The sequence below is a fragment of the Cottoperca gobio genome, chromosome 15 (genome assembly GCF_900634415.1).
Source record: "Cottoperca gobio chromosome 15, fCotGob3.1, whole genome shotgun sequence".
Lineage (NCBI taxonomy): Eukaryota > Metazoa > Chordata > Actinopteri > Perciformes > Bovichtidae > Cottoperca > Cottoperca gobio.
In genome coordinates, this window is record NC_041369.1 from 10,543,949 (window position 1) to 10,688,127 (window position 144,179).

The window sequence follows — 144,179 nt, forward strand, 5'->3', positions numbered from 1 at the left end:
ATTGCCTGAGTCCTTGCATACTACAAAAAGGTTCCTTATTCAAAAGAGTATAGTGTGTAGAGCTCATGTGTTGTAGAATACAACCCTTTTGCATTTTGCAAAATTGATCTCCATTGATTGCAATGGTTTTAACTGCCCTGCTGTCCTCTGTATCGTCTGTAAGAGGAGACAGGTGGTCTTAGGATTTGCTGTATGTATTTGTTATCAGCACAAATGCCTCCCAAATGTGATATCAATGACTATTCTTGATTGAAATGATGCAAAACTTTCAAGCCCACACTATTAGTACTTAACATGGAGGGAAATAGCAGACTTGAATCACAGCACTGCATGATTTGCAGTAAGATTGTGTTAGTGATAATTTAATCTTAAATTGTTAGAACCATCTCTGCCAGTGTTTATTTCAGTCAACACATATTGTACTGTATTCACACAGGAAAATATGCCCTGTAGTCGACTTTACTTTGACTGTAAAATAGGCCCATTATAATGTCATGCTCCAGAGCCATTATAAGGTCCATAATAAAACCGTTTGTTTGAAATAAGCAGAGACTGGTGATGTTGTTAGTGTTAATCTAGAAGGCTGTCGATTGTGCTAATGGCATTATCATTTATTCAGCTAAGCTATTATTTGTTTGTGATCACAGTATAATATATAACACTGTGCTCGCTCCAGTTTCCGCTGAAGAAGAGCGCATGAACGCTTTTGTATTTTGAGACTGTTAAAGCCGCTCGTTTCAGGAACAAAATGTTTTTAAGTTCATTTAACTGGAGCACGAGCAGTAAAAAGCCGAGTGGTTCAGTAACAGAATGATGTATTACTGCTCTGCTTGGCTGCTTTTGATCTTGAACAAGAGTCACATTGTTGGCTATGATCTGGAGGTTGATTTCTAAATTTGCAGGACGTGTTCCTGATGTTTTTTTTATGAAGACTGATGGTATGGAGCCACAAACTACATTCAGATCTCAATTTAAAAGCTTTTTCAAGGTGTCTGTGATTCACAAATATGTTGACCTTCAGCTCTATCAACAGAATTATCCACCTTGGTGTGTGTCTCATGTTGCTTGCATTGTGGTGTAACATCCAGTTAATGTATGCAAATTCATTCTGTTTGCAAGTTGCACATTTATACCAATGATTGTACTTTTATATTTATGTAAATAAAAGTAAAACCTATATGAAATAAAAAGAGGTTCCATTAAACACAGATATTTACTGATATTTCTTTGATTTTCTTAATCATTATTCTCATATGTGAGGGAAAAACAAAGCCGATATAACATGTTAATAAGTGAGCTTTAGAGGTTCTGGTAGGTGGATTGTATTACCTCCAGACAGAGACAGGCTAGCTGTACCCATATTGCCAAGCTAATTGGCTGCTGGCAGTAGATTCACATTAAATGTGCAGACCCTGAGAGTTGAATCATTCTTCTTCTGCAACTCTTGGCAGAAAAAGCAAATCATTATTATGAATAATTGCCCAAATTGTTGAAATATCCCTTTAATGACTCCCCAGTCACTAGCTTTTTTTTTAAGTTAACAGTTAACAGATGTATATAGCTTTAGTAAATATTCATATATCCAATAGTTACAACTTGCCCTTCATAAAAGGTGACTTATTAGAAAGTGGTACCAACATTAGAAAGAAACATGGTTTCAATTTGTGAAAAGTCACAACTTACATATTTTAGAGATGCGGCAAAATCTGCAAAAAGGCAGTTAAGCTGTAAAACTGTCACAAACAGAAAAGCTTAGTATTTTACCGGCCAAAACTCACTTTTGTCTCAACAGCAAATGTCATCTTTGGTTTTTTTTTTACAGACCTTTTGTGTCTCCGCATCATATTTCTGAGCAAAGAGAGAAATAGGATAAGGTTTATTTTTCCTTTCATTAAGAGCTCTTTTTTGAGTGCATTCATAGACACTGGTTAACAGATGGTTAACAGTGGTCCTCAGCATGTATGATAAATTAGCTGATCTTCACTGATCCATGTATTTATTTCGGATATCATTCCACCAGAACACATGCAGCTTGCTGAAAGGACCTTGAAACAGCGTGTCTCTTCAGTAATGGGTCGATCAGGATGTTAGTCATAAAGAAGGACCTGTAATTGCATTCATTATTGAAATGAGTCTGATCCCGGCAAATTATGCTAAAAAAAACAACACACATTATCTCACTGCACAGGGGTTAAGAGGAGTCTGGGTAGAGGAAATGTTCACTAGTCATGTTGTGTTTTGCAAGAAGCCAGGTTTCTACCATTATCAGGGACATTAAACAGAGCAGTTGGAGGAATTAACACCCACCTAGAATTACTGTCCCCACCTTATGCTGGACTACATTTGATCACCAGCTTTTGTTTCGCCGGGATATCTGCAGGTTGCCAGACTTGTACAAAATAACTAGAACTGCCTGTGTTTCCCAAAAGAAATTAAACAAGTCCATATTTACTGCAAGACATCCAATTCAGCTTTGACATATAGAAGAGTTTGCAGTTATGAGGGAACAATCCTTGTCTCTTTTCTTTGTTTTTCCGCTGCCAGATATAAACCTCTCTATCACACAGGTACAGTGTGGATAGCCTGGTGATCCCACAGGGAGACAGGACTGCAGTTAAACCTCCAGCAGGCTGAAGTTTCCTCGGGATGAGAGACATTTGTCTCCTCCTTCCTTCACTGCAGCAGAAATCTCTGATTGTCAAGGTCTCTCTGCATCTCTTCTCTGTTTCCTCACACGTTAGTTTTCACTCAACAAACTATGAGCACTCCTCTTACAACTGCAATAATATACATTTATTTCTGGAAACTGAGAAAGATAGATTGATATAGAAGAAGAATAGGACACCACTTCCCTACAGACACACACACACACACACACTGGTAAGAAAATGTATCTTCATTTTAAGATTGTCACAAGTGATTTGGTTGGCCAGCTGTTGACAATATACTCTACTTGAAACCTTGTCAAATTAAATACATTGTCCAATCAGTCATGAGAGAAGAGAACAGAGCAGGCAGTAGCAGCTCGCAAGTGGCGGTAAAGTCTGTAGAAAAGCACCTTTAAAGTTAATAGTTTCCACATTAAATGATGTAATTTCTTGTTCTAATTCAACACCATGAAGAATAAAGGATCATAACTTGTTTTAACTTTTAGAACAGCAGTGAAGAATTTGGTGGCTAAAATAAAGAGAAAGCTGATATTATAATTGGAGTCATGACGTAAAACTTGTAATTTAGTGTGTTTCATTTTGTAATACATCATAACTCTACCTTTAAGAACATCCGATATGTTTCTTATTGTCATCAAAACCCTTGTCTGTGCAGCCTGGCATATCCTATTCATCTGTGCCATAGAGCTCCATTATTATTCCAACACTATTAAAACACATTAATGAGCCACCCTGTTGCACATGTTGACATGTCCGTTCATTACAATGAACCTGGGCACTGTAGTCCATCCTGCATATCCTGCTCCTGTAAACAGTACTCGCAAACACACCACATCCGCAGCTGAAAATAGTCCCCAACAAAAATATATATTCATCCTGTTCAAGTAAACTTTGCTAAAACCTACAGTGACCAGCTGTTTTTCTTTAAATATATGAACTATATAACTACAGTATATCAAATAACTATGTTTTTATCTTTTAAAGATTTACAGGGAAGGGAAGTCAGAAGACGGGGGATTTGGTTGACAATAACAAAATATCTCCAGCGTTATCTTTTAATCAGAAATAAGTCAGCAAATAAGTTTAAAGCTTGAACTTTCAAGTTTTTTAAAATGTGTGTTGGTGCTCAACTTAAATCATTCAAATGTTTTCTCAGAATTTACATCTAGATTCAGATCTGTGTAATGCTGTGGCCGCATTAGATGTTCTCTGAATTAATTTCCTGCTGAGCCGAGGCATGATGAAAAATACATAATGTTTGACTCATTATATTGATTGACTGCTTGAAATAACTGAAGGATAAATGAAGGACTCTTGAAATATTTATATAGACAGAGAACTGACCCACAACTCTTAAGTATAAAACTGTCGTCATTATAAATCTAGGCATTAAAATAACCAGAATAATTGCTTTAGTTGCATTCAATATCCCCTGACTCTTTACTCTTTATATCCATGACTTAACCAGGAGCAGTAATACATTTAGTCACATTAAGGATCACTTTCAACCCAGCAACCTCTTCTCGTACATACCTTTCATGTCGAGTGGCCGCTGTTCCATTAATCAAGAATGCACATGGGGAAGTCTGTTGAAACAGCCTGCAGTGCTATATTAGTATCTGAAGAGACCACGAGCGTATCTGAATTAAAGGCAGAGTGTGAGAATCAAAAGTCATTGTGGAAAACGAGACATTTACATGTAGAGGGGCTGAGCAGCCTGAGTGATGAGGCAATTACCTTATAACATCTGCTCTTTCAATTACCATGAGGAGCAATAGAGAGAGAGAGGGGTTAATAGATAAGGGGAAACTCACCAATTCAGCTAATGAAGTCTTATATGATTCCTCCCTCAGATTAGAATACAGAGGTGTTTACTGTTGCAGATATTCTTCTTTGTCAGCCTGCTCGAATGAAATAAACCCCACAACTCGCTGCAGATAAAGTTAGATGAATACTAATCAAGCTGGATGTGAGAAGATTCATTATTCAGCTTTCAACACCTTGGTGACTCAGATTGAGGGGAGATGTAAAGCAAATGTCAAATGGTTTTTCATTATCATTAGTGGGAAAAGATAGGGTCCACATTCAACAGAAAATCCACCAAAAGAGTGGTTTTAGTGCTGTTATCTTTACACCATGTGCCTTCCAGGTTAACATATTCATAAAATAACTAGAGCTTGGGACACATATTTATTGGACTAGCCCTTTAAATCCCTGTGAAATATTAGCAGTTCCTTGGGAAGTCACAAATAGCCCTAAATAGTCTAACCAGAGAGAGTAAATGTCAGACGGAGACTAAAGTAATTACAACTTTAGAAGAAAGAACTTTAAAAGCTTGAACTTTATGTGGTTCATTATACATGCTTACACCAAAAACCATCTGGATTTTGAGTTGCCAGTAAAACCAACAGCTCATCTCTGAGTGTCTGTGTTCAAAAGTCCTGCAGCGTAATAATACATTTACGCAAATTCCCACATTGAGAGATTTTTATTCTTACATCACACTGTTTTGGCAGACTGCCTTAGATATGTCAATGCACAGCAGGTGCAGTGCACATTAGAAAATGCAGGGAAAAAATAAACTTTGGTTCACTTTGGTTTCAACTTGCTTTGAATAAAACAGATCTTCCTGCTGGGAGTGAAGGCTCGGAGACATTAAAGCAGCTGCAATTGATATTTGTCTACTGTCTACTGTTTTACTTCAGCTACAGCACAAAGCTATGCTTAGTGGAAAGACTAAAACACAACTATACACCAATTGCACCAATCAGCAGAAAGACAAAGTTAACACCTAGCTGGTGAACATAGTGGAGGATTTATCAGCTGAAGAGACAGATATTTCACTCAGGAGTTGGTGGAGAACAAAACAAAGCTAAAACAGAGTGAATATTAGACTCACATTCTTCATGTGGCCAGAAACACGGCTCCAAAGACTGATGATGTTGTTCCGTATCTCAGGGTGTGCAAACAAGTTCACCGTATGGACAGATCCACCAAGTGTCCAAATACAATGTTATTGCAGGTTGTAGTAAAGTATTACGTTCAGCCATGAAGTTCTTCAGATGATTCAAAAGAAATAAACTGAAGAGTTTAGTTATGTCAGAGGGAGTTTGTGTCTAAAGTGAATGTGGAAATGACTGACAGCAATTGTTTATTTGCACTATAGAGCCATACCAACTACACACTACAAATTAACAATATTAAGTGTATATATATATATATATGTAAGAAATCTGTAGTTTTTTTAAATCTACACATTTTGTTGAATCCCAAAGTTTTGCTTCATTTACTGTTGCTTAGATGGACAGTAAAGTATTTCTAAATCTCTTGCAAAGTGGATTCTAGAAAATGGGGCTGGTTAAATTACTTTTGAATTGCAAATCAGTGAGACTTTGGTGCAGAGCAGAAATTATAGAGATGATGGAAAACTGGGGTGCAAACCTTGTTTGCAAAGACTCTGCAACTAAAGGCATCTAAATATAGGCGGAATTGTTCATACTGCACCGTTGGGAGGACAATATTGTACATTTCAATATCCTTTTCAATCTCTCTTCTCTCTCGTTTCTCCATTTTCATCTACACAAATACTCTCTTTTTCCTCTTGTCTAGAGAGATAGATACCGCAGTTCTGTAGTTGGAGTTCAATCTGCTGACTGCACTATCACTCCACTATCAGTGACTGCCCCCACTCCAGCTACCCCAGAGGAGTCAATGTGACTTAGCCTTACACATTTATAGTATTTCAATAAGGCCCAGTGGCAGAACAGAGCAGTGGAGGGACAGAAAAATAGCTGTGAACTTCCAAGAGGAATTAGTCATTTGTGTGAGGGCTTTTAATTGGTCTCTGTGTTTAACTATAAAGGGGGTAAAAATGAAACCCTATGATCATAAAGTCTGTCTCATGGTGGAATAAAGTAACTACAAAGAGATGACTGGTCACTGGAGAAGATGAGAGAAAGAAAAAGGAAGGAAGAGAAGAAGGGCTGAGCTGTCATTTCATGTTGTCTCTCTCTATACAGTCTCAGCAGTGCTTACGGAATCACTCTGTACATGAGCCTGGTGTGCACTCCTCATTACGCTAACAGGAGTCCCACAGTGATCACTTTCGCACAGCCTGCTACAGGAGTGGATGGAGAGGAGGAAAGTCACCCAAGAGGAACAAAAAGGTTAAGAAACATACCAGGTAAGGTGATGGTGGTGCATCCCATCAAAGGGAATACGAACAAGAGAGATGCAAAGAGAGTCTCTCGACAGATGTTATTGCTTTTTGCTCCGTTCCCCTTACAGATGTCCAGAGAGATGGTTGTTACCATTTCTGATCAATTCCTCCACACCTTTCCTGCACTGATGATAATGGTGCAATATAATTCAGCGGCTCACAGGACCCAAACACGGTCAGTTACGTCATCATTTTGACAGTTATCCTCACTCTTACTAACACCAGGAACCTGTTTCTGCTAAGCTCTGCCACTCACACTCTGGCAGTATGCTTAATAACGTATTTCACATCCCCAGTGGTAGCACTGGTAATAATAAGTCATCATAATATTTAACACTTTGTTGAAGGAAGTTTGGGGAAATACACTTATGTGCTGTTTTGCAAAGAGTTAGATGAGAAGATTGGTTATCAATATTCTCATTCAACTCTTTGCAAGAAAGCTAATCTTATTTCTCTCACTTTGAAAATAGCCAAGGAATGATGAAGGATTTCTGCAGTAAAAAAACCTTATCTTTCAAAGCTACAGTGCACAACGTTGCAATTTGTTGGCCCCAGTAGGCAGCAGCAGATACTAGTTCTTTATAAAGGACAGTAAAACAAAAGTTAATGTATTTCAGCATCCAGACATCATACTACTTAAACATCCTCTTCTTGTTAACTGGTGAGCATGGACATTATTAATTCCTCCTGGCAGGTTTATCTCCCATTGCAGTCCAGCTTGATTGCTGCTGTTTGGGAGAAAATGTTTTTGCTGCTCACAGGATTCAATTTGTCGTTTTCTGTGTACAAAACAAACTCCCTGCAAGTGAACATTTCCAGCACATGATTTGTAATCTGAATCTCCTCAATGAGGTAGGATGGGACTCTTCCCTTTTGCAGCCCCGTACGAGGTGGGTATATTTTTACACATTAATCTTGCCTGGAGCAGCTTTAAGACCAGGTGAGGACCACATCAGTGAGGGCAGAGCAAAGATGTAACATTTTATATTGTCATCTAAGGACATTTTTATTCCATAAAGCACACAAACAAGCTTGTGAACATCTCTGTCACTCAGAAGGAGTACTTCTGTGCTTGGAATATAAATGCTTTATGAATCTTATAGTCTGGTGTGTATTGCTGTCAGGCTTGACATTATTAAACACAGTTTAATTAACACTGACTATGGAAGCTCCCCACGTCCACTCTGCCCCCTCCACACTGTTGCATCAGCCGTATTAGTGTGACTGCTGGGCAAAACCCCACTGTAGACTGCTAACACTGCATGTGCTACAGGAAGGAGGATTCACATGCAAAGCAAGAAAAGAAAATGCAGTATGCAAAGACAAGGATGAAGAGGATCGCTTGAAGGAAGGAATTTGTCATAAAATTGTCTTTAGCTTGGTGTTTTCTTATTCTTCTTTTGTACATGTGTCAATGCAATCATGCAGTGATGATATAAATGTGTAAATAAAAGAATGAATGATGGCTGAATGCTGCTGGCTCACTGTGACATGGCATGCTGGGTGACTTGAAAGTAATAGAGTCATTAATGTTATTAGACACTACCTGTGCTTTATGACACATATCTGCCGTGATTGAACACTATTTACATATGAGTCCTGTCTGAACTAACCTTAACTCCGTATTGCTAATCACTTGAGAGGTGGTCGCTAACTATTTCAGAGTTATAGCTAAGGTGTTGCCATGTGATTATTAAGGCGTTGCTAGATGGTTGCTAATAGGTTGCTACAGTGTTTGTGGTGGTTTCTGTGTTTTTGCTAGTAGTCTTCGGTACAGGATGTGTTGCTAGGTTGTTGCTATGGTGTTTTCCGCTTTTCAGGAGACTGCTGCTTCCTTTCCTGAAAGTTACTAAGGAAAGAGTCTGTGCATTTCCATGTTTTCCCCAGAGTAAAAGATATTTAATTATATGTACTTCAAAGATAACTAACTGCATTAATTCTGTTAAAAGTGTTCTTTCATAAAATATGTGTATGCATATGTATGATACACAGTACTTACCACTATCCTTATTAATTCCCTCTAGATCTTATTGATGGCGGCATAACTACGTTCATGTTTACTCATTGATTGGTGGTGCTAAATCTATTCTCACTGAGTTAAAGCAGCTCCTCACAACAACTGCTGTGTAAGGTTTCATAATGCTGTTGTCTTAATTAGATGCTTTCTATCACCCACACACCATATGCCAAAAAAGTATGTGGGTGGATGTTTGGTTGTTTTAAATATGTAAGGCCACCGTTTTCCGGTGTTTATAGCAGTATTTGTTTACTCTATACTTTGAAAGTAAGATAAATATATGCAGTTAGGCATTTTAAGTCTTTTGCAGCACAACTGGGAGGAACCTTACTTACTTACTGTAATAGTTCAGGTGAAGATTTCTGCTGAAACAAGGCCGCTGTACTGTGCTTATACAATACTGACTCATTGCATACTGCTACTTTTGTTCATATCGATCACATTGTGTACCAGTAGGTGATGTTAAACTAAATGCCCAAATAAAAAATAAAAAATATTCTTATTGTCAATTGGCGACACTAAGACAACAGGTAAGAAAGCATGTGGCTCAGATTTGTGTCAAATATTAGACTGAGCCATGTTGCAAAGAAACTTGAATATTTGCTGCCATCTTAGAGTTGTATTGTAAGAATTGTACATGAACATAAAGGCATTATTCATGATGTTTTCAGTATTCTGCTGCACTCTGCTGGTGGTACATGAGTAGTACAGATTACAGAGCCAATGTATGATGCTCTGTCCATAAACAGCATTTTTGCAACAAAAATATTATTCTGCAAACACACAGGGTAAACAATTTGTCTGCATCAATTTGCTCCTATCCCTTGTGTTTATAACCACCAGTACAGGAATGATTTTGTGTCAGTGCTAGGTCCTGTATATGGATTTGTTGTATGTTGATCTCTATACATATGGCTCTGATAGCCATAATAAAAACACACAAGTGAAATGGATGGCGAAGGATGGGTTTTCTGTTTCCATTTCAATACAGCAGCCTTTCCAACTTGTTTGATACCTCATTCAAAACTTTAATTTTTACATGTGGCCTAAAAACATGTTGGGAAAAGGTTGAGAAACCCTGACACCTCTGTATGTATGTTTAGAGCAAAAAGAGCAGATCCAGATAGATAGGAGTGACTTCCTCGCCTATCTTTTCTCTGATCAGGGACCTAGAAGTAGATCTATACTTATTTAGATCTTTCTGAATGGACTGGTGTGCTGTTTACTACTTCATCAAGCTATTTTATTGTATTAGCCTATTTATTTATTTTAAATATGACACTGAAAGTAGCTTGTTCAGTGTATGCTGCTATTTTATCGCTAAGCAAACAGTGACAGTAATTACTGTAAGAGCAATGTGTACAAATATACAAGATACATAAACTCCATGTTATATTAAAAAGAGTTCCCTGCGCGCCAAAGGAAGTGGTTTTGAAACCACGTGACTTTCATGTTACAGTATACTTTATTGTCATTGGATTAGGTTTATCCCCACTCCCACAACATCCGGGTATATGTCTTTCCCGCGAACTGGTAGCGCTCGCGCATGCTAGGTGATGCAAGGAGGTTTAGTCTGTCATTAGGATTATCGCAACAATACAGTGGAAACAACCTTTTATACTTGCACAAATGGCGAAGCAAAGCTCCATTTTCAATTTTTTCAACAAGTCTCCGCCGCCGGTCTCCAAGCCGAAGCCGGGTCCCTCTCCGTCCGAGGCAGACCTGCCTTCCTCCGTAGAGAAGTCCAACTCCTCTCCAAAGGAGCAAGCTAAACAGACATCACAACAACCAACCAAGACCAACAAAGTTAAACCGAAAAGTAAAGAGAAGTCTTCAAAAGGGGGATTCAACAAACTATTTGGCGACCAGGCCTCAACAACCAAACAGAGGTGAGTTAGCAGGCATAATGTTGGGAGCGGTGTAATTGCTGGAGACACGTTTTGCAAGGGGTTTTTCTCTGCTAAATATTGTCCGCAAGCCCCCAAAAAGATGCGTTTAGTTGATAGAAAGAAGCAGCTTTTTGAGTTAGTCGACCAAAAAACCTACATGTTATTTTGCTACTTCTTTGGTTTTCATTTTAACAGGTGAAGTTGGTCGTTTTGAAAATGTACTTGTAGATGTGTTTCATAGAAAGTGTTTCAAAATGTTGGACTGCATCATCTTTTCAGAGTTGCAGTATTATATGCGTTTGACACGATCTGACTTTAGATGTCTAGAAGCAGTAATGTTTTAGTATTATTTAGAGGAATACCAGTAATAACAGCTGTTAAAAATGACTCTTAGTTGGATGAATATAAGAAGCCCGGATTGGTTTTATCACTGTTATCGTTTTCTTTCCTTCAACAGCAACACATGCTCATTCAGTGCTGGTGCCCTTGTGTGGGCCAAATTGGAGGGACACCCCTGGTGGCCATGCATGGTGGTACCCCAACCTCTGACTGGACAGCAGATGAGGGGCAGGGGTCGGGCCCAACGCATACATGTCCATTTCTTTGATGAACCCGCTACTAGAGGATGGGTCAGCACCAAATATATCCGAGAGTACCAAGGTTGGCTGATGCTGATAATTATTTGTGATGCACCGGTCCATCGGCCGGTCACTGATAGAGCCGATTCTGTAGCCGATACAATTTCATTTTTGGATTTAAAGGAAAGTTTACAAAAAGAATTGTACATGCTGTCAATTACAGTTCTTAATAAATACAATTGTTATTGGCAGGTCAGACTTTTTTGAAAATCAGAATCTGCTGAGAAAATAGCAATTGATGAATCTCTTATATTTATAATCTCAGACTCAGACTATAATGTGTGTTGTCCTCCCTATAAGATGTCATTATTTGCTATATTTGGATGAGTCCTATCATTTGTACTGTTTTGCAGGCTCCGACAGCAGTGACGCTAAAACAGGAGGGTTGTTCTTCAGCGCTAAACCTGTAATCCGTCATGCAATGGAGCTCGCTGATGGAGTTATGTTTGAAAGCCCTGAAAAAAGATTAAAGGTTTTGCTCTGTATGGATCCATCTGATGAGGAGGAGGAGGAGGAGGAGGAGGAGGAGGAGGAGGAGGAGGAGGAGGATGAAGAAATGGAGGTAACATTGTGACTGTAATTGATTACTATGTTGATAATGACATGTAAGGAAAGAATAAAAGTGCATTTCATTATAACTGTCATTCCAATTCTTTATCCTCACTAATAATAGTAATACAGTGTTTTGTATGTAACCAGGTCCGTTACATTTTTTACCTCCTATTTGTATTTTTTTTTAGCTTGACAAGTCAACATTGAGTGATGAAGAGGTCAGCGATGAGGAAGAACAGAACAATGAAAAAGGGAAGTCGGCCAAGGTCAGTCGACGTTCATCCCGTTCAACGGAAAATGGAAATAAGGCCAAGCGCCGCCGCATAGTTGTAGCCTCAGACAGTGATGGATCAGATGAGGAATTCAAACCAGAACAAGCTGTGTCCAGCAGTGATGAGGATGAGGAGGAAGAAGCGGCAACGGTGGGTAGTGATGATGACAAAGGGGAGACTACAAATGAGTCGGAAGCAGAAAGCCCCATCAAGCCTGTGAAGCGCAAACGTCCTGCAGAACAGTCTGCTCCAACAAAAGCCAAGATACCTACTACCCCGTCTAACGCACCAAAACGAGCTCCAGCAGCTATTGCAGTCGACACAAAGTCTCGTCTGTCAGCCTTCTCTGCCCCTGACAACTTTGAGGGCCAGGCAAACGGATCAGGCACCGGCGGAAGCGCCACAATTTGGGACCACGAGAAGCTGGAGTGGTGGCAGGACGGCAGAAGGAAAGACGGCCGAAGGAGGCGACAGTCAGAGGATGACTACGATCCCACCACCCTGTATGTGCCAGAAGACTTTCTCAACAGAGTCACTCCTGGTATGCGTCGGTGGTGGCAGCTCAAATCTCAGATGTTTGATACAGTAATTTTCTACAAGGTGGGAAAGTTTTATGAGCTCTACCACATGGATGCTGTGATCGGAGTCAACGAGATGGCACTAACATTCATGAAGGGGACCTGGGCACACTCGGGCTTCCCAGAGATCGGCTTTGCGCGTTTCTCAGATGTACTGGTCCAGAAAGGCTACAAAGTGGCTCGTGTGGAGCAGACGGAGACCCCAGAGATGATGGAAGCACGCTGTAAGACAATGGCTAAACCCACAAAGTTTGACCGCGTGGTGAGAAGAGAAGTGTGCCGGATTATCACACGTGGCACACAAACCTACAGTGTGTTGGACGGCGCTCCCTCTGAGAGTCAGAGCAAGTTCCTGCTGAGTTTAAAGGAGAAGGCTGAAGAGGAAATCTCGGGTTGTTGCCGTACCTACGGAGTCTGCTTTGTGGATACCTCTGTAGGATATTTTCATGTCGGTCAGTTCCCAGACGACCGTCACTGCTCACGTCTGCGCACTCTGATAGCACACTTTGCCCCTGCTGAGGTGCTCTTCGAAAAGGGGAACCCATCTGTTGAAACGCGCAAAATACTCAAGGCCTCTCTGTCCTCTGCTCTGCAGGAAGGACTTAATGCAGGCACCCAGTTCTGGGATGCTCAAAAGACTCTGAAAACCCTTTCAGAAGAGGATTACTTTCGAGAGACTGCTGGCAAGGATCAGGGGACAGGGAACAACTTCCTTCCTGCTCTTCTAAAAAAGATGACCTCTGAGAGTGATTCACTGTGCCTTACGCCTAAAGAGGGCTATGAGCTGGGACTCTCAGCACTGGGTGGATGCATTTTCTATCTGAAGAAATGTCTGGTAGACCAAGAGCTGCTCTCTTTGGCCAACTTTGAAGAATATGTCCCTGTTGATGTTGAGCTGGAGAAAGCTGCTGGGCCTGCCAGTTTCTTTGCCCGGACTCGTCAGCGGATGGTCCTTGACGGAGTGACTCTGGCAAACTTGGAAATCTTTCAGAATGGGTCAGGAGGAACTGAAGGGACGCTGCTGGAGCGTTTGGACACCTGCTCTACCCCGTTTGGCAAAAGGCTGCTGAAGCAGTGGCTCTGTGCTCCTCTGTGTAACCCTACAGCCATCAAGGACAGACTGGATGCAGTGGAAGACCTGATGGGAGCTCAGGCCCAGGCTACTGAGGTTTCAGACCTGCTGAAGAAGCTCCCAGATTTGGAGCGACTTCTGAGTAAAATCCACAGCATTGGCACTCCTCTGAAGGGCCAGGATCACCCTGACGGCAGAGCAGTTCTCTATGAGGAGGTCACCTACAGCAAGCGCAAGATAGCAGACTTCCTCTCAACACTGGAAGGTTTCACAACTATGCAGGAGATCATTACTGTCCTTGCTCCAGTTGCAGACGACTCTCAATCCACGTTGCTCCATCAAATTGTCAGTGTGAAAGGTGAAAAAGACGGCCTCTTTCCCGACCTCTCTGTTGAACTGAAGCGCTGGGAGACGGCCTTCGACCACCAGAAAGCCCGCACCACTGGTGTCATAACCCCCAAAGATGGCTTTGACCCAGAGTTCGACGAGGCTCTGACTTCAGTCAAGAACTGTGAACGAGAGCTGCAGGATTACCTGGACAGACAGAAGACGAGACTTGGCTGTAAAAGCATGTCCTATTGGGGGACCGGGCGAAACCGCTTCCAGATGGAGGTGCCAGACAAAGTCTCAGAGAGGAGTATTCCCGAGGAGTATGATGTGAAGTCTACAAAGAAAGGCTGGAAGCGTTATGTGACAAAGGAGTCTGAACGGCTGTTCTCAGAGCTGCAAGGATTCGAGGAGAAGAGAGACGCTGCCCTGAAAGACTGCATGAGGAGGCTCTTCTACAACTTTGACAAGAACTACAGAGACTGGAAGACTGGTGTGGAGTGCATGGCAGTGATTGGTAATTACATTCTTTTTATTCTTGTTAATCAGCATTATTTTTTACAGCACGCATCAATCAAATGTCATGTGATGCAATTAAATGAGTACAAAATACAAGTGTTGTTTGGCTCGTCCTCAGTTACATTTCCTTTATGCTACTGAGAAAAAAACTTGGGCTGTCTTGGGCTTGTGAAAATGAATTTGCGTTGCAGGTGTTTGCTCTGAATACATTTCCTGCAGATGTTACAGATACACCACTTCCATAATGTGCACATAAGATGATGTTAATGTGCTTTTTCCTGTCATTGAGTTACTATTCCATCATTTCACTGTAATGAAAAGTGTGCACTGTTGTTTCTCCCGACAGAGGCAGAGATAATTGCAGAGTTTATTACTCATCTCTGGTGCAGTACGATAATTTGCTTATAATGTGTTTTCCTTCCACTGGCCCATCGCTCAGCCAGATTGGTTTTAGTTATTTAGTTTTATAGCTGAGCTGCAAAATCATCCCATAAAATACCAAGAAAGCAGGTAGCGAATTATCACTTTAGAGTTTTAAAGGATGACTGGTTCAGTGCTTCACTTTTATGACTAATGAATTGTCAATTGTTTTCAGATGTGCTGCTGGCCTTATCACGCTACAGTCAGGGCGGAGACGGGCCGATGACTAGGCCACAGGTGGTACTCCCCGAGGATGGTGACCAGGTAGCGCCCTTCCTTGACCTCACTGGATCCCGCCACCCCTGTGTCACCAAGACCTTTTTTGGCGATGACTTCATCCCTAATGACATCTACATTGGCTGCACTGGTAGCAGTGAAGCTGATGAGGAAAAGAAACAAGCCTCCTGTGTCCTCGTCACGGGGCCAAACATGGGTGGAAAGTCTACTCTCATGAGACAGGTGGGTGATTTGTGGATGTATATCGATCTATCAAAACGTTTTTGTGTTTTTAAAGATATTAACTTATTACTGGACTGTAAATAATCAGAATTTGAAGTCTCTGATTGCCCATATTGAGAGATATTCTGCTGCTCCTTTTGTACAGTGTGGACTTGTGATTATCCTTGCTCAGCTGGGTGGCTATGTTCCTGCCGAGAGCCTGCGCTACACACCAGTCGACAGAGTCTTCACTCGGCTGGGAGCCTCGGATCGTATCATGGCTGGTAACATGAACTCCTGTAATGTAACGCATATGGGGCAATATCTTAAGCTTTCATCTCATGGGCTAAGCTTGTATTCTCTGACATGTCTTCTCTAGGTGAGAGTACCTTCTTTGTGGAGCTAAGTGAGACTGCCAGCATCCTGCACCATGCCACTAAACACTCACTTGTGCTCCTGGATGAATTAGGTACGTCTTTGTTGCTTATTAAGGTGTATTCATGCCGTGAACATCATAGTAGTTTCCTCAGCACTGTTTTGTTCCTGTGGTGTGTTCGGAGGGTAATTCAGCCGTGAACTGTTTGCAGGAAGGGGCACAGCCACATATGATGGCACAGCGATTGCCAGTGCTGTTGTGATGGAGCTTGCTGAGAAGATCTCCTGTCGCACCCTCTTCTCTACACATTACCACTCCCTGGTGGAGGACTACGCCAACAACCCCGCTGTGCGGTTGGGCCACATGGTGAGTACAGCGATGCAATAAATACTGAACTACACAGGCAAGCAGCAGCAGACAGTTTTGGAATGTTAAAAAGTTTTGTTATAAAATTATCTTGTCAAATATCTTAAGCACTGTATTTGACGCTTGCATCCTGTGTTTTACCTTATATTTAGTGGAGCCTGCCAAACTTCTGTGAAGACTACTTGCTTTCTTCTCTGTTGGGTCCCTCATTGATTTATGTAGTTTTAATTTCCTGATTCCTTTGGGAAATGGAATTACCTTTTTGATGTTATAATTATTGGTTTCATACGGAGCCTGGGAGGTAAGAGGTATAATATTTCATACAAATAGGTTATTAGTTCCCTCAAAGTAATCATTTGTGTTCAAACGGACATTTCATTCAAATCAACACCACAGAACTCGCACCATGTTGTGTTTAACAGGAACACAACTAAACTAATTCTGAATCCTTTGCCCTGTTCAGGCGTGCATGGTGGAGAACGAATGTGAGGATCCGAGTCAAGAGACGATCACATTCCTCTACAAGTTCATCACTGGTGCTTGCCCGAAGAGTTACGGCTTCAACGCGGCTCGCCTCGCCAGCCTGCCAGAGGTGGTCATCCAATCAGGACACAGGAAGGCCAGGGAGTTTGAAAAGAGCACCATCAGCCTCAGACTCTTTAAGTATGTATTGGTGTTAACATGTTCTGTAGCTACTGCACTGACATCCAAAGCAAGGATTTTTGTTTTTTTTTAATTGGTATTATAACTTTCCCCCCTTCTCTTGTCTTGCAGGAAGCTCTGCAGATTTGCTGAAGATGCTACTGTGGGCAACACACACTTTGACTCACTGTTTCAGATGCTTAACACCCTGTAGTTTGTAAAGCATGCTTTGTTCTTGCTGAATATTTGTTTCATCAATTCTTGAAAAAACACTACTGTAATGATCTAATAAAGTTTATTTTAAAAAAATGACAATGTTTCATCTAGGAAATTAAACCCTTTTAATTCACGCTAGCGCCTACATAACGGTTATTGAATACTTCACAATATATTAAGTCTAGATGTTATGATACATGCATACATTTCAGTCTGTATGAGAACCCACAATCACCAGTACACATGAATGGGGAGGAGAGGGAGGCACAGAAACCATATAGCGCTGTGTATAGATACTTGTCTCAGCTTCAGTAGAGTAAAAGCCTTAAATTCTCCAGCAACATTGGCAGACGAGGGGAATAACACTAAAAATTAACTGCTTTCACAAGACTTGTATCAAAGTGTTATCTAAACACGGCATGTGCCTGTTCTTGAAGAGAAAAAGAACCACGATTCTAATGGCGCAAGATGTATAGATTATATAATCTACTTGAAATCCATGACAGGAAATGTACCACAGAAGGTACAACCATCCAAATGTAAATTAAAGATGTATTATAATGCCCTGATCCCAACTTGCGTTATTTGGTAAATAAGAATAGAGGTTGAATCTTAATTAGAATATCAAGAGTTCATCTGGCTAAACAAACTACACCCTCATTTATGCAACTGCAGTCTTGAGTAAAAATATATTTGATTTTGCCCCATATCTTTCTCTGTAAAGTGGGTATTGTGTGACAAGACAACACAAACAAAACATAAAATATGCATAGATTATGTAAAACAAACAGAAATATCACAACTGTTTAGCTCCCTTTTTAAAGACAAACATTAAAGATGCTACTCCAAACAGAAAAAATCTATACAAGTCTGGTGAAAGCACATTTCAGCATCTATTGTTCAGTATTGCAAATGTAATTGAGTCAACATTGCTGGAGAAAATGTTTAGTGTTTCTCTCTTTTCTCTTTCACAGAAAGAAGTTCGATACTGCGACATGTATAATTACAGCAATTCTAGGGTATAACAAAAAAAAAAACACATTTAATAAAATAAAGACATTCAAGTACAGTAAGATTTTTGCATGAAAATACAAAACTACACAAAAAGCATTAAAATCAAATCTCAGTTTTGAGAAAAAACAAAAAAAGCTGAAGTGCTAGGTCATTTTTCCCGTACATAGATACGAGCACGTCAGTTGCCCAGTGATGGAAGCATTGTTGTATTTGGAGCCTTTTGCCTCCTCATGAGAAAAGTTGTGCCTGTTCTGACTGAGCGTCTGTCCACGATGGGTCTGTACATGACTGCAGTATTTCGCACTTCCTCAAAGCAGGTGAGCCTCGGTGGCTTTTTGTCCATCTCGCACCAGCTTCACTTACTTGGCACACCCACAAACCCTGAGTCAGCTGCTCTTCTGCTCTCCCGCTGATGTCATCTTTTTTTTGTCAAATAATTGAAGAAAAAGAAAAGGCGAGGCATCCATAATCAGACTTTTTTTTCTTCTTCTAGAAGTCTCCTTTTAGCATATTCATGTCCAAGTCTTTTTTTTATTTTGTTTTTTTAAAGTCAATGTATATGCTCTGTATTTTAGTTTGGACCTCCTCCATTGCACAACTTAAAAGTGTCTTGTGTCCGTTACTGCTGAAGCGCAAGAGGACCTCGAGCTCAGTTGTGCTGCAGTGTATTGGACTCTATAGGAGGAGCTGAGTCATACAGTGTGTCCGTGTCGTGAGTCGGCTCTCCTGCTAACGTGCAAGGATTTGACAGCGTTCCCGCACCACAGTCACAGAAGAATCTGCAGGAGGAGATATAATTATGTTTAGTTAAACTCCATTAAGGTACAAAGACAAAAGCGTCATACAGGGTGGATTTTGGTAACTGTTTATTTCTAAACCACCTCATTTGTTTCCAGTAATATGAGTAAATAAGACTGACCTATCGTGTCTGATGAACTCCACGTCGTGTCCTTGGTGACACTTCTTGATGCAGTTCACACAGATGGCGTTGCGGTCTGTGGTGTTACAGGTGTGACACCTGTAGGAACACAACATTGTGTTTGTTAATAACAAAACATACCAGCAGTTTACCGCATCAGCTCGGTAGCGAGTATAAACAGAAATTACCTGTAAAAATCGTGCATTGGGTAGCTGGTGTAACTTGAAATCTTGTACAGGCACTGACCTCTGCTCACAGCCTTTTCAATGGCATCTTGATTGTTCATTATTTTATTATCTGGAGGAAAGAAAGCAAAGAAATAATTTGGTTAACGACAGGTCACTTAGATTTTAGTCAATGTCAGATTCAGACCAAGAGAGTACCTTTCATTGTAACATTGACACCAGATGCAAGAAACAATCCCCCAAAGCGATTGTTGAAGATCTGATTGCCCTCTAGGGTTGCTGTGGCATGATTGGTGATTTCAATACCTAGTATCAAAAAAAGAAAAAACAGTTAATATTACAGAGCTCTTGGTTCCACTGGCGAGGCATACTGCATCTCATTAAGAACGCTTTGTTTACACTTGTTAGGATGTTTAAATAATGACAGATTACAGCCTGTAAGCAGGTGTTACCCACCTGCTGCGAAGCCGTCAAATATCCTGTTTTTCCGCAGTACGGGGTGGCTGTTGGTGCTAATGAGGACTCCTGCTTGGGCATTTCTGAAGATGTCATTTTCCTCCAACAAACCTGAAGGCAGAAAACAGACTTTAACACCCACAAACCACTGACATGAATATTAAACTGTACAAATATCTTAGATACAAAGTGTGTGACTGAAATTATATGTAAAGGAAACCCTAACCCTAAACCCCCACTGTGATCAGTATCCCCTTATTTTCTTATGATAAATTGATTAGTTACCTCGTCCTCCGTTGAATATACAGATCCCACCGTCTCTCCCATCATGGATCTTATTCCTCCGCAGAGTGGGGTTGCTGTCTGTCTTGATCCACACTCCTGCCATAGCATTGTCAAAGATCTCATTGTCCTCAATGAAGCCTAAGCCTGAAAAAGACATTCATGTTTCATTATTAGGGAAACAGAAGAACTGTTGTCACATTGTATTAGTTTTGGTGGGGGGACTCAGTCGACAAATCAATCACGGAAACTTTTCTGCTTCTCACCCGAGTTGTAAACCAGAATGCCTCCATTCTGGCCGCCCCAGATCTTGTTCCGCCTGATCTTGGGATTACTGCCGGTCCTGTCAAAAAAAGAAGAAGACACACAAGACAAGTTAATCCACTGCAATCACTGGTGCTTAATTCATCCCTCCCCCACATAAACATCAGGACAACTGTCTCAAATCTGAATTTATTGGGACATTTATCCAATTGATTTATCTAAATTTTCCCAAAACACAAATATTGAGTTGAACATTTCCATATTATTGTAATTTTCTACAAACCTAATTTGAACTCCAGAGTACATGTGATTGTAGATATCATTGTCTTCCAGCACGCCATGGCCATTGTCATAGAAGTAGACCCCAACCTGTTTAAATGACAGTGGAAACATAATTAAGATCAAATAAATGATAAAACAGTAAGCCAGTCTGACGTTGCAATTTGTGATCACATATATTCCATCAAAAATACAAATTATAACCTATAAATATGCCAATGCGACTACATCACACAAGATAACAGTATACGTCTCATGACGGTGTATATGGGAGATTGTGACTTTACATTTAATTCTCCTCATTAAACTTGTAACTAGCCCGTAGTCGTACCTGCTTCCCGCTGTGTATTCTGTTCCTCCGCAGTACTGGCGTACTTCCCGTTGTCACCCACACTCCTGCCAGCGTGTTGCTGTACACCTCGTTCTCCTCTATGACGCCTTGTCCTTTCTCATGCTGAGTAATACAAACCCACCGTACATCACTATGTTTCCAAATTAAAGCACAAGAAATCTGATGTTGTGGAAACAGTCTATTGCTGGTGTAACTTCATAGTGATATATTTACCACATAAATGCCGCCATGCTGGCCATCGTGGATCTTGTTGTGTCGGACAATAGGGCAGCTGTTCGTCCTGATCTGGATTCCTGCCAGGGCGTTCCCATAGATGTCGTTTCCTTCGATGAGACCCCGGCCATCGCCGAAAATATAAACGCCGCCTTGGTTGCCATTAAAAATGGCGTTGCCCCTGTATTTAGAAAAAACAGCATATTTAAGAACAATATAAATGGACCCGTGCCTAATTTGATAGCTTTTATAACAGACACTTTCAAATGACTATTTGACCTTTGACAGCCAGGCCACACTGACCTTATTGTGGGGTCGCTGTTAGAGGTTATCCACACCCCGGCAAAGTTATTTGCATAGATCTTGTTTTCGATGAACTGGCCGCGGCCCTTTTCGTGCACGTAGATGCCCCCCGTCTGACCGTGGTGGATCTCACAACGAACCACTGTTGGATTGGCGTACGCCTTCACCTCAAAGCCGGCTATGCGGTTCCTATGGATGTTACAGCTCTCAAAGTAACCCTGGAAATAGACGGAGAAATACAACATTACTGCATGTCCTATCAAAATATATTTCAGTCCATGAGCAGCAACTGAGAGGAGAAATAAGAACCATTACACTTTACAATCCTACTAACATGAGCACTGGAGCACACATATACACACGAAAGCTCCATACAACTGGGGCATTGCAGTGACAGTCAAACCAAACACCAGTAAGTTCTTACCATGCCGTGGTCGAATGTAAAGACGCCGACGTCTCTGCCGTGGTGGATGTGATTCCGTCTGATGATTGGGTTGCCATGGTTTTTCACCCAGATCCCAGCCAGAGCGTTGTTTGAGATCTCATTGTCTTCGTATATTCCCTGAACAATGTTGAATAAGTGAACAATAACTTGTAAATAATGTAAACGTGACACGTAAGAGCTGAGAAAGTTGGGCTCTGCTGCTGCTGTTCAACTGGCTACTAGTTAAGTTTAGAGACGTACTGCACAATAACACAGATGCTGACACATGCCTTTAAATCTCAATGTAATACTTTGCAACATGGGTGAACTGTGTGCATTACCTGCGCATGGTCAGTGATGTAAAGACCAACATTTTCACAGTCACTAATGTTGCAGTGCTTGATTGTTGGACACGCCCCCTGGCCGCTGACACAGACAGCTGACCCCACTGAAACAAGCAGGATAGAGATGTATTAGTGCACCATGTCAAAATATACAACAGGATACAAAAACAATCTCTGCTCCATTATGGGAAACATGTCAGTTCAAACATATCCAGTGGCCAGAACACGGGTTCTAGTTCTACCAACATAAAGTAGAGCCGTGATTCCCAACTTCCGTGTGTTGTGAGATCCTTTCAATGAAGGAGCGTCTACTGGCACAAGTTTAATAAGTAGCATGAAACTTTGTTTTTATTACTTTTTATTCATCCCATTAATCATCTGACAGCCCCTCTCATTAATCTTGTGATTAGGGCTGGGAAACATGGCCTATAAATAATCTCAATATCTTTAGGCTATGCTGCAAAACACGATATATTACTGAACTTAATATTTTCTCTAAAATAACTGTTTGATTTAACCCTTTGATGAGTGTGATCATTCATTACCACTGGGATCATTGTAGTAAACTAATCTGACCACTGAGGTGGTGAACTGTCATTTTGCAGATTTGTTATTAAGTGTGACCTGATTGATTGATTTATTTTTATCTGATTTATTGAATGAATGTGAAATTGCCCATCATGTTCAGTTGGAAGACCACTTTTATTATAAGTCAGATCTTACACTCTATCATAGGAATACCTAGGTTATAAAAAGTACCGCAAAACAACGTGGAGGCGAGTTTGACCGTCTTCTTCAAAGTGGAGGCTGGACTCTTCCATTATGTGTCCGACATTAACACATAAACTTTCAGTCTCTCCGGATCTCCGATTCATTCCCTGCTTTCCTCCCATACGCACATCCATGCTCACACGCCACACACTGAGGAGAGTGCGTCTGTGAGAGCCGCGAGAGAAGCGGAACGCCAAAGCGAGTCTCGTGCCGGCAGCTTAAAAAATGATGTGACAATCATATTTGATGCCGCTGATAGAGTCATTTACTACATCTCACGTAGAACAAGCCGCACTACATCAAGTATATTTGATATTCTGCCGAAGGTTGGGAACCACTGAAGTAGACCCAAGGAGCAGCTGACTGACCTGTGCACGTGCTGCGTATGATGCAGTGGTCGATGATGGGGCTGCAGTTGACTGTAATCTCCAAGCAGTGGTGTGCATTGTGGTGCTGGGCGGATTTATCATCAGGATTGAACTGCAGCAGAGACAAAAACAGTTCTTAACAACTGGGACAAATTACTAAAAATTGCTCATATAATCCATTTAGGTCAATTTTTTTTTTAAGACATGCATGTTCAGCACTGTACATGTGACTTATATATAAAGGAAACTCACCCTAATGGTCATGTATCCAACATAAGCATCTTCTGAGCCTTCCATGAAGACAAACGTAGAGTCTCTGGTATTCTCAATGATGACTTTCTCTGCCACTTTTCCAGGAGCTGCCAAATAATCAGAAAGGTTCAATTAGAAACAAGACTAAACAAAAGCACAATGAAGCCGAGAACACGACTTTACACACACACACATACCAGCTCCGATCATTGTGATGGGCGACTCGATGTAGATCCATTCATCTGTGTAAATACCAGAGTGGACGAATATCAGGCCGTCAAAGTGAGGCTCCTGACCCCCTCCAAGAGCATCCTCAATGGTGTCGTAGTACTGGAGAAAGCATCACAAGTCAGTGGGATGACCGGAGGAATAAAGTGCAAACAAATGTCAGAAAAAGTTTACTTACAAACATGTTATCTCTCCCTTTGTATCTGGCAGGATTACTGTAGAAGTGTTCTGCAAAGCCCGGCTTCACATGTGCTCCTTTATACTGAAGAGAAAATACACACATGATTATTCACAAATTTAAGCACAGAATAATTCCTAAGGAACACTTTGAGACAGCAAAGACATTTTGGAGAAGATGGGGAAATCATCACTACAAAAATGCCGGAGACATTTTAGTCCACAGAAAACAATCCTAAAAAAGGTCAATATATCGCAAAGGAATTAAAAAAAAACATAGTTCTCCTCTATGCACCGCACACTGAATGTCACCATTATGGCCTGTGGTGTTGCCCTTTCACATGACATTAGCTGTCTGTACACAGGAGGATGTAAAGTCGTACGGAAGCAACTTTTGGCAACAAAAATATTGATGTGAAGATTAAAAGAACGCAGAGTGGATCTTGCCCCTTTCCTTCCTTTTACAGTTCATCAATTCTATATCATAATTTGCTGTATGTAGAAGGAACATTTTCACATCAGTAGGCTTCAAAGCACTGCATTTGTATTTTATGATATTGTTTTCATGGAATCCTTTATTCAGACTGAAGCTCTGGAAACTGCATTTGCCTGTTCTCGTGTAACCTTACTACATATGAAGGCTATAATAACCATAAAGAGTAGTACGGTGCCGATGTCTAATTTGTTTCATAATAAAAAAAGTAAATCAGATGGTTCTTTAACAGTGACAAAATATATTTGATAATAATAAAACAGGCAAGACTTCAAGCAGGGGACTTCTAGTGATTCTGGAGGAGGTTCCATACCAGCTGCTGAAAACTTTCCTTCCACGGGTTCGGCTGCTCATACTCTTCTGGGTTTATCTGGTAGAACTTCCCTGCCTCAGGATGCATCATGGGTCGTGTGTATTCAAACACTTCCATGTACAACCTCTTCCTGAAATAAGATGGTAAAACAATAATTAACACCACCCTCTTCTAATTAGTATCAGAATGTCTCTGTCTACAATATAGAAGCTCTTGAACAGTAGACTGAGCAAAACATCATTTTCCAACTTGATGATTGACTTGAAAACCATAACAAGTCAAAAGTCACGTCCACGCCCTTACACATCAAGCTGACAGTCAACACTTTGCACCACGATTGAGACTTAAATATGCTTACAGGGAAATCATCATGGGAGGCTACTTTGTTTGGACTTGTCTGTCCAGAATGGTTTTGAAATTATAAATACATACTGCTGACGGATTATGTTCCTTTAAACTCTGCTACTTATATCAAACAGCTGTTCTTCTTACGGTTTTAAAATGATCTTGCACACGCACAACATTGCTTGCATTGGCAAAGCAAACAAAAAAGGTTATTTTGATATATTAGATAATAACAAACAATTAATTCAAAGCCAACAGTAATTTTGTTTCCGATCAAAGCAAACACCTTTTTGATTCAGCTTCAAATGTTTGCAACCAATTCAAAATCAGATTCACAACGAGAATTAAAAAGGCAAATTAAAAAGGCACCATCAAATCTAATAAATTGTAGCTATGGGGCGGTTATTGTAACTGGCCTCATAACATTTGAACTAAGTATTAATTAGAATATTTATACTAGATACAAGAGTTAAAAGCAGCTGTTAAATATTTATTAAACACACAAAAGGAGCAAATAACACAGCGTACTTGTCAAGAGGAAATGTTCCCAGCATCAACAAGTCTTACCAGAGGATAGGGTCATTGGCCAGCTCACTGAAGCGCTTGCACACACATGCTGCACGGCACAAGTCCTGCTCCAACAGGTACGAGAAGATCTTTAACACCACCTCATCTGGAAGCTTCTCCTGCAAATACTGCTCTGCTGGAGCTGCTAGGAGGAGGGCGGCCGTGGAATTAGAATAAAATTGTTTCAAAAGCACATGGTTTTGGGTGAAGTTAGACAACGGCAGCCATACAAACATATTTATGGAAAGATCACGTGAGGAACCAAAATGATCTCTCAATCAATTAAGCATTGAATACTGTATTCCATGATGAGACACATTTTTATCAGCTACCTTGCATCAAACTTTAGACAAGATGTATTGTGTTGATAAATGTCAAATTTGCAGTTAGAAAGTCATTCTGGTATTAAAACAGATCATGTGGAGTTATTGTGAGTACAGCACACATTGTGACCATTTACTTGGACACCACAAAAGCCATGAACGATGAGTGGAAAGCCAGAAACAAATTCCATCAAGACAAACGTCTATTTCAGATGCTTTGGCAAGAGCTGCACTGTAAGAGTAAAACTCTGGACGCCACAAATAACAGACTCAAATTTCCGCTTTGTGGAACTGATGGTGCTACTTCATGTCTTTACCAACGTGACTTTTAAATAGATTATCTGAACTCTTGAGGTTGATACAATCACACATCTACTTTCCGAGGTTGCCATAATGGTAAAGACAGAATAAAAGGTGCCATGTTGCTGCTACATGCTGCACACTGCTGCGTGTCACACTGTATGAATGTACATACAAATAGCATTACATAAGTAGGGCTTATGCAATACACAGATCTCTCATTATGAAACTAAAAGCGAAACACAACATTTCTTAATCTGCAAAAAAACATGTATTCAGCAATGTGACACTGCACACTAACTGCACATTTTCCCCTGATTTTCAATTTAATGAGTCAACACACGGCTCTCATTGTAAAAATAATTAATCCTTTGAGGGAGATTCACATCAGGTCACCTCTCAAATAAAGTGTTCCTAATTACCTGGTAAATCTTGACACTTTCCTGAAACTCTGGGACGCTTAGGTCGGTGTCCAAAGTTTTCTGTGGTTGAAGTGGAAGCACCCTGTTGATAATTTAAAAAAGGTCAGTGGAGACAATTAAACATTAATTATTGTGTTTTGTTCAAATAAAATCTTTATCTTTTAGGCATTTAACTATCTTTTCAGGATTCCTAGCATATGTACCTCCATGTTTGTCTTTGTCTGACACACTGTTCTCTTGGGTAGAGACTTTCTTCTAAGTTGGTAGGGACTATTCTGAGCTCCTGGACCGGATTCTTCTGCGACCATATCTGCAGGAACGTCCTCATCTGCAAATGGTGGAAAAGGAAAAAAACAAGATTACTTGCAATGCTATTATTTAAACCAATCTAAAATTATTGTATGATATGCAACAGAAATAAAAACAAGAGAAACATGTGTTTTGATGTGTTGCCAACAACATTCACATGATGTAATGTTAGAAATATGCTTATTAAAAAGAGTGAATCAGCCAGTGGAAATTCCTGAGCTATCACTAGTAAGCACTATGACTAAGTACACAGTGTGTATTCACTTGGTGTCCTGTGTTGTATAATATCCCTGTGGAGCCCATGAAGCATAGCTTCTTCTGCAATAATTGACGCTTACTTGCATGCACATTTCAGATCTTTGGTTGAACAACAGACGTGATTTTAACACATCAATTTATTGTTTACCATAGATTATTAGATTTTGAGCTTTGAAACTCAAATGTGTCAGTAATAAGCAAAACATTGTAACATCACATTTGCAATCGCTTAAACAGTATTTGCCAACAGGTCACAGGGCAAAACCCAAAAAGTTTTTTTCCATTACCTGCACTGCATGCTACAAATTGATTACAGATTATATCATGAGGGGATTCAATCCACAACCATAAAATCAACCCTGTGCTAAACCAGACATCTATTTATAAGCCATTTCACCATGGAATAATGAGCTGATAGCTACCCCAGATGGGAGATGCAAACTGTCTTCTTGTTGCTCTGGTTGCAAGGATGACTCTCCCCCGGCTACTACGCTAGTAACCACTACAAACACTGTCAGTTTAACTAAATGGGCCAGTTTAAGAAACTTCCCTTAGGTTATGTACATGTTCTACTGCCTTGTTTGACTAAAACACTCACATTTATGACCAGAGGTGTAATTTAATTTCACAGCAGATATACAATGTATTATGCACCATGAGAAAAGATACTGATATTGATCTGAAACAACACTATAAATTTATTCATTTTAATGTCACTTTAAAATGACAACTGAGCTACAGTGTGAACATCTGGGCAGAGGGGAAAGTATCATGGCAGGCCACGACTGAATAAATAGAAGCACAAACGACACACAAATCATTATTAGGATGAGCATGAGCCTTCTTCATAATATTGTTTTGGCAACACGATCAAGATATTACCTTTGTTTTTTGTTTGTTTACAATCACTTTTGTGAGCAACAACAAGAGTTAACCCTTGCGGTTTGCCATTGAATTGATGCTGAGAGATCCAACATCACAACATGTCACTAGTCGACCTAATAATGGTGAATTATATTCATAAACCAAACATTAGTGTTACTGATCAGTGTCCCCCAGATTAACTGGGTCTCTCGCAGCACTGGTTCTCATCCACTACAGCTATGATTAACGTTACAGAGCATTCCTAGCTAATGTTTACTTTGAAAAATTGCAGTGAATATTCGCTTACATTACACCGTCTGCTGTCACAGAGTGGTTCGGTAGGAAAAAAACAATATTATATTAATAAACAGCGTGATATGCACGAGAATTGACATTTTAAGGTCGCAAAGGCTATCTAGGCTGGGGCTTTTTTTTTAAACGCCAGGACTCAGGTAGCTAGCCAAACATGCTAATAATAACAGCTATGTTAGCACAGGCAGTTAGCATGCTACGGCAACTGGCGAAACCACTTTATGTACCCTTCCATTGCGTTTGTCAGCCATGAATAAAGCTAACCATTGTCCATCACTTGTCATTTCCACCAATAATGTAACGTTAGCTGCCTTAAAAAAACTAAATTTAGTAGCGATATGAGGTCAGACAAGTAAAAGAAAGGCCGACTTGGGGCAAAAATCAAGCAAAACAAAGCGCGGCCTGAATGCTAGGCACAAACACAAAAGCCTCGGTTTTTCCTGACTGCACCGCGACCGTTGATACCGCTGTTAGCGCCACAGTGTTTTATTACAACAACCAACTCTATCCTTATGCACGTACTAACAGGTATACACGGACATAAACAATACATACACCGGTACAAGCATATAACACAATTCAACCCTGAAGCTAGCTGTTTGACAAGCCGTTCCGTAAAGCTAACACTAGCTTTACGTAGCTAACATTACCTCTTTCCTGGTGGTTCCTCTCCGGCTGTACCGGGCGCGGCCTCGAGACTCGCCTAGGTCTTCTGCTAACGTTACTTGCTCTGACGGAGTTCATTTGGGGTGTTGATAATCTTGAAATGTCGAAGCCTTCACAGCAGAAGAGGCGACTCTGAGCACATCGTCTATGTATTTTTCTTCAGCATTGCACGATGTGCCATCTTTAGCCGTGGCACCTGAAAAAACGTATCGCTGTGTGTTATTCCCGTTCCTCTGCACTGGTGTTACGTCTGGCCCCGTCCTACTGTAGCAGGAGGAGCCATAACAGACAGGCACAGTCCGTCAGGCCTCAGTCACATCACATGGGAAGACCTCTCGCTGGTCGCCTTCTCCTTTCAAGGCGGTCAATTCAACAATGATTACATTTACTTTTGGATCTCAACCTTTCAAGCACCCACCATGCGATAATCTGCTGTTTGTCTCAGCAGCAGTCTACCTTACATTTATATACTGGAGCTAAATACAATCTGTCCAATAATCCTTATAGGTTGATGTAGGGTGTCTTGCTCAAAGGCACATTGACAGTCTCGTACTTACTTGTAGAAGAAGGAAAACATACTTAATCCTCCAGTTGATAAAGGAATTTGAACTTTCCCCATTATTAAATCTAACAGACTGCCATAAATGTATTATTGCTATATGTCACACCAAAATACCCAATAACACACATCATATCATGTAATGATATAATAGAGTGGTCCACTTTTTTATCTAACTGTATACCATAGTAAACGATGTATGTGTAGCTTGACCTAAATTGAAGTTTGGTTAATAATTAACTTTGCATGGTCTGCTTAAATGCAATGAAAATAAAATAAAGGATTTACTGTGAGAACAAATTGGTCCCTCAGTGGTTAGAAAAGCTGTACTTGGCAGTTGGGAGGAAACCATAGCGTACTGAAAATTACTTGAGCTCAGAGAAGAGGCAATTAAGATGATCATTTCTCCAGGGATCAATAAAGTGTATCATGATTATTACTATGCAGACTTTGTATGAAGTCTTAACTTTGTTACAAACTAAAGCTCTCACTTACATAATCTTACATGAAGACTCTCTATATATGATTGGTTGAAATTAGATTCTTCATTAAGGTGGATGTGTTTTGAACTCTGTGTTTTAAAGACACCATTCTCATTTAGAAGAGTCTGATGAAGTGATTTGCTGCTACAATAACCAGAGATGCTCCCCCCAGGCAGACCAGCCTGACATCTCAGCAGCTCTGCTTGCCCTTGTATCACTCTGACCTGGACAAGCAACCAGAACATTGATGGAAAATTGATAATTTATCATTTTCACACTCAAGCTATCCTAGTCTTCACAGGTTCTGCTGCAGCGAACATTATTTACCCATAGCAGATATGCTTGTATTGTTCTGTCCTGCTGCACACAGGTTTATTACAGCAGTCAAACCCTGCAGTGCAGTACACAAAATCATTATGACAGGGTGGAATCAATTATTATAGCCTACCTGCAAGGGGTGTAAATGACTGAGCGCCAGTTTACATTTACTGCACTTCTCATGTCCTTAATAACGCCATGCTTGTGGGTCATTTTGAAAGCCTTTCAATGAAAATAATGAAAGTTAATCCTTAAAAAGAGCACAGTGTAACAAAGAAGAAGAGATGCTTATGTTTAAGTGAAATGAACTGCTGGATGCTGTGAGGTTTGTCAGGCACCGCCAGGCAGACGATACAGGAGCGTGGCTGCACGCACCACCAGACTCAAGGACAGTTTTTACCACCAAGCCATCAGGCTTCACAACCTCCAGACCCATAGACACAACCACTCACTTGCTGTCTGCACTAAATAAATATTATTATTATTATTATTATTATTTATTGTACTGCACAACCTCCTTTTTTCATATATGTACATACGCTATATTTCTTTTTATTATTGTTTTAATGTTTGTATATAGTACTTTTAAAAAATATTTTTATATTTTTTGCACTGCTGAACTGACATGCGGTGTCTCTCAAACACGAAACTTGAAACTTGAACTTGAACTTGAATCTTCCCTTACTTTCTCGATTTCATTGATAAATAAGTACTCTCAAAAAACATCTTTACTGAGTCTTTTTTTTCCGTTTTTCAGTAGGAATAAACCTCACTGGCATCGCATGGACTCCATATATGAACCATATATTAAAATCCAATAAACATTGGTTCACACATCATGCTATTTAGCATAACCAAATGATCACACTGAATAGGGTCTCACATACTGTATACAGTATCTGAGTGCAGCCCAAACACCATACAGAGTATATGAGAAATGTGGTGTAATTTAGTAATTTTATTTAGTTTACACCTGTGTTTTTCCTGCTGTGACATGTCAAAAGGCCTTCTGTGTAGGGCTGCAACTAACGATTATTATTTTCTAGATTAATCAATTCATCATTTGATCTATAAAATCTCAGAAAATATTGAAAGTCCAAGGAATTGGGTGTAAATGTCTTGTTTTGTCAGTCCCAAACCCACAAATATTTAGTTTCATATGAGATAAAAACAAGGAAAAGACGCAAATCTTTATATTTGAGAGGTTGAAAAAAGCATTTTCTGCTATTTCTGCATTAAAAATGACTTTCACGATTAATAAAATAATTGAATATCTATTATTTTTCTGTCAATCAACAAATTGATTAGTCGACTTATCGTTGCAGCTCTACTTCTGTGATAAAGGTATTTTAGGTTGACAGGGAAAAAACCCATCATACTCCAAATTAAGATATGGAGTAATTTCTGTAATCTCTTCTATTTCTGTTCATACATTTCGGTCTCTTGTTGTTTTACTACATACAATACCTTTTGCACAGTAGCCTGGTTGTCCACTAGATGTCTCCTCATCTCTACCTCGGAGTATTCACTGCCTGCTGTGTGTAACATGAGCATCTCATGATACTTTACCTCTTTCTTTTTGTCTCTATTGTCTAAATGATGTTTTCCCTACAGTTTTACTCTGTAGCACTTTGAGTTTTGTTTACGCAAATGAAAAGTGAAAACTTATAAATAAAATGTATTATTATTATTATTATTATTATTATTGTTATTATTATTATTACCTTTCTCAGGATTGTATGCTAAAATATGAGTTTTTCTTCATAAACTTCTTGAGCAGTCACTTCTGGCAGTCTGTAACTATATTTTCTTTCCAGACCCCTTGCCCCAGGATGCTGCCATGACAACAACGTTGTATGTCCTACTAATAGTATCAAATTGCCAAATGCACTAAAGAATGATCCCTCCTCTGATAGACTGAAACCTCCGTCTTTTTACACTGCATAACATTGTTATTATGTAAATATTTGCTTGTATGGATATCAATATGTGCCTGCAGTGACAACATGGTAATTAATTAGAACATTTGTTGGCTGTTCCACTGATTAATTATACCTACAGTAAACTACCCTGAAACGTCCTTTAGGTGGCAGCATCCTCATAACTGAAGCAACATTTATTTTTAGTTTTCATACACATTTATAGTATTTGTATTTTCTATGCCTTCAATCAACCCCATGCTTATCAGCAGGACCATCTGTGATATTATTGCTCTGTGGTTATTGACCCATCTGTGACAGTCTGTCTGTCTGCTTGAAGAGGTTAATGGTGATTGACCTCATGAAAGGAGTCAACTGAGAGTCTTGTGTCAGACATTGAATTGTACAAAACCCTTAGTACCCGTAGCCAACATTAGGAGCCGTTATGCTACAAACTGCAAGAGTTCTTGTAGTGTTTGTCTTACATCTGCAGTTATGTGCCTAGTTATGAAAGATTTATTCAAGTTGATCACTTTTTTCTGAATGGACTTGTTTTGTCAGCTGCCTTTGTGTTCGTTATACACTAGCTGTTGTCCTCTGATGATAAAATGGTTGGACTCAGTGTTGCCATGGCCAGAAGGAACATTTTTTGCCCCATTTTATGTCATCTTCATGTCGTTTTACTGTTTATTGCATACTGTATCACCGATCCGCTTCGAAAAATACACCAAAAATACCTTTACCTAAACCTGGAGCATGGCGAGCTTAACTGTCAAGATATCCATTGTTTTTAGACACTAATCTGTTGGAGATATGACAGTGAGGCACATGTGTTGGCTTGGTAACCAATCTAGTATCCAGTGGCAACAGAGGTCCATTGAATGCTGGGTAGTTCTGTATTGGCTGCTGTGCCCACCACTCTCCTGTGTCACCAAGTCACAGAGGCACATCCATATAGCAGCTCTGAATAACTGTAGGGTTGTGTAATATTCAGCTCAGGAGTCAATATTGTGTGTGTGTGTGTGTGTGTGTGTGTGTGTGTGTGTGTGTGTGTGTGTGTGTGTGTGTGTGTGTGTGTGTGTGTGGGTGGGTGTGTGTGTGTGTGCGTGTGTGTGCGTGTGCGTGTGTGGGTGTGTGTGATTGGGGAGAGGTCATCCAAGCACAGATATTACAAGTGCTCTTTGTGTTCAACAACTTAATGTACTGACCTGCAGGTGGTAGCACTGGTTGTCTCTGCCACTTTGTCTGTCTCTCTATTAGAAGCAAAACACACAGTTCATGTTTAGGTCTTTAAAAAACACTCCTCCTTTGCATTATATTCTCAAATGTAAACATGTTTCAGGATTGTCGCCGTTCTCCGTCATCATTGAGTCCTATCTACATCTGAAGGCATCCACTGGGGCAGAGGCAGACACAACAGGATAAGCGTCTTTGTCTCAGACTCCTGTCTGTCAGAGACACCCCCCTCCCAGCCTCTCCTCTATTTGGGCGGCTGTTACAGAGAGGGCAGATGGCTCATTACCATAAATAGGACAGAGAGAGAGAGAGTGAGTGAGGGGGCCGTGCACACCGACCAACAGGACCATGCCGCCCAAAAACCAAGGAAATGGGAGGCCGTTGCTAGGAGAGAGGAAAGACAGCTTTATGGCAACACAAAGCTGATTCCCCCATCCGACCTCATCTCGCTCCCGCCCCCTCGTTCCCTGCTCTGGGGACCGAGTTTTGAATCTGCTGGTCGGGGACAGATGGTCGATGGGCCCCACTGTCTCTACAGCTGGACACAGACTACACTGACACAGTCAGACCTGGCAGGACTGAATCACACCTTATCCTGTCCAACCTATGAGGAGCGGGAGCAGAAAGTGCTGGAGCCCAGGCCATCAGCTAAGAATAGATCCACACTTGTTGCCCACAGGAAATGTGTGGCTGCACAAGAGATGATAATATGTTAAAAGTTTGTTCTTTGTAGTAGTGTTATGCTCTCTCTAGGATGAAAATCATTCACTGAGGATAATCACAAGTGGTCACTTGCTTCTCTATTGCAGCTATTTAGTTCCTAAACAATTATTGGCAATGCTTTGGTCAATCCTTGTATAGGGAAGTTCTAAAATGATACACCCACCCACCCACACACACAGACGTAATATCCCAATATGACTCTGACGTAGAGTGGGGTTTTTCTTCAGCCACACCTCTGCTATTTTTAATCTCTCTTATTTTTGCTTATCTAAGCATCCCCATTCGAGTCATTGCTCTTGTTTTTAATGATGTTCATTAAATGTACCCATATATATGCAAATATAAAAAGTGCACGAAAATAGGGCAGAGTGAGGTGAGGTGAGGCACTTGGAAAGTATATCAGTCAAGACACCACCTCTGAAACAATAGCACATCTGCTCTCACTAGACCTCGGGTTGAAAGGGCAAGAGCAGCCAAATGTCTCACAGACAGGAATGAGGCGAAATCAATTGAGTCCAATCTAAATTAACACAAAAAAAGGTTATATATAAATAGGTGGTAATTATAGAATGGTTGTTTTCTCATAGTTTGATTTGAGATTACACAAACAGAAATCTGCCTAATTTCTTGTCATTTGCCATGATAATTAATGTTGGTTGATTGGGTTTGGGACATTTTGCATATTGTCTTCGGGGAATGGGTTTGGGATGTTTGACAGCATCGCATGTATGTGTTGGCAGGGAAGAGGGATGGGAAAAGAGGGAGAAAAGGACAACTAACCAGAATGAGCGAAAGAAAGCGTGGCAGCAGCATGACAAGTAAGCAGAATAGAGGCGGTCCTGCATCACCTAGCCATCCGCCCTGGTTGCATAGGAACACGAAGGCCCATGCCTACCCTGCAGACACACTCCTTTCCGCTCTCTGCCACGCTTCATTACCCGGTGCTCAGCCAGGCACAGAGAGGCACTGCACCACTTTCTTCACACTACAGCCGTGTGCCCGCTCACAGCCTTGCAGCCAGGCTCCCCGTAGACCAGGGCAGGGTATACGCTGCCCCTCAGGCATCGGGTCACACTCACTTTATATGCATAGTGCAGAGACAACATTGGGAGGTCTGCACTGGTATCGTACTACTAAGCAATGGTTCCCAACCGTTTTTTGTCAGACGCCACAGTCCTGTTAGATGACCTCAAGTAGGTTTTGACACCACCTGTCATATTCCAAATGCGTTCATTTTAATAGATTTTTTTGAACTAACTAATAATGATATGAAAGTGGACATAAAAGTTGATGTCACAATAATTTTCTCATACAAATAAACTGTCAATGTTTAGGTTTTCTTCTTATCCTTACTTTTAGCTAACTATTTTAACCTTTCATCTGTTACTTTTATGTATTAAAAGCTATTTATTTGACACTTTTAGCCAACAATTTATTTATTACTTTTAGCAATTAAAATCTTTTATCCATTACTTTTAGCTGACTGTTATCTCTTGGCTAACTAAACGGCTCGCTTGCTAACTATTTTGACCAGTGATACCTTGAGTGACCCAACACCAAAATGTAGTTTCACTGAAGTTCACGGCCGTACCTGTCAGATTCTGAATTTATAAACTGTAGATTCAAATTCATGTAATTGTTTGTATGTGTATTATATTACAATACAGCAGGCAGACTAATCATTGTAATGTATATATATGAACAAACAACACACACTTATTCACACAGCTTGAAGAACATTAGCGATCCTTCATACGTGTCATAGCCCACAATGTAGCTGGTAGTGTCAGACAACACTGCTGGGCACAAGACCTCTATTGTCCCACAAGATAAAGTGCGCTTGTGACCGAGGCAAGGCGGGGAGGACCAGATGCTGTGAAAAGATAAGGGAGTGTCAAGGAACAAAGCTCTTGGTGTTGTGTTGTTGTTTACAGTGAAGTCATCCGTTGAATGTTACTACAGACGTCACAACTCCAGGTTGCTGATATTAAACTTTAGGTACATGTCGGGGTGGGTTGTCTTTCCTTTATCCTCTTCCTGCTTTGCAGTTAATTGACTACAAGTGTTCATTTGCCTGCAAGGAGCAGTCATTAAGGTTGTATCACAAAATTGAGCTTGGCAATAGAGCAACCAGGGATCAATGGGTTAATTCAATTGCCTCCGCATGTGGTGTATTGTATAGCAGGGCCATTTGAAGGCCTTTATAAGGGAGTCCTGCAGTTTTAGTGTGCTTAAAACTGCAAAGTGATTGCATGGATATTGGTCATTAAAGAAAGAAAAGAACAGCACTGAAGGCGACGCCATAAAAAAGATCAAAGTTCAGTACTGTGTGTTTGGTGGCAACTAAACAGTCAGGTAAATACAGACGGTTGAAAGATAAGTCTTTCTTTCACTTTTTACAGTCAAGTTTGGGAAAGTTCTGTACATAATGACCTACAAATGACTAGTTGTCTGCTTGAAATGTATAATCAGTAATGCAGTGTGATGGGTGACTCAAACAGAAAGATGTAATCTGTTTATTTACCAGTGCATTTTTTAAACTACAGACTTTACTGACAATGTGACTGACTATGAAAATGTGATTATTTTGCAACAAACTCTCCAGAATCTTAAAAACTCTATATCTTGTGGGTTGTTTTTTTTTTGCTTTATCTGATCTTGTAAAAGAAGAATCATGTGACCATCATTCTTTTTATGCCAGATTACTGTAGCTAAATTGTATGTAATCCATTACACTCCAGCCAATTTATAATGCATTTTTTATCAAGTCTTGTGAGTGTGGTGACCCTCTCAGACATAGTTAGGGGTCTTGCACTAATTATGCTAATTAATTGGGGGGCCCAGTGTCACATCTTGCCGGGGGGGGCTTTATTTTTTTTCTTGCTAGGCCTCTGCTTTGGCCCTTTGAAATGATTAAAACCAGTCTTATTGGGTATGTCTGTGTTGCTTAGTGAATGGGAGTCTTGTCTTCATTACAAGTACATAATTGTTTACCTCTTTTTTAATGAGCACTGATGACTTAAATGAACATGTCAAAACTGATAAAAATCTATTTACTAAACAGCCAGTTACACAGTCCAGTCTCATTAAAAAGATATTTTTCATTAAACCTTTTCTAAAATTAAACCTACTGTCCTTAGTTCATGATGGCACGCTAATCCTCCACTGGAACAAATTGACACTTGGGCATGTTTATACAAGTGTTTGCCCAATTTAACCTGAACAAATATATTGAATCAATAGAGAAATACAGGATATTTGTTTGACTGTTGAAATAATCATTCCGTTGCCCTACATGTTGAGAATTTTATTGCCTGTGCATTAAAGGAGGCACTTATCAGCTGACAGATAACAGACAATGAGCACACTGCTGACACAATTCATAAGACCCGGTTAGCAGAATGGATTGTCAAACAAAGGCTTCTGTGGGCAAACACACTCTTCAGTTGAGGATAACTGCAGGCAAAAGCTGGGAGAACCTCCTGGGAAAACAAACCTGGAGAACAAAGAAAGTGTTGCATTTGAAACAAGTTGAGCATGCCTGGTTGCTCTGCTGGCAGTTAGAGGGCATATATAAGTAACATTTACACTATTTAAACTGCAAAGACATGAATGTAGGCAACACTTTAAGATAAATATAAGATGTCTGTCGTGCTTGTTTTGTGCTCTCTCCTCAAACAACAGTTTCAAGAGCAATTAAGTCTGGATTGCTATTCAAGTGAATGTCCTCACACAGCGCGTGCCTTCTGGTAGCTTCACACACAGTTGGGGTTGCCTCCTTGTCCTGGAGAGAATGCAAATATTACCTGTTCAACCCCCACTGACCATACCTATCTAGGAAAATTAAATGCCATAAAGCATGGTGCATGTGTGCGTATGTGTTTCTGCATGCATATCTGTGCATGTGTGTAAGCACTCTTGAATCTACGTCACAATTCTCTTGATGACTCTTCCACTTCGCATTTCAAAGGAGGTTCAAACTAATTAGCTCAGGGCGCCGGTTGTCTGTTGGTCTCAGTCCCATAACAACTGCAGGTGATTGTTCCAACATGTAAATCCTCAACAGTGACTTTATACAGTACACTCTATAATGTCTTCACATAAAGTGGAAATAACCAGAGAAAATAATGGATAAAGCCTGGCAAAATGTGCATACTGGTCAATATTTTGGGGAAACATCATGGTCCCAGAATGCATTTTTCTTGACAAGAGCAAGTATTGTTCTAAATGTGTGTGTGTGTGTGTGAGAGCAAGCAGGAGAAAGAAACAGATAAATATACACTACCTGGCATGTTTCTGGCATATGCAAAATGTATTATTTAGTGTATGTCTGTATAGAGAGAAATAGAGGTTGTTTTGAATCTACAGTACCTGAAGCAAAGGTAATCCTGTTCATTGTTTTAACAAAGATTTTTTTCTGGAATGTAATTTATCTTTACAGTTTTACCTCTTTACTGGCTGTGTACCAAAGTGTCAAAATCTGTGTTCCCACTCCAGAAACCAAAGTGAGGTGTAATGAGAAAAAATAAAATGGAGAGAGAGAACAACAAAGGCAAGAGGACAGATTGAATGAAGAGCAGCACACAAACAGGGGTTGTCACTAATAGAGAGTTTTATGAGCTCCAGACCTGCTGAAATGGAGTGCCGTGCGTGTGCAGCAGCTCTTATCGGCTCGCTGGCAGTAAGGGGAGGGTGAGAGCTTCCACACTTGCGCTCCGTAAAAATGGTCTGATTCATTTTCCGCATGAGAGGGTCTCACTGGGGCGGCATCAGACCAGCCAGTCCACACAGATTTATGGACCATTAAAGCAGCAGGCCTCCTGACCGCGATGCCACCATAGGCTGGCTGCTAAGACACACTGCACCCTCATTCATGCTCGGCCACTACTCTCCATCACAGGCTAGCTTCCTCATTGTTCACCCCCTCATCAGTACCATTTTTACTGCCTTACATGAACTCCTCTCATAGTCTGTAATCCTAGTATTCTTCAACACACTCCCTTTGATACAAAGTGAGCTGTTTACTGTAATTATTCTCCCTATTGTTAAATTAACACAGCTCTCACAAATACTTTTTGTTATTCTTTCATGTCACAAAAGGGATCATTCCTAAAGTCCCTCCTCAACACCCTGCGCAGACAACATGTCATATGGTCCAGGAAATCCTCCAGTACCATTATGAACATCTTTAATGGTGGTCAGTGGGGCATGTTGTTTTAGCCTAACAGCTTTTACAATCAGATTAGCACCAATGCAGGCACACAGACTAATGGCTCTGTCTTTTCAAGGCATCCTCAATCAACTGTTTCCCTGTGTTATTAATGCATCTTGCTCTTCTCTATCTCTCTCTCATTTGCTAGCTTTGCAACTTCATCATCCCTAGGAGTGATACTGGAAGGAAAAATGGGGCAGAGTCTATGCAGCTTTCTGGCCCTAAGAATAGCTCAGTGTGCAAGAAAATCATGCCACCACAACCTGAGCAGAGGCTCAAAAACATGAATGAATAAATGAATAACATGTTATCCATAGTGCTCTGCCACCACTGATAGATCACTCCACATGCTTCTTTGTTGGACAAATGAATATTACGACATTTAAAACCATTCTTCAGGCATAAAATATACACGAGTGTTTCTATTCGCAATGTACCTGAACATACTGACGGAAGATAAACAAGGAACTGAAGCAGCATGTGAATGATAAGTACCAAGCCACAGATCAAGAAAAATACTTTCCACACTATCACTCAGGTATTCACTCTGACACAAAGCCGCCACTGCAAAGCCTGTTTGTCCAGTTGGAAGAAGGGGCAAAACAAGGGTGTGCATCAACACCAGTGCAGAAGTATTTACAGCACTGCTGCAATGGCCTTATTGGGGTTTAGACACAGTAAAAGCAAACAGAGAGGCTATTAGATCAGTCCACAGAGAGCTACTCATGTACGCTTATGAAATGGAGAGGCTGAGATGAGTAGGGTATCACCATTAAGTGAAAGTTACAGTTTGGTGTGAAGTCAGTTGGCCAGTAAAGCTGCACTCAACAGATGGAAAAGACACAAAACTGACCTGCTGGTTTTCCTGTAGCACTCATTTGGCTCTAAAAGCACATCCATACGGTCATGTGAATAACAGGTATGTACATTTTTTGAACACATGCACTGTCAATGGGTTTTATCTGCAACTGGGGGAAAAAGTACATGATTGTGCTTTTCTTTTTCTTCCCATTTCTTTTATTTGCTTTGTCTAAATGCTCAGGCATCACCCAGCATGTGTCTGTTGTGTATATACAGGTCACGTTAGCTCCTTGTATCATCGTTTACTCTGGGAGGGGCCCTGTTGAGGGTCCACTATCGTCACGAGGCTGGGTGTGGTGACACATCCTTTCTCTCCGCCCCGAGGTGTTTGTGTAGCCTAAATAACGCGGGAGTGTTTGTGTGTGGGACCCGTCCGGCTTGATCACTAACACACTTTATTCATTTATAATACATTTCATCACTACTTCACTGTACACCTTACCATTCATTAAATGTGTTTAAAATACTATAAAACATATTTCCCTCCTCTATGTTACGTTACAAGCAGCTGGCGATAAAAGTGAAAGCACATTGCTCAATGCAAAATAGGATGGCGTGCGCGTTCGCGGAGCTACTGCGCTGCGGCAGTTGCCAGGGGAGATAGGAGGGGAGGGGTTTTGATTGGCTGAAGTGGGTCTGTTGCCATGACGACGGCTAGGGGTTTGGTAGCGTTGCCGTGCGCTGTGTGATCTGCGCGCTGCGTGTATGGAGGAAGCAGCTGCTGATCTGATCTCTGACATTGTGTGAGACAGACATCTGAATAAACTGCGCACAGACGTGTCTTTAAACATACCACACCGAGGAACGCCGTGGATGATTGTAAGTATTTGATCCTTTAAAAAAAAAAAATGTCTGTAATTTGACTGTTTTTGGGTGGATACGTGTTCTGTTTCGAACCAGCGAAAAGTAAATGTGGTCAAGTGACTTTGCTTAGAGCAGCCAGCATGGCAGAACAAGCGACAGCATGTGGCCAGCTAGCTAATGTTAACGTTACTTCTCTCTGCTCTCCGGGCTTAAATGTATAGCACCAAAGAATGGTTATAGTGTGATGTATCAAAAGAGAATACTATTCTAGATAGTTTAAATGTTATGCTAACACTAGCACCAGATTTACCTTCACTCACCACCGAGCTACTGCTAACGCTACTTTGCCCCACGGACTGGCTGTGCTGGGTGAGCTAACATTGGTAACGTTACAGCTAGTAAACCTACTATATTTAAAGCTGAACTAAATGTAACTAACCGGAGAGGAGTTACTTTGTAACGAGTCCCGTGTCTATGGAAGTGTTGTGCAATAGTCCACGTCATTCCGTGTAACTTTGTATTCCTCATTGTGTTACTGGTTGTGGTTGCTCGTGAGTCTAGTCTTGGGTCCGTGGTGAGTAATGCCACCGTCTACCTAGCATAAACTACAAAGCATATTAGTTTTCTTTGCTAACAGCACTTTCAGGTTACGTTTCCTTCTTCGACTCTTTGTGTCATTGCATGGGTTTGGTTATCGCGTATTTTCTCAAGTTGTAAGTTAGTAAGTAGACAGCGATGTTCAATTATCTTTTTTTGATTTTTAATTTAAGACTCATATCGTCCCCTCGTATCTATAAATACTTGAATATTCCATGGTATATATCGACGGCATCAGAGGTTGGGAGGCTACACCGGCTAGCTAAGCACATGATGTAATGGATTATCACAAGATTGTCCCAGATACAGAGTGCTCTACAATGTCAGAGTGTTGGGGAAATATCTGTTTAATCCAGTTGGATATACTTTATATGTTGTTGTTGAATAGGTCTTCATATACTTTGTTATTCCACGTGTCCTGTGTTGTCTGCCCTTGTAGTCTCTCTACCTGCTGCCTGTCTGTGTTTTATTTAATGGACCTCATCTAAAATGTATTGTGTGTGTGAATTTGGAAAAAAGTGATGGGAAAATGTATTTTCCTTTTGTGAGGTTATGACATTAATGTAGACTGACGCTCCTTTCTTCTTGCTTGACAGTTGTTAAAGCCCTAGTGATAAATGGAAGACAAAGGCAACAGGAGCTTAAGGGACAGAAAAAAGACACAAAAAGAAACAGATGTTGTCAATCTGCCATTATTTTACTGCCAGAATCTCCACGGTCATGTTTTAGGTCAAACCATCTGTTGTCTTTGCTGTTTGTAGTTCCAGCATATATCCACTCCTGTACATGTTTGTATGTACAGACGCCTCTGAAGGGTAAGAACTGTTGCCTCCCAAAATAGATGAGGGTCTGCTAACTTTACTGACATTCATTACTATAAATAAGACTTGTCGTAACCCAGAGATGTGGTTATTGCTGACGTGAAATGGCTTTAATTACTACAGGGATCTAAAGTATTGTCAGTAGAGTTACATTATCTTTAGCTGTTCACCACCATAAGGTCATTTCAATTGCTGGATTAGGCATCTAAGACATTGCAGTTACCATAGATATTATTACTACAAGGTTTGAGGTTCCTTTCTTCGGGGTGAAATGCAGGTAAAATGGGATTGGATATTCTGGTCCTTTCTTATTGGTCTGCTCAGAGTTCACAATGGTTGACAATGTAACTGGCAGATTGAGAATCAGATGTTGCTGATAACTTGAACTTGTGACACTTGATGAAATGAGTCATAGTATAATGTTTGTCATATAAGGTAAACCCTGGGTTATTGGTTTAGTTAGATTGTATTATATTCTTAACTTTATTTATTTAAACACCCTGACAGTAACATGGGCTTACTTCAATATATTGCTCCATGTCCGTGTTTTGACTATACCAATATAATGGTAGACAAAGTGGTATCAAATGTATATCGAGCTCCTCTCCACGAGTGCTGCTCTTAATTTTTACAACTTGGTAAACACATTGGTGTCACTTTTCTGAAAACTTGCTCCATTGTACTTTACTGATGCCAGAACAGGAAGATGTTCCTCAGAGGATGTATGATAACAATGAAGCAATGTGACAAAAGAAACCACCACATCACAACCTTTTTATCAAGTGAATTTCTAGTGTACAAAGTAAATTTTAGGTCCAATGGAGCTCCGCTGTCTTGTTCAGTCATCGCAACATACTGGTTTTTTTTTTTTTTAACATCTTAATAAGAAGAGTGCATTGTACTTCATTTATTTGCAGCGGTTACCCTCTATCTAATAAGAATCTGCACTTCAAAATGGTGGTGTTGCCATGTAATCAGTCTTATCACAGAATCATGGACTCTGACCCAGAGTAAATGAAAGGTTGCGTCCTCTAAAATCCACCATGTTCTTTGTAGGTATATGAGAGACTGTGGTTTTATATTCATTACAAAAGCTGACCCATGTGGCTGGAACTTTTGGGATTGCTTAACACAGTCAGAATCAGGTTTCTCATGGACTGGGAAAACAGAAAAAGTCAACGCTTTATAACCTACTGTTCTCTGAACACCCTGTAATTACCAAGTCATTTGTGACTTTGATTTTACTTACTGTTTTAAATTGTTGTAATGGTAGAGGCTGAATAATTAGATGATTGGCAGAATTAGGATGGTCTTTGTTCACTTGACGTAACTGTATTTCCATAATTATGTTTTTGTGTGCATATTGTAGTGTTTTAACACATTCAAAGTGGAAAATGAGGAAAAAAACCCAGCTTGTGTTGTAAAGGAAGTGAAACTAGAAAATCTTTGCTCTTACATTGTAAGTAGTATATTTGTTTTTTATTATCAGCAGAAATAAATCTTCATGCGCCGTTGTTTTTATAAAGAATATGTCGATTTACTACCTCCCATTCTGAGGACCCAGGTTGTTCAATTGAACAGCCATGTATCTATCTGAGAACAGTCCCCATCAGTGATCTCCAGCTCTAACTGCTGACGTTGGCCCGCCTGCATTGTGGAGTTTACTGCTTCATGCAGTTTTGTGGTTGTTGGCTTGAATAATTAAAGCAACACATGTGTGTTCCATCACCTGCTCACGCCCTGTGTGCTTTTGAAGGAGGGATATCCCCAGAAGTTTGTAGTCTTGGCTGTGACATTCTGCTAATCAAACATAGGTGGTAGCTCTGAATTTGCATATTGAAATGCATATATAAACGCATGTAGAGGCATGTGCTGCCTCCTTTCTTTTTGTTTATCCTATCCTGTTTAACTTGTCTGTATTTTTGTGATGCATCACATAATTTAGAGATCAGGGAACACCTACAATTATCTATTTTTATCCCCAATGCTTCCCACTTAACAGCTGTCACTATTTTACAACTGGGGTCAATGTATTGTAGTTAATGTGTACATCAACAAAAGTGCAGTACAGGTTGAGATCTGGTTCTGCAGATCTAACAATACATAGTTTGAATGTGAATGCTTTGAGCTTCTACCTCCAGTTTTTCCTCCGTGTGTGTGTGTGTGTGTGTGTGTGTGTGTGTGTGTGTGTGTGTGTGTGTGTGTGTGTGTGTGTGTGTGTGTGTGTGTGTGTGTGTGTGTGTGTGTGTGTGTGTGTGTGTGTGTGTGTGTGTGTGTGTGTGTGTGTGTGTGCATTTACAGAAGTTGCATATGGGCAGTGTGTGTATTCCTGTTGCGCCCCTCCATCTACTCCAGTTATTGTTTTACATCTCTTGATTGGTCACAGTGGTTATGCACTGACTCTATAGTGACCCCCCCCCTCCTTCTCTTCCCTGCCCCACTCTAACCCCCTGACTGTCCCTGTGCCTGTCTCATTCCTGACGGGGTGGGCTCTCAAGACTCAGCCCATTAGGGCCGGCCTCATTGAAAGAAACACTGATGTGACCGTTTCCTTGATTGAGAGAAAGGAAGACGCAAGCAAGGCTGTGTCCTGTGTCTTGTGTCACAATGGGTCTTTGTCTCGTCGCCCCTGGCTGAATTAACGGGGTTTATTTAATTGATGGCAGTATGACAACAACGACGCAGGCTGACCAGCTTGTGCGCACATTATCAGGATCTTCTAGGATGTGTGGAGCTGAATGAGGATTGTATTGTCACTCCGTTTACTAACATTTTGTAACCAGTGCCAACCAAGCTGCCACAGAACATAAACAATTTAGTGTTCAGTTGTAATACTGTATCATATTTAGAGCAGCGCTGGTTTAAGTGTTTGGCCAAAGTGAAATTTAAACATAAAATTAAAGCTTCATACAGTGATGTTTGAATAGTTTTACACTGGGCTCTGTACTTGAGACAGTTCAGTACATGAATAAGCAAGCGCCTCAGTTTATGACAGCATGTCTAGAGTTTTTCTATTTTTAAAACTCTTCACATTGTCATCAGATCACTATGGTGAGTTTGTTGACAACTTTAAAATGTACTTCCTTTGAGCAAAAGATATAACTGAGGCAATGCCCTTGTCTCGCAACATGTATGTATGCCAAGTTCCCAGGAAGTGTGGCAGGCTTCGAAACAAATTTTAGTTTTGTCCAAACCGTGGAATTTACAACTTACATGTCAGTCACGTGATGCCATGGGGCCCAAAAATACTTTTTCCCATCGACTTACATTACTCACAGCGTATATACAAAAAAAAGTAAATTAACTTCCCAGTACTAACACCTGAATAGCCCTTATTTAAATAATTATGTACTAAAAGTTGTAGAATGCGTTAATAGCCGAATCTGTGACAGTTATTTACCCGCCTCCATTCATGTGACTGAGCCCAGACTGATCGTGACGTAGCGGCTGGGAGGCGGGTTTTGACAAAAACACAAGTGCGCATGCTCGATGGGCCCCATGGATGTGGAAGAATGCCGGAAGATCCGGGTAATTTTCTACTCAAATGTCGAGCCATTTTAGCTTCATGCGCCACTGAGCAACTTTCATAGGAATGAACGAGGCCTCCAACGCTGTATCCTGTTCTTTTAAACCTCCATGGTGTATACTCGTACTGAGAGTTGGTACAAATGGGGCTCCATGACATGTTCTTGTAGGTCTATTTGAAAAAAAGATTAGCTTAAAAAACAAAGAAAAAAAGTAGCATTTTGGCACTGAAACTACGTGTAATGTATTGGCACCAATCAAGAAAGTTAAAACATTTTAGTTGATTGTTTTTTTCGTACCTTGTCCCCCCCCAAAAAGTAATATTTGTAGAAACTGCTCATTTTGATTCGACAGAAGTGAGTGAAAAATAAACTGAAGAGGCCGTAATGTAAAATGCAGAACCCTTCAGTGCTGCCAGAAGAAGAAATCTTGTTGCCTATCTTCACGTTGTATTACTTACTGCATGCTCATCTTTTGCTGTGTATGCACTAGTTGATTTACTCACACCAGAAGCTTTGGTAAATATTGTCATTGTTTGAAAGCAAGGTACTTCCAGCTGTCTTGATGCTTTTTTCTTTGGGTCTTTGTGTGTGAGAGCCTTGTGTCCCCACAGTAATTGACATGGATACTTATGAAGGATTCCATTAGAGTTTGCTATGATTCAGGATCGAAGGCTTTTGTCAGTTGGCTTTCCTGCAAGGTCGTACTGGTGCTTTCTGTGTTTCTTGTACACAAAATTTCATTTGCAAATACTTGTAGTGTTTACATGGAACGTAATCTTGCACAGAGCACATTCCTGGAAGGGCTTAACTTCAACTGAACTGTTAAAAGCACATTCATTGTGCCTTCAACAATATAGAAACGTAAAAAACAACAACAACGCTTTAATCATTTATTAGATTTAAAAGCAAATGCACTGGCCATTAGCGCTGCTTTAGGTGTTCGAAAGTATAAGATTGTTGTCTATGTTGAATGCTGGTGAGTGTTTGTATGCTGAACTTAGAACCACATGACCCAAGAGATAAGGTTTCAGTGCTGGCCGGGGGCTGGCGTGTACTTTTGAAGGCCTCACCTCTGTTGACACTCAAAGTGCAGTCCTGTGCCTTTAGAGTTTAGAAATCACTGTGTGAAGTGAATGACTCAAATAACATCACCATAATTATCCATTGTTTTGTTTGCTTGTTTCCCCCCGACTTTTAAGTGATCATGTCACTCAATACATTAAGTTCGAGCTGGGTGTTTGTCAGCAGTCTATAAGCTACATGCTGCGAAAATTCATAGATTGCCAAAGTAAATACTGCTGCTTCAATGAACGCTACCTCTCGGCCTCTTGCCGATCGAGGCCACTGTTCTGGCGCAGAGCAGGCCTAACTGTCTCTGTGTGAAGTCTGAATTTGTTTTCTGAAAATGAACTTCCTCAACAGGCAGGAGGTGTTTCCTTCCCTCCCGGTCCTCTGTTTTGAAACTGTGAGGTGAATACTGAGCACTTCTCAAACATGACTGGAGCAAAAACAACTGCTCCTTTGTATGAGCGGAGTGTGGGGCCAATTGTAATGCTTTGTGCAAGCTTTTTCATTCGCTCTCACCTTCGGGCACTAAGTAGATCCTTTTTAATCCATTGAGTAGTTTGATTTGTAAATGTATCATTTAGACGTAATCAGTAGCTTGATTAGCCTTCACATTAATGGATGCTTTATTTCTTATGACATAATTTGACCCTCCCCAGTGGGAAAAAAAGACTACCACTTGGCTCTCTCTCTCTCTCTCTCTCTCTCTCTCGCTTCTCTCTCTCTCTTCTCTCTCTCTCTCTCTCTCTCTCTCTCTCTCTCTCTCTCTCTCTCTCTCTCTCTCTCTCTCTCTCTTCTCTTTCTCTCTCTCTCTCTCTCTCTCTCTCGCTTTCTCGCTTTCTTGCTTTCTCTCTCGTTCTCTCCCCCCCTGGCTCTCACACTCAACCCCCCTTTGTCTCATTCACATTTTTACAGCTCCAGCCAGACTGGGTAGTCACCTAAATATCAGTTAGGGTTTCAAATAACAGCCCTCGCCATGGGGCTTTGCGACACACCTTTGTGTATCTATGACAGAGGTGTAACTGGTTTGTGTCAACTGGTTTATTTCTTGTGAGGAGGGTGTGGCGTCAGTACATCTGGGCATTAACTCTCGGCAGTTACATACTCAAACTCTATGGCGTTCGTTCTGAATAGTGAGTTGTATGTGATGTTTTACTGAACACAATTGCATCTTTGGTGCATTGAATGGCGATAACGTATACCTTAATGGCACTTAGTCAGTAGTGCCATGACATCCAGGTTGGCTGTTGCCTTTCCCACTGCTCTTTGTCAGACAGGTTTGTGGAGAACAGCGGCAGACTGCTAGCCTCAGCATTTTCCGGCTGTATTGATCTCACCACATTAGCTCTCTCTTCATGCACAGACATGAGCACAATTGCTTCCCTTACAACATTGGCTGCCGTGGCAACTGAGTCCTGATCGCGAGATTCGCTCCCAGAAAACATCTCAACCCAGTACCTCTTCATTTTGATGGCGCTATCATCTCCTTTACATTCCCCCGTACATATTTCACACACCAACGGCTTGATTTGCCACTTAAAGCTATCTCCATATGTCTTTGTGTATTTTTTGAATAGGCTAAGTGCTTAACAGGATAAAAGATCAGTTTGAAAGGGGGGAAAAATGTGCCTTGGCACCTGCTGTTAGTGCCTGCCTGTTTGCACATGAATATGATGAGGCTGGCGGTGCGCTGGGCTATTTTAACTTGCAGATGAGCCACCAGGTCAGCACTGTTGCAGCTTTGGTGTATTTTCAAGGATGCTGCAGTCAACAAGCCAGCCTGGCTTATTAGCTCCCTCTCCCCTCTCCACACTAGTATCCCATTATTCATTGCATTCCCAGCCGCCTCTCTTTGATGCCTTTTTCATAAGAGCAATGATAACTGCGATCATTGCAACAGCAGTGGTAATTGACCAGCTGCAGTCATGGTGAAACACTTCCTGTGTTCGGCTGGACGCAAAGGCAGCTTTCCTCATTCGTCCACTCTGCCTCTGTTGATACTCAAATGACGCTCTCTGGCACCCAAAGGTCCCAGCTGAGAGGTCATGGCTGTGAAGATGGACTGAGGTGAAGCTCTATTGTGCTTTCAGGTTAATCAGTGGTCCGGACACTTAACCTAGGCAGTGACTTCTTCTCATCTCCCCGACATAAAACTGAATCAAGTGTTTGACTTTGGCTCCAGAAAACACTTTAACCACACCTTTTAATCAAAGGCCCGGTGTAGTCAAAACCTTCTTTTGCCACACCTGTGTTAGCTTGTTTTACTTTAATGTTTGTCATCTGCAAGCATTGGGTAATACAGCTATGTATCTTAACTTAACTTAAACTTCCAAATAACTGTCTAAAGTAGGGCTTCATAGAACATCCTGGGATTCTTGTCAACTGGCATCCCCCCCCTCATCCTTTCTTACTCTCTGGCCTCAACTCAAATACAAAAACACTTAAAAAAAATCTGCCCTGAGTTATGTCTAAAAAATTCATTTTCAAAAGCATTGGATATTTGGCCTGTGCACACAAAATTATTTTTGGAAGGATAAATTATATTTTTCTCCAAAAACGGCAGGCTTGTCTGTCTGCACTGTCCCCCGTTCTATTTGTAAATTCCTTCAGAGTAGGAGCCTGTCATGTCAAGAGATAGCTTTCTGTGTTTTGGTCTCTTGAGCAGAGATTTTCTTTTTACACAAATGGGCAGTTCTCTCGCTGCCTGACATATCTGATTGCTCTACTTTGCTGAGAGCTGTGATTCATCCTAGACGGAGTATAACTTACATAGCCTACCTCACTACCACTGAGGCTCAGCTGGCTCGCTCTCTACTCTGTCTTTTGGTCTCTCTTTCTGTCTTGCTCTGTCATTCCATTCAATTATTTCCCTATTGGTTTGTCCCTGCCTAGGTTGCCTGTCCCTTTTGGCCTGGAAAGATCTTTGACTTATTTCCTTTTTGTTTGTGATCAAAACCACAGAAGTATATTTGGCTCACAAGGACATTTCAATGGTGCTGAAACATTAAAAGGCAGACAATGGAGGATTGACAGGCAGTATGCAGGACATGATGTGACCTATAGAGCACACAGGGTGTGCTATTATGACAGAAACCTAAAAAAATACACTTTAAAGACTGAATGAACCACGACCCTGGATTTAGAAGTCACTCTAAACTAAAATATGATCAGTCTATATGTTTATCCCCTCAGCGAGAGTTGATGTAAATGCCTCCTCCTTCCCCCTCATGTCCACCCTGACTGGCTTTGACAAAATGATTTGTGTGTGAACACTCCCTCTCCTGTCTCACCCGCTGTACAAACACTCAAGAGTTTGACCCAATTCTTACTTTATCACAGAAATGAACAGATATGCCGATCCAACACCGCTCTCTGTGCACCTTTACCTCTCCAACCTTCCGAATGAACTCCCATCTTGAGCCGCATCAAGCACATCCCAGACCACCCCCGACCGGGGCATCTGGTGTCCACCCGCCGGGTGCAGCAGGAGCGTTTCGTTACAGGGTGGCTGCTCGGTGGTCGTCTGTGACAGAGCCAGCCAGCATGGATTATTATTTTCTTATTGTATCCATATATCTTGTTTGTGGGATTTCTGCTCTTAATTGAAGGGATGGCAGGGTTGTCATGGTGACACCAGGACATAAAGCTTGTTGTGAGCTCAGCCAAAGAGCGATCTCTTTGTGCTCTTGGCCTCATCAACCAGTGTGCAAGACCATAGTTTGTATTGAATATTGAGGTTTATTGAACGAAAATGTATTATCAAATAAGTACTTCTTCACTTATGCAAGTGCGCTGAAACTTTCTTCATACATATTTTCTTTTGTGCCTGTAATAAAAATCCTTGCTCAATATCGGGTTAAACTATAACACCGACGGGATCATTGCTGATGACGCGCCAACAATTCTTCCTCTGAGCCAATGTACAAAATGTAATCATTCAAGAGTATCATTGTCTTTTTATTAAGGGTACTTAGTTAATGATACAGGGCTTCTTACAATATTGAATATCTTTGTGTTGTAAATGTCTGTCAACTCCTGAGCCTGTAGCCTCTTTAAACTACTTAATCTGGCATGTGACAAATTGAGGCTTGATCCTGGCTGAATGCAGATCAGTCTATAAGAGCCATCCACTCGGTAAGATGTAGGCCTTCCACTCATTCCTGCAGTCGTTGGATGGTTTCATGCTCATTTACACACAGTGATCAGCTGGGTCCTGTCTGCGACGAGGTGGGCGTCGAGGAGTGGAGCCTTAAGTCTGTTCAGTTGCTTGAGAGGACCTCCTTGAAGGTCCTTTGCTGGAGTCAAGAGGAGGAAGTGCTGAGAGCCTCTCCGTCCTCGCCAGACGTGGAGGAGAGGGCCAGGAAGTGCAATAGAGGCAGACAGGCACAGCCCCAGGGGGTGTGCCCCCAGGGAAGACTTAGGAAAACAAGGTCAACCCTTGGGATAGCACATCATTCCATTATGTCTTTGTTTTGATTTGTTTTGAAATCAGTTCACCATCAAAAACTGTGATTGTTGTCCACATGCCGTTTAACATTAACGACCTCTTCTCTCCTTTCTCTCTTCAGACCTCTTTGATTTAATGGGTCCAATCATTGGGATGTCACCAGATAAGAAAACGGAAATTCCAGGTATGCAAGAGGAGCGGACGGGGCTCAGAGGTGTTTGTGGTGTGGGAACACTGCCCGAGGCGGAGTGTGCGTCCAGTCCGCTGGCGACTAGTGTGGATCGTGCTGGAGGTACGGAGGATGAGGAGCTCACCAACCTCAACTGGCTGCACGAGAACCTGCTGCAGAACTTCACTCTAGGAGGTCCGGAAGCTCAGCCCAGCGGCAGTCCCCTCTTTGACATAGAGGGAGACTACGGGCCCAACCATGGCGCGTCGTCCTCCTCCTCATCTTCGTCACACAGCAGAGGCAGGGAGCGGGACTCGTTGAAGTCTAAGCCCCCTTTCTCGTTTTCTCTCCTCATCTACATGGCCATCGAGCAGTCTCCCAGCAAATCTTTACCTGTTAAAGAAATCTACGGCTGGATTCTCGAGCACTTCCCTTATTTCTCCAACGCTCCCACTGGCTGGAAGAACTCAGTTCGTCACAACTTGTCCCTGAACAAATGCTTCCGCAAGGTTGAGAGGAGTTTGGGAAAGGTAGGTTATTGAACTGTCTCCTAGCTTTCATGCACTTTACACAGATTTAAACTTAGAAAACGGCACTGTTTAAATTATGCCTCTCACATCGTTTGATGATGTACTATTAGAATTTCCATAGGCCAAAATGTGTCTGCTTTGTTGATGAACAGTGCGCTTCAGTGTGAAGCTGCATTGTGGCTCATGTGACAGAGTCCGGGACTGTAATACAGCCGCAGTGACCTCTGACTCTCCTGCGATAACGGTGGAATACAGTCAAGGTCGTGGATACTCCTTCTGGAGAAATGCAAACACAGCACACTACGATAGGACTTTTATCTAGAGAAGCACTACAAGGCGTTGCAACTGTTTCAACAGGGAGAGAAGCATCCCATAGTTGCAGCACCTCTATCGCACTGCAAGAAGGAAGCAAATGTGACCTGCAGTGCAGAGATGAGTTCGTAGAAAGAATCTTTGTCAGCCTGGTGCTGGCAGAGTTACGTGTGACTCATGCTCATTTGTGTTTGTGTTCCTGCATAGAAAGAGGGGAAACAAGAGAGAAGTTGACCTCATCACATGCACATGCTTATGACAAAAGGATAAACACGTCCTGCATATCCTGCACAAACATTCTTGTGAACCGAATGGGAAATGAGTGAAACGTTAGCTGTGAATTTCTATATTTACTTGCCTTATGGTTGTGATTTCCATGTAGCTTTCCAACCTTTTGTGTTGAAAAATGTCAGAAATGAGCTGGAGAGGTAGCTCTTGTTTGAAAACATTACTGACTTTAAAGCCCCTGAAAACTTGGTTTTAAATCTTATGTATTTCTGTATAACTGTTCACGACGAGATAAGCAACACTCAAAGTTAAAGCTCTATAAAACATCCTGGGTGTTTTTTATTATTTTGATTAGGAGTTTAAAAATCATACGGTCAGTTTATCTGCTTCATCAAGACTGGGAGTGTGGTTTGATCAGGTTTGATTAACAGTGGCTTGGTTACATAAGCAAACAACCCTAAAGCTGTCATCAGATTTTCATTCAAATGTTGCTAAATCCTGATTTTTAATACTTTTTAAAGCTTTTTAGTTTACCCTTGGTATAGTTCGCATTGTTGCTCAAGTTTTAGAGAGTGGCAAGAAGGTTTCTAAGAGCACAGTCTTTCAGACGCAACCTAATTTGCATGTTACTGTACTGATCCAGGGAGCGACACGACGGCAGCCATATTGCGCTGCAGTATGAGTTCAGACTTGTGTCCGGTAGAGCCCGTGGTGCCAAGGCTGTGCCTGGCTGAGACTTCATATTTTCCCACCATGGGAGGGCATGGCGGTTAGCACTCAGCGAGTAGCAACATGGTGAGGTGCAGGCCGCTCAGCATGCAGGTGCACAGCGTGAGCCATTCGTCTGCTGAGAGACCAGTTTCACATGACACTGGCTGGTGGTTTCCGTTGCCATGGAGACATTTCCTTCTTCCTGTATCAGGGCTGGTTGGTAATCTGAGTCAAGGTTATTCCCCTCCCTCACTCCCTCTCGCACTCTATTCTCCTCCCAGGCTGGGCAATACGCCGCCATCAGATAAAGTGACAGTTAACACACTCCCGCACACATCACTGACAGACACATTCATTCCTCACACGGTGCTGCGCTGCAGATATTTCCTCCTTTTGTTGAAGCATTTAAGGAATTCTTAGTTATGCCTTTGCTTTTTTCCACTCCTTTTGTTTATGATGTAATGCTCCTCTATGAACTCATGCCGTAACATTTATTTGTAATGAAATCTGACACATCACTATGCTGCTTTCAATGTGGGCTACAGCAGTGCTCACAGATTTAGTCAGCGGAGAATTGTCTGGGATTTTGATGGATTAAAAATAGGTAAAAGACAGTTAAATACATAAATATATTATTATATATAGCTAATAATGATATAAACGCTATGTTGTATGCTAAATATAGAATATAGAATATAGAATATGAAGAAGGAAATGCATTCAACATGTCTGTTAGGCTTCAAAGATGCACAAAAAGTCCCGACAAGAGATTTAAACATAACTTTTGTTTGTTTACAAAAAACTCCACAGGGTACCTTTTTGTTTAACTATAATCAAAGGACCAATCACAATAAACTTCGGTTAGAAGTTTGACTGTCCTGCTTTTTTCTACAGGCCAATGGAAAAGGTTCTCTCTGGTGTGTTGACCCCGAGTACCGGCCCAACCTGATCCAAGCCCTTAAGAAGCAGCACTTCCCTGCCGCACATGCCTTCTGCACACCACCCGCCTCCCCACCCAGGTAAACTTTTACAAGTCACTCTCTGGATGTTGTGAATTATGAGTTTGTATTGTATTGTATTGTATGTTGCAGCTATGTCTCATCAATGAGTAATACCATATTTAATGTCTGTACTAGAGTTGGTATTTGTGTATTTATTTGACATTTTAGCATTTAAATAGCTGAAGGTTTTGTCACATTTGACTTTTCTTTACCTTTTCCGTTTCAAACTCAAAATCTGACCCTTTGTGTTTTTTGCAGTGCCTCCTCACCCCCTCGCCATCTCTTTCTACAAGGCTGCTCATTCAAAGGTGAGACAGAAGCAAATCTCCGTTTTTTTATTTGTGCATTAAAAGCAAATGTATATACAATTCCAATCAGTGTAGTTATTTTTTTTTTAAGCTTGTGTTTGTGCAGTATTTTGATTATGTTGCCTGTTCACATTTCAGTCCCAGAACATTCAGCATCGCTGTGCTTGTATCCTCAACTCTTGGTTTGATTTGTTGCTTTCCAGTCATTGATGCCTCATGTAGACCATAATGTTGAGAGCTCCCAGTCGATGTATCAGCCTCCTCTTTCCCCCCTCTTCCTCTTGGATTTGTAACCTTGACGACAGGCAGAGGTTTGGCTGGTGCTGAGTGTCGAGCACTCAGTCTCACTGTAATCATTAATAATTTAGAGCCCCAGAAGTGAGCTATGAGGCTTTTAGATGCTTTGTCAGGTCTGAAAAGATTAGATGCAATATCAGTGGCTTCAATTCATCCTCTGGTTTGTTTCGGGGAACCTTCTGACTATCCGATCCACTTAGTAACCATTGATGGGGTCACTACGTCTGTAGTTTTAAAATGGATGAAGGGACCCAGTCCTCCCAGTCCTAGTAGAGATGCCATGCTATCATGCTTTCACACCTTAGGACTGACCATCATGCATGTTCTCTCCTCTTCCAGAGTCTGACATTGATGCTGCCACTGCCATGATGCTCTTAAACTCTGCCCCCGGGCACCACGTTGACCCATGTAAGAGAATCCACAAGCAGCCATACTTTCACCTATTCTTCCAACACTTTGTCTCCTACCCCACCCCGACATATCACCCTGTCATTGCTTACGTCTTCTTTTGTTTTGTGTGCTTTAATGTGTGATGTGTACGTCCCCTTACGTTCTTACAAGCAAAATGTTGGTTCTTGCATTGGAAAGCTTTCAAGAACATTACTCGTACTGTATTGCGTACACATTTTCTTTGTTTCTTTCTGATTTTAAAGACATTTTAAGGCAGGGGTGTCAAACTCATTTTAGTTCAGGAGCCGCATGTAGCCCAATTTGATCTCAAGTTGGCCGGACCAGTAAAATCATAGCACAATAACCTATAAATAATGACTCCAAATTTTTCCCTTTTTGTTTTAGTGCAAAAAAGTACATTCTGAAAATGTTCACATTTAATGAACAACCTGAAATTTCTTAAGAAAAAAACTGCAATGCAATGCATCACAGTGTGTCTACAAAGGCACATCACATTTAGTCACAGGTGTCTGGAACTGAACAATATAGTATTTTACTTTATGATCAAAACAACTCGTCAAGATCTAGAAATTATTTTAAATTTACATTAATTTCCACATCTGTGTAGTAATCCTGACCAACTGAACTGACACACTACACAAACTAAAGTGGGAACTATTAAGGAAGAAGGTTAAAGTATCCCCCTGCCTTGTAAATGTATACAACAAAACAAATTGCAGTTAATGTTTTCTCTGTCATTTCTACACTTTGCAAAGTCATCCCGCAGCACAAGGACTGGAAACGGGGAAACTGCGAGCCTGGCTCTGTCCACCTACCAGCACCTCTAACGCTCACTAATTAACACCAGAAAGCTAATGAGTGTATTTTCTAAAATGTTGAACTATACCTTTTAACATATGATTGATTCTAAAATGTTTTGGAGAATATTATGCCAACTTAAGTCAGTTTTTTTAAGTGCAGGGTCTGTCTGCAGTCTCTGTTTTTCTAAGAAACTTTCTTGCTGTTATAGTTTATATTTTACATTAGGGCTGCAGCTAAAGATTACTTTCATTGACGATTTTCTCAAATAATCGATCAGTTGTTTGGTCCAGAAAATGTCAGAAAATGGTGAAATGTGTTTCCCAAATCCCAAGATGACGTTGTCAAATGTCTTGTTTCGTCCAAAACGATCATAGAAGAGCCAAGAAACCAGAACATGTTCACATTTAAGAAGCTGGAGTCAGAGAATTTTTACTTTAATTTTTTCTTAAAATTTACTCAATCGATTATCAAAATAGTTGCCGATTAAATGAATAGTTAACAACAAATCAATTATTCACTTAATCTTTGCAGCTCTATTTTACATTAGATCATCATTTATTTAGCCTGTACTTAATTTGATTCAATGACTGCAGAAGCTCTCCAAGGATCATTTTAGTGTAATTGGGTTAGCTAATATTTGTACTTTCCCCATCAGTGGTTTGATTTAACACGCATGCAACAAGATATTTTTAAATCAGGTTTCCCCTCTTGGGCTTAGACAAGTCTCACTTCTGCTTTATACTTGTAAACAAAGCGAGCTGAAGCTACAGTATGTGGTTCACTGTTCTTCTTCCGGGAAAAAAACCCCAAACTGGTTTACTGTAAAGTTACATTAGGATTTAATTAGAATCAGTCACAACCTATTGTAAGCCAACTAAAGTGAGACCCTTAGAGCCTGTACAATTAATTTGACATGACATGCAATATTTAGAGCATTTGTCACGCTGTAACAAGCCTGTAAAATAACCTTTTGCATTTGAATGTATACTTATCCTCTGCTCTCCTCAGGCAAATCTGACGGCCCACTGGACCTCTCCCGACCCGACTCTGTCCTGGTGAGCAGTGATCCAAAGCAGGACCACAACTACAGCAGCGTAGCCCTGCAGCGCTGCTCCTCCCGTTCCTCCTCGTCGTCTCTTTCCTCCCTGGAAGAAGGAGGCTGTGACCGCAGACAGTCCCACCGCGCTGGCAGCGAGGGCTTCCACAGCGACGAGGACTCTGACCTCTGGGACGAGAGAGGCGTCCACCAGACTTCTCGACGTCCGGCCGCCATCAAGTGGCCTGTCTGTAAGAGGGCACGACGTGAGGTCAAGCCGGAGCTGGATGAGGAGCTGAAGGAAGCCGCAGGCTCCTTGCTGCACCTCGCTGGTATACGCAGCTGCGCGGAGGGATCCAAACGCACTGTCAAGAGCACAAAACTTAACAGGAAATGAAGATTATTTTTGCCCCCCATCAGACTCCGGACCCTGTGAACCCTAACCTCTGACCCCTGATCGTGTGTCCCAGTGTGCCTCCTTCTCCTTATCTGATCGTTCATTGGCCATTTTGAGCCTTTTTTTTTGTTTGGGAATATCCCTGTCCAACAAAACAAATGGCAATAGTATCGTTCACACAGGAGAACAAAGCCATATAGAGACTTTTGTAACTCGGGGGGTGACTGCTGGGGGCGGGTGTTTGGGCAATGGAGAACCATCAAGAAATCTATCCAAAATGACCTGCCTGCTTCTGTTGGATTAGAAGATTGTGATTCAAGATTTTTTCTCTGAAAGACAAAACGGGAAAAGCTGAAGGTTTTATAACTCAAAGCGTTGCATGCTTCCTCCTCAAACCTGTATCCTCTTCCAAGTGAATCTATTTATGAAGCGAATGAGTGCATGTTTGTAACAGACAAAACCTAACCTCCTGGTGTTATCAGTTTCTCCTTTTTGTGCTAAAGAAAAAAAAATGCCACTGTTTTGAAAGGAATTCTTGCTCCATGAATCCTCTTGTAAGAGAGATGCAATAATTAATCCACAACCTTAACTTTTTTGACTTTATTTCATGGTGGCATTTTTTCAGAGTTGAGTATGCTAGTTAAACTTTACAATTAAGAGAATGAATGGAGTAGTACTATAATCTTGTTATGCGATAAACTTATTACACACGAGCTCTGGCTCTATTTCAGGATTAGCAAGATGTGGAAATAGTATTACTCTGCCACTGCCAAATTTAGTTGCAAAGTTAGCTATACTACTTCGCTCGGTTTTGTGCGGCCATTACAGTGCTATACAAATGAAAGCTGTTTTCATATTTGTTTTCATATTTTTTTGCAAATCCAGTGCTCATCCTTTCAATCCCTTTAATTCATCAGTGTGTTTTTGACATTTATTGTGCAGACATATATCCACATGTTTGGTGATAGCCTATGCAAAGTGAACATCTGCCACGTGTTGCCAGATGTTCACTGTGTGTTCATAGGTTATCCTCCATAGATTTTATTTTTTATTTCTTCTGTGTGTGTGTGTATCATAGTGCATGTCGACTTCAGCCGAAACCTGAGATGACGGGTCACGACAGAAAAGAGTTTGAAATGGTCAAACTTTTTTCTTCTACTGACAAAGTAGTCATACTGCTCCAATGAATGTGATTGGTGTAATGACGGATCTCCTTGCTACTGCTGTATTGTGGGGCTGCTTGGTACTCTGCTTGCTTCTGGTCCTCTTTGAATGCAGAGCTGGTTAATATCCAGAAACGGGAGCGGACAGTAAATTACCACAGCTCCATTCTTTGGGTTTACAGTTGAATTATACCTCCCTGTGCTTTCCTTGCTTTTTGAACCATATGCTTAAGAAAACAACAAAATTATACTGCTAATTTTCTGTTCGCTGGTCCTGTGGCAAAGTTATTTCACAACTTGAGGGAGAGTGTGTCTGTTCGAGAAGGGGACAGTACAGTCGCGGCCAGAGAGAACTGGACTTTGTATGTGCAGTCGCTCGCAGGCGAGATGTTGAAGATCTGTGCTGTGCTAAAGTTGTGCCCTCAGTTCTGGCTGGCCACAAGTGTTTCGTCCTCGCTCTTCCTCCCAGAACAAAATAAGGAAGTGCACGCTCTCTTCTCAAGCTGTTTTAAAATGGGGGTGTTTATTTGTCAGTTGGTTACATACAGTTAACTGGGGGGAAGTTGCGAGCTGCTTGTGTAAAAGGCCACAATTCTCATTTGAGCTTTTTTTTCTTCTTCTTTTTCTTTTTAAAGGCTGCATTCTCGCAGCGTACAATACGAAGTAGCATGGGAACTCACAAGGGTAACCAAACTGGAAAATTAAATTATTTTCTTCCCACAGTATTAGATCACATTGACTCTTAGTATAGCATGCATGGTCGGTGCCAAACATTTTCTTGTGCCACTGATGTGAAACTGCAAAGGGCCATGGCCACTATATTCCCCTGCTGCCACAATGTAGTTGTGATTAAGAGTAACAATGCCCTAGTTTTCTGAATCATCCGGACAGGAAATGGGAGAGGACTGTGGTCAGTGCAGTGACTTAACCAATCTTTTGGTTTATTTTTGTCGTTTTAGAGCAGGAACAGTTCTTAGCAGAATAAGCTGCCGTTCCCAGAAGTAATATTTGCATACACTGGTCTTGTTTAGCTGTGAAAAAAAGAACAAATTATTGTTCATTAATCATCACCTTATTTATGACATTAATTTATGGGATTATTGAATGCATACTCTATCAAACACTGGTCATTTAAAACAAGTGACTAGACACATTTACTTTTTCCCCTCTGTGAAAGTCTTTTGTTTTTCTCCTTGTTTTATTTTACAGCAATACACCTTTTTTTTCTTTCACTATGTTATAGTGATTAAGTATTTTGCCAATGTCTATTGTCTTTAGAGCGGGTGTTTTTGTTTTGTTTGTTTGTTCGTTCTTTCAATTTAACCATGACTGCCAGGTTTTCTTGATGTTTGTTTGTTTTGCTTTTTGTTAGGCTGGATAGTTTATTAACATTGATCCTGAAACCTTTTGTTGCCAAAATTGATGTACAGCTGGGGTATAAAATTTAAGATGGACACATTCCCCCATGTACTGTAGAAGTTCTCTGAAGATGATTGAATCATTTTTACATTTGTCTCATGTTTATGTATAGATATTATGACTAAGTAGTCACAAATTGAAGACGGATTAGCTCTCGATTTCATCTCAGATTAGAGTCTGACTGCCACTCATAACTCATGCTTCCAGGTATTGTTATGGAACGTTGAAATGTTTAGAATATCATTGAAAACTGGATCAGACTCCCTCAGGCCCCAGGCTGCTGCTGCTGCTGCGTAGTTTCTGACTTACATTTAAGTATAGTGACAACTGCAGAGAAATTATGGAGAGTCTTGTAGAGGAAAAGCTCACTCATTCTTTCTGTAGCACTTGCAAATGAAACGTTATGTTGGTCTCTAAATCACACTGAGTCAGATTGTAAACATTTTGGGGTCCAATTTAGCCAACTCAAAACCCAGTTGCTTCAATGCTCAACAGCTGTTAATTAAATTAAATATTGATTATGTGATTCTCAAAATCTCTGTTGCAGTTCCCAAGGGTATGATGAACATTTTGTTGCATTTGACAAAGCTGCCAACCCAGTATCAGTTTGTGTCAGTTGTCTGCCATGTCTATTGGACCGACACACCTTTTGGTTTTTGTATGCTAACCTCTGTTGATAAAATGTTTATAAGATTTATTTTCGCCAAAGATATGCAATTGCATTATATATGGTATTACAAAATATTAATAAAAACCTGTTCTTGTTATCACTGTGAGATCTTTTTATTGTAGTCACAGCGGCAGCATTTTATCACCTTGACATGTTTTTTGCCCTCCAAAATCTCCTCAAAAACACTAGAATCGAATCACTTTACATTAGTAGCCTACACTTGCTAAATGTTTGATCAACATTGCCACCTGCTGTGAAGGCTACAAGATCGAAATTCTAGCTAATAATAGTCTATACTTTAGAATAGCTACCTCTCTGTGTGGCTGGCTTCTCAGTTTTCACATAACCATGTTACAGCTGGAAAATATTTCCCACCAAGACCAGCAGTTCAGAGCTGTTTTGACTGCACAAGCTGTGCTCAGCAGTACGTGTGGCGGCTCCACCACACTTTTCTCAATCTTCTTCTGCATGTCTTAAATGCACCAATGTGGCGGGCTGCCAGAAATGCACCTCACATTAATGTAGATTCCAGGGCTGTGCCAGTGATAGATGCATCATCAGATGTCCTAACGACACTCTTCGCTGTAAGTTAATTAGTCATGGAGGACTGTGGGATGAACACAGTGTGACCCTGAACAAGGGCTTGTCTGACTAGCCTCAGGCCCATTGGCACAGCTCTATTGTTCAATAGAGTCCTGTGTGTCGACTGGAAGAGGGGGGCTTCTCCCTACTGACTGCCTCAATTCAGCTGGAAATCAGAGCAGCATCACCCTCCCTCCCCCCGCCCTCCCACACGGCCCTAGCAACCACGCCACGCCGACAGTTGCCAGGCAACCAGACAATGCTGGAGCCACTGGCTGTGGTGTGCGTGTCAGAAGAGAGTTTGTGCTTTTCCTGTATGCATTTAAGATCGGGAATAGTGAAACAGCAGCAGAGGAAATGTCTTTCTTTATATGTATAAAAACATTCAAGTAAATCTTTTTTTGTGAATATTTTTGCATGTTCAAAGTGTAACATCTGATCAAATAAGAACTGCACTGTTATAATTTATTTAAAGAACTAGAAATACTATGTGGTGAAATGTAAAGAGATTATTATGGATTAGGTGAAATTAATCTTGTAGGATTTGAGCAGTGATGGCTGCATTAGCAACATGTCATTTCCCTTCTAGTCCAAACGAGGTCATGTGCGCTTTAAAGGGAAATCACAGTGGCTATCTTTCACAGTGCTGCAACCCGCTTGTGATTTCTGACCTTGTTTTTGTTAATGCAACCTATACCACACTCAAATCAGGAGTAAATAATTTAGCAGTGACATCACAGCACTTTATTGAAAATGGCATTAGGTCTAGCTACTGTAGAAGGAGAGGAAAGTATGTCATACTAATATAATATTCAGACCTTCCTTCCAAATGTAAAGATTATTATTATTATTATTATTATTATTATTATTATTATTATTATTATTATTATTATTGTATTATTGTAAGTGTTTTCTTTTCTTTGAATTTGATTTCCCCATATTAAGTGTCTTATAGTATGATATTTAGTTATCAAGTATAACAAATATAAAAGTTCTCATTATGCACACTTTTATTTTTTATGATTCTGTTTTTTTAAATATTATTATTGCTTTATTAACTTTAATCATGTATTACTATTGGGTAGTTTAATAGGAATTATTTCATTATATCATTATATTTGATTTGTTGACAATGTGTTTTGTATCTATTGAACATGACAAGTAATAGCCATCTATTTAACGTCATGTATTGTTTTTCTACACCTTCAGACGCTAGACGGCGCCCTGCTCACACTCGCACCACTTTTCTGTTTCTGAACTCTGACCTCGGTGCTTGTGTCTGTGGTCGGATCTCATTCGAGGCAGATTCTTCTGGCTAGATAATCAAAGTATTCCTTCAGATGAATGAATTGTCAAGGCTGCTTGACTAGCTTATCAGAAGCTACACTCACTCTGTGATACGAGTTGCGGACGCAGCAGGTTACACGGTTGCTGTCACATAATATGACCTACATGTGTTACTCAGTGTCGGGATTTGTTTTGCTACATAGCTAGTTAGCTGTTAGCTAGTCAGCTAGCTAGCAAGCTCTGTCACCGCTGATAGTGCTAACTCAAAAAAGCGTTGCTGTCAAGTCGGAATAACATCCGGCTTTAGAAATTAGGGTAGCGTTAAATCTCCGGGACTCATGACTGTCCCTATGTGACAATGTACTCGAGGTTAGTTTTACCAAGTAACGGAACAAGCCGCCCTGAATTACTTAGTAATAACAGTAACCTAGCTAACCTGAGTTAGCCAGGTTACAGCTCACCGTGTCCATCGTCAACACTTCCAGCACCCGGCAGTGTGAAGAGCGGTCTTGTGCAAGCTAACGGTACACCCATCAGCTAGCCGGGCTAGCTAGGATACCGTTTAGCATCAAGGTTTTATCGACTGGATAACGTTTCCAGCGACCATGGCTAACGTTACAGACCTGCAAACAAAGTACAGTAAGCTGGCACAGGAGTACTCTAAGGTAAAACACTTATACCATTTAATGTTAATAAAGTAAAGTTATTAAATACTAATAGACAATGCTGGGACTCAAGCTTCCAATGTGTTATTAGCGTTAGCCACCTTCTAATACTGTATAAATATGCATCTGTTATCAATGACAAACGCTAGCTAAACATAATTATAGATACTTGACTTCACAGAGTGGGCTCCATGGTTGAAGCTAACCATGCAGTCCTCTTGTCAGTGCAAAGAGATGCACTTCATTGGTAGTTATTACACTTAGCTGAAACTAATGCACTCTAGTCAATACAGTAGCCCTGCAATACATCCTACCTGCATGAAAGTTATATTGTTTCAGTGAGCCATTGATTGAACTAAATTACATTTGTTGTAATTTTGGAAGTTTGTGGTGCGGTTGAATTATAGTGTGTTTTATGAGAAACACCTCTAATCCTGAAGCAATATAATTCAACAACCTCACAAACTACAGCCTCCAAAATGACCATAGAATTGGATCAACACGACTCGCTGAAAGAGTTGAAACAAAAAGCAAATGTAATATTTGTCATGAAGATAGGACTAATGTATGCACAAGGTAGAGTAAGTCTGGTGAATCTAATAAACATAGTATAGGCGACTGATTTGATACTGTAATATAACACAAGACCACATATTGCATAGGAATGTGGTTTTAGCTTGAATGTTAGTTCACTAAAACATGTGCTAAATGTTGACATGTTAAGTAGATTAACATCACACTGTGTAAAGGTACATTTTTTAAACCAGTTGAAGTAAAGCCTGTGAGTCTGCGTTTTCTCTTGTGAGCCCTTTGTGGCGGTGTCAGCTGACAGCACGGGGAGTGTGTGTTGTTTCCTGTTCAACTCTGATCTCCCTGTTAGCCAAGCACCATATCCTGCTCAGAAAGTGCTGACTATGTAGCTGTCACATGCTGAATTAAGTATGTGGTTAAATGACTCTAGCCATACAGCAAAGTCCACTGAGTTTTAATTATGTTGGTGAATCTTCATGTTATGTGGAATAAGATGAAAAACAGCAAACACACACAAGCATATGACAGAGATTTAGTGCATTTTAAATGCTGCATATATACATTAGTATTTATTTGAAAACATGCCTTTTGCATCTCAATCCTGACTACTGATAACTTTGTATGTTGCATTCATGTCTCATCCTGTGTATGCTTTCACAGCTCCGTGCCCAGAACCAGGTGCTGAAGAAGGCAGTTGTTGATGAACAGGGCAACTCTGCGTCATTTAAGGTAAAGTCGCATATAAGACAGAAAAGATAGTTATGATCCATACCTCTCATAAGATTTAAGATTTGGAGGGATGAAACCCTCTTTTTAATGGTCACACATGCAGAGCACACAGCACACACAGTGAAATTTGTTCTCTGCTTTTAACCCATCCTAGTACCACGAGTCTAGTACTAGGAGCATACACAATTTTACTACTGATAGATGGATAAATAATTAAGCCACTACTATAATGTTTTGGAGATTCCATATTATATTATGAATTGTAATCATGTCTTACTATAAATAATCATCAGGTTGCCAGGATGTAATGGAAAATTGTTGTACACAACTATGTTTTCATTTTTGCTAAACAAATCCAAGTGTTCACCTTATCTCACTATTACTTATTGCAGTGTTGCTATTAGTTATGCTGGAGTTGCACAATGTCAGCTCTGCCACATTTGCCATATTTTCTAATCAGAACAAGCTCTGCAACAGTGCGTAGAGTGACGTCATCATGATTTAGAGGTAGAGATTTGCTTAATGTACGTGTTGGTGAGAAGACGTGTTTGTCATTATTGTCATCAGGAGCAGCTGAAGCAGAGGGACCAGAGCCTGAGGAAGCAGGAGCAGGAGATGGACAGTCTCAGCTTCAGGAACCAACAGCTGGCCAAGAGGGTGGAGCTGCTTCAAGAGGAGCTCGCTGTCAGTGAAGCCAAGGGCAAAAAGGGGAAGGTGATCATAAGGGGAAATACGGGAGAGGCTACATAGTAGGGTAGAGGGAACAGGATGTATTCATGTAGTTGCAAAATCTATCTCATTAGCAAAAACATTATATTTAAGAGTGATTATGAAATTTGCAAATATGATTATGATTTAATGCTAATGTTTGTAGAGCTAAAAGATCATGATTAACAGCCCCTATTTTATCTTTACCTCCTCTAGAGTAAAGCAGATTCTCCCTCACAGCACGGCCTTGAGACGCAGAGTGTTTTTGATGAAGACCTGCAGAAAAAGATAGAAGAAAATGAGCGACTTCATATCCAAGTAAGCAGCCTCGTCGTGTTTGTATTGGTCTGTTATTGTTCTGTATATATACAGTAAATGTACCGGTGAGGCCATGCATGTGATGGCTCTGGTTTCTGCTGTATACATATTAGTTCTATGAAGCAGGTGAGCAGCACAGGAGGCAGGAGGCCGAGCTGACGACACGACTGCAGGAGCTGGAAAACGACTCTGAGCAGCACCAGGCTGTTGTGGACGGACTCACTACGAAGTACATGGAAACAATCGAGCGGCTGCAGAGTGACAAGGCCCGTTTAGAGGTGAGGATGAACAGGAGGAGGGTGACGGGCATTATGTATTTATACGTTTTTTAATAACATTTATTAAAATGTTTGTTTTGTCTTTTGTCTGATAGGTTAAGTCACAGACTCTGGAGAGGGAAGCAAAAGAGTGCAGAATGCGAACAGAAGAGTGGTACATCATCCTTTTTTCTTTTTAACGGTTTGAGAATCATTTAATCTACCAATGTGGTGTCAGAAAGGAAGTATAGGAAGTACGTATATACTGTATAGTTACAGCATAGTGCAGGTAAACTTCACTAGTGAAACTAGACAAACAAAATAATCTCTCTTTCAGTGTTAAAAAGATCTCTGACACGATCACAGAGCAGCAGCCTGGAGTACTGGATTGTGATGTATTTTCTGACATAAACCTTGGGAATATATAATATACGTTTCCCATCATGCATGTCTATTGTAGTTGTGATTCTCAAACCCAATTATATGGATTTACCAAGTAAAATGTGAAATGTTAATCTATTAAACTCTTCTTTTTGCTCTCTTTCTGCAGTCAGCAGCAGTTGAGGCTGAGCCAGTCCGAGCTGAACCGACAGGTGAAACAAAGCAGCAGTGTTATCCAGGAGAAAGTGCCCTTCAATGACACCAGTGAGTATCTGGCACTGAGCCACTTGGACACAAGCGATCTGCTACGGAGTGCAGACATCTATTTGATAACATTTATGTCTTTGTCTCTGATGCCATAAGCACATTGTGCCCAGGAGTAAATAGTGTAATGCTCTACCAAACTGTAATATTGTACGCAAGAGGGGCAGGAGGCTAAACCCTTCAAGCTCTGTTTGTCCAGTCAATAGAGTTCAGTGCAGGGACTGAGGATCTGCTGTGCTTTAACTGCTTTTCCCTCCTACCCTGCAGAATTTAGTGGCTACAACAGCTTGAATGTGCCACCACACAATCGAAGGCACCAGGTGAGAAAACAAACTCCAATATTTATTTATGGATTTATAGTGCACATGCATTTAATATGTCTAAAGAGAATTCTTGTGTCATTTAGCATTACATCCTATTGACCGTTTTGTATTCTCTAATCTATTGCCATTATATTTCCCCCAGCAATTATAACATTTATTCTTTATTTGTTATTTTACATAATCCAGAGTTTGCTGTTTCTCAAATTCACATTTTATCATTTTAAACATGTACAAAACCTGTATATTTGACGGTTTATTAAGCAATAACTAATGATTCTAACTATAATGCTCAGCTAGAAACAATTCTGCCAATTCAATAATAAGAATAATAATGATAGACTGCAGATTATTTTTGATTGTCGAGTCATTATTTTCTTAGATTTGGAATGGAAATGAGTCTTTTATAAAATGACGCACACCATATACAACAATGCATAAAAAGGATGTCTCTTACTAACTTAAAGGGACCAAGTGAACGTAATAATAGTGCTGAGTGTATTGTTCTTCCACTGGCATTTCTGATCAATCAAAGTCGTGAAAGGTGTCTTCAGATGCCTTGTGTTGCCAGGCCCACAGTCCAAAACTAAAAGACATCAAATTACTATCAAGAAAAATAAGTTTAACAAATCCACAGAGTTTAGAAGCTGGAACTTTAAATGGTTTGTTATTCTTGCTTAAAAAAAGACTTAGTATTATGAATCGGTTATCAAAATAGATGCAGATTAGTTTTCTTTTGATTGATTAATCAATAATCACCTATTGCTTTTGGCAGAAATACGTACAACAGATGTGTTCATCCTGCTGAACTAAAACACTGTGTGGGCTGTGTGTTCTTTCTGTGCTTTTAGCTTAAAGCCCGGGATGTGGCAGGTCAGGCCCTGAGCTTTATTCAGGACCTGGTGGCCGCTCTATTGAACTTCCACTCCTACACAGAACAGAGGGTGCACATCTATCCCCTGGACTCCTCCATTGAGCCCATCTCCCCTCTGAACCAGAAGGTGAGGCAACCATACGCAAGAAATACAGACCGCTCATCATATAACAGATGTACATTAACCTCATCTCTAAAAGACCGTAGCAGTGGGGTTACATATAAAATGAATTTATTCAGTGAACCAACATAAATGCATGATTCCTCTCTCTACCTAGTTTTCTCAGTATCTACATGAAAATGCAGCCTTTGTGCGCCCCCTGGAGGACAGCTTTCTGCAGTTACAGCAAAGCATCACAGAGGACACTGTCACAGTACTGGTGAGTGGTTTTGTTTTGCACAGGGACCTTGTGTGGGCTTGTTTATGATGCTTTTTTTTTATATAACCAACCACTTATTGTGTCTTCTTTCTTGAATTGAAGGAGACTGTGGTCAAGCTGAAGAGCTTTGCTGATAATTTCTCCTCATACACCCACTTTCTGCAAAAGATTCTTCCCTACCAGCTAAAAAGGTGTGTGTGTGTGTGTGTGTGTGTGTGTGTGTGTGTGTGTGTGTGTGTGTGTGTGTGTGTGTGTGTCGGAGTGTCGGAGGCTGTATTGATCTTCTCTTCTCTCTTCAGCCTGGAAGAAGAGTGCGACGCACCTCTCTGTACTGCTGCCCTCACTGTGAAAAACCAGGAGTTGCAGAGTGACATGAAGAGAGTAACTTCTGTGTTTGAGAAACTGCAGAGCTACATTAACCTGTTGGCCTTACCCAGTAAGTTAACTAAGGAAATGTCTCAGTTACATACAGCTGAATTGTTTTGGAGACTAGGATACTTTATCCTAGTTATTATTGGATTACAAATGACTGTAAGGAATTGTATTTTAAATGACTCGTATGGAAAGATCGGGTGCTGCTGTGAAGTGTTACGAAATGCTTGTTTTTTTTTTTTTAAATGTGTGCAATGCGTCTCAGGTGTTCGGCAGGACGCCATGCCACAGAGCAGCACCTCAGCTGTCTTCACTCAGCTGGCTGCCTGCCTGCACAGTCTTCAAGATGCCATTAAAGGTGAGCAGCACCGTGAGCCATTTATTTATCCACAACCAGCATGACACAGGCACAACGGTTCCCTCGCGTAACCGCAGTTACCATTCATAGAAGTCAGACTCATTTTTCTGTTTTCACAACAATACCCACCAGCCCAGTTTTTGAAGTGTAAATATCCAGAGGCTTCAGTGTAGCTCCTCTCACACTGGGATGTGAAATGGAAGTATCATTTAGGGCTCTCTGGCAGAGAAGAGTCACTTATGTGTGCAGCTGACACGTTTAGCTGAGTGCAAATGTGTTTATGTTACGAGTTTCTTTGTCTTGCTTCTTTTTGGTAAATATACGCTCAAGACATGCAGTTTTACGATATCATTCAGGAACGAAGCGTCACAAAACAGCTGCCTTTTTTTTTTATCTCAAAAGATGATAAAACAATATGTATAGCTAATATATACATATAACTGGTGAAGCTGAAGATGCTATATAAATGATTCTCCTGCTGTTCTGTTTTCCTCCCCGTGTGTCCAGAGATGTCAAAGCACTACAACCAGAAGGCCGGATTAGAGCAGGAGCTTCCAACCATCACCCAAAAGCTCCGTACCACCACAGAGTGCCTGCTGGGATCTTTGGGCTCTCTGACCAGCAGCACCGGCAAGGTACGGCCAACAGGGGGCAGGCACATCCAGTTTTATACTCTCTAAATCGTATGTTCAGCAGTGTGTGTCATTTGTTAGCTCTAGTTCATTAAGTTCAGTGAGATTTCACTGCAACTGGATCACGTTGGTCATTTCGCCACCACAGAACGACAGGACTCAGGTGGGCCAGCGGTTAAATGTTCAAAGATACTGTCCAACTCACAGTTTGTCCAGCTGCGCCCCAGTCAAGTGAAGTAAAGGGATAAATGATTTCTCTTTGTGGATGAAGTGAAGCGTTGGCTGAGATGTGTCTGCTGATGGGAGGCAGTCTAGTGGGTCGCAGCGCCGAATAACACTCTGGCACACGATGTGTGGAGTGAGCTGTGTTTTGAGAGTGATCATCTCTGCAGGCAAAAGCATAATTGCTCAGACATTTATCATCCTGGACACTTGGTGGTGTAATCATCGCTCCGCTGTAAACACAGTGGTTAATTTGAGGCATTTGAACAGAATGCTGAATATCTGCATTGAGTTGTGTCGGCATAATTAGTGTTTCTTTAGCTGAGGAAGCTGCAAAGATCTCTTTTGTTTTGATTATATGAGACATTATGTTGCTGTTTTGTTGCAGATTGCCACTTTCTTCAGCAACAACTTGGACTTCTTCACATCATCAGGCTACAGTCCAAGAGGCAGCACACTAGCCCTCAACCCTTTGCAAGCCGAGAGTATGCTGGCCAACAAAAAGAAAGCAGCTGCCTATATCCATGCTGTCAAAAAGGTTAGTATATCTTAAATCTGCGGGTTATTCACGGGTCTTGACAGCTCGTGACAAAGGGTGGCCACAGATGTCTCGTCTTTGTGAATTATTGATACGTTTCATCTGGTTTTATCAGCCCAATTTTGCTATTTTATGTGTTTTTTGTATCTGCTTTTATCTGTAATCTATTGAATGTACTTATTTTTACTTTTCTTTTTTCTTTACAAGGAACGCTATACATATAAAAGTTAGGTATGGGAAGTAATGGGAAGCATTTCAATATATTAATACAGATGGTTATAATATGACGGTTTTCGCACTGTACTTCCTGTTTCGTTTCTTCATTCAGGCCAGGCCGCAGTCTGTTCCATACAGAGAAGCTCTGGCAAACCGTCGTATACTCACCAGCTCCACTGAGAGCAGAGAAGGTCTTACTCAGCAGGTGTGACTCAAAATCTCTTTCTCTAAACCATTTCTGTTGGTTTAGAGTTGATTAAATTTACCTGATCATGTTTCGAAAAGTAGCTCAGTGTTGTGCGACTCATCTTTTACACATTTTCTTTTATAACAATATCTTATTTTAATTCCTTTTGATCAGATTTAAACAATGTGTTTAAAAGAAATTCTACCCAGAGATTGTATTATTACAAATGGCTTCATTAGTTATAGTTCCCCATTTCTCTCAAATACTGCTTTCACTTCTCCCAACCTTTGCTCAGCTTTTCCCACGAGCTCACTGTCCACTCCTCTCCTCTCCCCGTTGGCCTCCTGCAGGTGCAGCAGAGCCAGGATAAGATCGCTCGGCTGGAGCAGGAGAAGGAGCACTGGCTCCTGGAGGTCCAGCTGGGGAAGGTGCGGTTGGAAAAGGAGAACCAGAGAATTGCTTGACCTGGAAGTGCAGCTCGCTGCAGCTCAAGGGGGAAGTCCGAACTCGTACTCGGTTGCAGCCAGCACACTCGCACAGAGCCATGAGGAATCAGAGCAAGAGGAGAATGCTGCGGGGAAAGAGACTGCGCTGTGCACCAGCCTGGTACAGTCACTCTATTGGCTGCTGCGCTTGTTAGTTTTTGCTTGCAGAGGACATTTTCCGCCCATGGCACTGGTGTCTGATTTGCTTCAACAAAGAGAGTATTATCGTTCTTCTCTTGTGGCTCCCACGCTAAGCAAGTTTTTGCTTAATAAAAGCAAGACTTCCAATGTGCTGATGTGGCAGAATAGAAAATAACTGTTGTTTATGCAAGACGGTGCAGAATGCCTGTGCAGTCACAACCCAGAGCAGTTTGACGCCTTGTTTGTGCCTGTCTATGCTTGAAGTTATTACAACATCTGATCTATGATGGAGTTCCTGACATGTTCCTCTGTTTTGTCTTGTCACCAGGTTGGCATGTTGTGCACAACACCTACAGTTGAGAATGTGAGTTGTCATACACTTTTAACCAGTCAACAAAATAAAACAAAGAGTTCCTAAATATAACAAAAGAAAATAAATACAATTTAATAAAGTGTTTATAATCATAATACTTTCCAGAAGACGATCTTATCCAGCTGGATGTTTTTGTCTGCCTTTGCAGGTGGGAGACGAGGAGTCCAGAGAGCAGCTGATAAAGACTCACTACATGGCCAGAGTGGGAGAGCTCACCACCCAGCTCCAGATTTCAGACAGCAAAGCGGTGCACTTCCACTCTGAGGTGAAGCCCTAACTAAACTGCTTCCTGTTGCAAAGAACTGAACTTTTCATCATCGCACATTGCATGTCACCTGGGAAGAGGAATTTAGTGCAGAACAGTCACTTGCCCTGCTCCCTCATGTGTGCTATTTTTGTCTGCTGCTTGAGAACAGAAAGCGTAGAATCTGAACCAGAAGTTAACCTTGTTTCTTTGTTCTTTCCTTTCCGTGCTTTGGAAATGGCTTTTGTGTTCCATTATTACCAAGTGTGGACTTGTTTTATTTTTATTTTTTACTGAGAAACTGACCCCTTATATTTTTAGTATCACAGTGAGTTTTGATCTGAATGTTGATAACTTCTCTAAGTGACATCTGGTCGCATGTGTGACTAACTGGCATGTCAGTCATCCACATTTTGTATTGTAGCAACAGGAACGCACCTGATCTCGAGTCAGTGTCTCGGGTATTAAACTGTCACTTTGGCAAACTGTGTATTTACCTTCGGCGGCTGTCCTCAAATATACCCATTACTCGAAGAAATAGCTCCCTTTATTGCAGCTTTTGAAAAAGATCTGTAAAGTATAGACGTGCGTTAAACCCATCGGGGGACAGCAGTTATTTACTTTACTATTCTTCCCTTTCTAGTGTCGAGCTTTGGCCAAGAGATTAGCCATTGCAGAAAAATCACGGGAGACTCTGACAGAGGAGGTCAAACTGGCTAATCAGAAGATCACACGCTTGCAGGTAAAATAAAAGTCTTATTACCAAAGAGCTTCCACCTCCTCCCGGCTCAGAAGACATTCTCATTGTAACTGTTGTGACTCTCTCACACAGGATGAGCTGGCTACGACGAAGAGGAGCTACGAAGACCAGCTCAGCATGATGAGCGACCACCTGTGTAGTATGAATGAGACTTTGAGCAAGCAGAGAGAGGAAATCGACACTCTTAAACTGGGCAGCAAGGTACAACACTGAGACAGATTACACTTGTGTCTTCTTTTTATCCTTTGAAATTCAAGCTTCGCTCTCAGGTTTGTTTGCAGCTGTCACATGCTGTCAGTCTCCATATAAATATGTCTTAAAAGCTCTTTGTTAAAGAGGAGAGATACAAATCCAGTGGGTTCAGAGATCATTTCAGGTTTGTCAGTGAAATGTGACCTTGTAAAGATTCTGTCAGTTATGAGGTGAACTGGGAGGTCAGCGGTGGCGTTGTGGTCTCTGCCGGGCCTGATGGGAAAAGCACCTGCTGGAACCATCTGAAGAAGTCGTTAATTTAAAGCGGCAGAAATGGAGAGGCCCTGTTTCAAGCGAGCATGTTCCTGCTTGTGCACACACAGATGGCTGCGTGTTGGGAAGTTGCAGGACAGAACATGTTTGTGAGTCAAAGGTGGTGATTTTCTCCTGGAAGGCCAGAGACCAGCCTCAGCATGTTTTTAGATCTTGAAAACCGAATGCAAAACCAACCTGAGCTCAACATACTGCTTATAAAAGCTACACATGACTTAAGATTGTGTACCAGTCCTGGAAATGACATGTTTTGTAGAACTGAGCTCATATTTGCTGTTTCCTTTTTAGGGAAATGCCAAAAAGAACAAAGGTCGCTAGAGCTGCCCTCTTAACTCTGGCTCCATTTTGGCATCACAAAGGACACCTTGAGAGAAGATCTGTGGAGACTCCCAGCAGCGTCATGGTACCAACACTATCACCAAACCACAGGACGGCTACATGAGCCTCAGATTCCTCCACTGTCAGGCACTGGCAATACAAATGAACTCGTATGGAGGCTTCAACACGTTTTACTGAAGAAGCTTACTTTTTCTTTTTCCTCCTTGTCACAGCACCAGTTATTACTCAACATGATTTGCAAAAAAATGTTATCTGAAACTTTACCGGATGCTGCTGCTTGACCTTTTGGCCTGAAGCAGGATGGGAGAGAAACAGCTTTTCCCCCCCGAAAGGGACAGAGGAAGATAAACGGGGAAGGGTTGAAGTTGGTAATGCTCACTGATGTCAAGACTTGAAGACCAAACCCTGTTGATCTGTTTTTAATGTATGTGTGAGAGAAAATGAAACTGCATTATCACTGCTTATCTGTGGGAGCAGAGTAAATGTTGGTGTGGCTGTATGTGTGCAGAGTGTTGTCTCATAGTGTGTCTGTGGCACCAGGCTTTACAACATGCCACTTTTGTTTTACACTTTTTTTTTCTTTTTTCTTTGTTTTTTTATGATCAAATGTGAAATTATTTGTGCAAAAATGTTCCAAGGGTGCTTCTACATACAGCATAATACCCCGTTAAAACACATGCATATATCACGAGCTTCTGTAAAAGAAGGGCTTTAAAACCTTGAAGTGAACAACTAACAAAAGACACACTTGAATTCATTCCTCATTTCGGAAAATGTTCTGTCCTGTGGGAGTGGAGAAAAGACGAGAATAAATGTCTGCCTTGAAGCACTGATTAACTCTTTACCTAGATGGAAAAGGTAGGATGGACAAGTCGGAGCTCGTAAAATGGTGTCCGTCTGTCTCTGTGAAGTGCAACACTAGTCGTTTTTATCACCAGAGTAAGTGTAGATGTGCACTCCGAAACGTGGTGTGGCACAACGGTCTATCAATTCATGTTGCGATATGTAAGGACAAAAAGGGTTAACATGAATATACACTCATTTGAAATCATGATATAATTCCACTGTATAATTTCTAAAATATATATATATATATATATCTATACACACACACACACACACAGCCATTTATACAGAGGTTACACATTTTTATTTTACACAAAATTTTTAAAACTGAATCTGCCGCTATATTGTTGTGTGTCTCCTGTAAGGCTAGATTAGTGGGAATTGTTTGCGAGGGGTGGGCCCATCTGTAACTGGTGCTTAGACATCCTGATTCATGAGTCACGGCAGAGTGCAGTTAATGTTTACAGTAAAATGGCTTTGACTTGTATTGACAAGAGGAAAATGAAAGAAGAAGCCCAGCAGTGGTTATGAGCAGTTCATTCAAACCCCTTTTTGCCAGTTTACACCTGCCAGCAAAACTTTTGATCACAAAGATTTGCAAACACCCCTGAAACTGATTTAATAGTAATACTTGTATTCTCACAATGTAACTTGTTCAAAAGCACATACATATGTGAAACAAAATAAAAAAGCTTGTTCAACATTTAAATGCTTCATGTATTTAGATTCACATTGTTATTAATGATGCTGTCTGACTTTTCATGCTGCATTTCAGGGAGTTTGAGGATACTGGAATACAAAATTGCCTATAATTTTAAATACAAAGAACAGCCTTTAACACACCCTAACCACTGGGAAATGAAGCAACACCATTGACCGGGACATATGAGAACTGAAGGATTATTATTGGATGACATCACTTTTCTTTGGAAGGAAGAAAATGTTGTGTTAGTTTATTTGAATTTATGATGCTTTCATGAACTCTTGGTACTATACATCAGAGGTCAAAGCAATAATTGCCAACACCTATTTGTGCTTCCAAGAGCTTTTGACCAGTAATTATCTCAATAATAGTAATTTTCTAATTCAAGAAGCGCAGAGGCAGAATTAGAAAGAGCATTTCCATGAGAAGTACAGTGGTTGAGTTAAAGTTCAATTCTTTTATTATTACTTGCTTGCTTATATTGCTCACTGCATATACTTTGAGTTACATGACATATTTATAGTTATATTTCAAGTGTTTAATATACAGCTTCCAAAACCTCAACTCTAAAATGTATTAAATTAAGCATAACATCACTCATATGTCAAAACATAGGCATAATAAATTGAAGCATATGTACATTGTTTATTTCCAACCATATCCTATTATCCTAATTATTTGCCCTCAAGGTTCACTCTACTTGTTGTGATTTGTGCGCCTATCTCCTGACCCCGACATTTCCTACTGTCCTGAACGCAGCACTGCTCTGTTCACTCCCGCAGTGTCCCGCTGTAGGACAGTCTGTGTGAACTCGGGAGGGGAAGCGCTGCGCTGTTAAAACTCCCAGGATTTACACTCTGCCATTTTGAGGAAAACCGGCCGACATCAAGAGTACAGACGCGTCCATTAAACAGAAGTCATGGCCTGAGTTAGTGAAAAATCACTGTGAATTTGTGAGTATTTCACTCTTCTGGTCGCACTCGGTGTTGTTTTTGAGAGCGCTGACATAGTTCATGACCGCTAGAAGCGACTTAAAACTGTGTTGGTTTACTCTTCGTAAATGTTTGACTCGGTCTGTTGTCAGTCGTAGCTCGGGTTGTAAATTGCGTGTGTTTGTTCTCACAAAGTAGAGTACAAACTAAAGTGAGCGAGTGACAACTTTCCTCAGACTCCGCATCAACACAAAGGCGCAGAAGTGATCCCAGAAGTGATCCCAGAAGTGGGCCTCTCTGTGCGGGCCTGGCTCTGTTGTGGATGACAGCATGCTGGTACTGTTTTCTTTCTCCAGCCCGAGTTGTTATGGGCGACAAAAAACATGTCGTGTACCGGCAACTCGTGGGTCTGTCTGGCATTTCACTGACCCCACGCTGCTAAAAATGTGTGATAACAATAGTGTTTCAACGAGAGGGACACTATTTATTTGCACATGTAGATGAAATTAATTGTAAATTAAAAAAAAATGATATACTTCGCTGACATTTATATATATATTTACAACTGATATCCGGTCTCTAAAGTGAGACTATGTAATGTAGTAGACTTTGTAGGCATCAGTAACAATTACAGACATTACAGTTAATTTAGCTGACGCTTTTGTCCAAAGCGACGTACAAATTATATTAACAAGAGAATATATAACAAGAGAATAATAAGTAATGTATTTGTGCAGCATTATCTATTTAGGCTACTAGCTAAAGTTAGCTAAAGTTAGCTAAGCTAACATTTAAAAAAACTTAAAGCTACCTGACCAAGCAGCAACACTGCTGAATTGAGCAATTGGGCATTTTATTGCTTATGAATTCAACTTTTCCTTTTTAAAGTGTTATTACTTCTTTCAAAATCTTGCTTTGAGGATGCTCTAAAATATATAGCCTAGATAAGAAATGCATTGTTTCCGTAACTTTATTATTAGTTTAGTCTGAGATCAAAATGACTCCCTACTGTTTGAGTGTGTGTGTGAAGTGCTTCAGATAACACATTTGTCTCTCATTCATTCCTGCTTATTTTTTCCAGTCATGCTTTTTTTTTTACTGAAACATCTACAATAAACACACAGTAATTATTGTTAACTATCACAACAAAGATTTATTCAGTGTGTTTAGGTGTGAGGAGACAAAAGCAGCAGCACCCAAACTTTCTCTTCCGCTTTGTTTCACTTTGCAGACAGCACCAGTGTTGCCACTGGAAATGGGTCATCACATTTTCAGCTCTGCACTAGAATAACATTGTGGTCACAACAGTAGTACTCTACCGTCAAATGAAAAGGGACGGTGTCCTATTTTGTTTATGTATATACTTTTCTAAGGAAAACGAACTTCTCTATATTGTGAGTGCACAGCAATTATCCAGAGAATCCAACAGGAACTTGTCTCATTGAATCAGGAAGTATCTGTCTGCCATGTTAAAGTTCAAATGTGTGTTTATTTTAATTTTATTCCTAAATCACAGTAGTTTCCTTCCAGTTATCATTTGTCAGGCGACTGTTTCTGTCTCCTGTCATCAAGGGATTTGTCCTTTCTGTCACTGTAGGAAATACAGAAGATAACAAGAACCTCACGGAAATGGGCTTTAATGTTAAAGTTATTAATGATCACTGGAATTATTAGAGCGCATGCATGTTAAATTGAATAGCAAGGCATAGCGTTTGCGTTTTCACATCCCTGTTGGTTAGTATCATCTTATGACTGCTGTTCCTCTTTGTGACATTTCTGTGTGCTTTGATACATTGTCACATATTGTAGACGCACGATATTCACTTCTTAAATCATTTAGCAGTTTTGACGGTTGCACCTGTTTTCTAATCAAAGTGCTGAATGGCCTCAGTTTGAAAGCTGATGAATGCATCTCTTTGGTAATATTGTGGCTCAGTTTGACCCAATAATTATATTTAAGCGACCTATTCTAAGTAATTGTCCATGGGGTGTGTGCATTATGTTGCCTACCCGAGGTTTAGCAAGTCATTATGTCTTTTATGTAAGTATAGTAATAATCAGTAATGATAATGCATGGGATAAGCCTACATGTTGTCTTAATTGCAGAGCGGCAATTTAACCGGGAACAAACCTGAACAGTATTTGTAGGTGAGACTTTAACAAAGTTGCTCTTTACGATTTATAATTCTTGTCTTTGCATTATACTTTATTGGCGTGTGAACTTGTGAGATTTGTTAACCCCCCATGTCTCGAGAGGATAATAACTAAAATAAGGTTTAACTTGTAAAAGTAATTGGTTTTATAAAGTGACTAATTACTGTAATAAGCCTATTTCAACCCTTAGGCTTCTTCATTGTTGCTGTTTTTATGTTTGACAGTGACTAAACTACAAGAGACAAACTAGAATTTATGAATATCGGCTCAATTATTTTAATTTGATAACATGACATTGAGATAATATTTGTTGTCGGTTCACATGGATAGAGCAGGCTGGTATTTCCTGTGTGCAAAGCTGCTTGTCCCCGAGGAATGTGTGGAATGCACTCTTTTGTCCTCTGTAGATTTAGCAGCGCCTGGTTTCTGTTCTGCCTGCTGGAGAGCCCAGGAAGAGACAGTCTTTCAGACTCATTTCCAGTATGCTGTCAGTAACCCCCGTGGAGAACTCATCCTCCTCACTGCCTGTCTCTTTTGAACCAAAGCTGAGGGATTCTATAAGTTGAAGAGGCGGGATGAACTCATTGAACGTCTGCGTGGCATTGCAAACACCCTCTCATTAGAAAGATGTCCTCCAGTGTTTGACTGAAGACATGTCAATCCACTAGGCCTGAATCAAGAGCCCCACTTCACTGTTTATTTATAGCCAGAAGAAGCTTGCCACTGGATGTCTCCTTGGTGCAACTCATGGCTGTGATCTTGAAGGGAAGAGGAAGGCTGTAATTGAGGCTTTCTGCTTTCAATTATTTTTTTATGTGGAGATGAGGCTTCAGCATTTTGAGAGTGGCTTCTCTGTGGCCTGCGAGCCTGATGTTGTTGGTAAAAGCCGAGCTGCCAGCACATCAAACGACAAGCTGTGATTGACGGGCTGGAAAATTAACAGCAAGATTGTATTTAAAGATTACAACATGTTCGCTCTCTGCCCATTGGCTAATTAGCCGGAATACCATTGTTCTTTAGCAATATTCCCACACTTTTACAACATTTAATACCTATTTTGAAATATGTTCTACAGATCCAATATCAGAGAGGATAAAACATTCATGGTGCCTCACTCATTTAAGCAGCTTTCCGAAGCTTCATGCAGTAGCAGCTGCTGTGCCACATCTTCGATGGTTCTCACAGTTGACTTTATGCTGGTTAATGAGGCAGGATCTTTGCTGCCATGGCTAACTTTCCTCGCACGCATTTTAGAGCAGGCTTGCAATGAAATATTTAGACTATGCTCATTTCAAAGCATGGTATGTCTAAAATACAACGTTTTAGCTCATCAATTTGCAATACAACTTTGAACTTTCAAAACTTTTTTCTCTTTTGAAAACTGGAACATTTTCTTTTCCTCTGAACATTTCTTCCTCTCTCCAGTAGCCACTTCTAAAGACGCATCACAGTTATTTATCACAATGCTTTGAGAGACTCAGTGTGGATACAAAAGCATTTCACCTGTTACATAGATTTGGTTTAGATTTAAAGTTTTCCAGAGCTTTGCCATTAAGACTAATCGTTGTTTTTTTCTCCAAAAGTTTGAATGGAAGAATATATTTTGCAGTGCTCATCTGCATCTCAATGTATTGTTAAGAATTACAATGAGAATTGAAGAACTGTTTCATTGGCTTGACTTACATTGCACGTAAAAGGACCGTGTGCAGGAATTGTCCCTTCTCTTGGCGATGGCTATTTTCTCCTACGCACCTGTCTACAAGACATTGAAGGTGTGCATTGGCCTTACAGTCATGTGTACCATGTTCAGCATGGTAGTTTAGTATGGTAACAAGGTAGGATTTGCAGCTGAGGCTGTTGGGAATGTCCATTAGGTTTCCAGGTATTTGGTGATAAATCAAAGTACTGGAAAATGAAAAGATTGGGCCGATGATGGGGAAACATGAACGTCTGTAACAATTAATGGCAATCCATAGTTATAGTGTTATAGTTGTTTCAGTCTGGACCAAAGAGACGATTGACAGACATTGTCATCCATTATTAGCATGGCTAAAAAAAACACCTCTGGGTCAATTTGTCATGATTATAAAAGAACCAAAATATTTTCTACAACAACGATAGGTTTTGTTGCACAACATCTGAATATATAATCTAGAATTACAATAAGTGAATAGTGTCGTATTGGTCGTGCCCATGTATCGATTTTATAAAGACCAATACTCGTCGCTCCAACCCTACAGTACAAATTACTGTTAAATAAAGTTATTGCCCGACGAATAAAGACTAAAGTGCCGCATACTTTTCTGTATTACTTGCAAAAATAAAGCAAAGGGAAAAATATATTCCACATGCTTAAAGATGGTTGAAATTCTATAAAAGACTGTTCACACTGTGGTTGTGTACGTGAAAGACAGTTCAGTTAATAAATGTTTGTATAACAGATTCTCCAAAAGCTTAAAAATCAACAAAAGCCATGCGGTGTCATTGAGAGAGAATCTCCATTGCTTCAGCGTCAAAAGAGACTCAGTTAATTGTGGTGTTAACATATGTATACATGCTCCAGCTTTTCAAGGTCAGTCTCTCATTACGTTTTAATGGAGTACCTTAAGGAAATGCATGTTTTATTTATATCCGCGAGAGCCCTCTCGCTTCTCTACCGACAAGATAAATGGACTCGCTCAAGCTTTTAAATGAGAACCGATGAGTTACCTCTGGAGTAGTTTTGAGATTTTACCTTTTAAAAAAAATTGCTTTTAAGACACAACTATTTTTATTTATTTAATTCTTATTTGTTTTCTTGCAGACGAGAAGGCCTCAGGGGGACAGTTAACCCGACAATTCATTTGAACCGGTCATCAGTCCTCTTCGCCATGTGTGCCACAAATCACTCAAACTGGGTCACATTTGAAGACGACAACACACCGCTCTCATCACCTCAGAAGCCCCCACAGTCACCAGAGCGTATCAAAGCATCAGTACCGCGTCCCATTGGTCTGAAATTAGTTCTTCCTCCAATCAGCGATACTTCCTGGAGCTTCAACAGTTCTCTGGAATCCCCTCAAAGTCTGAGTGGAAGTTCCTGTGTACCATGTAACACGCCCTTTTGCACTCCTGGGAGTGGGGCTCCTAGCAATGGGTCCCCATTTCACTCCAACACGAGGGAAAAGAACGACTTCTTCCGGAGTCTCTCCAGTACGTCTACCCCCACTGTTCCCTCGCCTGCGCCGGAGGCCCTGCATCAATCCTCAGACGGACCAAGCCCTTTCCCTTCTTTCCAGAGGAACTCAGGACACTATAACCCCTTCTGGGATGGATCTAGACACAGCGCAGATGTAGACAGCTCCTCCTCAGACTCAGAATCTGAATCTCACAACAACCTACCACGTTTCTTTATTCGGACCAAAGACGGCAGTGAGCCTCCGCGTGACCACCTCCAAAACTCTTTCTCCTACGTTTGCCATAAACTGGAAGGTCTACAGGCGGGAGCTGATCAAGAAACAAAGACGGAAAGTGATGGGGAGCGGCGGCTAAGTTGCAAAAGTGAGGTGTTAAGCGAGGGTTCATCTCAGTTCGTTCCTCGGGGTCTGTTTCGTAGTCAGAAGAGAGACGGCTGGTCTGTCATGCTCAGGATTCCTGAAAAGAAGAACCGCATGTCCTCGCGACAGTGGGGGCCGATCTACCTCCGTATGTTGCCGGGAGGTGTGCTGCAGATGTACTATGAGAAAGGGCTGGAGAAGCCATTCAAGGAGTTCCAGCTTCTCCCCCAATGCAGGCTCTCGGATCTTAAACTGGAAAGCTACGGCGAGCCCCGCAAAGTCCTCTCGGTCAAGGTGGAACATTTCTCGTACACGGAAAAGAAACGCTACCACCCCAAGCTGGAGGTTAGTCATGAGGCGGAGGCAGAAGAGCTGCTCAAGTTCGGCTCCACGGTGCATGACGACATGGAGGACCTGGTCGTCTCCATGGAGGAGGAAATCTTTAAATTGTGTATGCACCACCAGCAGAGGCGGCACTACGAGGAGCAGGAGCTGTCGTTGCAGATCACTGATCATATCTGGGTACAACTGGATAAGTTCGGAGAAGTCATGGAGAGGACAGCCTTCACCCAGATTCACTGTCTCTCTTTCCTGAACGGACTAGGGGATTGTTTCCTTGCCCTTAACGATCTCGGCCTGCTGCGCTTTGACTCCAACTACGGGTCGGAGGAGGACGGTGAACTCTGGATGGAGGTCGCAGACTGCCATTTTCACAAATGTGTGAATGAGACGGAGTTTCAGAGGTCCCGGCTGATTAAATTTGCACCTCCCGAGGCCTGCAGGGTGGAGCTGATGCGGTACAAGACGGCGATTTTGGGTTGCATAGAAATTCCCTTCTCAGTCAAAGCTGTTGTCACAGTTCAAGGTGCCTATGTGGAGCTCCAGGCCTTTCTTAACATGTCACCCACCTTCCCTTCCACAGTGGGGGCGTCTGACACGTCCCCACTGTGTGAGAATGTAGTGATCCGTGTGCCAGTGCCAGGCGACTGGGTCAAGGTGACGCAGACCGTGGCCTTGCTTCGGCAGAGGTCACTGAAGGCCCGTATGAACAGAAATGCCTGCTTGGGTGCCGTCGGTGCTGCAGATTCACAGCCTGTCATGCAGGTGACAATCGGCACTGTCAAGTACGAGAATGTATATTCAGCCGTCGTGTGGAGGATCGACAGACTGCCCGCGAAGAATACGGGTAACACATTTCTGAGAGATTAAAATGTAGCCCTGCACTTCTGCCTAACATCATTTTCTCATTGCCTTCTTGGCCTTGCCTCTTAATGCATGTGTACAGTATGTTTGCCACTCAGTGGAGTGACACTCCAACTACAAGTAACCTTTGTTTTCTTCTCTGCAGCAGTGGATCATCCTCATTCATTTTCCTGCAAGCTAGAGCTAGGATCAGATCAGGAGATCCCAAGTGACTGGTACCCTTTTGTCACGATGGAATGTGAAATTATGGGCGCAGTCGTGTCTGGGACCAAGGTGAAGTCGCTGGGCACTGCGAACGACATCCAGCCGCAGAAACATGTGACCAGTTGGACACGCTATCATTGTCAGGTAATCAGTCTAATGATTCATGCTCAATGCAACCCTTAATTTAGATTAATATAGAAAACTTGTTTATGTTTCAGTGCAACTAACCTAATTTTGTGTTTTTTTTAGGTGGAAGTGGAGAAGAAATGGATTGAAACAGAGTCACAGAGGCAATCTGGTTGTATGACACAGTGATTATTAAAGACGCTCTGAAAAGGACGTTATCCCTTTAGTCCAAGATATTTGCCAAAATCGTCTTAATGGTGAAAAGGGATGACAACAAAATGAACCAAAATGAGGGTGATGAGGGACTTTCTGCTTATATCTGGTGTCAAATTCATCTAATTGCACATAGGCTGGTAGTATTTCTCATGGAAGTTAACCGATTTTGTATCCTTTAACTGAGACTGTATTAGTCTAGACCTAATAAACAATTTAACATGGTCCTTTTGCATAGCACTTTACATTTAATAGATGTATTAACTGTACGACTACAGTTTATATGAGTACTGTATATAAGCTTGCATTTGCATCATCTGCACTGCCCTCCAGAATGATTGGCAGCCTTAATAAATGTACGCTGAACGGGCTAAATGAGATAAACAGCTTAAGTAGTGAGCAATATTCACTGAGTTTGAGAATAAAATATTAATCAGCAGATCAAATCAGGCCCTTTTTTCTATGATGAAAGTTCACAAACTTCCAAATGTATTCGTTTATGTATGAATTCTCCACATTTATACTAAGTTATATGCGGCAGTGGCACTTTTGATTCTCACTATTTTGCATTCCATATGTAAGTTACTCCTTGTATCATTGAGTGTCAGAACAAATGTGCAAGTAACAGACAACAATGTGGAAAAAGACTATAGTGTTGTAATTATAGTTGCACAAATACATTGGTTCAAAGGTGGATCACACCATGCTGACCCCCACAGAGCAGCATTTGTCCGAAGGGACTTAATCACAATTATTAGGGCAATTTGGTTAAGATGACTCAGGCTCGATGCCAAGTGGTGGCCATTTTCAGCAGTAAAACACTATAATCAAAGGTTCAAAGCAACATGAGACAAACGGACCATTAAATCATTTCTCACAAGTGCATTGGCCTGAAAAGCTACAAATTAATTTCATATTTCAAGAGTACTGCCGAATACAGACAAAAGTGCATTTACAGAGTGAAACAGCAGTTGGTTTGAAACTAACCCACCTTTTTGGATTAATTTTTTTTTTTTATTATAATGTAAGTAGCAGCTATACTCAAATTTGTGAGGTCTGAAATTTACTTTGCAACATTTTTTTTCATATGGAATACAACTCATTACTTATGTTGCTTACCTCGAGCTGACCTCGGCCTATATACCAGTGTTGTATTCTGGAGGAATGTAATTTTATTTAAACAAATCAAATCTTTATTATGTGATCTCTCTGCCTCTGGGTTGTGAATAGGTTGGATTAAAAAATAAATAAAGAAAGGTGAAGCTTCATCGAGAACAACAAGGCCTTCAGTGATGACTTTTCTGTATGAGGTACCTGGCTTAAGCTGGATATTGTGTACATCAAGAGTAAAAATGTAATTAAAGTTGAATGACTCATGGTACTTCTTCAGAGATGTTTGGAAACTCACCTTGAGTGTAAACCTTGTCAAATGAAGGGGTACTGGAGAACAACACATGCATGAAACGCAACAATAATCCCCTGCTAATTATTCATTAAACAAAGGAACTTCAACAAACACCTTTAATGAATGTCAAAATGGCAACTTAACTCTGTTACCTATCGTCGCTGTTTTATTGAGAGACTGAGACATCCAGCGGTGTGAAATGACGTGCGATTTGTGGGAAATTATTTTGTGCCAGCGCTGCATGCTGCTGTGTGATTTGTTTTATTTCATTAACTGTGATCGTGCACAAGTACAGAAGTTGAATTAAATTTCAATACACTGCACATGCAACAATTTTGTTTCACGAGACGAGTGCTGCTGTTTTTAAATGCAATTACTTTCACACTGAACCCGGTGGTGATGAGTCACTACTCAGCAAAGCCTCAACCTTGGACCCTGGAGTCTCTACTCTTGCTCGCTTGTTTTGTTGTTTTTGTATGGCTATAATGCCTTTTTATGGGAATGGCTTTAAACACACAAAATGTATTCTTTACTCTTAAGGTGAGTTAAAAATGTCACCTAAAATGATAACAGTTAAACTCCATTTATCTAATTGATGTAGGAATAATTCCATCACAATCAACTGTTTTTTGATGTCAGACATCAGATTTGTTTCCCCCAAGTTGTTAGTTCCGGTTGATCACGATAGGGGGCAGTGTATGGACTAATATAGATAATTTTATATCAGTTATATGTGGGAATAAAGAGTAAGGAGAGTCCAGAGTAGCCATAGTCATGTGTTGCTGCTTTTGAGCCACAGCACGCTCATCCTCACCAGAGGAGTCAACCTGCAGTGATGAAAGTATCACCAGCATTACCTAACATGCTCGGAATAAGCAGGGGAGACGGCCGCAGCTGCTGCTGCTGCTGCTGCTACACATTTATTCAACACCAAATTCAAAATAAAGTGTTTTTTATAGAGTGGATTATTTTTCATTGCATTGTGCATTCTCGTGATCAGAATCTTTACGGGCAATGTGGAAAATGTGAACCAGCAAACTAAAGGTGGAAAGGTTTTGTTTGAGCGTCTAAAACCACATGGTTGAGATAAACTACTGGAGCATTTTCAATATTAGGATGTATTTGAGATCCCAGTTGTGGGTGGATGTAAGGAGTCCATATAGCCTACCCCACCCTTTACAGGTGACACCCAGCACGGAAATGATGTCTGTATGAGCAGAAGTGCTCATCTTAACCTTGTTGAAATGTGACAAACGCCATCACACATTACCATTATCATGTAGATGAGTCACATAACTGTTCATGGTGAAATGAATGAGGTGCACAAAGAAAACATTTAGCTCTCATCTTGCTTCAGCAACAGATTGGAATTAAATTGAACTCATATCTATTCCAAACACATGTTAAGGTTATAGCATATTATACAGAAACACAAGTTCAAAACAAAACAGATTCTGTGACTATGAAATGACTTCCTGAGACTCTTCATCCACACCAACGTGAAGGTCTCATGTCCAATCACATCCCTCTGTGGAGCTTGATAACGTCCACCTGTGCGCACTTTCCGTCAAGTCGCTTCGGGGGGGGGAACTCTCTGACCTTATCACCGTTAACTGTATTTATTCTTTATGTATGTATGTTCCCAAAGTGCACTGTCGCCGGACCGCAGTTATCTTTGCCCTGAATCATGCTGAGCAACAACACGGGCCCAGTGGTAAGCAAAACTGCTCTTTGTTTTAGTTAGTTTTGCAATGAGCTAACTACTAGCACAACGACAGTGTTGTGTGTTGGCCGCTATGCACTCCTGAAAGCACCATTTCTGGCTGTTTCTGAGTCTCAAGCTTTTGATTTGGAGTAGCGCAATGTAGGTTGATCAATAATGTTGTCTAGCCAAATCCTATTAACAGTTAACTTATCAATTAGGTCACATGTCTTCTTATATCGCCAACTCTTAATTTGACAGTAACGATTGACGTTGTTGTCCCTTTTAGGAAGTCTGCCTAGAAACATTTAAAAAACATTTTTGTTGTCGTTTTAAATTGTGAAATGCACACTGAAGAGTATATGGAACATTTTTAATTTAAGCTACGCCGATAAAGAGTATTTTAGCTTGAAAACAATTGATATAGGCTAACATTTAACCCGAAATAAAGATTGGCTTTGATATATTTAGAAAACGTCCTGATATAGGTAGGTTTACAATTTCCACCAGTCGACAAATTAAAAGAGACAGATATTTGAATGTAATTTGGTGTATTGCTTATAAAAACATAAGCCTACACACTTTACTTTATCCTCACAAGCAGTTCAACAGCTTCTGACTTGCAGTTTCTTTAAAAAAAACTTCAGGCCAAACTCTACTTGTCCATAATTGATGATGTGATTGAAAGTATGAGGGAGCTCTTCTTGGATGAAGGGCTTGAAGACCGTGTCCTGGACGATTTAAGACATGTGAGTTTTATTTTACATAACCCCGCTTCATTTAAAAAAAAAAAATAATAGATGTATTACACATCTTGACTCAAGCTGTCAGTTCCAGCAAAGTTATACCATCTTATGAGTAAGTCTACAGCGTACCAGGAAGACAGACTTGCTGTGTGTTCTTACTGTGCAGCTTTGGGAGGCAAAGATGATGCAGTCAAAAGCAATGGAAGACTTCAGGAAAAATAATATCAACTCGTCCAACTTTGTACTGCAGCTCCCTACCAACTACCGTCGGAGTGATCAAGAACTCACAGGTAACGCAGTAGGCTACTGCTGGAAATGAACTTCTTTATGCTTGTTTGATGTGTGCATCACCTGCTCTGCTCTCTGCTCTCAGCCTCAGTAGTGATCCCCGCAAGTCACAATATCCACAGTTTCCCACTGAAGGCAAGTGTCATCAAGATCTGCAGTACCTCACCTCATAACCTTTTACATGAGGGGCACATAGATGCACACATTTTTTTTGTCATAGTATAATATCTAATTGCTATATATTAAGCAGCATTTAAATGGCAACAATATTTCAATAGGAACATTTTACTTGGGAGAAGTCAATACTGCACAACATTGTAGTACAAAGAAGAAAGGATAAGCACCTTTTTGTATGTATACCGTACATTTATTTGTGTTACATGTACATAGAAAATTCCCCTTTTGATCTTTCGTGTAAAGACCCCACAACAATGCAAAAACTCTTGTGCACACATGCAACTTGCTTGAACGAATGAGAAATTAAAATCTGTCGTGAATAACAAACTAACTGTTCAGAGATTTAAACTCATTGTTTTGAAGAAATTATTCTAATTCAAGAATTGAAGAGAACCAAAGTGTAAAACACAGTCACGCACTAACACACAATAAGCTGCAGTGTTTGATTAAAGATCAACATTTTGTAGAAGATTAACTGTAAATCATTACCATTTGATTTCTGGATTATATTTTCCTTTATTGCAGAACAATTCAGAGACACTTGCTACTTTTTCTCTCCCTGCTGGGTTATCGTACCCCGTGCAGATACCAGCTGGAGTCACTCTACAAACCTCTACTGGTACACAATGTCTTTACCTGATATACCTAGTTTTAGTTTGCAGCATGTACTAATGGGTTGAAATAACATTTCCCTCTCCCCCTTTTGTCTCACTGAGGTCAACTTTACAAGGTCAATGTTCCTGTCGTGGTTACTCAGGCCCCAGCAGGTCAGCCACTCATATCCCGACTCGCACAGAAAGTCACTGTGCGGAGAGAAGCTCCTGCTCCTCAGTCAGCTGCAGTCCCACCGAATACCACTCATCCTCAGAGGGTGGAGCCGCCCTCTGTTCCAGCTTCTTCTGTCACACAGCCGCCACATCCAAAGAGCAGTTTACCCCCCGGTCAGCAGAGCACCCTCCCCCAGCAGCCACACGTTCCTGCTGCTGAGCCATCGCAGCTTCAGGGGGCCCGCGCTCCAGAGCCAGAGGTCACACCGGAAGAGAATGAGCAGAGGCCACAGCCCGAACCCATGAACCTCAGAATGGACGCATCACCCTGCAGTCAGTTATTAGACTTCCAGATCAGCAGCGAGGAAGCTTTGACACAGACTGTACCGTTAAACAGCCGAGACATTGATGACATTCTGAAGGAAGTGATTGAGGAGGAGAGAGAGAAGGCAGAAAGGGCGAGGAATCTAGCGCCTGCAAAGACTGACAACCAGTCGGAGGCTGTTCTTGGGGTAAATCGAAAAGAATATTCCATCTTTAAGCAAATACTGGTAACAGAAATAAGAAAAGGCCAGTTGTTGAGGTACAGACGTGTTAAGTGAAAAGTTTCAAATAGATGAGAAAATAAATATAACTCTCATATCTGCACGGAGCCAGCAGCTTAGTTTAGCATAAAGACTGGAAACGGGGAAATTGCCGGCCTTGATCTCTCCAGAGGTAACGGAATCTGTCCTCCAGCACATCTTAAACATTATTTATTATCATGTCTTGGTTCATTTAATATGAACAAACAAAGCGAAGTGTAAAAACAAAACCTACTGTTATTATTATTTCTCGGCAAGGTGTTTCAGGCTTTATGCTAAGCTAAGCTAACAAGCAGCTGGCTGTAGCTTTATATATTTACTAGATCGACATAATAGATGACGTAGTATCGCTCCTGAAAGCAAATAAGTATATTTCTCTTGGACTATTCCTTTTTAAAGGGCACCCAACCAGTGTTACAAAATGGAGGTGTGTAGTTTGTATGACATGTTTACCAGATAAATCATTGAATTGCATTGTGGGAAGTGTAGGATCTATCATTTTCGTAGCTTAACCCATTCAGGGGACTAAAAGTCGAGACAACTCAGCCTCTGGTGCATTGGTTTTAACCTCCATGAGTCCCCAAATGTATAGAAGTTCAATTCAGTTAATTAATCTGAAATAAATGTTTCCATTTATGATAAAATGGCGTTCATGTTGGCAAACTTTCTCACATTAAAGTTTTTGATGACTTAGTCCTCAACATGAATAACATTAAAATGTTGAATGCTGTAAAACAGACTGCTGTGCCATCAACCTAAACCAGTTCAGGTGTGAAATCTTGAATTATTCAAAGAAAATACATTATCATGGCATAACTGTTACATGTCTTCTCGAAATCCGTGCTAAGCTGGACCTGGACTACAACTACAACGAGCTGTCAGACATCGTTCAGCTGGATGGTCCTGCAGGCAACTCTGACCTCGAGGAGGAAGAGGGGGGTCCCCTGGAAGAGAATGACTTTCTGGGTATAATCAATGCAGAGGCTATAAAAGCCCTGCAGGAGGGAGATGGAAGCAGTGACGGAAACAGCATCTCCTCCTGCAGCGACAGCGAGGGAGCGGAACTCGCCGATGTAGTTGAAGAGGTGAGCGAGATAAAGAGTCGGATATAAATGTTGTCATGGTTTATTTTTTTGCCACTGAAACGCATCTATGGGAAACGGCTGATCTGTGGTTCTCTTCCTGGGAATGACATGCATCAGTCATGCTCTGCACATGGCATGTCTTTGATTGTTTTGACAACGTACTTTCTATCTATTAGGATCCTTTGAACTCGGGTGATGATGTGATCGAGCAGGACATCCCAGATCTCTTTGACACTGACAATGTAATCGTCTGCCAGTATGACAAAGTAAGCTCATTTTGTCTCTATATTGGCAATCAATTGCCTCTCAACAAACCGCAGTGTTGAGTACTGACTCTTAATATTATCCAACGTTCTCTCCATTGCAGATTCATCGCAGTAAGAACCGCTGGAAGTTTCATTTGAAAGATGGAGTGATGTGTTACGGAGGCAGGGACTACGTGTTCTCTAAAGCTGTTGGGGAAGCTGAGTGGTGATGAGCTTCAGTTCTCTTGAATACCTCCAGATAATCATGTTGAACGAAGGGAAACTGATTTAAAAGGGGAAAATAATTAGTGAATTTAGACCTAAGCGGTATAATTTGGCTTGCAGAGCAGGCAGGTAAAACTCCTCTGTGCAAAATCACTGATACTTTTGTTTTTCATTATGTAATTATCAGAGCAATACTGCAAGTCATTTACCATGTTACAACCAATTACTTACAGCGTTTGCTTATGAATCCAGTCTACTGAGACAAACGGCATGCATTTCTGTTGTATAATATTTAGCTGAAAATTGTTTTCTTTATTAGTGGAGCAAAACATTGTTTGACCTGGAACGTGGTTTCTTCTGTCATGATCATGTTGCTTTTGAAGGCACCTTGTGTGCTGTTTGATTTTCAAACGTTGTAATGCCTTGCCTTTAATCATGCTTCAAATACACTGAACTGCACTGTTGTGCTGCATTCAATGAACCCTTTTCTTTCTGTGCGACCCTGAACAAAGCCAGCGTTGCCTTGTTGTCACATTAGTATTCTAATGAACTCGGGGTGTTTTTTTTTCTTTTCACTATTGAAAACAAACTACTAAATGCAAATTAACTGAAACATGACACAGTTAATTTATAAAAGCCAGCATGGACACTAAAATCGATTTAATGTGTGACTCACAGCTGGAAAGAAAATACAAAGGGTTGTGTGACGGCTCCAGTAACAACTAATATTTGGAAAATATTTTTGACATCGCCAGTGTTGTCACAATCTTAATAACAATCTGGTGCAAGCCTTGTGTCTTTTCTTTGTATCTAAATGTCATTTTCTTATATTCCAGCTTCTAATATTACATCCAAAATAGTGTAGTGTGCACATAGTATACTGTACTTTATAGCGGTGTTTGCAAGTTCTGTCTAAGGGAAGATTAACAGGATATTTAATCAGTAAAACCTTTCTACTACACACAATCACTGCTGTAGCAGGAGACCATATGCAGCTGAGTCAAAGGGCAGATCTCCTTTATACAATATGAAAACTCCCTGCCACAGAGGGAGGATTTGTGACAACACCAAAATGTGATCTGTTTATTAATCAGATGCCATTTTCCACAGTAATCCTAGAATAGCCTAACATGATGCAAATATGTGTCTGCCCAGCATATTTATAAGATGTACGGTTTCAGAAGAGGTTAGATTAATAAAGTCAACCATAGATTCACATTTATCTCTGAAAATAAGCAGTCAGGATGGAAAGACACTAACATGATGCCGAGTAGTTTCTATAATATACGTATTTATTTTTAGCTAAATGGGAAAACAAATTGAAAGCAAGTGATTCACTACACTTTTTTCAATTTTATTAAACGGTCTTGTGAAAATCCAGGACATTTTGTACCACAGTAATATTTCTGGTAGACAAGTCACCAGATCACATTTACTTCATTGTGTTTGAACTCAAAATCTCAACGTTTATAAAGACGGAATAATGAAATGAATAGAACTAAATATCTCTTGTAACATCTTACACAAAAGCTGTATATACAGGATTGATCTTAACATAAAGGACCATCAGTGCTTCAGGATAACTTTGCAAATAATCTAGCCTGTATTATTTGTTCCCCATTCCTCCTCCATCCATCGTCTTCTATGTACCACATCACGTGCAGAAATGGAAGCAGCAGCAGCTCCCGTTGTCTTCAGTTTGGAGTCTCGTAGTCCTGAATGATGAAATTCTCACTTTGTAAACTAACCTAGATTAAATCTGATAATGTACAAGACTGAAAATCTCTTCACACTGACCTAAAGTTTGAAGAAATGCTACATTTCTAGCAGGAGACGCTGCCTCTTAAGTTCATAATATAATTCTCAGTGTTGATGGTCATGTGGCTCCCTTGTTTAGAAAGCAATCCTTCATCTTAATGTGAAAGGCATAGAAACTAAGTGATTGAGCATTGGGCATTTTCTTGGAGCAGTTGCGGTGTGTAGCCAGATTCTGTGACCTGTACAAGCCGCTGCAGCGACCCAACAGCAGGCACACGTCCTTCCTGAAAGCCCGTGTGAAGAGGGTGTACAAGAAAGGATTGCAGAGTGAGTTGATGGGATAAAAAAGGATGAGCAGGATCTTTGAGTGAGACACGGTTATGAGGGGCATACGCAGGGCAGCGGAGATGGCGAAGAAAGAGATTGGGGCCATGCACACAAAGTCTGTAAAAATGAGCACGGCCATGCGCTTGGCAATCTTAGTGTCTCCGTGACGGGTAGAGTGCTCTGGGTTGCGAACACTCAGATATATGCATATGTAACAGTAGCAGACCAACAGGAAAGCGACAACATTGAGGATGAGCACAGCCACCACGTAAACCTGAGAAGCCAGCGTGTCGATGTCCATGGGCAGACAGATGCTCACTTTGCTGTAACTGCTGACCCCCACAAGAGGGAGCAGGGCTACCAGCAGAGAGAATCCCCAGCCTGCCCCCATTATCGCCGCCACATGGTGCATCCGCAGCCTCTTGTTGACATGCATGGCATTGGTGATGGTGTGCCAGCGTTCAAGGCTTATCACAGTCAATGTGTATACTGAGAGCTCGCTGGAAAATACTGTAAAAAATCCTGCTATGCCACATCCGGGCCCTGTCTGCCAGTCCGTGGAGTAGTTGTAGTACTCGTGACGGGAGAGGAGGTCCATGAAGGCGATGAGCATCAGGTAGAGCCCCATGCACAGGTCAGCGAAGGCCAGGTTACACATAAGGAATCTGGAGATAGTTAGATTGCGGTGGCTAATTAGCAGCATAGCCAGAACAGCCAGGTTACCGGTCACTGCGAACACTGTGATTATCCAGGTGAGACAGCGCAGGAAGGGAAAGCCCAGCAGGTCCTCACAGGGGTTAAAAGCATCTGGCTTTGGCGTGCACTTGACAAATGGGTTGTTGAGACAATCAAATTCCAGGTCCGGATACTGAAAGTTGATCGCATCGATAAGATTCATGCCATCTGAAGTGGGCTCTCTGAAGAATACACAGACGTTAAGATTACTTTACAAATACCAGAGCAATTGATCAAGGAAAGCTATCTGCGTAAGGGACTATAAGAATGACATGCAGGAGTCACATAACGGGGACGTTTGTGTTTTGTATTTAGTTAATTGTATTAGTATAAGTTCATTCTTGAACAACTCGATCCTGAGAGAATATTAATGTGTGAACTATGCAATTCTATCCCACACCAATCATTTTTGCACAGTCCCTAAGTGTGCAGTGAAGTAACTTACATTTCAGTTTCGCTGAGATCACAAAACTTTGTGAAGTTCTTTAAGGCACTTTCCCTTTCAATGAGAAAGAAGGGAAACTGTTAGACCACACAGAATTCCAGTAAACTCGGCTGCTAACTACCAAACTACTGATGATCTGTATTCACTGGACAGAGCTTTTGTTGTTTGCGCAGATGTGAGTGAATTTGTTGGATCTCTGGGAGCAGTGGTCGGTTACCTTTGTTTCCGTCGCCATGTGTGGAAAGCGCAGCAGTGGCTGGGGTACGTGAGTTCGGCATTCAGCAGCTCAGCCAGGCTTTCCAGTGGAGGGAGGGTCTTCAGAGCAAAGGTAGAGATGGCTTTCAGAAACTTCACCTGACTCAATCCTTTAGGGGGGAGGGAACTCAGAGGTGTGGACGAAACATCCCTGAATCACACAATCAGAGAACATAGTAGTGAAACATACAGCTTTTCAATAATTGGACTGTTGGAGGGTTACAAAGCCAGTCTTTCTGACAAGAAGAGCCATTAGTGTTTTGTTGATGATGGAAAGAAATGCTGTTTCAGGCAAATCTGTTGAATCTCTCAGGGGAGCTCATTATGTCCTAGTGACTGTGGCAGAAAAGCCCTAATTTACAGTTTTCATATTCATCAAGGTCTTTCTAAAAGAGATGCTTCTTCACAACAAAAACTCTTCATCACAGAATAAAGGTTACAATTACTGACACTTAGGACTGAATACATTTCTTTTCCAAAGCAAAATAACACCCCAGATCTTCTTCACTCCCTCATTTGATTGCATTACTTGTAACTTGGCATTCATTAAATCTGAAAGAATCCCAGAAGTTACACTCTGGACCCCACTCAAGCAAACGGAAGACCTTTGGCTTTGCTTGCGTGGCAGTTAATAACACAAACACTACTGTAATTCATAACTAAGATGAGAGGACATTTCATATCTGCAGCACGGGGTTGCTTGCAGAGACCTTGCAAGCTGGATGCTCGGCAGCCGGGTTATTTGCTCACTAATCAGTATTCAGCTGTCCTGCTCGCCTTGTTGGTTGTTTACACAGACAGGCTGTCACTGTCCTAATGTTTAAACAATAAAATGATAAATATTGTTATGAATATTAAACATACTTCCCTGGCCCAGTTCAAATATGGTCGCCTTAATGGTGTTGATATAAACAACAGAAGATAGCGAATGTATGATTGTCCTCTGTCGTATTTAACTTTGCCACAAATGTCTTGTTATTTTAATTTTATTTCATTACATCTATTTAACAGATATAGTTTCTAGTTACTTTACAGGTGAAGATTTTACATTCAATCATGTATTCAGTTTATAAAATATGGTGTATTTTTATAGATTAAACAGTATACACCGTATAAAGTACTTCACATTAGCTCTGATTACCTACATCAAAAATACATATGAAAAATAACTATATGTTATCAAAAAAGACAAAATATAAGTTGCATAACATTCTCAAAGGGGCGGTTCTGCATAATAAATACTTTTTTCTAACACTAGTTTTGTTAACATTTTGAATGCAGAACTTTTACGTTTTAAGTCAACCTACTTTTTAATAAACTCTTCTCTGTTTTACTCTCCACCATCTCCTGAGATAAAATAAAAGTCTCTTTAGTTGCTCCACTATGTCCATTAGCGAGTTGCTAATTTTATCTGCCCGGCAGCTACCTGCTGTGGCTGAAGACGACACGGTTGAAAGCGGTAACGGTAAACTGTAAAGTTGTGCACCATGAAACAGAAACAATGACCCAAAAGATACAGCTTTAAATAAAACATCTTAATATTTCTTCCACCGCTGATTTTTAAGATGACATCCGGAAAATTGTGATGACATTTCCTTTGGTTTTACTGGTTTTACTGGTTTTACTTGAATTATTGTTACTTACAGAGAACTCGGACCTGTGGCTCCTTCAAAAGCGTCTTCTTCAATGTCACGCAGAAACTTATTGTCTCTCAAAATCCTACAAAAGACATAAAAACAACAACTGTAACACAAGTGACCTCCAGTCCAAACAGTAGTTTAGCACTTAACATGCAATATGAAACAACATTTAAGATGACACATTATTGGCCAACGATGCCTCAAACCATTTTTGTTTTCTCAGCTTGACACTGAGGAAGATGAGCATTATTTTTAGACTGCATGGTGTCTGCACATATCTCGTCCCCATCAACTATCAGCAGTACGGGGCAGAGCAAGAAAACAACGGGACATCCAATCTTTGTTTAGTCTTATGTAACGTTTGTTTACTGGTACACTCAGCTTTTTTATGATTAGAAAAAGAAAAGCCGTAGACCTGAAGAGCATACTTAGCAGCAGCATACTGTATCGGCCTGTAATGTTGTTAGTTTAGTATGAGATTATCAAAATGCTTACAGAGTGCTGAGCTTGGTTCCATTGAATGCATGAGATTGTATGCCCCTGAAGCCGTTTCTAACCAGGTTCCTGTCAAGGACACAATGTTACAATGTTAAAAGCACCTATCACTAAGGTCAGAGAAATGACCATCAAATTACATAAGCATTTTGAGACACATTCTTGCCCTGAGCTTCGATAATGGGATAACAAAAGAAATGTGGCTCCTGCACTCACATGTCAACATACTCCTCTGAGATACCCTGGAACGAATTGGCTGGAATGATGTCAATCCTCATGTTGTCTGTCATTTCTCTGTACACGGAGGAGATGACATTCACTCGGGCTGTTTGGCTTAATTATCAGCTAGACAAAATGATGCACATTCATGCAAAAAGAGCGAAGTTTGATGAACTGTGGCTCGGAGGGCTGGTGACATTGATAGATAAAAGTAAAACCAGACTAATAAACAACCACGTGAAGTTATAACACGAAGAACACACAGTTTTATAACATGCAGGGAGTAATCTAGTTTAGAAACACACTATTTTTTTATATGTGATTACTTACAGGATGATATATGGCACCAGGGAAGAGATAGTTGTGAAGTCTGGGAAGTGTATCAGCCCCGTGTTAGAGATGCTCCTGTGAAGCAGCAGAGACATGCGATCAGGTACGGATAAGAACAAATCTTCCTGCAAGCGCCCGCAAAAATGTCACACGGTTGCAGATTGTCTCAGGTGGTAAGATACATTTCCCTCATCTCACTGTCTGCTTGTGACCTTTGACACGCTTCTTCGCATTTAACTTGCAGCAATGAATGCGAGATACATCGAAAATATCTCCAGCTTGATCGTTTCAAAATGCTGGATACTACACTTCCCACAACTCAATAACATTTCTCCTAGACTTTCACTGCCCGTTAAATGCTCTCATGTTTCATACCTTATGCCCCCCAGTTTTTTTATTTTCCTGTTTTTTACAATATCTCATTCAACACTGTCTGACAGAGTCATACTTATTCTGTTTTGGCTTTTTCCAACTCTTCATTGCTGCGTATTTGATGCTTTTCTTCATCGGGACATGCACATAACATGCACCAATACCACAGCATTTAGAGGCGTAGCTTGTTCAAAAGGCCCATCACTAGCCAGCCACATGTCTAATACATACAGTATAGAGCCCCAGTTGTTTGTGTAAGAAATACATGTACTTCCAATGATTTATTTTAAAGCTAAGCTTAAAAGAAAGTGCAGCAGTTGCTATATTACTTTGATGTACACCAGATGTTACCATCGCAGTATACAAACGATGAATCTATTTTATCATCATAAAAAGAGACATTCTTGTTTCTCTTTCTTTCTCTCAATCATAGGTTGGAACAAACATGGTGGAGTACCCCCCTCCAACAGACTGAGGTGTCAAAGCCATTCCCCTACACCAGGAGTGTCCCAACTGCGGCCGTGGTCCATTTTTAATTGGCCCGCAGCAAATTCTAAAAGTATAATGGAATATGGCCCAGATAGAAACTTGAGCTTGAATGTTTTGTACTTCTTAGTTCTAACACAGAAACACAGTTTTGACTTGTCAGCTAACTTAAAACATCAAGTGTCAGATAAAGCTTGTGCTTTGGATTCTTACTGGATTGCATGTGATGAGAGCACAGATGCAACAGACACCGCACAGCCGTTCATTTTGTTTTGCGGGGAGTAGACGATCACTTTTGCGTTACGGAAGAGCTGCTTGGTCTTAGGAGTCTAAAGGGCACAACATAATTGGAGCATGAGGACTTTACCGCAGAGAATTTCAAGCTTTCCTGTCTGATGTCGATGCTGAATACGGGGACGTACTCCACCGTTCTGATGTGCGCTGGCTGGGTCGCGGCTCCGTGCTGCAGCGGGTTTATTCCCTGAGATCAGAAATCGATCTGTTTTTGAAAGAGAAGGAGCGGCCTCTTCATGAGAGACCCTCCATGTTTGGCAGACCTGTTTAGTTGATCTTACTGGTCATCTCAACATTGAACAAGTGCCGACTGCGCACATGAAAGCATTCTGTGTGAAGCTCCGTCTCTTTGAGACACAACTACGCAACTTCAATGTTGACTGTTCACTTCCCCACTCAAATATGTGAGCAAACACTTTCTGTTAACTCTGAACAAAAGCAGGTTGAGAACCAAAATGAGCGACAGCATCTCTGTGATGTCCTTCGTATCTCAAACACCAAACTTACTCCTGACCTGCAGCATCCTTCAGTCCAAAGCATCACTGCTCCCACTGAGTGCAACGCTGTTCCCATTATAGGAGAGTTAAAACATATATTACAAAGTATTCATGTTAATAAGCTCCATCTTTCAATAAATTCAGTCAAATAAAATTTCTAACGTTAGAAAATATTAACAAGCCCAATAACTTATTTGTTTAACAAGCTTGAGATATATCCATCCCCATTATATGGGTTGAACGACCAGCCTTAATATTTGTTTAAGTATGTCAATGATGATGATATAAAGCAGAGTGACTTACAAATGTTCCAGCTTGGGCAGGTCAGCGAAGGCCCCTTTTTCAATAACCCTCAGACTGATGATATTCTGCACAGATCTGCGTGATTAAAAATGAGGAAAAGCATCAGTAATTACAGTATTGCTGTCAACAAACGAACACAGAAACAGCCCATTCATACATCTGCCGCTCTCAGCGATTAAACTCTCTGCTTTGTAATTGAGAGACTAATTCTGTAACTTAAATGCAATGCAAAACACGTGCCAGCTGTTCAAATTAATAATTGCTTTCATCGTGCAGCTTGAATTTGACGTGTGCTGAAAGGTAAAGTGTCGCTTACATTTGGAGCAGGCTGTGGAGGGAGAGGAAGGCGTGTCGCCGTATCCGAGTGATGCAGTCGCTCTGGGAGATCTCGCTGTGGCACAAAGTCAGTCAACAGATTAATAAAAGCCTGTGAACAAATCTCTCCTGAAATGTGTCGGATACAGCGACTAAACATGGACACAAATATTAAGAGTGGCACAAGATTGTTTTCCTTACTTACTTTTTAATGCACTTATTTTGAAAATAGGACAGAGATGATTGATATTAGGAAACAATCCATTTGGGAAAAAACTCCAATTCTTACTTCTAGGGCACGACATGCACATGCGTCACCTCATATTTGTAAAAGCTCCAAACATATGCATCTAGGCCAGAGAAGACTAAGTGAAGATGATTAAAAAGAAAAGACTAAACAAAGACAAGCAAAGTCAACAAGACTTCTTGAATTGTCCTTGAACACTTTTGTTTTCTGATGGATGCATGACTGACTGACTTCCTTCTCCAAGGCGCTCTCCATCTTCTTTTTGTAATCATCGCTTTCTCCCACTCTACTGTAATCAGCCAACACTTTTTGTAGGTTAACGTCACTCTGCTTCCATCTCAAACACAAAAAAAACACAATTAAATGTCTCCATCTGTACTGCTTAATTTCTTTCCTTTCATGCCCTTCTTTGATTGCATTATGTAGAGTGTCATAATTACCACTTACGGCTTATAAAAAGCTTTTTCACATGTAGATGAAGCTGATTTCCAGTTTGCAGTGACAAAGCGAACGTCAGTGTACCTTGACCTTGGTGTTATTGGCTGAAAAGACGAAGGGTCACAGCTTTAGGACTGTAACCTCAATTAAAAACAAATGTGTTTTATCACTTTGAACTATTTTGCGACGGAGGCAAGATTTGAGCGTAATGAGCACATTGTGGAACTAGTGTAAGTATCTAAGACTGATAAGACTTGTCCCTGAGGAGAAGAGCAAAGTCAAACACACTCAACACAAAGTGGCTCAAAATGATTCCACCACAGGCTAACGCACGTTATCAGCTCATCAAACTGTTAGTGATATGTTAATTAAAATGGTGAAACCCATTCAGGATAATGTGGTGGCTTTAGGACTCGGTATTTAGTCGCTGTGAACATGATAAAGATGATACCTATTAGCAATTAGGATAAAAAGAGTTGGGTTTTTTCACTTGTCTGTCGATTTTTACTAAGAGATATCATTAATTTTTAATTAGATTTAGCTAAAATGTTATTATTGCTGTGTTAGGTGCTGCCTTATTTAATGAAAAGGTCCAACATCTGACTTTCAAGTCAGCTGGTTATGAAAAGATTAAAGGTTAAAGATTAAATTATAATTTGTTTATCATATGCTCATCCCGTGTTACCTTGAATTCTGGAAGAAATGTTTTTCTCTCATGCCCCCATAGTGAACAAAGAATCAAAAATCAAAAACAAAAAGTCTTGATGAAATAAAGTAGGCCGTGTTAAACAACGGCAAAGCTATATGAAAACATCTGTTTACGAACTCTCACACAACTTGTGCAGTATAATCCAAGTCTCAATTTGTCCTGCATGCATTTTCTCTAGAACCTTACAATTTAAAACACTTTGGATTTGCACAGACGAGTAGTGTGTCTGCACAAGCTCCAGACGGAAGAGTTTTAAAAATAGTAAGGTTTTTATTGAAAATGCATGTGTTTGGGAAGTAGTGAGCATAAAACTGGATTAATGCGACATGGATTATACTGCACGAGTTGTGTGAGAGTTTGTAAAATGGAATGGTATTTTTGGTTCTTCGTTTACTGCGGAGGCATGAGAGAAAAACAACGTTTTCATTAAGAATTCAAGGTAACACAGGGTCATTGTGTGGGTGTAGTGTTTCTTTAAACTTTGAAGCCTGTCTAACTAACTCTTACTTTTACGTGGATATTGATCTCCTTACACCTTTCTGATAACTGAATGGAACAATTACCTAAAAGCTGCTAATTCTTTTAGATCAAATCTGACTGAAAGTAAACTTAAGACATCAAATTGAAATGCAATTGTGTTATTTGAAATAAGGAATAGTCGTAAACAAGTGTTCACCTCTTCCTCTGTTGTTATTACTGTACAAGCATCTGGTAAACATCTTCATTAGTCAAAGTTAATTGGGTCATGAGTCAAGAGTGTTTGAATATCAATATAACTAAATATAAGAGGTGGTGGTAGCCTAGTGGTCTGGTGGTATGCCTTCCAGGGAGACTTTCCCTGTTAGTTCGCTGTAACTAAATGACCTGTAATAATGTAATAAGACTTCTGTTGTGAAGTGTCACGGGCAGGTGGATGTGTGTTCGTGTCCTGTGGAAATACTTTGTCTTTATTTCTTACTGGTGCTACAATATGCTTTTACTTATTTTATATACATTAGTTTTTGGTTTGTTTTTTAATCCAAAGTGGAAATACTGGGACTGCTCCTCACACACAGACTAATAGGCGGCACTAAAGGGAATATATAGTTTAACTGTATTCGGAGGTTAATTTGCCAAGGACTCATAGAGGCACATTTCCCCTTTGTCCTACATTGTATTTTCTTGCAGTGAAAAGCACTTGATATATTACTAATACTATTATTGCAAATGGTTATTCAGGGTCAGTCAGATGTATTTCAGGTTCCATTTTATGTCCAAATTCATTATATTTCAAGAAGGGCAACATTAACTGTGTTAATTAGGGATTTTTAAAACTTCGCTCAAGTATGGATAGTCTGCATTCTCGTTTGTTTGTATGTTTCATCAAGGCTAAAGTGTCTATCAGCACTAATGTCTCCTTAAACCCGGGCTTTAATTCACCTTCCGTATATTTCTTCACCTAACAAAAACATATGAGGAAAAGAAAAGGAACTTACATTACTGTAATGTTGATCAGCTCCTTAAAGGCATGAGATGGGACTTCTTTCAAGGGCAGATGATTGAACCTTCTGTAAGATTCATAAGTAAAGTTGTTAAATCCACAATTAATTAATTAGGAAAAAACAAAAAAAATTCTCTTCAAAATGTTATTTATAATACAATAAATACTACGTTTAAACACAAGTCCTTATAGAAATATTACAGTGACAGTAAAGGGAAAAAACTAAAAACTAAAAGTAAGTGAGAAGCAATAAGTTCTAAAAGAAGAACAAGTCCAAAAGGGCACTGCTGGGCTTAGTGTGAAGTATCCTACCACAGAGCCTCTTCAGGAAGACCACAGAGGCTTTACTGGACTAGTATCAACACTGAAGCTGGACACAGTTGGGTTACTTACAGTCGAGGCACGGATGCTGCTCTTGCCCGAGAGGCCAGCTGAGTGTCTCTGCTGCACTCAAAAGTGTCGGCGCTGCAGCGACAGATGCTCGGACAGGTATAAGCCCAGCAGGAGCACACAAGCAGGACACCGGAGAACACGACAAGGAGCCAGACCGCCCGGGGAGCCATGCGTGACACCTGGCCACAAAAATAGAAAGAAAAAAACTCTGCTGAATCTCCTCAAAGTTGAAGATTAAAAATAAATAAAAATAAACTACTTAGGGAAATCTAACATGCCAGACCAAAGGCAAAAGGCAAAAATAATGTTACCGTCTTTTTCCCACCTGCAATCTCAATGAGTTACAGGATCTACTGCTGCCTTCAGGTGCTGTCGTAATTGAGAGATTGCTGCCCGCCTGGAAGATTCAACAAAGTGTAACTCAGGCACAATTTTCCTTGACAGCTGAGCTGCTGAGATGTGACGTTTAGTGGGTGGAGACCGTAACAGCTTTGTCAAATACTGGTGTTAAAAGTGATGTGTTGAAGTCAAGCTGTTTCTCAGTCAGTCTTGTTTGTTAAAAATCAATTTGATGCAGAGTAACTGCATGTACAGTTGAGCTACTAATAAGTATTTATTTAAATCTTGAGAGTTTTGAGGGTGAAATATTGTAGTTATTATTCCTACAAATGTAATAGCACAAATATTTAGCTATAATTGATATGCATTGTGCTATACTGTCGAACAGTCTATGAGCCTCCAGCATATAATATTGTGAGCCCCCATAACAATTTCAATGCATTCCCAAATAACAATTTAATTGTCAAGACCAGGGGGTGTGCAAGGTTTTGCTCTATTATGTACACTTTACTTTCCATGCTATACTTTTTTTTAAATTCACGGATGTGGTTCAAGGCATCCACTGGTTTCTAAAGAATTCACAAGCTTTGGAAATCTATCTAATTTAAGTGCAGATTGATTTGAGAAGTCAGTGCAGGTTGCGTTACTTCTCAACAATAAGGTAAGGTATAAGTCTGATAAATGGAAACTTGGTGTTCACTGAGATAGATTACACAATTTAAGCAAGTTACAATGGTCTGCTAGATTTTTATTTCTTATGGAAATAAATGGAAACGAGTGAATGCCCAGAAGAGTAAAAATATGCATTCAAATTTGTTAAATAGGGCAAATATAATTTGGAGCTAAATCATACTGGTATGGTCCTTTCAATATATTCATTGTACCTCCAGTATATTTATTTTAATTGGGCACAATTTTGAATGCAGAACTTGTAATGGAACATTTTCCATTGTTAACAAAGGCATTATCGAGTGTTCTGCTGGATATCCAAAAAAGAAAGAGAGAAAAAAAGACTTAATAATAAGTACTCTGTTATTAATTCAACCAAAGGCACTCAAATGCACCATCAATTACAATTCACAGGAAGCACACAAAGGCTCCCACACTGTTTACACATGTGCCATTTAAGGCAGAATATCCTACTTCCAATGAGGATGCAAATAGTCCTAAAATAACAATTAATTGCTTTTTCCTAGTACATATGTTAAAGTCCAACAAAAAGAAAAAAAGCCTGGTTCAAAGCTTTAATGGTGCGCCCTGAAAACTGACAGAAATCAAACGTTATGGAGGATAAAACTAAAATAAACGTTTCATCAAAATCTCAGCTGCTGCTGAAGATTCAGCTGTATTTATTTATTTTTTACTTATGGCATGGCCTATTCTGTAGCAACATTTATTTTTATGTTGATATTGAATATATATAAAATATTGAAATTGATTCATTGAGGTAGAAACATGGAAAAGTGGGACTTTCAAAAACAAAGTTCTTGGTATGATGATGATGTGAAAGAATGGTTTCACACAGTTGTCCAGTTTAGGTCAGGTCTGCAGACAGTCGGACTTCACAAAAAAGCAGACAAACTGAAAGCTGGATGACACATGTTGAACAAAAAGTCCACCTACCTAATAGGTTTTTCCTATTGAAACTAATGGTGCAACCAAGACTTTCTACAATGAGTAACAAGCGCCACAGCTGTACCCATGGATGAAGACGAAGATAAGGCTCCGGCAGGATGTTTCGGTTTCTTGTTTCACTTGAAAACACATTTCACTGGGTGGCCTGTCAACCTGGTAGAAGGAAAGTGGAAATAAAAAAACATATAATACAGCAACAATAGAAATTCAACAAAGCTGCTACATTTCCTTTTACGACACTTTACATCACAGGAGACAAGACAACAACGAGCCGAGGTCCCATTTACACCAGTTTGTCAAAGGAAAAGCGTTGTCACCATCATCCTTAGCTGAATCTCCTCTTCTGTCAGTGACTCTGACCCCATTTACAGCTTTCTCATCCTGCCACTGTGACCCATGACAAGAGAGCAGCAACACCTCCTTCTCACTGCTGCTGTAGAACAACCATACACACATACACACACACACACGCTCAGTTCCCTGGAGAGATTACCTCCCTGCACTGTTTACCGAGACGCTCGCATTCCCTGCCAGCCTCTCAGCCGAGCACAGTGTCAAGTTCCAGTATATTTAACCCTGTAGAAGAAAAAAAACACACTGACGGGGAGAGAAAGAGAGAGAAGGACTAATTTATGCAAGTGGACCTCTATGAATCCTCCCACGTCTTCACCACGCTGTGCATCACATCATACCTCGAAGGTCACGCACAGCAGGGAGAGACTTTCAGGAAAAAGCATACAGACACAATTTCAAAATTAGAGCCACATCACATTAATATTTCATAATTGCTTGACAGAATGTGAAAAAGAAGTGGTTACACCTATTCTAATAGTCGATTGTTAGATTAATGCTGCGTTTCAAGCATTAGCTGTAGCCAGCCCTTTGCCTGCTTCATTGGTTTCATCAGCATGGTTGGAAGAACAGCTAATGGATAACGCTCTGTTGCTGTGGCTTTAGAAACGTTTGGATGGGGCACTCCTTTAACAAAGAGGGCACATTTGTAAAGTCATAATGTGTCAAGACTCACATTTAAAGTCCTGGTTTTCTGCAATAAGGACATTATTAATAGTTACATTATTTGTTCATTATTCAGTGAAATAAATAAATAAGTATATATAAACTATTCTAATATGATACGTGCCATACGTTTAGCCTGGGGCAGAACTGATGTACAGTTCATGATAAACATATAACAGTAAAACTACCTGTTGAGCTTTCCTTTTTGATGAACAAATTGAATTTGTGAAGTTTGAAAAATTCAATTTGAGGCCAAAGTTTGTCTTCAGGAGCTCACATATCTACACGTCTCCCTGTAAAGGTGCTCATTTCAGTGAAGTTTCCTGTCGCTGGCTCAGACTTCACTGAGGTCACACTTACACTGTGCAGGATCAGAGAGTTTCTACAGATACACTTTAAAACACACTTCCCCCCCCTTGGTTTTGGTCATGCTATTGTTTTTTTTTTGTGCTTTTATGTGTACATAAAACATAAAAGCATCTGCAATTGCTGGTGAGGATGCAAACCGTTGACACATGATCAGTAATCATTTGTGAATCCACATTAGTGAAAGATGAACTACTTTCAATTTTTTTTGTGGAGAACCACAGGGGCAGATGAGAGCAGTGTCATTCAGACCTGTGTGGAAGGTGCATAACAGACTGTAGGTGTGACTGCACCCCACGATGTAACCCCCACCTTCTTTGTTACTGTATGCTGTTAGAGGTTCCTTTTTTAGGAACAAGGTACTTCTTGCCTTTGGGTGGGAGGCTGTTGACCTGTCAGTATCCCGCTGGTTATCAAGGCACACATGGAGAGTGTGTGGAACACGACACAACACGAGATGACGTGATACAGGAAGACATCACGCAATGTAACACAATCTAGCATGAAACAATAGAACACAATATAAAACGGCTAAAACCAACATGCATCATAATATGGAAGTACACAAAGAGCACAACATCAGAAAAACACATCAGGGCTGCTCTGAGTCACAGCCCCGTAGTCATTACTGGAAGTGGTTGAAGCAGCAAGTGGTGTCAAATGCTGTTTACTCACCATTTCCACAGACAGTGACATTTTCAGAGAGTGAGTTTAAGAGTGAACACACATCAGTGTGGCATTTGAGGTAATTGGCAACAAGGGCACTGAGTGTGTTTCTGTGAGTCCCTTTTTTTTACTCATCACTGTAGCTGCAGCCCCCCCCCCCTTTTACTTCCAACTCACTTATTACATAACATTGCATTTCAAGGCCTTAAGCAAATTATTTTAAGGTTTCAAGGAAATTCTGCAAATTTCAACTAAACAAAAATGAAGCATTAGTCAGACGTTACACTGGCTCGGTCACAGCTGTATGGCTTGTAACATCCTATCATGTTCATGCAGGTGCCCAGCACATTGTAAGCTGACACTATTACTCTGCTTATTACGATCACACAGACGCCATTTGCTGCTGCAGCTCCCTCCACCACCCCAACCTCCTCCTTATGTGCTAAGCTTTTTGTTTATTTGCAATTGTTTATTTTATCTAAGCATTACGTTTATGTATGTGTCTTAGTGGAGGATTAGTTCTCTCAGCAGAATCCTAGTTATTGCACGGATACTTCGAGACAGCAGAGCCTTTTCCGCCAATTACGACGATCAATGTTCAATTCCTTGATGGGTGTCTGACCGGAAAAGCCCTGCTCAAAGTCAAATAAATGAGCTTATAACTACATTTAAATTGAACTTACTGTGACTTGGATAATATACTGCAGCTCACTATATGTTCTGACTTTCCCTCCTTCCAAAAGGCTTTGTAATGTGACATTGGTTAAAGTGATGTCTGGTTGAAACCACAAGGCTGAGAGCTGCCTCTTCTTTTGGTTATTTAGCTTCAGGATAGAGTCACCAGGAGTTGACACTCATTGAGCGTTTAAAGCTCAAATGCGCAACTTTTATCCCCCCCTTCTGGAAGAGAAATTAATTACCATATGGGATCGACCATAGCGACAGCTAGGAGTATGGTGGAAGCTAAGTTTCTGGAGTGGATGTGTCGGACCTAATTCAAGCTTTCCACCACAGATGCTCCAGATAAAAAAGAAACTTGGCATTCAGAGGAAAGATTAAAGGGAAGACTTGAAGGGTGTGTGGGAGATGCGGAGAGTCGACCTGCAGGAATACATTCGGCAGCGTGGGAAAGTTGCCAAAGACACCAGACACTCTGGTAAACAGCAACATACAGAGAGAGTTCCCTGGTGACGATAGGCTTAATCAGCATTGTGTGAACTTGTTTGACAAGGGCTTGAATGTAATGGATGTTCATTCATATGTAAAAGTCCAAACTCCAGTTTTAAAACGCTGACATTTAGTCAATAATCTAATCTGGATGGGGAACCTTTCCCTCCTTTCTTCCTTTCCCTCATTTCCTACCATCTTTACAATGCATGATATCAAAAAAAAAAAAGAAATGTCCAACTAAAACTATACGTGACTATTCCTAAAAAAGCTGAAAAGGCATTTTTCTGATATCTCCTCAGTTTATGTTACTTCACAGTTGGCACTCAAAATTGTATTTGCACATACATTCATAACTCCCCCCCCATGTCTAATAGTATCTAAGAACATAATGATGTCAAGGAAGAGCTATGAGGACCAGAATGACCGTTTTTGGCGTACAAAAATCAAGGCTCTCCACTCAAGGGCACAACAGGATTCTCATATCTCGCACAAGGAAGTGACGGCCAAGGAGACGGAAAGAGACATGACGAAGCAGAGATATCGACACACACACACACACACACACACACACACACACACACACACACGCACACTATCACACACGCTGTACACTTACACAGAGGATTTCTCATTACTAATCTACGTGCTTAATCCTCGCTGTTCATAAGGGTTTTTTGTATATCTGGGATACTTCCACTTCAGCAGGTTATAATCATTTCCATATGCCCTCTAATCATTCTCCCTCACTCCCACTCATAAGAAGCAAAAGGTGCACCATGAGGCTGGCAGTTTAATGAACGTGGCATAAACAAGCAACCAATAAACATGGGAGTCATTATTGTGAATTATTAGGCAGAATTTATGCAGTCTTGTTTTTAATGACATATAACCTTGAGGCTCGTCCGCTCTCTCAATTCCCAGTTACGCACACACATATATAAACATACACATGCACACTTTGTACACAGGGCAATGCTCCTGACAGCTTATCAGGGCAGGCAATCACTGGTCCTTGGACATCCAAAATGCACAACAGAGATATCACATTAAGAGAGTTAACCCTGTCACAACCAAACAGGACATGAATCTTGTTCACTGTTAAGTCCTAACAAATCACTGCAGGACCGGTAAGGATTCATAGAGAGCTCTCATGCTGACATCCTATCATCTCTCCCACCATGTTTGATTAATTACTCCACTTAATGTATACCTATAGCTCTTGCTAGAAGTGGCTGTAGTTCTTCAGTATGATCAACAAGTGTCAGAGAGCACTTCTCTTTTATATCTGGGATTGAGCTCGGGAATCCCACTGTGAAAAGCCAGCTGGTCTTTGATCACAGATTCCTTCTGATCCAGAGCTAAAGAATAATGAGTGTTGTGAAAATGGGACACGAGTCTGGTTACAGCCTCAGCGGAGGCAAGTGAGCCCAAATGACAGTGTCCTTTGAGAAATATTATTATTAATTTTTTTAGATCTGGTTTGCTCTGTGTGTGTGTGAGGATTTTAGTTACGACACACAGACAAATATTTGGTTATTTTAGAGTGAAGTCTGGTTTATAGAAGAACAAGCGACTTTTCTCTTCCATATGAACACTTTGATGCATCCATTTATAATAGACAAGGTAGGGAGGTTTCATGTTAGTTGCCCACTTGATGAATACAGATTTCTGAAATGAAAATGTCTTTTACATTTTAAAGAGACCTATAATCCTATAAATGGTACACAATCTATTTTAAATGAGATAATTGCCACCAATTAGCAATCTGTGATCATTACAGTAATTGTTGAATGTATGCTGGGTGTCTTTTAAAGAGACAAAATATGAATTTGGAACTGTTTTGATTTCCTAAAAGTCCAAACACCAGGCTCAAATCCAAATTTACTCAATATTTCATTCATATCTAACTACACAAAGTGCTCAGTCTGCGCTGTCTTGAGTGGTGGTCCAAAATGACAGTAATTTAAATGTTTTTGTTCTATTTGTCTCAACATTATCTTCAGCACAGTAGCTGAAATATGTTTACTACAAGCGAACCGCTCACAACTTACACCCTTCATGCAATTCCAGCAGTTTTTTTGGCCTCTACCAACATCAAAGCATCCCTTTCAGTGCCAGCTGGACTGCAACAGCAGTGGTGGGATTGGCTCGGTGTGTGTGTGTGTGTGAGTGTGTTTCTGTGTGTTTCTGCATGTGTGTCAGAGAGTGGGAGACTTGGCGTAAGGCCCAGCCATTGGCATATTTGTGTTTATAAAAACATCTTCACACACACACACACCTTTTTCTCTGGATGCTGTGACATTTATCCAGAAGAGGCGGCAATATTGTCCACTGAGGACAGTCCTTACTGAGAGACAGATATGTCTGCCGCTGGGCTGCTCAGTCTACAGCCCGATCCACTTGAATCTCCCAAACACTCCTCACTACTAACTGTTCTACAGGACGTCTGACGACAGCACTCTCTGTACCAGCTGGACATGATCTGAGATCTGTGGGCGAGTCTGGCCCTGGACGTTTAGTGCTTTGGTGTATTAGCCGAAAGGACTACTTTGCTACTAACATTCTTGCATTGCAGTCTACTCTATATTTGTATTTGTCAACCATTGAATAAGCAAGTATTTCTGACAGACAACTTAAGCCAAAAGGTGATGAGAGAGACTTGAATGGGGATAACACACCATACAGTGCTATCTTTGTCCACTATATAGATCATTTTGGTGCTATTTATATCTGAATGTGCCATAAAGCCAGAGTCAACAGTAACTTCTGTCTTTGAGTATAAGACAGCATCATGTGCAGTTTTCAGAGGACAGCTGGTGTCGCCCATCAAGATACAGAAGCAGCTGGGACTCCTGGTGGCAACCAAACATGCTAATTAAAAATTGAATATTTGAAAGGCTACAATTTTAATGAGATGTAAATCATTATACGACATTTAACAATCCCGGGGAAAACATTAAGCCACCAAATCACAATTTGGATAAAGCATTAAGTGGAGTGATGACTTTCTAGTTGGTCGTGGCAAAAGGTTAATTACTGTTTGTTTGGCTGAAGAACTTTTGTTGTTTTCAAAAGGATATATTCGTGGCACTTCATTAAAACACATTTGTGTTTCTGGTATGATGCAATTTGGCATATATCAACACCACTAAGCGGTCTCCTTCAGTATGCATTTGATGACATTTTTGTTTTTTCCACAAATGTTTAGGAATCTAGTTAAACTACTAAAATATCTATATTATTCATTAAAAACTTGTCTACCGTTGCTACATTTCTGTGAGATGGTCCATGATAGAGACCTGACATTTGGCACAATAACAACACAATAGCAGCCTCATTATTCAGGATTTATGACCCTAATCAGCCACACTGTGATTAAAGGGTTTGCTAAAGAGGCCATGCTCTCCATTCTGTTAACTCACCAATCTCAGCACAGTTCTGCACAGTTTTCACTTGTGTATTCATTGTGATAAAATTAGTTTTGTAGGACATCGCTGTAGAGAACATAGCAAAACACAGCAAGCTATGGGGACCGTTGGAAGGAAGAGCGTTTTAAAGCTTTAACGAGCCTGCACAACTACACAGGTGTTTCCAATGATCAGGCTGATTAGAGCTGCTTCTAGTTGGGCGGAGCTATACTCGGGTCAGCTTTTTTGCCAGCTGCGGTCTTATTACGACCCCTGGACACCGCGCAAAGGAGTACACTATTATTTACTTTGTGGAGTATGTTCCAATAGGTGGCATTATGACTTTGGCTCAATATTTGATGTGCAGATGTCGTCAGGCCTGGATTCTTATCAAGCAGGTCAAGTTTCGAGCAGATTGGACAAACGTACAGTGAAGACAACAACTTCCTGCACGGTGGATCTGATTAACTCTGTAGGAGTAGTTAGCTACGTGATAGTTGTTGTTTCATTTTACCAGTAGGTGGCACTCTGACTGAAGCGAGTGCCGTGAGCAGCAAAATAATAATCTCTACAAAAACAAAAGGTTTCCTCGCACTTTCATTGCCAGGGAGACTTTCGTGTATCTACGAGTTTCTTCCTAGACATACTGCATACTGATTGCTTTCTTAATGATTAATTTCTCGTTATCTGAATCAGGAGCTTAATGGCACATGACCTATAAACAACAGCTAATAAATACCGAATGTGCCAGCTGATTGCTCCCTTGCATCACTTAGGTTGATGATGTCACAGGCCTAAATTGTTTGTAAGATTGAACATTGACACATATCCAAAATACTTTTTTCACTGCAGACATTTTGACATGTCTCAGTAGGTGAAGCACACATTTGAATAAAACACTTAATGATGGCTGAATTCCATTTAGCTGCTTCAGTTTCAGGGTGCTGGTATTGTGCGTGCTGGCCCAGTGGGACACTTGAGTAGAACAGAGCCATTGTTAATGTTATTAGCAAGTCAAAATGTCTAATGTGACAAAGGCCTCTCCTCTCAATGCTTCCAGTGTTTGCGCTAAGCAGGACTGATCTCATACTTACTGAATTTCTATCAAATTCCTGGCAAACGAACATTCTCACTCTTTATTCAAAGATTGGTCAGTATGCAGATTCCCCAAATCTTTGGAAATCTTATTATAACGAACACACCTTGCTGTTAAGTAATTTAATATACTGCATAGATATAAATAGATAAAGCCCGACTGTCCATCAAAGGACAGCGATAAAAAGAGGTACAGATGTCAAGACATAAACAGAATGTGCTTCAATAAAGGCCACACAACGATCTCAGTCATACAGCAGCCTTAACACAAAGAAGTCCACCCAACCAGCTGTCACTGAATAAAATTGTAATTGCCAGCACAATGCAGGAGAGGAAAGCACCTTCACATTAAGCACCCTAATTTTGTTCCATTTATTCTTAGATGCTGTTGAAATGTCTTCTGCTTTGCCGCACATTACATCTACATGGATTGTGCAGAAGTATGAGGAGCAGTAGTTATTTTTGATGGTTTTTTCAAGGAGCTCAGGTGATGAAAGGCAAAGTGAGCAGGCTTTTATAATTATCGTGCACACTGTGTGATGGGAGGGTTTTTAAAGGAGGAGCATTTAGCTGATGATCAATACTAACAATTTTCTTTTTGTCTTGCATCAGACAATTATTCCCTTGTTTGTTGCCATTCTTTCATCCTCAAACTTCAGTATTTTATATTTTTAGGCAATGTCATTTACTGAAGATTCAGTACTTGTCTTGTCTAAAGCCTGCGACCCATGTTCGCAATGTGAATAGCCACATTTGCCAACAAATATAACCAATCATGAACAGCAATTTTTTTTCTGTCATGCTGTTTATATTGAAGGACACCACACTGATGTGTCATAAGCCAGATGCAGAATTACTGGCCTGCAGTGACTCCTCATTTTCTGTCCCTTGTAAAAATGTCATCAACAAATATGCTTGATTGTAAACTATCAATGAAATGACACACACACACACACACACACACACACACACACACACACACACACACACACACACACACACACACACACACACAAGCACATGTATATGTCATCTAAGAGACACAGTTCAGCAACCTGCAGAATTGGTTACAGGATGGTCTTGTCTGTTTCTCTCAGAATTGCTGCAGCATTGTGTTCAAATGGCTGCAGCCACACAGCTGGGCCTGCTGGTGGTCAGCTACAGTTAAGTGGCTCGGGCAGCAATCAAGCAGCTGCAGAACAAACCAATACACACAACGAATGAAGGGCTGGCAGTCCCCTGCTTCAAATTCACAGTCGGTTGCTGTAGAGTCATCCATCCAGCAAATCTGTTCCCCCCCTAATTAAGTTGAAAAGGGGGAGTGAGAGGATCATTAAACACTTATTTATTTGGCAAACCACTGGTACAGAACGACAATCGTATTCTTCTGCCCGGGTCATATAATTGGTCTGAACAATGATAAGCTTAGCGTCATGCAGAGTGATGGGCAAGGGCGCTTGGGGGTGTAGTAAATTGTACTATGCCTGTGGCACACAAACTTTGATCATTACATCCTCAGCGGGGAACGGCGCTGATGAATGCCCGTGTTGACCTCAAACGCGTTTTTGGGGGCTGCTGCTGAAGTCAGCTCACACATACTTTATTGCTGGAAATGAAAAGAGGATAGGTGTCCTGTGAGAAGTGGCGCTACCAAGTGCGATTACATCACTAACAAGAAAAAAGAGGAGAGGATTCAATTTGGGAAGAAGTGTATCACACGGGTAGAGTGGCCCTTGTGCTTGTCAGAGATTGGAAGAAAGCAGCGTTAATCATGGCACACAACCCTCCAGGGGTTCAGCTTTGGCTGTTTGAGCATTCTGCGAACTAAAATACAGTCGGTGTCACAGAAAAGGTCAATGGTATTGTGAGGAGGCCTTGTGAGGACACTGAACAGGTGCTCTTTATTCAACAAATATACACTAAAAGACACTGTGCTCTTCTAGACCGAAAACAGTCAGCAACTCAGGTCAGAACATTCACACATACTATGTAAGAAATTATGAAATTTACTGTAATTTGTCATAGCAAGGCATTATCGTGTAATCGAGAAGATTTTCTTTATACAAATGAAACCCCCTTTTTGATACTGTTTACAGTGGGGATATTGTGCAATAGCCATTCAATGCAAATTGCCTACTGAAGGGATTCTTAGTAAGTGATGCATGCATGTAATCATGGAAGCACCATTTTCTCTCAACGATAACAGCCTCACTGTTAAATGTTGACTCTCTTTACACGTGTCAGAGCTGTATTATGTTACTGTTAATGCAAATGGAGCATCTTACTACAGCTGCTTCACATTTAAAGTGTTCAACTGGACAAACACGAGATTGCTTTTATTGTAAAGCAGTCACAGGGAATACAATGTTTGTCACTGTGGTCAGTTATCAAAACAAGAAAACATTACTTTTCTGCATTTTCTGACAGTACATCTGTTTTAACTTCTTTGCCAGGTAAACATCTTCACTGGGCCCTGCTGCTGTTATAAAGATGGTGTAGGCAGAGATGTTCGGATCCTTGAATTGCATAAATCTTGCTGCAGATTAACCTGCGTAAAGTCTGATACTGGGTGCAAGTTACTGTAAATAGCTATCTTTCCTAGCCAAGTAATGAATGAGTGTGGCTTCAGCCCTTAGCTTAGCTTTGTTTATCTATAATAGTTAGAGTTATAATTGCCAGCATAAGTAATGAATATTTTATTTTCGGTACACACTTGTGATGATGATTACACTGTTCTGTTGTAGCTAACTAGTGTTATCTGTTACAATAAATCAGGCCTTCAGATTAGGAAGGATTTTGCATAGATGCTGCAGTTTAATACATCATCCACTCCAAAACTGCAATAACTCCCCACGGCAGGTTGCAGGTAGTGAAGACAATTACAGAATAACATGTTCTATGAGGAACTTGAATCACATGATGTGATGTAATTATAATAATGTGTCATATCTCGTCGAGTTTGCTGAAGTGTTCATGTTGTCCAGTCTTGTCAGTCACTGTCTGTCATGTCACTTCCTGTTTTATTTTGTACCTACCTCTTGTTTCCTCAGTCCAGATCCCTTTAACGTCCTGTCTTTGTGTGGTTTTCCCGCCATCGCCATCCTGCCCCGCCCCTGATTGTTTCCACCTGTGCCCACTCACCTCTTGTATAAATAGTCTCCCCTTGTCTTGTGCCAGTTTGTCTTGTTATATCAAGTGTAATGAACCAGCGTGTCAGCTGTGTTTTTGGAATATTTTGTATGTCCTCCTTGTGAGTGTTTTGAGTTATGTTACATGTTTTCAAGTAAAGTATTTTATTTTACAATTTACATTTGTGGAACTTCTCCCTGTGGTAGTGAGAGAAATTACCATATGGGCGAGACACAATATGAGTATGGTGGAAGGTATGCTGGAAGCGTTGAGGAAAAAGTTTCTGGAATGGATGCTCCAGATAAAAAGCAAACTTTGCCTTCAGAGGAAGGATTAATGTAAAAAATGGCACAGGAAGACTTGAAGAGAGCGTTCATGGAGGCGGGGGAGATGGAGCGAGCTCACCTGCAGGCTATTGTGTGCCAGCACGGGAAAGTCGCCACAGACGGCAGACACCACAACTCCAGCATGATGCGTCATACGGAGAGCCTTCCCTGATTGCGATAGGCTTAATGAGCATCGTGTGAACTTGTTTGGCAAGGGCTTGAATGTAACTGATGTTCAATTATATGTAACAGCCCATACTTTAGCTTTAAGGCTAATTACGTTCAGTAAATTCAAAATGCCCAACAGCACAGAAGCATCACTTCCATATTCAGTGTGATTCAGATTTGTGAAGATCCTGGTTGTTTCTGAAATGCATATGGGAGGTTATTTTGTTCTTAGGTCCAAAACAAAAAGGAATGTAGAAAATGAAAGAAATGTATCCACAGGGCAACCATTACATCAAAACCACATGAAGACGTATCCTAATCCAAAGGGATTTTTTGTAAACACATTTTTAAAATTGAGGAGAAATTGAATGTTAGGACAATTTTCATAAACTTTTGTGAAAAACAGAAGTTAAATATAGATGAGAAAAGCTCAGTGTGTCTGTATTGCCTTGATCTAACTTAAACGGCTTGTTTTTGATTAAACTGGCTATTTTGCTAAATCTACTTACCTCTAGTGTTACTGCTATTGAATGCATTCATATTGAATTTTCATCTACTCGCACTTCATCCGTTCCTGTATAATCATGTAGATACTAACAGTGATTTTCAAGCTACTCCTCAGCACAACAGACAACTGTTATGGGATCAATGAGCAGGATCATCATTATTAAAGATGGGGGAACTAACGGCAGTCACTTGCCATGGAGGAGTGTGGAAGTGCTGCAATCAATCCTGATTGGGCGAGACGTGGAGAATGTCGGCACTTCTGATATTTAAGGGGAGGGGGGGTCAAGTGCCATCGATCGCAGGCTTTCCACGGATCCACAGACCTGTCATCGATAAGACAGATTAAGCTCTCAGTGCCAGCACATGTTTCTCCTCTGCCTATCATATCCTTACATCCTGTTTGCAGCGTCTGCTTTATGACTCACTTTCCCATGAGTTTTCTTTGTGGGTCCACCGCTCCTGTGGCATGAACTGCTCACTGAAGGAAGTGTACGTGTGGAATCTGAGACAGTTTCAGTGGGAGGATGGAATGTATTTACACTTATATATATATATATATATATATATATATATATATAGAAAAAAATATATATACTGGAAAAAGTTAGTTTTTGCTTGTTCATTTAGTCTATGTATATAGAAACTTAATTATCCTTAAATACTGTTTTCTTTATAATACATCATATAATAATTCTTAAAGCTGCAATATTTTGGATCAAATAATTATGTGTGGTTGTTCGGAGTGATGAATAATGATTTGATTGATGACTTGATTCGGATCGGTTTTAAAATGCATTAATTACATTTTAATTTATTTTAACAAACAAACAATCCAAACTGAAAAAATAACGTCCTCGACCTTGCAGTTCCTCTATTTTACCTTATTGTTTTTTTCCACTGCTCTCATCAGTCTCTTCTTCCTGCCGCAGCAGACAGCTGTTTTCTGAAAGAAAAGCTACTATAAACCCACATGCCACCTGCATAGCAACTAGCTAGCTCAGTGAAGCATTTAACAGCTAAAGAGTCAGATATTTCTCTCAGCAGTCAAAGCTAAAGGGAAAGTGAATTTGGGATTTTAATTCCCCAGGTGGACAGTAACATGACTAAAAATGAATACTAATGTCGCTCTGTATATGCTAGACGTGTGGACAGGCAACTGTTTGCTAACATGTTAGTCACAGCAACTCTAACATGATGTCAATGTTAAGTTTACAGCTTGTACTGCTGCCCCCAATTGCACAGAAAAAAATATTGCTGCAATAAATGTGAACGATGCCCAAATAAATTAGTTTTGAATGTGAAAATATTATATTTTAGAGTTTATATATTTAATTAAGTCATGGTAGTTTTTTGGAAAATGTGTAGAGTCTGAGCCTTAAAAGGATTGCTACTGCTACAACTTAAAATGCACTCCTCCATTCCCGAGTGCCATGCACTACCTAACATTCTCCTTAACTCAAATGGCTTATCATTTCTATTTTAGAACATATCTTGCTACACTGTGCTTCAGCCCTGATGTTTCGAGATTTTGCGACTCTTTGAAATCAAACACTAACAGGTTTAATTAGCTGTTCCACTGGTGATGGTTTTTACAAAGAACCAATATTCTGCAATGAACCATGTTGTAGAGAGGTGGGAAATGGTGTAGACAAAACACTGAGCATTGGATATGGACATGTGAAGCAGCAGCAGCTCTCTCTCTCTCGTGAAATTCTGCCATATATTCAGTCCTCACAATAAAACACTGGAGACTCCGGGGCCTTCTCAAAGTCCTCTGTGTATTCTCATTTTCATCTTGCTCGAATATGCACAGAAGATAGACAGATTAAAACACAATTCTCTCAGGCCTTAATCTGTCATATTTGTATGATAACACATTACGTCCTGAGAGAGATGTTTGCTCCAGGTGTGAGTTTATGTGACAGGTGTTTCATCCAATAACTGCACTTTAATATTGAAAGCAATTAGTTTTTTTAAGGTAGTGTAACAGAAAAAAAGCACACAAAAAGCTTTTATTTTGATAGCAATAAATCCCCCCAATTAGTGCAGCAGCAAGCCTGTGGAGGCGTATGATTTTAAGGGAAGGATATCTCATGAAACAGTTATCACATTTCCAGCATAATCACCATGTGCTTTGCTGAAACAGAAATAATCGATGGATTGCAGATCGTGCAGCATAGCTTGGGTTTTTATTCATGTATATGTGTATGTGTTCCGGCTCTTTTTTTTGATGCAGATGTAAGTTGACTAAATGCATAATTGCACTCTTGGAAATTGCTATTATTATTAATAATAGTGAACAATATGAAAGTATTACCTGTATTTCAATATTTGCATGTTTTATGATGATACATTGGAGTTGATCTCTTTTGTACAGAGACTTAATTAGTGAGTTAGTCTACCACATTTGCTGTTTCTGCTTCTACCTGCCACCATCACGCTTTGGTCCATTTATCTAACCTTTTCTTTTTTTCCCCTTTTTAATATTTTGTGATATTCACATCCTGACCAGCAGATGTCAGAAGTGTTCCTCAAAACCTGGCTGTTCCTCTAAGCACTGAAATCACATTATTGTCATCAAGCTTGCTTCTTTTACATGTAATATGACTGTTCAGTCACACAATGCAGACACAACACAGGGTTATTGTTATCGGTTATTTGCGAAGTCTGTCAGGTGTGTAAATAACTCAGTTAAATGAGGAGGTTTTCATTGTATGCATGTGCGTGTGTGTGCGTGGTAATTTAGTAATTAATGGAGAATGGGTGCAGAACAAAGTGGGTGCAGATACATGAAGTACTCCAGCTGTGCACCACAGAAAGTGGCACATGTGGTGAATGAATCGGTGATGGGAGAAGATTGCACAGATTGGACAGAAAAAGTAGAGAGCAGTCGTGAAGGAAGGCATACTGACAGAGGCAGGCGGACGGACAAATAGTCTGACAATCAGGCATGCTGGAGCATACAAATAAACATGAGTACCTGTACTATATGGATAATGACATGGTTTTAGAGATGAAAGCAGAAACAATGCAAATAGCCCTCACTCTCAGCAGTTACCATGACGACCAACCACCTGAACTTGGAGGTAAGTCCCAGGAGAGGTCTGGTGGGAGGGGGGGGGAGTGTGTGTCCTGGTTTTACAGTTTGCCATGTCCTCCATGTATCTCCTCCCAGCACTCAAGTTGTCCCAGTGTTGTGCAATGGTGGCTGCAGTGGGAAGCTCAATTTAAGAGAACAACTGAGGAGCTGGAAACTAACAACTAAAAAATTCAATATCCATCCTGCTCAGAGTTTTAATTGTTTGTCTTCCCCCTCAAAATGTTTTATTTATTGAAAGCCTCTGCCTTCTTGTGGTCTCTCGCCCATGTCAATCGCCGCCCCACCTCTCCATGTGCCGCACATCTAATGGATTCTCTTTGATATGGCTGAACTCGAGTTGCCCTAACCCAGGATGTGATCAGGTACCTGCTCTGAACTCCAGGCTCCCTGCATTTTGAAGGCTGTCTTGTGTTGTGGGTGGTGCCAAATTCAGCACAATTTCTCACTTTAAGGGAATTGGTTTACATCTACTGATTTAATTTTTTTTTTTTGAAAACTCACACAGTCAGCGTTGCAACAGGAGAACAGCCTCTATCAGAAGCTATGCAGAGCCAGAAAACTCTTTTCATTTGGTTTTGTTTGCTGCTTGTGTTGATGGCCACAGAGGAAGTCTATTCTCAAAATGCCTTTTGTTTTGGAGGAGCAGACAAAGCAAACTTTATCATCTCTGTGCACAGGCAAAACGATGAACTCCACTGTGTCAGTCATAGAAAATATGTCTTTTAAACCTTCTCGACAACACCATTAACTATTGAGCAGAGAAAATAATGAATTGTTGTATTTTATTGGACAACAAATAATAAAAACTCTACTGTATAAAGAGGACTTTATAGCCTGTTTTTTAAATTAATATCTTTTACATGGTATTTAGTTAATCGTTTATAAACTTAATGGCCATGTTAACAGTGTTCCCTCCTCTCTCCCCACTCATTCATGCAGCCACACACTTTGATAGTATGCAAATATATACAGTAAGTAACTACTGTACATTTTCTCTCTGGCAGCCATATCTCATACAAAATGAGAATTTGTACTTTAGGTATGGCAATTAATTTCCAGGCTGCACCTATCGTTGTGAAGCTAAGTTTTAATTACTCATTTCAGGCCATGGTTCTGGTTGGAGCCCAAGCACACTAAAGATAATTTGCCTTTTCGTTAATCTTGAGGGGAGAGAGGTGGGAGGGATGGGTGGTGTTTTACAGCAGCTATACTGGCAAGTGCAGGCGATTTTTGTGACAATCAGACCATAATTATGTGTGGGGACGCAGCCAAGCGCAACATGGCCCGATGTCATTAACTTGCAGCCCACCTCAGACTGGAAGGGGCTGGGGGGTTGTCATTATTTTCTATTATTCTGAAAGGAACACAAATCCAAATGAGCACAGATAAAACAACTAAAACTAAGCTAACTAACAGGCTTAGCCAGCTGTTTGACATTCAGCAGTTAAACCTTGCTGTTGTGAAAAGAGTAGGGTCACAGGGATAATATTGCTTGAAGAACAACGTGAAATTTCATTAGGTCTGCTAATGCCTGCCTGACATTAGTGATAAATCCTCAGCTGCTTGCTAATGGGTGCTAAGGAAGCGGATATCTACGGCCTGTGGTAACTGTACCTTGTCCGATGGCAGGTAGTCGAGGGATTTGGCTTGAATTCAGAGCCGCGTGCAACAGAAACATGTTGCTGCACACAGTATGTGACTGTGACAGCTTCGCCTTATCAGGAAACAAGATACTGAGGCAATGAGACTTTCCTCAGGCTCTATTCTTACAGTACACTCTGCCATGTTACAACACTTCATCCTAAACAGAGCAAAAAACTTTCCAATTCCAGTTTGAGCAAGAAAATAAATCTTATATCCTATAAATGACGTGGCTCTATTTTAATTGTGCTGCTGCTGTGTTCCAGGATTCAGGAGGGGCCGTGTTGTACAGTATTCATGACAGAATTTTGGAATCATGGATGAATATTTCATGGCCTGATGGATTGGGATCCAGCCCGAGATGCTGTTGGCAGTGGATATCGCTCATACTATCACACTGCCTTGATACGCCTCCTCCCCTTGAAATGTCAATGTGAAGTGATCTGAGATGTCGTCGATGTTTCCTGAAAAGGAAAACTAAGAAATCGAAACAGGGAGAGGCAGAGTGATTGTCTTACCAATAAGTGCTGATACATATTTTTATCTAATACATGTTTTCAGAAGTCAAGGGCAGTGGCAGTCACGCTGTAAGGTGGAGGGGAGTGTCTGGTGGGCTTTACCTTACGCTACACTGGTCACCTGTGGGACAGAGGAGGAGTATCCAACAGGCAGGGTCAGCCTCCACCGGCCCCCCTGCCGAGCTGCCGCTGTGGAATCACCAGTCTGCAGTGGGTGGATCTGGGTGTCTGATATCACTGACATGTATCATAATAAGTGTCTGAGGCCGTCTATTACCTGGCCCTCAGGGTTTTACCTTGCTTTCCACTCTTTTACTCTACTTCACAAACTGGAGCTGCTGTGGAGCTGGAAACACGGCCAGACTGCAGCCTACAGCTGAATGAAGGAGAACACACGGAGAGGATTTGAAATTATTGTCTTAATTAGCTCTACAGGGAGTCCAGATTGAATGATTTGCCAGAGTGATGATACTAACGCACAGGTGGGAGGAGGCCAGTGAAGCATATATAAATCTGAAAACCACAGTTTTATATGGACATCTGCTGTTTGGGTTCACAGAGCTCCTGTCACAGGGGTGCACGAGAATATTGTTATTCTTTTTGTAAAATTAATGGAGCATCAGTTTCTCAATGGAAAAATAAATGGGGCATTAGAATGCTGACCCACGTTGGAGTTGGGCCTGAAATTAAAACATTAAAACATTAAAGCATTACAGAGGAGCGACTGAGAAGGAGTCTTCTTTTCTTTGCTTTCCTTTCTCAAAACGCGTGTCAAATGTCAGCTGTAAAATGAGGGATTTAAATGCATATATTTGAATAAATCTTAAAAATAATAATTTATCTAACTAACTTCAATGTATTAATCATTACTGTTTTATGTGGAGAATGGGGCGCCTTGATTGGTGGGAGATACTAAATAGAATTTCCCCATAACTTTCTGTTGTTATCTTATTATCCTGTTAATTAACATGTTCATTAAAGATAATGTGGGAAAAAAATGTAAGATGAGAAACATTTCAGAATACATAAACATATTCAGGACAAATATTTGCATTCACAAATAATTTTACTGTAAACTGCAAAATGCTGTTTTGTTGCTGTATAGTTTGTGATATATGTAATTATTATACAGGCCTAGTAACAGTAAACTAGGGATTAACCCGTGCAATGCAATGCCTTCCCTGCTATAACTTGTACTTTGTAACTATATTTGATACAAATTAAATAAGTTGGCCTTCAGATCCTATTTAGATCAGAACGTATGTGTAAGTGAAATGACAAACAGTGAGGTGATAGTGTTTCAGATTAGGATCTCTCCAGCAGCAAGAGGAATTTAAAGACTTATATTAAAAAAAACGAATTTTCCCCAGAGATCAATTAAGTATCACATTATTAGGAGAACAAAACATTGCCAGTTCTCCTGTGTAAAGGCAGTCCGAATGTAGGAAGCCAAATGATGTAGGTGGAGGAGCGATAATCAAACACCTGATGCAAAATGCAGCCTTGATTTCGGAGTTAATTTCGGAGTAATTATTATAATTATAATGGCTAATGCTATGCAACACTTGCACTGATGTATTTAATGTGTGTATTACTTAAAACATTACAAACACAACATATATTGTATTTACCCTTACCTTTTCTATGGTTGAAAAGTCAGCAGTTAAATGGGCATTTGCTATCGTAGTTTACCACCTCATTGAACCTAAAATAATACTTACAGTGAAGAAACCCCTTGCAGCACATACAGTATATAAAAACACAAACATAAGAACAATCTGTGGTTATTTCAAGAGCATAACAAATGAAAGCTTGTACACTGGCATTATGCAGAACAAATGCTCCAAAGATGAATTATTTCCTAGAACGCTCTGATACAGTCCAACAAATTCCTACTTTCACATGATAGTAAGGGCAAGGTAATGTTTTTTCTCCTGCACTAGAAGCAGAGAGATCCACAACAATAGTATGGATAGTGCAGGGATAGTATTTCTTTTTACCTAAAACAACTAAATGTTTAATTTGGACCCCAGTAAATCTTTGATCTAGGCCACACTTTGACTTAACTAGACACTCTGAAAGACACTACGTCGTTTCTGAAGCTCCTTTGATAGAGATAAAAGCTTAGAGTCTGTAATAAGGAGCTTTGTTTTGCTCTGATTGCAGCCCTGTGTTAGAATTGAGCAATTCTGAATCACTTTTCATTACCACAGTGAAGAGCTGGACACCAACTGTTGCCATTTGAATGCAGGTTATTTTCCAGCTCATTAAGCATATTGATAACAGTAAACCAATGGTAGATTTTAAGGAGGCACAGAATTGCACCCCACTAAGTTCTTTCATTAAAAGTTTTCTGGTATGGTTTGTGGGCATTAAGGAAACTGATGTAATGATGAGAGATTCATTTCACTAAATACCTTTATCGTTTGTTATCGGGATATATTACCAGACATATTGTAAACACTCATTCCCGAACCTTTCAAGTCTGACGTACCCACATGCAGAAATATCAGATGAACCCTTTAAATCATGTTCCACATATGTATCTTATGAAACAATTATAAACGGGATGTTATTGAACATTTACCAAAGAAGAAATTGTTATACTATTTATATACTACAGTGGCAAAAGCTGGGTGTTTCAACCATATTTTACTTTAATATATCCCATCTGTTCATCTATTAGGCTACATTTAGCTAACCATTTCAACTGTTTATTCATAACTATTTCATAACTATTTTCTACATTTATTATTATTGTTTGAAAATCCATTTCATTTATTTATCTATTAGCTAACTCTTTCTGAAGTACCCCTGTTTGGGGATTTCTGCATTATGATACCTTGTTGGAGGAGCTGTATTTGTTGCTAACTATGATAATCAATCACATCCAGTTTTTTTTATTCTCTATGTATAATAAATTCAATATTATACAAACTTTTAGCTCATAGCTGCCAGCTCCAAACCTAAGCATATGTAGTTCATAAGAGCAAACGTTTATGTTGTATTTGAGGATCAGTTGGCAATAAATATGGTTTTCATCCATTGGGAAACCGACATTAGTTAGATGTTGGCTTTCCAAATTGTACTACTTCCTCTATCCTCTGGGAGAAAGGTGTTGGGTCAGATCCTAATTTAGACCAATACATTTAGGCCCCTGGCTGCTTGGGGAAGCACTGTCATGGCAAGATTGATTTTATCGCGTCAGGCCTGAACTGTGTTTGTGGGAGTGTGTGGGAGAACAAAGAGTGGTGTAGGGACTATCAGCCTCCACCGGGATTTCAAATGGCTCTTACCATCTGCTGAAAACAGTCAATACATCCCAAAGCATCATGTAGGGCCTCCCCCATATCCTTCTCTGATTGACTCTAAAGGTCACACAATAAGCAGCCAATCAACATGCATGGCTTTACAGAATGCCAATATCTCATCAGCTCTTTTAAACGGTCATCATGCTGACATTTGCTTGAATAACCTGAGAAAAACAAAGCTTTTTAGAAAATAAAATAGCCAAAGACCAATGCAATCACCTAAAATAGAAAGAGCCACACATGAAGTGTGTCGTGAGCAATTTAACAATAAATGATACGTTTTATAAATCACTGAAGAGCCAAACCACTATTTTTGTCTCAAGGGACGTGTTAGATAATAAGAATTAGTTTTCTAACACATTATATATGAATTAATAAATGATGATAGGTTAGGTGAGTGCTTTAAGCAGCCGCAGCAGCATCTGCTTCGAACCTTTAGATTTCAATTTTCACTGAATAATCTTGCATCATCATATTTCTTTGCTCGTGTGCAGTTACGAGTCCTTGAATTGAAACAAGAATTTAACACTGAGGTCAGTATTGATCGCTGATATTGATATCATTGATTCATCATGTAAACGTTCAATGGTTTAGAGATCCATGTGAAGCAACTTCTGTCTCTTGATCAAAGAGCAGCTCATTATCCCAAAGTGTCTTATATCGATCTCACAGAGATTCAGAGCCCTTTTATGAACACATACGGCGGATAACTGAAGCTCTGCCCCATCTGGAAATTTGACATCATCTGTAATTCATCAGGATACTCAGATTTCTTTGCGGCCTGTGCAAATCAAAAACAAAAACAGAGAGTTCAAAAAAGTTGCATGCTGCAATAGAATAAATAAACGGAAAGTTATTCTTCAAATTCAATGATTATAATCAGGCAAAAGCATGAGTGATGTGCTGTTCTTAATATGAAGACAATGGACCCAAAATAAAAGGACTAAAAACGTTATTACATTTAAAAAACAGAATTGTGACATTATGCAATTTAGCACATTTAAAAGTTGCAGAAATTAAAACTGAAAAATAAGAAAAATAAAGAACCTTGTTCATAACAATTTAAATATTCAAATTTAAGACAATTTCTCTGATATGTCGAGCATGAACGCAACACGAGCAAAGTTAGACTTTGGGCTTGGTTACTTAAGTTACACACTATACTGTACATACATACATACGAGCTATCTGACAATAGTTTTGGACATTTCCAGATAGTAGATGCCCAAAAGCAACAAAGCAAGATCAATTCCGCATGACAAGGTGCATGGATGATGCCAGAAGTCTGGGGCTCATCTTGTTCAGCCGAGCATGAAGGGTGCAAGTATTAATAAACCAGTGGGGGAAAAACAGGGTGAGAGAATGCAAGGAATGATTTATATGAGAGAATAGTTGGTAATGGTTTGGGGCTTAAACAATAGTGTCCCTCTGGCCTGGTCTGCATTTCATACGACTGTGATGAAGCTGTCATAAGCACACACTACTCCAGTAATATAATCCTCTGGGGGACGCTTACTTTTAATTTGGATGTCAGAAGAAAATGATTGACTTGTATTGGTTGTTTGTGTGTGCGTGTGTGTGTGTGTGTGTGTGTGTGTGTGTGTGTGTGTGTGTGTGTGTGTGTGTGTGTGTGTGTGTGTGTGTGTGTGTGTGTCTGAGCTTGCATATATCATTACCCATCTGTGTCGGTCTATCTCTCTATAATTAATTTGCTTGTGTGAAAAAAATTCACCTCCAAAATGTCAACCACTCTAAAATGAATAAACCGACTTGCTTTTATATTGATGACAATTCATTTTGTGTTAAAGCACATAATGTACACCTGAGTTTTTTTTTCCTCCTCATTTTTCTTTTCTTCTTCTCCCATTTCTTAAAAGGCAATAGGAGAGCCCTCGCCTCTTGTTCATAGATTCTCGAGTTTGACATTTTGGTCGTGGCCATCTTGTTTTTTTGCCATCAGAAGTGCCACCAGAGTAAAACTGAACGCTAAATTAGCAATTTTTAGGCGAAAAAGGTTACAATTAATGCTCACAAACTGAAAACACACTGTTAAAGGGTTAAAATTGTAATACGAAAAAACGGAGAGCAAGCAGTCCGGAAAACACAGTGCTTAGCGACCTGTCAATCACAAGGTATCAATGCCCTAAAGCATACCCTGCTTTATCTTCTACTTCACATTATATTGGACCATATAATGTAAAATATTGAAGAAGACTTGAAGCGATTGAGACCAAAATGTTTAATGAGGCAATAAATCAAGTGAGGACAGTGGTCATTTCATCACAGACTCCTATATAGTCGCCCACAGCTGGATTGTAGGGAATGCAGGTTTAAGACACTTCCGTATTAGCTTTACTTTTCAGACTGCTTGGTGTGGTTGTGACTGGTTTTAGTTCCTTATTTTTCGGCAACCACAATAAGTCGCTGTATATTCCTAGTATCTTCTTTTCCAGTATTTTATCTACATGACTTCCTTTTAAAACATATTCCAAAAAGTTGAACAGCTCTTATATTGTTGGCTATGCTTGGTTTGGAAAAGTTGATGGAAAGTTGATGAGCCCAAAGGTTGCAGAATTTTTTCACAAGCACAAAATTCAATCTTCTGTTTATAAAACTTTAGCTGAACTTCAAGAAATAATCAAATCTAAAATCAATAATTCAACAGTAGTGATGTGGCTAATATTTATTTTGTTTATTTATTTAACAACCAGATGTCTGTCTTTAATACACAAGCTAGTCCCACAGTGATAAATAGATGTGGCGTGAAGTGTATCATCATCAGAAGAGCTTCCTATCCGCGTGTCGTAAACAGCATTTCATTAAAATTGCTTATTTCTGTCTCTCAAATAAAAATCAATGCTCTTTGAAACAAGTGCCGTCTCTACACTATATAATTTTTTCCGGAAAAGGATTCGCGTAATCATGTGTAGAGACTGTCCTGGAGGAAAAACACACACACAAAAAAAGGAAACAGGGTTTTTTCATAGAGCCTTTAATGTTGTTATTAAAGCTTCCCTGGAAGGCTTAAATATCGACTGTGAGCGTGGACTCCTTCACAGACCGCTGCACTTTGCTGTCCCGCCCCACAAGTGCCATCAAATCAATCAACCTTTCTAATTAACTGCATCCAAATAAGGCATCGTCTTCTTTGCCTCTGAAAAGACCCCTTTACTGCATCACCTCTCGTACACAAAGAGATTCTGGGCTTGGAGCTATTTCTGCCTGCACCCTGCCTCTAACCTCACACTCGCTGTCCTCTCTCATGGCGATCAATGCCGCCCTTTGAACATTTTTCAAAGAGACCCACATTGGTGATTTCGCTTGTATCCAAAACCTTGTATTAAAGCAGATTTATCAATTTTACATAGTTGATTTAATACTTTGAAATAGAGTGATAAATAAAGACTTTATAAGGATACAGAATGTCTCTGAGCTATTGTGGATTTACGACAACGTATCTCTTTGATGGCTGATAAAACAGGAAGCTCTGCAAGGAACAGCTGCTCAACAGTATAAATCAGACCCTGCCAGCCTACTCTCTCTGTCTCTCTCCCTCTTTCTCTCTTTTCTTCTTGTTTTCTTTAAGGCGCTTTCTCTCTTTCCCTTCGCTGCTTCTGACGGAGCCTGGGAGTGGAGCTCCTCTTAGCGACGCCCCCAGGGCACTTGGAGGGACTCCAGATGTGCTCCTCCAGATCTGTGGACCGCAGCATCTCTGGCGTTTTTCCAGGCATCTAACTTTTGTTCACGTCATTTAAAATCAGTCCACATTTCAAACTAAATCTGTAAAATCAGCTTCTCGTCCACCCTCCCGTCCCTCCAACCCCCCCTCTAGGTCGTAGCTTTAATTGAAAATGCAAACTGTAATCAGATCAGCAGAATAAAGATGAGTCGCTTAAAGATGGGAGATACGAATGACAATTCGCATGGCTCTGAATGAGAAGTGAAGAGGCTGGTTGAGATAATGCGGTTGTGAGTTTGATCAGTGAGTTGCTAATGGTCTGTTTTGGCAGGCGGTTTGGCTGGTCCCCTCTGTCCTCTTACACTGGCAGCAGTTATATAGAAATGATTTTACTCTGAAATGTATCTCTAGAAAAAAACCCAATAATTTCTAATTAACATAATTGTATCTGCATTTGGCCTTATTTTTAATGATACTCGCAATAAAATGTAACTGTCACCAAAGGTGCTTTTGTGTCTGCATGTTTGTCTGAGTCTGGGTGCTTTGACTATTGATTGTTGCTGTTCACTGTCATCACTGTAACCTGTGACCTGTGTGTTAATGCCTGGATACAAACCAAATTTCCTCCCAGATATAATAAATAAAAAAGTTGAAGTTGAAAAATAATATCAACTCTTTCTCAAACTCAGGGTGAGACAGCAAAATAGCCGACCTATAAAAATGGCAAAGTAAATTCAGTTTGTGATCATATGAAGCAACAACAGCAAATAAATTGTGTAATTTTAGCTCTAAATTGTAATATAGTACTGCAATCCCTTGTGCAGAAAAGGTGTGTGTTACGGCCCAAACATTTGGTGTCTATAGACAAAATCAGATGATAAGAACAATAACTGGGTTGAATTCACAGGGAAATATTAAACTTTTCACTTCATACTGGGCAATACATGTGAGTCAAGTGTTCTAATCCCAGTCCCAAATCCTTGTGATGGCTTGTGACAATAATTTTCTCTCCTGCTGTCTCCTTCTTGTTACCGTTCAGACTGTGACTGTGCCAAATTATCCTCACCTGCCAAAATTTCAATGGGGATTAATGGAAATAGTGCAGGGTGCCAGCAAAATAGACTCACTGCCTGGGCTGGTACCCAAGATGTATGAGTTCAATTACCCAAGGCGATATTTTTAAAGGCAAGCTGCTAATGTTACGGAATCATGAGAACATGCTTTATAAAAAAAAAAAAAACTTGTAGTGCAACCTGCACCCACTTTCTGGGTTTAAGAGAAAAAGCGGCATCTTAAAAAAAAAAATCCTTTAACGCTGTAAGGAATTTGTACAAAACTACACCATCACCTGGGGTTTGATTGCAAGATACTATAACTGGCTTGTTGATAATTTAAGAGTTTATTTAATTAATCCTGGAGTCAGGGCAGATGTTGATGGGAAACATTCCTACAGGGAGGACTCGAGTTGAAAGTACAATATCTTAGAGCGCCGCCACTAATTAAAAACATCAGGATCCAGGAGTCCAGGATAATCTTTGAAAGTATTTTTGGCTCCTTTGTAGCTCTTGTGCGTCCATTAAAAGCTTCTCAGAGGGTACACTTTGATAAACATTTTAGATTATGTTTCATATCTAATGCACCTATTATCCTTTATCGACACAGGACTGATGCTATGTTGTTCTCACTGTACTGCATACAATATCCCATAGATACTAGCCAACCTAAACTTCTCCCTCGAAACATATTAAACAGAATTATGAGGCCATATGGTTATTTACACGCTAGATAGACTTACTGATTAAATGTAGTGATCTAATCTGCGTGTACAGAGGCAAGCACAGTAGGTCACAAACACAGAGCCTGCAGGACTAAATGTCTTATTATTTGAACTGTTATGTCATTTTGCTTTGATATCCCCTGCTATAACTAGATATTTAGTTTTTTTCAAGCGCGATAGAAATAACATGCATTATTAAATTTCATGATGGTTTAACACTTTTCGGATTGGCAGCAGGACAGATATTTCTTTCTCTTTTCTTGTTAGCTAGATACAATTTAACAGTGAACATATGCATTATTCATTCTTAAAGCCACATTCTCTGAGAGGATCATTTGGCCTGTGATCATGCCTTGCGGGGGAAGACTGTTTTATTTTTTTATTGAAATAATCTCTCAGTAGGAGAAAAGTTGGCCATGTGAGAAATCTGAGTTTCTGGCAAAGAGTGCAGAGGAATAGAAGTGGAGAAAGGAAACTGTATGAACACAATTTTCTTTTGTTTTAGACTCTCAGACAAGACAAACAACCCCTTCTGCGACAGCTGACAGCTAATTGCTACCTGAAAATCACTTTACAATCATTATCCTGACTACCTGATCTTTTGTTGGTACTCTTGATCCTTAACTTGGAGGCTGCAGCCTGTGTTAAGTGTTTTGCGTAATAAGCTAATTTTATTCCTGTCCACACTCTCTCTATTTCCCATGAACATTTCAGTTTTACGCCTATATGATTGTGTGTGTGAGTGTGTGACCGTGTGCCTTGAGTGTGGGGTAAACAATGTGCACTACATAGTTGCCATACCTAATGTGCTTGTTAGCCATCTTGGTATCCCCTGAGGCGTGTGTCCTATCCTAGGACTTATTCGTGGTACAGTTTTAACAAGCACTGTCGATGTGAGGCCATTGAGAGCTTGCAAGATTGCAGTCAATGGCAATTTCTTGTGCCACACAGAGTGCAAATGAGCTCTGCAAATATTATTGGGGCCCTCAATCTATGTCAGCGGCAGCAGGAAGGCTCAGGCGGAATAGCCACAGGCTGCAGGTACACAAATTGTACCTGCACTCTCTGTGTGGATCACTGACACAGCAAAATTATATTTTATTGTTTGACCATAAAAATAATATAGCCCTTTTAGTGTTGAGGTAATGTCCTTCAATACATTTATGAGATACTTCAAGTCCCAGGGTAAAGGATGGGTTAAAACCTTTGACTCCTTTAAAGGAATACTTTGACATTTTGGAAAATACACTTGTTAGATGAGAAAACCTCTCTCACGTCTGTGAGGCACAATATGACCCTAGCAGCTGGTTAGCTTAGCTTAGTTTAGCGTGAAGACTGGAAAACAAGAGGAAACAGCTAGCCTGTCCGATGGTAACAAAAGCCGCCTACCTAGCACTTCCAAAATCTAACTCCAGGAACTTACTGCACCTGGCCAAGAAATAGTGAGGCACATATCTTCCCGCAGAACTAGAATGTGTTGTTTTTAGACTTCTGTTTTTGTATGAATTAAGCAAACAAGTTATAACGTGTTAATTAATGAGCTTTAGACGTAATCTAAGGCAGATTTTGTTACCTTTGGATAGAGCCAGGCTAGCTGTTTCCCCATTTCTTCAGTCTTCATGCTATGCTAGGCTAACCGGCTGCTGCCTGTAGCTTCATATTTAGTGTACAGACATGAGAGTGAATAAGCGTTCCCTAAATTATCTCCAAACTATTCCTTTAAATGTTTGGATTTAGTAAAGGAGATGATGCAGACGTTTTTAATCGCAAAACGCTTCCTCATCATAAATTATTTTTTGCCTTCTGTTTACTGCTTTAATATACATCTGAACTCTTTGCCTTTTTTATATTTGCTTCTGTATAATTTCCCTGAAAACACATCTTCAAGTTCAATACTAGGTTACATAAAGTATTTTCTTATTTGAAAGTGCTGAAATAAAAACAAGAAGTTTAAAGACTAAATGTTTCTGAATAATGTTAGTCTTCCTCCTCATGTCATTTAGGTAAATCCATTAGCAGGCTGTTAATGTGTGTCATGATTGCTTCTCTGTTCTTCCTGCATGTCCAGAAATAACCTGTTCCTTGTACGCTGCTGAATTATGAAGCGGCACATGGTTTGGACTGGAAGCACTCTCAAACGAAACAATGTTCTTCTGCCTCAAATATTACAATGAAGTGAGAGGAGTGAAAGTACGAGGGTACAAAATATATCAAGAATCAAGAAGAATAAGGAAAGAGAGCATGTGAAAGCCTGAGACCTCTGAGAGGAGGGGGCAAACAGAAACCCACTTCATGAATTAACAAACCCGTGGTAATGGAGTCTAAGGTCTCATTGCTATTTGTGATGGAGGCAGCCATGCATTCACTCTCTACTTATTAGGAGGGAATGGGGAGACACCGTTCTTTTGATTAATGCTCCCGCGTTTGTGGGGTTGGTGGGGAGTGGAGAAGACAAGCAGGGAGAAGAAAAAAGAAGAAGAGGGAAGATAAGATTACCATGAGAAGAACAAAACATGATAAATCTATACCTGGAAACTGAGTCACTGCAGCAGGACAATCGCAGAGATTTAGCAACTGGCCGGATTAGCAACACAAGAGGAACAGCAAAGCTAAACAATGGCCATGACTCATAATGCTCTTTGACTAAATATAACACAGGGAAAAGCCAAGGTACACAGTATTTCTGGAGAAGCACTGATCTACAGTATATACAGTATCCTTTCAGAAAGCATTGGCAGGCAGGGTTAAGATGATTTAAATAGGGTGCTAAAGGAAAAGACTAAATAAAGCTGCATGGACCCTGGAACACATCTAAACAAGGGAGGAAGGGGGGACATCATTTCAAGGCACATGGAGGCAATGGGGGTCATTGTATTGAAACAGACATAGGTGCATGCTGGGAGTTTGTGTGTGAGTGAAACGCTGAGTGTGGGTTTTCGTTTTCAATCTTTTTGATATGTTTGTTTTGTAATGGGATTTAAGTTAACGCAATTTATTGGTGATAGTTTGATTTAGTTTTACTTTCGGTACGTTTGGGTGTGGTCGTTGGAGTGTTTGTGGGGTTTTCTGCTGCCGGTGTCTCGCCGGTCGGCGTCTGACGCCATGGTAAATGGGTAAGTCACCAAGCTGACGAGGAAGCACGGTATATAAATCTCAGCCGGCTTCCCGTGTAGTGTAGAAGATGTAGGTTTAGCTGTGGCGGAAAAGGTTGGACATGGCAGTATAAAATCACTGGCGCAGATGAACAGCGCTGTTGTCATTTTCCTGGACCAGCTGGAGAAGGTGAACCGCGTCATCGAGACAGGTATCGTGGTGAATGATTTTCTTGTGCAGGTGTTGCCACTGGCCCTGCCCGCAACCAGTAGTTATAACAAGTAGTTATATCCAACGTCCCTCCGTTCATAACTGATGAATTCCTCAGTAGAGAGCTGTCCAGACACGGGAAAGTTGTTTCCCCGGTGAAAAAGATCCTGTCTGGATGTAAGTCTCAGTTGCTGAAACACGTAGTGTCGCACCATAGACAGGTATATACGATACTTAATAACTGGGATGTGGAGCTCAACCTCCGCTTCTACGTTAAAGTAGATGATTATTACTATGTGAGTTCATCAGTTATGAAGTGTTTTGGTTGCGGAGAGAAGGGACACACCGCGATAGCCTGTCCGGTGCGCGGGGAGCCAGCTCCGTCTGGTCCAGGAGAGGCGGCGGCTGCTGCGGCGGAGCCATCCACGGCTGCGCTGGTTGTAGTCGAGTAGGGAGTGGCTGCTGCTGAGGGGGGCATCTCACAGCAGGGGGATGTGGATGTGATAACCTCATCTGGACAGCCGGTGGCTGCTCCGCGAGGCCTCGCCGCGCCGCGCCACTGCTGTGTCCGACAGTAGCAGCCAAGACATTTTTTATTATACGGCTAAAAGTTTTAAAGCGTTTCTCCAGCAAACAAAAAATCAACATGGGGTAAAAGTGGAGGAATACTTTCCAGATTTGGCCGTTTTTAATACCTCAGCCAGACTCCATATGAGCCAAAGAGAGGAGTCTCACTGACCAGGAGGTTTTTAGATTAAAGAAACTTGTGCTAAAAGTAAAAAAACAAGCAAACGTTGATGATGTCTATCTTATTCAATTTATTTGTTTTTAAGAGCACAAGTATATGATTTTACTCCAGTCTCACTGGAGGTCGAGCATTTTATCGAGGGGAGGTTGCTTTTAGTTAAGTCCCTGCAGCAGCTGGTGGATGCAGTGGGGCCGGCGCTGAATGATGCCCGTGCCCTGGGCTCTCTGCTGGGTCGGAACTCTGTCCAGGTGGATCAGAGGTTCATGCAGCTCTGGAGCCAGAGGCTCACTGGAGAAGAGAGGAGCCTCCTCACCAAACACAGCCAGGGAGAGGCTGATCCAGACCCAGCGGACCCCTTTCCCAAAGTCTTCCTGAACCCAGGGCTGGGAGAACTGACCGGCCCCCTGCTCAAGGTCATTACTCCAGAAAAACTGTCGGTGCACAGAGCCCACAAAAGAACTTTCTATACTAACTGTGTTGAAGGCATCAACAAAAAAGGCTTGTGCAGCAGACCCTCCACTGTGTGGAGCAACAGACTTAGTGGAGAAAGCGGAACGGGTCCACAGCGGAGGATTTTATATAAACCTCCCCTCAAAATGCGGACTGCCGACCTTCAGTGGAAGTTTTTACAAGGTGCTATCGCTTCCAACGCTTTTATTTCCGTCATTAATCCTGCTGATTTTAATTTTTAAGTGTCCATTTCGTAATCTCACAAGTTTCTTTCTCTCTTTTAACATTGGTTTTTAGTCTCCTTGATGTAGTTTTAATATTGTTTGTTTTAGTGATAACGATGAATTACACTTTGCACACTTTGTTTTTTGGGTTGGATAAAGAAAAAAAAGAAAATAAAGAAAAAGATAATAATTTATGTATATATATATATACATTTTAAAACAGAAATGGATTTTCTTTGCACTTTATTTGTAAACTGTTTGTGAGTTTACATTTATTTTTGTAAATAAAGTGTTTTTGAAAAATCTAAATCTCTCTCTCTCTCGCTCTCTCTCTCTCTCTCTCTCTCTCTCTCTCTCTACAACCACAGAAAGCAATCAGCTTTGACCATATTTTAACTGTTACCCATGAATCCTCTCACAAACACGTGAGTTAGATACGACAACACATTTTTTTTCGAATAGCTTAATATTGTATACACCATAAAAATCTCTCTTAAAGCTGAAGGGTCATTGGTCTGTAAAACATTGAAGACCCCTGGTTTGGGTTCTTTAAAGTACACAGATGCAATATAGGCAGAACAATCATTATATCAGAGTCCAAATGTTACCTGGCCCCCCTTTTGAAATTATATTTGTATTGTTGAATAATGCTCATGCAGGATTGATGAAGTCTGTGTCCAAACTTCTATTACAGCCCACCAGACCAGTAACCAAAATGTCTGAGGGACGGTTATGGAAGGGTCACTTACAGGTTACCATGAAAAGATCCTGCAGGCTTTATTATTTGTAATAGCTACAACTACCCTACAATTTTCTATTTCTGGACCATTACAACCTCTAACATGACTCTTTTGTTGAAGAGTTGAACTGCTAATGTCTCATCTGTGTCTTCCTGTATTACAGTCAAGTGACTACACAGGCTGCTGGAGCTTTTGGAAGTTACCCTGCCCAATTTCTCTTTATATTTTCTGCTATTCAGGTCCAAACCTGTGGCTGACTCGACCACATGGAATGTAACGGAAATAAATATATCCACACCTATAGAAATCCTGATAGAAGAATAGTTAGCACATATCTTACATGGTTTGTCTTTAACCAGACCTCATTATTGAAGATAAAGATAAAGGGACTCATTTATAAATCATGGTTTATCATAGGGCATGTATTTAGTGATCTTTTTCAGTGATTTGATAGCAGGTTTTATTGTTTTGTGTTATGATTTTACACTGCAGCTGCCATTTTCAAAGATTTAACAATGATTTACTTATATAATTTTATAAAATCAAATGACCTTGTTTCTGTAATTCAAAGAATATTTTATTTATTTATTTTTGTCCATCCTGTAAAGACCTAATTTTCTTTAAATAGTCAGAAGCGTGTTGAAGGCAGACAGGCATTGTTTAACCATTTGTACCGCAGCATATAACTATATTTCCCTGCCTGCCTAAGCTATATATGAAGACTTTAAAATAGTCGTATACACAGTTGGGTAGCGATGAAAGGTTTTTATTTGAATATGTGACCTGCGCTAAAGAAAATACAGTTTTTTTATTTTGATATAAGACAGTGTGAACATATATTGGTGGATTTTTCCTTTACGGTGTGACTTTGTGTTATCAGTGAAGGATGCTCACACTTAACCAGATATCAGTGAAGGATACTTGCAGTCTATCTATGTGATGGAGTCGAGACGAAGCAGCTTCTCATTTGATTATCGAATAACTCCCACAACTATAAATTTCATTCTGTCACTGTTGCTGCCGGCAGTCAATATAATCAATGCAGTTGTCTTTTCTCTTGACCAGCTTTTGTCACAATCATTGCAGTCAAGAAATGCTGTTTGACAGCCAAGTCATCATTTCTTTCATCCTGGAGGCTTTGGAGAAGAAAGACTGACTTTGATGCACTCAATGGCTGAATAGCAATCTTTTATTTTCAACTTGAACACAGCATACTTATAAACTTCTTGCCGCATGTCTGGGTCAATTTGTAATGCCCTTCAAATTAAGAGTGTGGAGTTCTCTGGGTAGACTGTAATGAACATTTGGGCCAGCTCCGACAAACGCCCTGAAGGTAAACAGTGGAATTGAGACAAAGCTTTCCAACTCACAGAGTCTGCCAAATCTTAGCGTGCATCCATCAAGCAATAGTTTGGCATCCTCACCTCTCCTCACCGCCTGTCTCCTACAGATCATCAGTTCAAACATTTCTCTCTCATGTCCTCATCTGCCTTGCATCTACAAGGGGAAAAAATGGAGGTAAGGTTGTTGTCTCTGGTTCTTTTTCTTATTTTATTCAATTCCAACTCCGTGGCTAGACCTCAAAAACCACTTTCAACAAGCAATACCTGCACCTCCGGTTACCATGGAAACTCTTCACATAAAAATAGACCTAAAGCAATGAAAGCTACGGGTAGAATACGGCTCCTTGATGTGGTTCAGGAAGATATATGGTTCTGGGTGTACCTAAAAACAGGTTAGCATCTGGCTCTGTTTTACAGCCTCCTTAAAGCATTATAGTGCCTCGAGATGCCACAATTGTGTTTTGAAAAGTTAAAAAAGCAATACAGCATGTACAGTATTTGCTGATGCAACATTCTGTTATAAAACTGAATTTATTTTGTAGGATGCTGCTGATGGACTTGTTACAGCTGAGTGATGAATAAGTGCCTGTTCCATTTGACATGTTTCAGTGTATTTACAGTCTATGACAATAACAAAGTGCTTGAACAAGGTGTGTTTTTCATTCCTGCGCTGAATAAAATCTCTACAGAAAAGAGTTTTGACACCTATGACAGACACTGCTTCACATCCAGCATTTACATATGCTGGGGTTGTGAAGATACCCGGCGAAGAACCAGTGGGGTATAATTCTCCTTTGTTCAAATGCCACAGCAAGGGGGATTTTAAATCTGGTCTGTGGTGTGCTGTCATATAACTTTTCACCTCTAATGTACTATAATAATATAGAAAAAAAGCTTTACATGACATATCCTACCACACTTTCCTTTATGAGTATATCTTGCAGTACATATATTAAGAAGTCCCAGAAATTCATTCAGTTTACAGCCCTGAATTTGTTTTAGAGGGCTGATTCACCACCAGCTGCACACATGCTTTTCTGGTTGTGTTTACAAGATTTAGCAAGTCTTTACTCAGCATTTAGTGCAGACGTTTAGAAAAATTATGCCGCCTTTAACGATGAACAAGTGGACCAAATTCAAAGACACAAAAAGTATTGATGCCTAAAAAGCCCATGCTTTTATTGGTTTCTAAAGTGCGCTAATATGTTTTCCGGTTTGTGAGAGCAATTTGAGACTTGTGTGTGCTGTCAGAGCAGCACGATGCATTGAGAACCCCAACATTTTTCACAGATTTGTAATAAAGCTATTTACCCCCTCACACACAGTATGTTAAGTGTAGGTCTAGTACAGTATATTCCAGAAGCAATATACCCAATTCTGCTTTTGTTGAGCACATGCTTGTTTGTTTGCTTGACAATGGAGGGACATCCCTGTGTGCATGATTGTGTGTGTGTGTGTTTCAATTTAATATAAAAATCTTCCCTGAAATGATTCATAAATTGTCCATGTCTTTCTGTTGTTGATCCAATTATATGTGATTGACAGGAAGACAGACTCAGGCTCAAGTGGGTGGGGGCCTTGGGCTGTTTACTGATCTACATTAAGTTCACTATTTTATACTAAACAAAGAGAGGGCTGTAATTTTCCTATAATGAGGGGAAAACAACACATAGCAGCAGGTACTTAAAAGGAGTTATTGAAACAAATATGAGGCACACACTGCTATGGTGTGAAATAAAGCCAAGACGCCCTCTTAACTGTCAGACTGGAGAATAAAAGAAAATTAAGCAACCTCCAGAGAAACAAACACAACAGCTGTAGTTAAAAATTAAAAAAAGAGCATCTAATATCTTTCAGTAAAGAATCTGACCATATGTTATCTGTTCACAGCTGTGTTCCCTGACATCTTTGCTAACAGACGTGGCCATATTTGAAATCAACCTGTGTCTAACACCTGAAGAAAATAAGCACATCTGAGAGGTTTTATTTCTGTATTATTCTCCTTAATAAAAGCCAGATTGGCCAAACTTGCTGCAGTAAGCTCCTGTTATCTGGAGAGGCTGATTGAGGTAAACAGAGGAATCCAGAAAGTCGAAAGTGTGTAAATTGAAGTGTGAGGGGATTTTTGTGCAACTGTGGAATCTATAATTGGACAGTTAATTCATTAGCAAAAGCCTTTACCTTCACCTTCTTGCGGGTCAGAACCACCAGACTAAAGAAAGGACGGGGTGGAAGCTGAGGAGGGATGATGGAGGTCGAGGCCTCTCTGTGGCCTCATTGCACTGGGGAGTTGGTAGAGACAGAGCTGTGCACTTGGTAAACACATTAGCTGACTGTGACAGATGTGCTGGTCCAAGGTCTATGAGCAGCCTGCAGTTGCATGGATAATGGCAATACGTACCTCAAAAAAGATCTTGGGAAAAACTCTGTTAAACTACTTTTGAATGCAGCAATTTGTGATATGCCATGCATCTCTGGGCCCCGTATGTTGTTTCATAATGACTCTCTTTCGATTTCCAAATTTTTATTGGCATTATATCTCATGGGGATAGAAAACAGGAGGCTACATGTTTAAAAAATGAGATCTGAAATCTTAATCAGGTTTTGGTGTCAGTCATGTAAGAATCAAAAAGAAAGTTTGAGCTTTTCCATCAGCAGCAATCCCAGTAGTCTATAATGCAATGTCTCCACAAGACATGTACGACTTTTCGGCTTTAGTTTTTTTCTTGCCTGGAAAGTCATCAATCATGAATATGGCTGTCTTCTCCTACATACAAGCTGGATGCTGCAGGTCCAGGTGAATCGAGTGTACTGTAAGTCACTGAAAGGAATTCTAGGAAACACAACACACAACATCACTAATGTACAAGAAGGTAAATTCAACAATATACAAAACCTGCATCAAAGCATATTGATGTCAACAGGATATCATGGTTATTTGTTACATAAGTTATGAGCATTTTAACCTCCAAACAGATTAAATATAGGCCAGGGACACAGCATCAAAGATCAAGTCACATCTAACTGTACGTATATATTATTCCAGCTCATAGCCAGATCTCTGGCCATGAAATGGATCCAGGAATTAAGATGAGAAGATTATGACAAATGATAGCTGTGGTTAACTATAATGCATATAGATTACCTATAATGAAAGAAAAAACAGCCACAATTGATCAAATAAGTTGAATTTGACACAAAAGATTCTTGGTTTTTCATATATTGATTGTGATATGCAATGACGGTGACACAAATGTCACATTTGTTCTCTGCTTAACTGTCTAATAGGCATGCATTCATTTTCATATGATATTTGGATGGCTGAAAGTATCTAATTATTAGGGGAGGCATCCCTTTATTCTCTGATAATAGCAAAGTAAGTCAAGTCATGTTTATTGGTATTGAGCATGAATCACATTTAATGTCTCAAAAGGCTTCACAGGCTCACAACATGATGATAATGATGATGATGATGATGATGATGATGATGATGATGATGATGATGATGATGATGATGCTGTTGCTGCTGATATATGATACTGCTGTTAAATAAAAAAATAAAAAATAAAATAAAAAATACAAGTAATGAAAAAAGGTTTGTAACAAACAATGTTAAGACACATACATGAAATAACCTTCTTCTACACTTTCTATAGCATCAACAGCATATCACAGAATATCACTAAAGCAGACAACAGTATTAACAATATAAACTCCACAGCGGTTGCAGCCACAAACACACATTTTAAAGCAAAAGTGAGACTGCACAGTTTTTATGCACCTTGTAGCGCGTAGCACTGACACTGGAGGGTCAGCTGAGTGCAGTGTCACCTCTGGAGTTCTGCCAAGTACTCAAGTAAAAGTACCTCAAAATTGTACTTTAGTACTAGTACTTGAGTAAATGTAGCCTAGTAGTTACTTCTTACAACTGGGTGATAATGCTACTACTGTAAACCATGTCCAGAGACATACTGTTACAAGAATGACAATAGAAATTGACACTTTATTAGTGGCTGGCAGTGGGTTGTTTGGAGTCTACCATGACTATCATCAGCTCAAGCAGAACCCCCACAAGCTGCCAGCCAAAACATCGGTTGTCAATGACGTTCTTGTGCAAGTTTTGTTGGTTTGTAGGTGGTCCATAAGGGGAAACAAAGGTCGTTGGCTTAATAGTTTTTTTTTTAGCAGAAGTCAAGTAGGCAAACAGGTGTTGGCTCTCTCTCAGTCCAACTGTACAGTAGCTCAACAAAGTTGGCAACACTAAATACTGGACCACACTAACATTGCAAACCACATGCTAGCAAGAAGCCATCTTGCAGTCAGCTATGAGGTTGTAATAGTAGGCTACTCTCCTTTTCCTCCAACACACCACTTTGGTTCAATGTTTCCTCAATGCCTGCATTAACACTGTTTATTGGCCTGCACAGCCGCAACAGAAACTCTCACTGGGAGAGAGAAATTGCCCAGTAGGAGTGAGAGTTAACCCAGTATGAGATGCTAGCAGCGACCCGGATAAGATCCCTCGCTGGCCTCCCACCATGTCTATTGTTTCATACAAGAGGCACAACTGCCAGGAATTGAACCCAGGTCCCTGCAGCAGCGTTTGAGTGTTTTACCTCTATACCACCTGGATGCATTGCTGCCTCTCTTTCAAACAGCGCCATGAAGCTCTTATCTATCAGGCCTTCCAAACACTAGTCTGTGTACGTGTTGAGGCATCCATCCAGGCTCATCCTACTCCATGTGTTTGTTGTTAGCAAGCAGTGAGGGTGACAGGGGTTCTGCAATGAGAAGAAACATTTGTCTTTGAGATAATCACGCTTAAGTCTGCCTGGCAACTTAAACATGACAAATACCCATGACAGATTACACTAAATCTGTTTGCTGACATATTTACACACAAGCACTTGAAGGTCGAAGAGTTCACGCTCACTCTTGATTGATTTAAAATTGTACACATCTGCACAAAACCTTATTTACTTGTGATAGCGAAGTGGTTTTATTATAGCTTGAGTCAGTCACACAGGCCTCTTGTCAAGGTGTACAATTATAAACAGATCATGTATGAATCTCATAAAAGGCCTTTAACTATATCACATAATATCCAAGAGTGAGCAAATCTAGAATGAGATTGACTGGAAACAGGGAGCAGGTTTTGTTTTTTTTCCCTGAGCCTTTCCACTATCTCCAACATCAAGATCAAAGGTCATCTTTGATGGGATGGACAATTCATTCCCCCCTGACAGGTGGGATACAGTCAGGGATACCCATCAGTCAAGCCCCCATCAAACTGTCAAAGGCACTTCTTGATCGATCACTTGAAGAGCAGGAGAAAACTGCCCCCTTGACAATCTAGAAGGTAAACAATGATCTGGAAATAGCACCTCCTTTAAAATCAATGTGCTCAATCATTCAATATGCCTTAAAGTGCTATGATGATCGAAAACCATTTTCACTTTATTTCCGAATCAAACCCCTCTATTGGTTGCTTCATTCAGTCAGGATGTAGATGTTTTTAGCTCAATAATCTGTTGCGCATCTCTCTGCCCAAAATGTTGCTTATTGTATCAGAACTTTCTTGTATATCAATTTTCCATTACAGTTGAAATTCAACTGAAATGCAAATAAGTAAATAGAACATGAATGATTGTGCAACTGCCTCTTTGTGAGCAGATTGGCATTCATTGTAAAATGAGAGTAACAAGATAAATGTGACGCATTCTCATTACTTCGGGGCTTTCATTCTTATAAATATGCATGACATTAAATAGTCACAAACAGTGCAGATTAAGTAATGGAAATCATCCTTTCAAGGTCTCTGGTAGCTTTGGTGAGTTTAATTTCAGTCTGTGAAAGTTACATCTAGCTATGCTTGGAATATACGTATGTAAAGATGTGGTGAGAGCATATAACATTTTGTTATAATGTTTAGACATTTGTATGCATGAAGACCTCAATCAACAGCGAGTCATTAAGGACAATGTGATTTACTTAGTGTCTAAACAGCAAGAAAGAGGCATAAGAATGTCACATTTGATATGTCTTTATGATGCTCCTATTGAAATATGCATGCACATAGTACATGCACACACTTATAATGCACATAATGGCACAAACATGAATATGCTCACACACTCATTCATCTGCTCACACTGAAACAATAACAATCACATCAATACAAATGATCTGCAAAACACAAATCATTAAACGCCTGTTGTTTGTATATATCACTCTTAATTGTCACCGTCCTTGACAGAGTACCCCAGGATCTTGTGAGGACAATACAGCTGTTCCCATTTAGAGTAAAATCTATAAAAAGAAAACATCAAGTCTCATATCAAGGAAGATGTTTTCAAAAGCTCTGTCACTGTTTGAAGCTCTGTGTAGCAGGAAAATAGATATTTTTTAACTTGTTAATACAGAAAGCATCGCAGTGGCCTTTTTCAAATCTCAGATGGACTATATTTGGATATATATGTTATTACTGCATTTCTTTAAACTTTTGATCCAGTATGAGTCAAATACAAATCTTTATTTAAATGACATCATACATTCCTTTTAATATTTATTTTTTAACATATTTAAATACATGTAACTCTGAAGACTAGACATGACTTCTTCTTCTTCTTCTTCTTCTTCTTCTTCTTCTTCTTCTTCTTCTTCTTCTTCTTCTTCTTCTTCTTCTTCTTCTTCTTCTTCTTCTTCTTCTTCTTCTT

General features: G+C 40.4%; 6 protein-coding genes across 17 annotated transcripts; 4 read left to right on the forward strand and 2 right to left on the reverse strand.

Annotated features, from left to right (window-relative positions):
• The first annotated feature begins 10,412 nt into the window (after positions 1–10,412).
• msh6 (mutS homolog 6 (E. coli)) lies at positions 10,413–17,296 on the forward strand. Its single transcript, XM_029449333.1, has 10 exons — positions 10,413–10,794; positions 11,252–11,454; positions 11,786–11,994; positions 12,173–14,750; positions 15,348–15,631; positions 15,777–15,894; positions 15,990–16,079; positions 16,198–16,352; positions 16,816–17,015; positions 17,127–17,296. The coding sequence occupies exons 1-10, from the start codon at positions 10,535–10,537 to the stop codon at positions 17,206–17,208; spliced, it is 4,179 nt and encodes a 1,392-aa protein (XP_029305193.1). The 5' UTR covers positions 10,413–10,534; the 3' UTR covers positions 17,209–17,296.
• A 20-nt stretch (positions 17,297–17,316) lies between these two features.
• fbxo11a (F-box protein 11a) lies at positions 17,317–29,579 on the reverse strand. Of its 3 annotated transcripts, none has more exons than XR_003833498.1 (22): positions 29,198–29,579; positions 27,008–27,132; positions 26,805–26,886; positions 25,760–25,904; positions 24,848–24,977; positions 24,043–24,126; positions 23,834–23,966; positions 23,637–23,743; positions 23,385–23,496; positions 22,243–22,349; positions 21,902–22,039; positions 21,478–21,695; positions 21,175–21,355; positions 20,941–21,063; positions 20,614–20,699; positions 20,333–20,409; positions 20,070–20,213; positions 19,785–19,895; positions 19,527–19,634; positions 19,390–19,440; positions 19,144–19,242; positions 17,317–19,003 (listed from the first exon to the last, which is right to left on the reverse strand). XR_003833498.1 is itself a non-coding variant. In XM_029449335.1 (22 exons), exons 1-22 carry the CDS (start codon positions 29,289–29,291, stop codon positions 18,874–18,876), a joined length of 2,640 nt encoding a protein of 879 aa, XP_029305195.1. In that variant the 5' UTR covers positions 29,292–29,576; the 3' UTR covers positions 17,317–18,873. The 3 variants fall into 3 exon arrangements, 2 of the variants coding, with proteins under 2 accessions (XP_029305195.1, XP_029305194.1); XM_029449335.1 differs by having other exon boundaries at positions 19,332–19,440; positions 25,760–25,901; positions 29,198–29,576; XM_029449334.1 differs by having other exon boundaries at positions 19,332–19,440; positions 29,198–29,576.
• Positions 29,580–41,223: 11,644 nt separating this feature from the next.
• foxn2a (forkhead box N2a) lies at positions 41,224–61,334 on the forward strand. Of its 4 annotated transcripts, none has more exons than XM_029450026.1 (7): positions 41,227–41,342; positions 50,677–51,767; positions 51,906–52,483; positions 54,629–54,753; positions 54,994–55,043; positions 55,680–55,748; positions 57,561–61,334. In XM_029450026.1, exons 3-7 carry the CDS (start codon positions 51,920–51,922, stop codon positions 57,983–57,985), a joined length of 1,233 nt encoding a protein of 410 aa, XP_029305886.1. In that variant the 5' UTR covers positions 41,227–41,342; positions 50,677–51,767; positions 51,906–51,919; the 3' UTR covers positions 57,986–61,334. The 4 variants fall into 4 exon arrangements, with proteins under 4 accessions (XP_029305888.1, XP_029305886.1, XP_029305887.1 ...); XM_029450029.1 differs by lacking the exon at positions 41,227–41,342 and adding an exon at positions 42,555–42,739; XM_029450028.1 differs by lacking the exon at positions 50,677–51,767 and having other exon boundaries at positions 41,224–41,342.
• A 1,708-nt stretch (positions 61,335–63,042) lies between these two features.
• ppp1r21 (protein phosphatase 1, regulatory subunit 21) lies at positions 63,043–75,480 on the forward strand. Its single transcript, XM_029450303.1, is given in 23 exon segments — positions 63,043–63,771; positions 64,963–65,031; positions 65,599–65,745; positions 65,956–66,057; positions 66,171–66,335; positions 66,431–66,489; positions 66,865–66,959; positions 67,227–67,279; positions 68,131–68,280; positions 68,432–68,533; positions 68,636–68,724; positions 68,833–68,969; positions 69,171–69,263; positions 69,771–69,898; positions 70,506–70,655; positions 70,984–71,076; positions 71,409–71,519; positions 71,521–71,664; positions 72,013–72,048; positions 72,206–72,322; positions 72,945–73,043; positions 73,134–73,262; positions 73,875–75,480. Coding segments are annotated over 23 exon segments (2,358 nt in total). The 5' UTR covers positions 63,043–63,711; the 3' UTR covers positions 73,905–75,480.
• Positions 75,481–76,209: 729 nt separating this feature from the next.
• On the forward strand, positions 76,210–91,764 carry ston1 (stonin 1). Its single transcript, XM_029449260.1, has 11 exons — positions 76,210–76,427; positions 81,364–83,282; positions 83,445–83,647; positions 87,597–87,698; positions 87,862–87,985; positions 88,069–88,118; positions 88,686–88,779; positions 88,877–89,439; positions 90,360–90,596; positions 90,773–90,862; positions 90,964–91,764. The coding sequence occupies exons 2-11, from the start codon at positions 81,431–81,433 to the stop codon at positions 91,069–91,071; spliced, it is 3,423 nt and encodes a 1,140-aa protein (XP_029305120.1). The 5' UTR covers positions 76,210–76,427; positions 81,364–81,430; the 3' UTR covers positions 91,072–91,764.
• Positions 91,765–92,310: 546 nt separating this feature from the next.
• Positions 92,311–111,512, reverse strand: LOC115019723 (lutropin-choriogonadotropic hormone receptor-like). Of its 7 annotated transcripts, none has more exons than XM_029449257.1 (15): positions 111,420–111,499; positions 105,096–105,211; positions 104,843–104,931; positions 103,130–103,201; positions 102,805–102,983; positions 102,407–102,478; positions 99,539–99,613; positions 99,223–99,297; positions 97,271–97,345; positions 96,938–97,015; positions 96,722–96,790; positions 96,231–96,305; positions 94,549–94,737; positions 94,332–94,385; positions 92,311–94,068 (listed from the first exon to the last, which is right to left on the reverse strand). In XM_029449257.1, the coding sequence occupies exons 5-15, from the start codon at positions 102,972–102,974 to the stop codon at positions 92,943–92,945; spliced, it is 2,058 nt and encodes a 685-aa protein (XP_029305117.1). In that variant the 5' UTR covers positions 102,975–102,983; positions 103,130–103,201; positions 104,843–104,931; positions 105,096–105,211; positions 111,420–111,499; the 3' UTR covers positions 92,311–92,942. The 7 variants fall into 7 exon arrangements, with proteins under 7 accessions (XP_029305117.1, XP_029305113.1, XP_029305116.1 ...); XM_029449253.1 differs by having other exon boundaries at positions 104,767–104,931; XM_029449256.1 differs by having other exon boundaries at positions 103,116–103,201; positions 104,767–104,931.
• Between the last annotated feature and the right edge of the window lie 32,667 nt (positions 111,513–144,179).

Bases quoted from the DNA above. Each gene is read 5' to 3' on its own strand.
- msh6 (XM_029449333.1), top strand. From the start codon at position 10,535: ATGGCGAAGCAAAGCTCCATTTTCAATTTTTTCAACAAGTCTCCGCCG. The intron at 11,995-12,172 runs GTAACATTGTGA...ATTTTTTTTTAG, and splicing joins AGGAGGATGAAGAAATGGAG to CTTGACAAGTCAACATTGAG. The intron at 16,353-16,815 runs GTGAGTACAGCG...TGCCCTGTTCAG, and splicing joins CTGTGCGGTTGGGCCACATG to GCGTGCATGGTGGAGAACGA.
- fbxo11a (XM_029449334.1), bottom strand. From the start codon at position 29,291: ATGAACTCCGTCAGAGCAAGTAACGTTAGCAGAAGACCTAGGCGAGTC. The intron at 24,127-24,847 runs GTATGGAACCTC...TTTTCTCTTCAG, and splicing joins AGGAAAGTTTTCAGCAGCTG to TATAAAGGAGCACATGTGAA. The intron at 21,064-21,174 runs GTAAATATATCA...TGTATTACTCAG, and splicing joins AGCATGGCGGCATTTATGTG to CATGAGAAAGGACAAGGCGT.
- foxn2a (XM_029450028.1), top strand. From the start codon at position 51,920: ATGGGTCCAATCATTGGGATGTCACCAGATAAGAAAACGGAAATTCCA. The intron at 52,484-54,628 runs GTAGGTTATTGA...TTTTTTCTACAG, and splicing joins TTGAGAGGAGTTTGGGAAAG to GCCAATGGAAAAGGTTCTCT. The intron at 55,749-57,560 runs GTAAGAGAATCC...TGCTCTCCTCAG, and splicing joins CGGGCACCACGTTGACCCAT to GCAAATCTGACGGCCCACTG.
- ston1 (XM_029449260.1), top strand. From the start codon at position 81,431: ATGTGTGCCACAAATCACTCAAACTGGGTCACATTTGAAGACGACAAC. The intron at 87,699-87,861 runs GTGAGTTTTATT...CTTACTGTGCAG, and splicing joins TCCTGGACGATTTAAGACAT to CTTTGGGAGGCAAAGATGAT. The intron at 87,986-88,068 runs GTAACGCAGTAG...CTCTGCTCTCAG, and splicing joins GAGTGATCAAGAACTCACAG to CCTCAGTAGTGATCCCCGCA.
- LOC115019723 (XM_029449258.1), bottom strand. From the start codon at position 102,974: ATGGCTCCCCGGGCGGTCTGGCTCCTTGTCGTGTTCTCCGGTGTCCTG. The intron at 97,016-97,270 runs GTAAGTAATCAC...CTCCGTGTACAG, and splicing joins CTGGTGCCATATATCATCCT to AGAAATGACAGACAACATGA. The intron at 94,386-94,548 runs GTAACCGACCAC...TCTCATTGAAAG, and splicing joins ACATGGCGACGGAAACAAAG to GGAAAGTGCCTTAAAGAACT.